The sequence below is a fragment of the Lygodium microphyllum genome, chromosome 10 (assembly GCF_053477565.2).
Source record: "Lygodium microphyllum isolate KBCC chromosome 10, Lygodium_microphyllum_v1.1.10, whole genome shotgun sequence".
Classification (NCBI taxonomy): Eukaryota; Viridiplantae; Streptophyta; class Polypodiopsida; order Schizaeales; family Lygodiaceae; genus Lygodium; species Lygodium microphyllum.
Genome location: NC_141144.1, coordinates 97,286,742 through 97,430,920, shown reverse-complemented (window position 1 = coordinate 97,430,920; position 144,179 = coordinate 97,286,742). Strand labels below are relative to the sequence as shown.

The 144,179-nt window shown below is 41.9% G+C and overlaps 5 protein-coding genes across 21 annotated transcripts; 2 read left to right on the top strand and 3 right to left on the bottom strand.

Moving 5' to 3' along the window:
• Positions 1–11,799: 11,799 nt before the first annotated feature.
• On the top strand, positions 11,800–26,775 carry LOC148030324 (pectin acetylesterase 7-like). The gene is made up of 13 exons (XM_087686633.1): positions 11,800–12,140; positions 12,271–12,333; positions 12,465–12,547; positions 12,682–12,808; positions 12,914–13,017; positions 13,144–13,230; positions 13,431–13,555; positions 14,358–14,418; positions 14,773–14,826; positions 23,480–23,557; positions 23,645–23,750; positions 24,552–24,691; positions 26,368–26,775. Exons 1-13 carry the CDS (start codon positions 12,071–12,073, stop codon positions 26,470–26,472), a joined length of 1,203 nt encoding a protein of 400 aa, XP_087542759.1. The 5' UTR covers positions 11,800–12,070; the 3' UTR covers positions 26,473–26,775.
• Positions 26,776–50,403: 23,628 nt separating this feature from the next.
• LOC148030320 (uncharacterized) lies at positions 50,404–132,715 on the top strand. 17 transcript variants are annotated; one of them, XR_015692173.1, is made up of 5 exons: positions 50,404–50,541; positions 53,357–53,418; positions 53,559–53,642; positions 53,888–53,964; positions 91,507–91,642. XR_015692173.1 is itself a non-coding variant. In XM_087686627.1 (4 exons), the coding sequence occupies exons 1-3, from the start codon at positions 50,481–50,483 to the stop codon at positions 53,632–53,634; spliced, it is 192 nt and encodes a 63-aa protein (XP_087542753.1). In that variant the 5' UTR covers positions 50,410–50,480; the 3' UTR covers positions 53,635–53,642; positions 132,391–132,715. The 17 variants fall into 17 exon arrangements, 10 of the variants coding, with proteins under 10 accessions (XP_087542753.1, XP_087542754.1, XP_087542757.1 ...); XR_015692169.1 differs by lacking the exon at positions 91,507–91,642 and adding an exon at positions 132,391–132,715 and having other exon boundaries at positions 50,410–50,541; positions 53,364–53,418; XR_015692171.1 differs by lacking the exon at positions 91,507–91,642 and adding an exon at positions 108,669–109,047 and having other exon boundaries at positions 50,410–50,541; positions 53,364–53,418.
• Positions 50,541–111,237, bottom strand: LOC148030321 (uncharacterized). The gene is made up of 6 exons (XM_087686620.1): positions 110,673–111,237; positions 92,525–92,598; positions 91,627–92,324; positions 91,357–91,445; positions 51,226–51,369; positions 50,541–50,950 (listed from the first exon to the last, which is right to left on the bottom strand). The coding sequence occupies exons 1-6, from the start codon at positions 111,222–111,224 to the stop codon at positions 50,789–50,791; spliced, it is 1,719 nt and encodes a 572-aa protein (XP_087542746.1). The 5' UTR covers positions 111,225–111,237; the 3' UTR covers positions 50,541–50,788.
• Positions 74,554–75,569, bottom strand: LOC148030323 (uncharacterized). The gene has a single exon (XM_087687093.1). It carries the CDS (start codon positions 75,567–75,569, stop codon positions 74,691–74,693), a length of 879 nt encoding a protein of 292 aa, XP_087543219.1. The 3' UTR covers positions 74,554–74,690.
• On the bottom strand, positions 109,333–110,201 carry LOC148030322 (uncharacterized). The gene is made up of 3 exons (XM_087686621.1): positions 109,980–110,201; positions 109,739–109,895; positions 109,333–109,362 (listed from the first exon to the last, which is right to left on the bottom strand). The coding sequence occupies exons 1-2, from the start codon at positions 110,199–110,201 to the stop codon at positions 109,740–109,742; spliced, it is 378 nt and encodes a 125-aa protein (XP_087542747.1). The 3' UTR covers positions 109,333–109,362; position 109,739.
• Positions 132,716–144,179: the final 11,464 nt, after the last annotated feature.

The window sequence follows — 144,179 nt, the reverse complement described above, 5'->3', positions numbered from 1 at the left end:
GTCTAGAAGAGTTGCATTTAACTCTTTCTGGACAAAAGTCTATCTTTGGAGTTGAAGAGGTTTTGATTGTTGGGCATATGTGTGGGCCTTATGGCGAAAGCCATCACCAGCAAAAATAGATGGGATTGATAGAATGAAAGATGTATGCACGAATGTATCAAAGGTGCATAGATTCTTGGGTGCATGTGTGTTCTATTTGATATGGATTCCTCACTTTGCACATGTAGCCGATGCTCTTTATTAGCTTCTAAAAAAGGTCAGAAACTTCATTGGGAAAGGAAGCATCAGAAAGCAATGAAGAAATTGAAGCAACTCTTAAAATCTGCTTCTATATTGAGAAAGGCTGACTATTCACATGGAAAGCCTATCATTATTACTGTTGATACAAGCCCAATCGGGATTGGATGGGCAATTGGGCAAGATGATGAGGAAGGGAAAAGATATGCAATTCACTTTGGTGCTAAAGTATTGACTGAATCACATAGAAGATATCCACAAGTTAAAAGAGAATTATGGGGAATTGTGACAGCCCTTAAATGTGATAAGGAGTATTTTATGGGTGCTCATGTAGTCATTGAGATCGATTGTTTGCCGGTATTGGGTATGATTACTAGTTGTGCTACTCCAGACATTGCTATGCTCCGATGGATTGCATACATCAAATCTTTGAACCCTGAATTTCAGCATATTTCAGGAAGAGATAACCTAGTGGCAAACATGTTATCTCGAGCACGTTATGAGAATGAAGATGGGATGGATGAGGAGGAAGAAGATGACTTTCTTATGGCTGAAAATGATGTAGCAAGAGCAAATTTAGCAATGCAAGGTGTTGCTACAGCATTAATAGAAGCTTGGACAACAAAGAGGAGACACTTTAGATGTTTTGCATCTTGTGTAGAAGTGTTTCTGGAAGACAAATATGCAAGAGAGTGGCTGAGAATTGGTCAGTACCTCAGTACATTAACAAAGAGAGATGAATGGTTAGATGAGGAGTTAAAGAAAATCAAGAGGAATGTGTATGGGTTTCTTAAAAGATGGATACTTATGGAAACATACTAAAAAGAAATAAGGTATGCCATTGCGAGTTTTGGGTGACAGAGCTTTACAAGTAAAAGTAATGCAAGAATTTCATGAAAGCTTGTGGGCTGGTCATAGAGGTGTTTGGGATACTTTTACAAAGATAAAAGAAAGATATTGGTGGCAGGGTATGTATAAGGATGTTGCTCACTTTGTGGAAACATGTACGGTGTCAAATGTATTCATCTGTAAGACATCGGGATGGATTGCAACCCACATATCAATTGTCTCTTCATTTTAAGTGGGTGGTGGATTTGGTCACAATGCCTACAGGTCTTTGGCAAATGAGGTATATTGTGCTTGCTCGTGAAGACTTGACTAATCAAGTGAAAGTGAAAGCTTTATGTACTAAGACAACAAATGTTGTGTGTACTTTTCTTTTAGAAGAGATCTTTTGTCAGTATGGTTGTGTGGAAAAAAATACAACAGATAGGGGTGAGTTGGATGTAGATGAAGCTCATGATTTCTTTGCACGGTTGGGGATAAAGCTTGCTTTAACTTCAACCTATAACCCTGAAGGAAATGGAAAAAGTGAAAGAGATCATCCACATATTGTGAAGGTATTGGCAAAAGCATGTGGAGAGAAGGTAAAAGAGTGGCGATTGCTCCCTTATGCTTTGTGGGCTGACAAAACAACTCATAGTGCCATTATAGGATATATGCTCGCAGAATTGATGTATGGTCAAGAACCTATCATGCCGATAGAAGAGATGACAGTCACATGGAGTGTGCTACCTTGGGAGGAGAAGTTGAATCGAGAGGAGTTATTGGCCTTGCGCATTAGACAATTGGAAAGAAAGTCAAAAGACATAGAGGCAGCAATTGCAAAGTTAAGGGCAGCAAGGATATAGAATAAGAAACGGTTTGACAAAAGACATAGATTGAGACCAAGAACCATACAAGATGGGGATTGGATATTGGTTTATGATAGCAGTTTAGACAACCAACATAGTGCCATGCGTAAAGTTTCCAAAAGATGGTTTGGACCCTATGTGGTAAGACAAGTGTTTGATAATGCTAGTTATGCATTAAATGAGCCGGATGGGACAACCATCAAACTTCTAGTAGTAGGGAAAAGAATCAAATTATTCAAAAATTGGGAATCTATTGCCTATGAGTTGCCAGAATTGGAAGAAAATAGTGGTCATGATACAGGGGCTAGCCAGGAAGATATGGAAGATGAAGAAGCAAAGGATATGGTTGCAGAAGATGAGGAGGACTCAGAATCCAATGACAACTAGGATTTTGGTACATACCAGAGGATGTGCAGGTTCAGAGGGGATGGATGTCGTGATGTTATGAGGACATAGTGTGAAAAAACATGGAATGCATCATCATCTGACTTCTTTATTGATCTAGAGAGTCAATGTGATCTGAGCCATTAGTACTAGTGTGAGTTGCATGGATTATCCAAAAATACTATAATTTTGGATAATTTTAGCATATTTTTTATATTTTTTATTGTAAAAATACAAAAAAGTTAGAAAAAGTTTCTAGATTAGGATGACATGTAAAAAGCTAGTTGCTTTTTCAACCAATTATGGGATTTTCACAAGAGGGAGATTGACGAAATGGCGCGCGTTGCGATCGCTGTAAACAAGCTGAACACTGCAGATTGAACTGAAAGAAGAAGAAGGTGTGATCTCGTAGATCCGTGATCAGGTATCTTAGAGTTTTACCCCCCTTTCGGAGCCAATGGAGCCATTAGATTTGGATTCTGAGTAGTAGAGAAGGAGCTGTAATTTTGATGCACGTTTTGTTCTACGAAGAAGCTCCAGGAGATCTAATACCTAGAGATTGCTTCTGAGTAGTGCGAAGATTCCAGGTTCTTTCAATATATATTGATTCAATTCATTGTGCTTTGTCTTTGTAGTGTTTACCACTTGGGTATTCTCTATCTTCTCTTCCATCTCCTATCTCTACTTCCTTCTACTTCTGATCCCTGGTGGATTCGATCTTTCGACAAAAACCCCTCCGACAACGTCCAATGTGTGCATTGTGGCGGCAACCACCTTCTGGCTAAGTGCGAGGATACTAGATCTAGGCCTTGTGTGAATTGTGATAGGTTCGATCATGATGCCATGCACTATAGGTTGCCTAGGAGATTCCCCTATTGTAGAAGTGAGTTGACACTCAATCACCAAGACTTACGGACCACTTATTATTCAAACATTTCAAGCGAGAACTAATGGCTACCTCTCAAATAGCTGACATACTATCTCCCTCTACGAGTGTAGTGAGCTTACCTTAATGCCCGATTGAGTTGCTTCCTCTCTCGAGTACTTCGATAGCTCCACGATTCGTGATGTACGCTCAAGCATCCTCAAGCCTCTTCCTTCAAGCTCCATCCTCCATAGCCACGCGTGAGACAAGAGAAGAGAAGAAAAGAAGAGAATAAGAGATGGTGAAGGGCTTCACATCCAAGATCTCTCACCCTCACACACTCTCTCCCTCACTCACTCTCACTTCCTCCCTCAAGCACTCACAAGCAAGCAAGAGAAGAGAAGAGAAGAGAAGAAGAGTCCACTTTTCCACACACCAAAGAATGAGCTCTCAATCACTTTTTGAACTTTATACACAAAACCCTCTTTCCCTTGGGCGGTCATCCCCTTTTTACATGGCTGCTTTGTTAGATATGATCAATGCCCCACCCTCATTAGGTGCTACCAATGATCCATGGTGCTCAAAGTTGTAAGGCCCCCATTATGAGGAGAAGCCAAATGTGAGCCCGGACATTGGTTGAGTCCTGATTTGTATATCAGATGAGGTCTATGTGACTGGATGGCAAAAAGGTGACTGTTGTGGGTCTAATCTTTGGGTTAGACGGAGTGGTTAAGCTGGTAGCAACTCGCGGCGCATTGCATCGAGTTGCGGTGTAAGGGAGTTAAAAGGGGCCCCTATTGTGGGGTCCGGGGGCTGCGGAAGCGACCCCTGGCTGGGGGGTCCCAGGGCGGCCAGCGGCCCCCCTGGCGAGGGTCCGGGGGCAGCGCCCCTGGCCCGATGGTAAAGGGAATATTCCCTGGCCAACTAGTGGAGGCTCATATGGTAGGTTGATCAGCAGGCCGACCTAACGACCTTCGCGGGCTATAAAAGCTAAACCCCTTCGCAGCCATCTCTTACTCATCTTTCACCCAGTCAGAGTAGTTGCTCCAGCTAGCCTTAAGCTCTTCACCTATCTTCTATCTAGATCGCCATCTAAGCTTCACACAGTGGAAGCGCACGGGTGGACAGAGCCATCTTTGTATCAGTTGTTTGAAGTTAAAGAATTTACTGATTCTCCTCTTATCTGTTGTGTACTCTCTATCTCTTTCTCAAATTCTGTTCGCTGCGCCATGTAATATTTTACATGCTCTTAGTTTCCATTGTTCTCCTATCTTCCTAGCTTCCTTCCTAAGCCCATCTACCTTTACAATTTACACGGGTGGGAGTCTGATGCTCTTTTACAGAGGTTTTGGCTGCGCCTTTATATTTAAAGATGCACCTTCTTGCTTTTGGCTTCTTGCGGCTTCCATGGTTGCGTCTTGCCCCACTCTCTTGTAGGGTGCCTTTTCCTTTTTTCTACCTTGTGCTTTTCCTCTTGATGCCTCATTTTCTGCTTCCTTTGCTTTGTAATAAACATTACCCCCTCCTAGTTGAGTGCCAATCCCATGGCACTACTGGGTGGTGAGTTGGATGGTGTTGCTGGGGTAGCCATGTGGCTTTTTGAGTGTTTATACGAGCCCTGTTGGAAAGTGTGCTGGAGGGATTTATGGAATTGAAAGGCCCTTGCATTTGGAATGAGCCTTGGTGTTAGAGGGATTTATGGAACTGAAAGGCCCTTGCATTTGGAATGAGCCTTGGTGTTAGAGGGATTTATGGAACTGAAAGGCCCTTACATTGGGAATGAGCCTTGGCGCTAGAGGGATTTATGGAACTGAAAGGCCCATGGGAATGAGCCTTGGTGTGCTCGAGGGATTTATGGACCTGCTGGAGGGATTTATGGAACTGAAAGGTCCTTGAGTTTGGAATGAGCCCTGGTGTTGGAGGGATTTATGGACCTGCTAGAGGGATTTGTGGAACTGAAAAGTCCTTGAGTTTGGAATGAGCCCTGGTGTTGGAGGGATTTATGGACCTACTGGAGGGATTTATGGGATTGAAATTGAATATCACGTTGGAGGGATCCCTCTGCTGGCCCTCCGTGCTTGTTGTCTCACGTTGTTCCAAATGAGCTTCTTCATTCACTTTTTGACTGGGGTTATTGTGTCCGCCCCTTGCTTTGTTGTGCTTGCATGGTGGCACGTTGCATAAGATGGGGAGTGCATTGCATGGATGATGGGGTCTCTAGAGTTGGTGGTTGGGGCCTTTGTTTGTACCTGGAAAGAAAAGAAAGGTGCACTACCTAAGGGGTGTTTCTACCTTATCATGGAGTGCATGGTGCCCGTGCTTGTGGAGCTGGGACACCGTGGTGGTGTCCCACACTTGAGGATCCAATTTGTGCATAAGGGAGGTGTGGTGGAGAGGGCTTAGGGTGGTAGGTCTACCCATAGGCGAGTGGTACCTCCGTGGGTGTGTCTTATCCTTGATGTGCCCTAAGCGTGAAGTGGGGAATCAAAATGAGGCTAGGGGGTTAGGGACGGAGCTAACTGACCGAGGCCATCGGATACACCTAACTTGAGGACCCCTAAGTGTAGTGACTGTGATCGATGTGTAGCTTGTGGTGTCTACGTGTGATATCTTTTTCTTTTTCTTTTTCTTATTTTTCTATTTTTTTAAAAGTTACATAGTCATGACAGAAGTTAATCTTTGTCATCGGAGTGAGGTGGAGAAGGGAGCTTAATAGATTTGTTAAGAAACTGGCGGCTTTGGAGACACCCCTTGAGGTTTAGGCGGATCTGAAGGGTGGTGATGGAGAGAAATGGATGATTGCAACGTGTGAAGCGGATATCATTCATGTCCTCTAGAAGGGCTAAGAAAAATGAAGGTAATAGAGCAACTCGCATCATTAGTCAAGCCATTGCGCAACTATCTATAGCGTTAGGATCAAAATGGAGTACTGGAAGGTCGCACTCCTACGGGGTGGGGTCTTGCCTAAGGAGTATCCTAAGCAATCTAAGGTAATTACAAGTAATAATAAAGGTGGGGTCAGGGCATGAAGAGAATTCGTTAGTGAATTGGATTAGAGTATCATACATGTTCTCTGATGTGAAGACGAGGGCCTCTTCATATATAGTACAATGCGGATTATAGATTATAGGGAAGTCATAGCAGCCGTGGACACTGGAGTCAAAATCCACTCCCACCCTTCAAAGGTAAGGCATAAAGGTTGGGTCATTCCACTCGAAGGGTTGAATGTCGCAAAAGGCCATCCAAGTGTCTAGGTTGAAGTTGCAGACCCTTCTTCTCCATTTAGGTTGACATTCGTAGCCAGCCACTGACTTTGGCACTTCGAAAACCTTATTCTGCCAAAATTTAGCATCTTTAATGGCCCATAAGGTGGGAATCTGCTCTCTCTCCTCCAGCCATTTTTGACCGAGCTTGCTTCCGATGCTAATCGCTTCCTCCACCACTTTGATGGGAAAAACCGTATGCATGGTGGTGGGGAACTCGAAGTTAAAGTCGAAGGGGCTCGTGGACATTTATTGCCTCTTCCAAATTACAAGGTCAGTGTGGAAGCTTGCTGAGGCATCATCCTCGCATGGTGGGATAGATGCATGAGGCACCCTCACTCCCTTGGCATTCCATTTTCTCCTTGTGTCCTCCACCATTTGTTTCCTTCTTTCCCTCAATGCCACCTTTCTTTCTGCGGAGATGTTTGCATATTGCTGCTCTTCAGGCCACGAGGAAGGAGGTGGTGGGACAAGCTCTTCCTCATGTGATCCCATTCCAAAGTTCACATCCACCTCCCTCTCCTGGCTTGGCTCTTGCTACTCCTCTTCGATGAACCCGAGTGTATCCACTTCCTGCGAGGTCAGGCCTCCCAATAGGAGATAATGGTGTTGCTCCTCCAGGCTTGGGCCAACTCCACTAGGTTGTGGCGGCATTTGCAATCCTGCTTTCAGTACTCTATAAGCCATTCCCAGTTTCTTTTTTATTGTTTCTATGGGAAGCTCATGATTCCCCTTTCTCAGGACATCCTGGCTATGCCAAGGTCCTCAATGCAGTTAGAAAGAGCTACTATTGGGAGAGGCTTAAAGGTGACGTTCTCAAATATGTCACTGAGTGTTTATCTTGTCAACGTATCAAAGCCGAACATGTCAAAATGCCAGGAAAGTTGCAACCACTTGACATTCCCTAAATGAAATGGGAATTCATCAGTATGGACTTTGTTGTTGGCCTACCCCAAGTTCAGGGAGAATACAACTCCATCATGGTTGTGGTTGATATGCTTACTAAGGTTGCACACCTTATTTCTGTTAAGACAAACTATAAAGCCTCAGACATTGCAAGGTTGTTCATCAAGGAGATATTCAAGCTACATGGGTTGCCCATAAGAATCATTAGTGATCGTGATTCCCTCTTCACATCACACTTCTGGAGAGCTATCTTTGAAGCCATTGGGACTCAACTCTGTTTTAGTACAGCCTACCATCCCCAAACTGATGGTCAAATGGAGTGAGTCAATCAAGTCATCGAGGATATGCTAAGGGCACACTGTTGCCGTGAACCAAAAAGGTGGATTCAATACTTGCCTTTGGTTGAATTTGCCTACAATGCTTCTTACCAACAAAGCATTCAGATGACCCCTTTCCAAGCATTGTATGGGCATGACTGTCAAAGTCCCCTAAACTTCTCAGATCCAACCTTGAGGGTTGAAGCTTTAAGGCAGATGCTGGAAGAGATGGATGACCAAATGAAGTCAATTAGATAGGACATCCAAGCCGCCAAGGATAGACAGAAGGCATACGCGGATTTGCAACGTCAAGATAGAATCTTTGACGAAGGAGACATGGTCTTCATTCACATACGCCTAAAGAAGAGTTCCCTATCCTTAGGAGATTGCAAGAAGCTAAGTCCAAGGTATTGTGGACCATACAAGATCCTCAAGAGCCTACGACCCCCAATAATACCCCCGGTTCCTCTCGAGATGAGGACATCTCGATTCCTCCAAGGGGGAGAGAATGTAATATTTTTGCTTAAAAATATTACTAAACCCGACTTCCCGCACACCACGTGAAACTCGTGCAAATGTTATTTTCTGTATTGGAATTACCGGCAGTATAATCTGTAACCCGCACGCGAGGAATCGAGACCTCCGCATTGGCAAACCGAGCCCGGGGGTTCAAAACCGCATAAATTGCAGGGAAACACCCTCTTGGGAGGGGGTTAAGAGGATAATGTGCAATTAATTGCAAATTTTTTTGCTAATTTTCCCCCAGCCGATGCGTGGCTGAGGGAAGGGGATGGGCTAGGTGGGAGAGGTGGGTTACATGAGGGAGTTGTGGGCTGCATGCACAGCCCACATGGTGGAGGTTCCCTCTCCCTCCCCTTGACCTATGAAAACCCCCCTAGGGGGGTAACAAGAGGAGGAGAGGCTACGTGAAGCTCAGGGAGGAAGCTGTTGTTGTCGCTGCAAGAGGAGGAAGCTGCCATTGTGCTCGCCGCAGGCCGCCAGCTATCGCCGCCAGCTCTGCCGTGTTGGGTTGCCATAGACCATTAGGCCGCTGCCATCCCCTTGTCAAGTCCATCTTTCTTCCCCCGTCCCGAACGACGTCATCTTCCACCAAGTTATTACCCCCTCCCTCTTCCACGTGGCTGCTGTCCGTAGCCAGAAGCTCCTAGAAGCTTCTTTTAGGAAGCTTCTAAGGGGGCTTCCTTAACCCCCATTCCCAGAAGGCCCCCATAAAACCATTCCTAGCCCCCGGGATTTTTAAAGAAAAAGAAGAAGCTCTTAAAGCCTCCATTCCTGCAAGCCCCATTCACAAGAGCCCTTTTTGCGAACCCCCTCATAAAGCCTCAATTTTCGAAACTCCATTCATAGAAGCCCCATTCCCAAGAACTTTGTAGGAGCCCCATTTCCACAAACCAAGCTCCAACCCTGCAAGGCCTCCCATAAGCCCAAATCCCACAAGCCGGTATTCTCAAGGATCCACACTTCAGAAGGGATCTCCTGCGTACGAGGGAGAAGGGCAAGATCTTGAGGCTGTGTACCAAGGCGAGCAAATTCACTGATCGCGTAAGGGCAAAGGCAAACCAGAAGTCCATAATTACGCCTATGATGGCCTCTAAAAAGTCACAAGGCGTGCCTGCAGGAGGTTCTTCTCCCAATATCCACGTGGATATTTCCTCGAGCCCACAAGTCCAGGTTTTTTTCTATTTTGATTTCACGTAAAAGTATTGCATTACGCACAATAATTTCATGGACTAGGATGCATCTATGCATGTCAAATCCACCTAGCTAAAATGCAATTGGAAATTGACGCCAGGAGGCATATTCCACGGTGGATTCCGTGAGGTTTTACGGTGGATTCCGTAATATTTTATTACCGGGGCTCATACACAAAGTGGATTCTTTGTGCGAGAAGTCGATGGGGATGCCTATCCTTTTCGGGCGTTTTGTTAATTTTATGTGTACATGGGTGATTCCATAGCGGGTGATTCCGCAAAATACATATTTAATTAATAAACATTTATGAGTTTAGAGTGCGCACTCGTGATAAATTAAGGCTAGTATTGATTTCTAACCAATTTATTTATGTAGCTGAAGACTGCTAGGTATTCACTTTTGTCGGTTTAATTGTATTATTTTACTAATGATTGTGAATGCTTGAGTTGATGTGTAGAGATAGCAGCGGTGGCAGTGGAAAGCATTGGAGAATAGCGTGTATTCAAATTATCATCAATATTTTGATGGACGCATGTCTTAGGCATAGCGCCTATATTTTGTCGCGCTTATTTATCAAGGCGCTTGATATTTATTTATTATTTTTGTATGCGCATGGGTGCACGATTTAGATATTTGTATTTGGACATTATATTTGGGTACGCCTGACTTCTTGGGCGCCCATTAGCTTTATTTCTATTTGGCACAAAAGCAAACTCAAAAGCCAAAAGCGTGCTATTCTGTAATTTGGGCTATTATTTGAGCTTGAAGATGATTAATATATGAAATACATGCTTTGTGGAGCGCTCACACAAAGCATGGGGGGAGATTGCACCCAATTGGTCTCTTGTTCATGTCGTGCAAGCTTTCTACATTGATTTGTGTGCAAAAAGTAGAGTTCTTTTGTTCTTGGGGACCTTCTGATGCTCACTACGCGTGCTTACGGCACCCGATCTGTGCACCAATGGTATCAGAGCGAAGCTAAGATCGAGAGCTTCCAATCGCTTTTATCATCTTGCGTGAAGGCGGAGCTCCTAGAATGATCGAGCTCTGCAGTTAGTTTCATCGTGAACGGTTGATACGGGTGAGTTCCTGGCGGTCAAGAACCCCTATCTCCATCCTCTGATCGCGAAGGACCGGCCTGAGGAGGCGAAGGACCACGTAGCCATCTTCTTCTTCAAGTCGTTTTTTTTCAACCAGAGAAAGTAAGCTCCATATCATAAAAGTTTTAAAGCTTTGAATTAAAGCTTAGTAATAAGCTTTATAAGAAGCTTATTAAAGCTTCAATTTATGAATTTCACGACAGGCGACAAGAGGATGTTCAGGACGGCGTCGAATCCATCGCTGATATACTGACATCCTCAAAAATTTCATTTAGTTTCAATTACTAAAGCCCCCCCTAATCTTCCAAGTCCTCTAAGTCTTGTAATTCCTGCAAGTCACAAAGGTTAATCAAGTCATCTCCAACCACTCCCATAAAGACTATTCATATGCAGAAGCACAGAAACCGTTTATTGCTCTCTAGAAGCTTATGATATGCCGCGCACATGAGGCCTTCAAGATCAACCACAGTAGAGGCAAAAAGTCTAATTGTAGTAAATAAACAGACAAAGTTTGTGCATGTGAACAAGAAACAAAGTTAACTTCATCATGGACTACCATGGTCCACAACCAACCAAAATCCAAGAGATGGCTCTTACCACGGCAGTTGGATTGTGGTTTCAGGGCAAACATGGGATTTCACCATGGTTATTAGGGACTGAAATAGTTCAACTATGGCTGCCACGTCAGAAAAGTTATGACCATGGTAAGCTTTTGTGTTGCAATACCTAAGCCTTAAGGTGTTTGCTTTTGGCACTGGTTATGGCACTCTCAAGCCTAACATGTAAAGCCTTCCCTTTAGACGACTGTGCAGTCCAGTTAAATCTCCCACGGCCACTTGCGCCTGTCGAAGCGGCAGCTTTACATGAGGAGCTTTTTGTTTTTTTGGCCGAAGAAGTACGTTCGAAGAAGGATTTGATGAGTCTCCCGCAGGACCACTGTACTTGACATAGTAAATTGCTCACTCTTGTTGGGCTGTGATTCTTTCCTGGTTCCAGCGAAGCGGGGCTGCGGGGCCAATGGATCCACCTTCATCGTGCGTTTTTCTATTCAGGGCATTAGCTTGAATTCCCTTTTGATGGTGCATTATTATTTGTATGGGAAGAATGATGGCAGACCCGCACTCAAGGATACAGGGAGGGTTTCCTTTGCTGCTGATGAGAAGATGATGAATGGATGATATCTGTGAGAGAGAGAGAGAGAGAGAGAGAGAGAGAGAGAGAGAGAGAGGGCATTAACTTCGTTTACTTGGCCTGTTAATATATATGCAGAGCTAGTGGTCGTTGGATGATCGCATCGCATTACAGCATTTGCATGTGAGCTTTCTCACTCCTTATGCTGCCACTTCTCTCTCTCTCTCTCTCTCTCTCTGTGCACATGCCCGGGATCCTTTGATGATGCTCTCCTCCCTTTTCCCTTCCCTTCTACGCCAGCAGTCGGTCATGAGAAGCGGAGCTGGTCGGCCTTCTGCTGCTTGCAGCAGTTCTTATAGTCACTATCGCTTCGCTCAATCAAATATCATGCCATTACGCCCTCCCTGTCCTCACACCGTTGAAGCCTCAGTGCTGGCATAGCTTTCCAGCCTTTCCGACCATGCGTCTATCATGCCAATGTTGGTCCTTATTCTTCTGTATTGCTGCCTTGCGTTTGAGCTCGATACCTGGTACCAATACACGCTTGAGAGGCCTAGAGAGATAACGAAATTCATTCATGAGTTATACATTAGCTGTCAATCTCATTAAAGATTAGTTCATCATTGTCAGTAATTAACCAGTTTTCAACCTTTCATGCAGGATTAGCGGCTCCCGTTCCTGTGGAGCTTACGCTTGTACCTTCCGCAATTGAAAAGGGAGCAGGTTTAATTGAGCCTTCATTTTACTAGTACATATTGCCAGTAGACAGCTGCTCAAGTCTATTGCATTATGCGGATATTAGTGGCATGAGCAATATTAACCTTTTTCTAAGAAAAGCGTGTATTTTGGTACAGTTTGTCTAGATGGAAGCGCACCTGCCTATCATCTTGATCAAGGCACTGGATTCGGTGTAGACAAGTGGATTATCCTTTTTCAGGTACGGCTCTGAGACTGGATTGATTATTTCTCTTATTTGCAAATATCTTTTAATTGCGGCCGTTTGAGTGTGCATGCCATGATTATTGTGCTGAGTTTGTAAAATCGACCTTACCTACATTTTGTTTGAAGCAGGGTGGAGCATGGTGTGCAGATGGTGTATCATGTGCTGAACGCAGCCTAACGTCTCTAGGATCTTCACATTTTATGAATAGCACAATTTTTCAGGGAATCCTAAGTAGCTCGCCTGATGAAAATCCTTGTGAGTGTGTCGATTCTTCTTTGCTTAAAAAAGGATGGGAGAGGTTTCTGATAATGTAGTCATCAATTCTTATGCTGAAGGAGAGATCTCGTTATTTGTTTTCAGACTTTTTTAGCTGGAATAGAGTAAAGGTTAGATATTGTGATGGAGGTTCCTTTAGTGGAAATGCAGACGTTCCATTATCTGTACAGATGCCTGGAACAAGCAGGGTTTGTATTGGGTGCTTTAGAGTCTCTTTCAAGTACTTTGCACGAAGCAGAGAGAGATGCATTCCTTATTGATCACATCTGTACTGCCACTCATGAGCTTATTGCTGTGAAATCTTACATGTGCAGGTACAGATGGTTTATTTTCGAGGACAACGAATATGGCAGGCAATCATTGCAGATCTCCTTACAAAGGGCATGTCTCATGCTGTGCAGGTGTGTACTCTGCACTTGAAGCAGAGAAGCTTGTCACCATGTATACGCCAACTAAAAGTAGTGATTGTTGAATTTGGGAAAAATGAGGATCTGTTGTTCAGTATTCTGTAATGAGTCAATGAAGTCACATTCACATGGTAGGCTTGTCCTTAGGACATAGAAGCCGATCTCTAACAAACAAGAACTGCTGGTCTATGTAGGTCATTCTTTCAGGAGAATCAGCAGGCGGTCTTGCTTCTCTGATACACTGTAATGATTTACAAGAACTACTTCATGAAGGTGTAGATGTCAAGTGTTTAAGTGATGGAGGGATCTTTCTTGACATGTATGGTCCACTACAAACCCTTTTCTATTAAAGGAGCGAGGCATTGGTTTATCAAGAAATTTTGCTATGATGCTTTTTCTTAAAAAATGTCTGGGAAAGTTGGTCTTGTATTGAAGGGAGTCCTCAGTCCTATTAGTTTAATAATGGGAGCATGCATGGTTGAACCCGAGCTACCAAAATAAGAGCAAAATTTGGCTATAGTACTTCTGGGAAACAGAGGGAGAAAGCAAGGGAGAGAGACGGAGGCCCATGAGAGTTTGCATGATTTTCTTGCTCCATTTGGCTCAGACTCACTTCTGGTTTGCAGTTGCCATTATACCCTCTCCTAATGGCAACTTTCAGTACAGTGCAGCTATCATAGCCGATGTTATATTATTTTTTTGAGATTATATTCTATAAAGGCATGCTTTTACCAGAGACATATGCAAGCAAAGGCAGTATGATTTGTACACCTTTAAGATGGCTTAGTGGGGACCCGGGACATCCCCCCTTTTTCTCTTCCTCAATAAGTTGAAATTACAAGGGAATTGTAAAGAAATAGTAAAAAGTGGAGAGGGAGAGGTCAAAGATTGGCAAGAGAGGAGATTCAGACTCCAGAGAGGCCCATCATGATTACCGTAGTTAACATAATCCCTTCTTCCTTTTCTTCCTCTCCTACGAACGCATTATATGCCATGTCTTACATCTATGAAATTTTAGCAGCTATCTTTGTGCTCATAGCTTTAGTACTATGCCTGCTTCAGTCTCAAATGATTGCTTCTGGTAAAGCAGCTCACCTTCACTTTGCTGATGCTCTCTTCAGATCAGACATTACTGGGAGTTCTTCAATGCAGTCGTACTTTAGGAAAGTTGTAAATCTTCAGGTAACTCTACATTCATTGTGACCATGTCCTCTTTATTAAGTGTCTAGTAAAAGCAGAGAAACAATTAGCTGCTGCACAATTTGTTTTGTTGACCCTCATGGCAGTTTTCAAAAAAAGATCCATTTCCACTGTTCTTCATGTTGGGAAATATAAGGATGTAACGTGTGGTGAAAGCATTCTATGAAGTTTCTAGACTTGAAGTTTTCAAAGTTTCTCTTTCTAAGACAGAACACCTATCCTAGGTTTGAGCTATACAAGACCTCCAAGGAATACACTAAGTATTATGTTCAGTCCAACTACAAGTAACGTCCACAAAGATATTGTTATTGACAGCTCTTTTATGATGTTTTGCAGAACATAGGTAACAGCCTTCCAAAAGGATGTACAGCAGTCAGAGATGCTGGGCAGGTGTCTCTCTCTCTCTGCGCGCCCCCGCCCCCCCCCCCCCCCCCCTTCCCCCCCAAAAAAAAAAAAAAACCTGCTTATAAAGGCTTTCATTGTGCAACAAGGTTATAACAGAATAAAGTGATGATGTGTGGTTGCCGTGTATGCCACCTGTAGTGTGTGAGAAGATCCACCTTCTCGATGATCAACAGTTTGAGGTTTATGCTTTTTTCCATCATAGTACAGTGAGAGTTCCCCTCACACTGAAGGGCTCCTTAGCTTTTCTTAAAGCTTTATGTGGAAGAATGGCTTTTATTAGGGAATGCAACGGCAGAGTTGTATGACTCAGTAGGGTCACGTCCATACTAGGTCTATCAAGAGGTCAAATACTTTCTCACTACATTCCACCTTTTTGATGAACAGCAGCATGAGTTTACATTTTGGAACTGTATGGTGGATTTCCCCTTGGACAAGGATGTCTTGTTTTTTCCTTTTGTTAAGAAAATAGTGTTTTACTAAAATCCATTCAATGATATCCTTCCTGAAGTAGAAAACAGAGGAAAACATTCTAGGTTTATGAAATACCACCTAGGCTGGCCATTCTCAAGAGTGAATGCCTAATACAAGCCTCAGAAAATAACTAGTTTGGAAGTGTGTAGTGTTGGATGGAATAAGGTGGCAGAGTTATGCCTAGAAACAAAGATTCAATCTAGATTCTTGGCTTCCTAGATTGCTTTGGTGACAACAAGAATCTTTCTAGATTGTTTTAGTGACAACACCCTAAATTCTTGGCTTCCTAATATGCCCCAATTTAGATAGAACTAGAGGCATTGTGCTCCTACTTCCACAAAGGCCTCTCACCTCCTTCTGATGGGGTTTGAATCTCAATACAATCTTCCCTTGTGCCTTTGAGAGTGTGGATGATCTTTGTCCAAAGATGAGTGAGTCTTTGAAGTGAAAGTGTGATGTTGGTATATAGGCTCATTGTAAGTGAAGGGCTCCCATCTATAACAATGCAGTGTTCAACCCATCTAGGTGAAGTCGGGAGTGCAAATGATTCTTATTTGGTGGCGTGCGATGTGAAAAGAAATACCCCTTCGTGCTCCCCTATAGACCTCTCGTCCTCTAGAAGAGTCCCAAATTTAGCATCTTGAGTCTTCTTAGTCACACCTCACCTTGAGCATGCTATGAGAACTTTGCTGAACCAATCTAAGTGCCTACCATGTGCCCGAAAGCCAAACAAAGAGGGTAAATTCCTTATCTTAAAAGCTCTCCTTTAGTCTCCTTCAAATGTTTTGTCAAGCAAGGTTGGGTGATATCCTATCTTTACAATGATGTGAAGTAGCTGGAATGGCCCTTATCCTACTCATTTGAATCCTTGTCCATCATCTGGTCATGTATTGGTAGAAGGGAATGTCTCGAGCATTGTGGTGGATGGATCTCTCCATCCCCACTCTTCTGGATCCTAGTCAAGTCATCTATAGATGTATCCTCTTGTAAGCCCAAACTCTATTTCCATTTTGAACATAAGCAACAGGATCATGATTATTGTTTCACTCATCATCACAATGGGCTACAACCCTGATCTTTTGTGGGCTAGCAACCTAAGATAATTTACCTTGCAGTGACATGTGTGCACATTGTTTAAGAGATGTGGCTACCTCATCTTTGTTGAGAGATAGACATGTGAACCCTACATATGCAAGGGTAGATAAGGGTAGCTTGGCAATCAGCATATATTTTCAAAAATGACATGCAATCCTTCTCTAACTTAGACATGTTCCCAACATTCTCACTATTGTCTTTATCCTTAGTGAAAACCAAGTATGCTGAAAGAATTTTTTCATTACTTTGGAAATGGCAGCTGCAAATACAATAGGGATAGATTCACCTTTCAACTTTACATCAAGTGTGAGTACCTTTCCCTTATGTTGAATAGCGATCTTTTTTGCATGAGAATCAATCATTGCATGCATGTAGTGCTACCATGGCATACTAAGCAATACATCACAACTCTCAAGTGGAGCAATGAAGAACTCTCGCTATCCACATATCCTTGTATATGCAATCGAAGCTTTCCAATGAGTGGTGTGATGGGCTGTGCATGGCCTTTACATGCCGACTTTGTCTCCAAACCACCTGATGATTAACTTTTTTAAATCTATAAATCCTCTACTATAAGCACTCTTGTAGCCTGATTTATAAAGGCATCCCATTTTGTTTGAGGGGGGCATTACCATGTCTTGTAGTCCAATGATACTCTGGCATTGAGGGGGGAGAGAGAGGCATGTGAACCTTATGTATGCAAGGGTGGATAAGAATAGCTAGGTGTGAATGAATTGGAGGGTAGGGGAAAACCCTAACCCTAGCCATCCAAAGGCTGTTTAAACATCTTAGAGGTCACTCTCAATGTAGAGGAGAGTGTACGAGTTGTACTTGTAAACAACTCATTAAGCAAGATCTTCTTCTTGTACTTGTGCTCTCTCTCTCTCCATCTTGTGCACACTCTCTCTTGCTCTCACTCTGATATTGCAACAATCTTCACTTCAATAATCACAAGATTTCTTTAAAATAAGCAAGTGAGCATAAGATCCCAAGTGCCATTCTACTCAATAGCATCCAACTCCTACACCATAGCCTTCTTCCAATGCTTTGACTGCAAAGCCTCCTTCATGAAGGTGGGCTTTCTATCTTGTATGGCATGAGATATAAAAAAGTAATTAGTACAAACAAGCTTGGTGGAGTATGCTTGGTTTCTTCGGGATCGTTGTGGTCCATCTTATGGCTGTTACTCCTTAGAATCTTCCTCAATCCTTGCATCATGGAGTGTATCACATGCCGAATGAGGAGGAGAGCAGTACCTTACTCATCGCTTTGCCTTTGATGAAGTCTTTGGAACATCCAGTGGTATCAACTCAATGGGTGAATTTGGTGGGGAAGCAAGCTTATCCTCCATTGATGGTGGAGTCTCAAGGGCCATAGGCTCCAAGGGCACTGACTTAGGTGTCTAGCCCCCAACTATCACCAGATCTCTAAATACAAGATGCTTAGCACTATCCTATGCAGTTGGAAGCGGATGAATACTTGCCTTTTGGAAGCCAGCTCAAACTTGTTCCTTTGTTTCTTTGGGATGTGAACATAGGCATCGCACTCGAATACCTTGAAGTAAGAAATATCTAGCTTTTGACCAAAGTAAGCCTTAAAAGGTGTCATACCAGCTATGGCCGATGTAGGAGATCGATTAAGGGTGTGGACAATGGTGGCCACTGCTTCAGCCCATAGACACTTGGGTGTTTGTTGATACTCCATCATAGTTGTGCCATCTTGATCACATTGCGATTCTTTCCTGCTCCAATATGCCATTTTCCTAAGGTGTGTTCGTGTTGGCAAAGTCTTGGTGAATGCCACGATTTGCACAAAACTTGGCTAGCTCATTGGAGACAAACTCCCCTTCTTTGTCGGATCGCAAGGTCTTGAGTTTCCTACTAGGCTTGTTCTCCTCAAAGATTAACCAATCCTTAAAGTGTGAGAATGCTTCAAACTTCATCTCCAAGAAGTACGCCCATGCTATTATGCTAAAATCATCAACAATGAGCATAAAGTATAAACTTCCCTTACGGGACTTCGTCCTCATTTGTCCACTTAAGTCCATCAAAACAGACTCCAAGGGGTTGTTTGCCCTACGCGAATCTTTGTTGGGAATCGCATCTCTATGCTACTTGCCATGAATGCAAGACATATATGGTGGGTGGCTCACCCCAATCTCCAGCAATCCACAAATAAGATGACCTCAATTGACATGATTGAATTGAACATGCCATAGATCGGTCTATGTCTAAGAAGAAAGAAGTAAAGGCTGATGAAGCCCGCATCTTGTAGACTGTACAACCTGTCGAGAATATCCATTAACAACTTGGAAGGAGTCCTTATTATTAAACTCAACAATTGTAAGGCCAAGAGCACAAATCTTGCTTAGTGAAAGAAGATATCCCAAACCTAACACATAGATGTGTGAGCACCACCTTGCCCATGGAATCAGTTGTATATCACCTTTGTCTTTATTAAGGATTGAAGAATTGTCACCAATGAGAATTTACCCATACATCACTACATTAGTCGCCGCCGGTGTGAAATCCTCAATCACCTCCAAATGGAGAAAGGCGGCTGATGAAGGGGTAGCCATTGCTCTTGAGTCCTTTGTAGATTTCTCCTTCTTGGTGTCCTTGTCCTCATCTGGGCAATCCTTCTTGCCACAAATGTGACAAGTAGACTCCTTGGCTTTATCTTACTTGGTCTTCTCATCCTCCTTGTTGTTGTTCTTTCCCTTCTATTGAGAGGACTGACTTGTCAATACCTTTGACTTGGGAATGTTCTGTCCTTTGAGTTGTTCCTCATGATCCAAGACCATCGGAACCAACTCCTCTCATTTAAGAGTATCTATCCACCCTAAAGCAATCAAGGTGGAGTAGAGTGCACTAAATTGGGGCAGTAACCGCAAAAGAAGAGTTATTGCCATGCCCTTGAGATAATCGCCTTCCTTGCATTCTGAACTTGCATCTGCAATTGCCAAAGCTTATTCACATGCTCCCACATGGGAGTGGACTTGGACAGGTACAACGTCCGCATCTATACATCTAGAGACATCCACTTCATCACAGTTTGATTGTACAACTGATCTAATTCTAGCCATCTCTTTCGAGCAATAATGGGTCAAATGCTCTATATGGGCTATCATGTCCGGAGTGCAAGAGAGAAATAGGAATGATTAGACTTGGGCGTTTAGTTTGTCCCAATGTGCCTATACATTTGCCAACTCAGCTTTCTCATTAGAAGAAATCTTGGCCTCGATCATGAGCTCTTCCAAATCATTGGAGTCAAGACTTCAAGATGGCAAGCATCATTACCCATTGGATGTGGTAATTCTCCCCATTGAGCTTCAAATCTTGAGGAAGAGTTGGTAACATGGGGTCCTTATGGTCCATAATAGCCTAAAACTTCATGTTGAGCTTGGAAGACATTGTTACTTGAATAACCCGCACAAAAAGAAGGGTAGTCCTCTTTGATGCCAAAAATGCAGCTTGCTAGGGCTTCCTCCGCTCATCTCAAACTTGTTTCTACACCAAAGGCGTTGAAAATACAAAATTTGCACTAAAAGGCTGAAAATGCACCTCAAACCTTGAAATCACAAACTTTTGTGGCACTAAAATCTCCTCTTCAGGTCTGTCCACAATCAATCAACCTTTCAATGTTGCTTTGATACCATGTTAGAGTGCAGGGAATGCGTAAGTGCATGACTGGATTGAAAGAAAATGAACACGGAGAGAAGAGAGAAAGAGAAAGAGATAGAACGCAGAAATCTGCAGTGAACGAATGCTGAAATAAAGGAGAGAGATACGTCCAACGGGCTGTCGAGTGTATCTCTGCTAGAAGATCTCTCTCCAGTTGAAAAACAAGTGAGAAATGACTAGGGCAAGCCAACCTATAGATATGCTGGTCAGTTAAAAACTGGCTGATTGCTACATGAAAACCATTGAAGCGATAAAATAATAATAATAAATGCTGCGTAAATAATGTGCATGCCATGTGGCATGCTATGCATCCAGTTTGGCCTGCCCAACTGCTTGGAATTGCTAGAAATCAACTCATGATTGCATGGAATTGTCCGACTTGATCTAGGAAATGCGTATATATGCCTAAGAGTACTGATTGCATAACAATACACTGCTTGTGCCTCTCCAGGGGATGACTGAATCTCTAACACTTGTCACTTGGTGCTATCATATATGGACAGTAACTGAGGTTATGGATACCAATGTATATTCTCTTACTTTTCTGCAAAAGCAAGTATCGCTTAGTAGGAATTCTCTTGACTAGAATCAAGAGCCAAGGCTACTAAAAGCTATAGCACAACCTTGAAGGCTACTAGGAGAAGATTGACACATAGTAGGAAATAGAGATCTTGGGAATACCACCACAAACATTGACAAAGAGTTAGCACAATGCCACAATGGATCTTCAAAATGTTGCTATGTGCTCAAGGGTACTATGTGGGAAATCTATGGATCTAGTTGCCTAAATCACCTGTGTTGCCACCTCTAGTGACCATACCCCAACTCTCACCCAAAGCAAAGAAACGGAGAAAAAGATCAAATTGTAGATCAAAGTCTAGTACCAAAACTACAAAGGAGATTGAGCCAATCAGGTTAGAGACCATCGAGCCAAATCTTTATTGGTCCACAAAAGATTCTCGAGAAGCTATGGGCTTCGGATGCATAACAAGCTTATTTGGAGCAAGGCCAGGGAACTAGTAGGGGCATTGAGTCAACAGCTTTGCTTAGTTCTTACCACAAATTGCGAAATTTGTCAAATTCAACACAAATTGCAATATTGGATAGTATTCGTTCGTGAGAGCTATTCATTAGGGAAAATATGGACTCAAAAAGGGCCTCGTAAGAAATGGATTGGGGAAGGATTACTTTTTATAATCTCAAATCTTAAGTGGCTTGAATGCAATGATGAGGGCAAAGGAGGTGTTATGCAAAACCATGGGTTGTTTTTGTTAAGAAGGGGAAAAGAAAAGCACAAAATTCTGTTATTAACAATTTTTGTGAGGTGGCTTAACAAGATTGGCCCTTAGCCTAGGCCTAGGGCCAAGGGCCAAGGGCCTAGGAGCTAGAGGTGTAGAGTTCAAATCCTCCATATGTGTGAGCTGGGGATGGCGTTAGAAAATTGAATTTCGGCCTAAAAGGGTGGTGCACGTTAGCGCTTTTTACATTGCTTGACCCCCCCATACATGCAATCTTCAAGCCCCTTTACATGTGACAAGATCTCCTCCTTTTGTGCATGTGGGCGTTGACTTTTGGATCATTAAAAGACGATTTTTTGATTTCAATTTCAAAAATCCCTCTAAAACTTGTCAGCCCATAAAAATCCCTCTAAAACTTGTCAGCCCATGACCCATGTTTTAGAATTTTAAATTGGAAAAACCACTATCTTTCTGAACAAAGCCACATTTGTGGGCCAAAGTGGAAAAGGGAGTGGTTAAAATGTGCACACCATCCCATTGGTTTGCATCATAGTCCACTAGCTTAAAAAAGTGATTAACTCCTAAGCTAAAGGCCTTTTTTGGGTGCTTCCCCTAATGAATGTTTGAATGACACTTTTGGCCAAAATGGCATATAAAGGCTTGCTTTAACCACCTTGTATTCATGATCTTTTTAGTAAAGTATGCCATTGACCAGATCTACAACCTAGCAGATGTGAGACCTTTGAATTCAGAATCTCCTTTGAAACAAGATGTTTAGTGGGAGGTGTGCCAATGTTTAAGCTGTTCCCTAAACAAAAAAGAAACATTGCAAAGCATATGAGATGCAGAGTACCCTTGGAAGACATGCATCGCCTTCTTCAAACCTTCACTATTCATGCTCAGTATTGAATAATTGGGCATCACAAAAGACTGGCAAATTCTTATAGCTCTTTGGTCGATGTGGTAAATCCCTTTAGCTCCTTGGTAGATTCCCATCTTGTCATTTAGAGTTCTCTTACTGTTTTCAAAGGACCTCATTTTTGGCTTTGTGAACAATATGAATGGCACAGAATCATGTTCATTTTGGGTCTTCATCGGGTCATCATCTTTTCAATCTCTTTCTTTCTTTCGTGCTTCTTTACAAAAAACCATTGTACTTCACCTGTGATGTTGATATTTTCATACTGTGCTTTCCCATGTTTTTGTCATGTGTGCGCATGCATAGATTATGACTGTTCGCACATGCCTTGGAATCCCGTGTAGGTTGCCCAGTTTGGATTACCTTAAAGCACTGCTTATGAGTTTACCCCACATATCCACTGGGTTGCAGTAGGATTACATCAGCCACATTGATCTGCTAACAAAAAATGGAGTACGATGATCTAGCTTGCTAATGCTCAGGTTAAGCTGCAACAGTGAGCTTGACTGCAAATAAACTGCTTTTCCCAGTTTGAGATACTTCAAAGCATTGCCTGTTGACTTACACAAAGGGAGTATGCTTATCCAGTTTTGTGAGGTATGAGGTTGATTGCAAATGCTTAGGATAAGCTGCAACAATGAACTGGAGTTCAAATAAACTGCAATTGAAATGTAATAGCTAGTTGGAAACCTCTACTTATATGTTTGTAGGCCTCAGCAAGGCATTTCTATAGAGCATCCGTGATGTGTAGTGCACTTGGTCTTTAATACAGCTTGAAAGAATGAGGCACTTTTCTGCAGCTCTTTGTCCCTCTACTCCACCCTCAGAAGCTGTTCAACAATCATAGACATACTAAAGGCTGATGCACTTCCTTTCAGCAAGTTAAAGCTAAGTAATTCTAGGCTCTTAGGAGTCCTTGCACATTTGATATGGGTTATATTCTTTTCCCTTACGAGTTCATGGTTGGATAGTGAATTTATTCTAGATGTAGTGGTTGCTCAGCATTGGCATTCTGCAACTCCCACTGAAAATCGTGTTAAGTCTGAGCTTTCGGTCTTTGAGATGCGATAATCTACATAAGCATAGAATTTAGTTGGTTTTGCTACTTACATGTTTGAGTGCAAAAGCATCATAAGATAAACTGCTGCTGGAATAGAAGACTTATAGGATATAAGGACCAGTTTTAACTAAAAGGTTGGACTTGGCTGAGCCTCTTCTTTTTTGGAAAACAGTGCTTTTTCCCACAGTACTTTCTCAATTTTATCAAGCCTCCCACATTCATTTTACAATCAGCTTATGACACATATCAGGTCAGATATTCGTTATTTATTCAGTCCAAGTTGATTTCATCACTCAAACCTGTTTTTATACTGAAATGTGAAGTTATACTTTTTCAGATTCGCACTGGGCTTGTCCCGCCTTCAGAAGATGAAGGCGGAACATGGCTGCTGTGCAAAGAAAATCCTTCAAATTGTTCTGAGAGCGAACTGGCTGTTTTGCAAGGTCAGGTTACATAATTTTGCCCTACTAGGCTTTTCGAACTCTTTCTTCATATGGAAACTCCAGCAAATGTGAAATCAAAATGAATTATATACAACATTGGTCAGGAATTCACGTCAGCATATAAAAGTCTCATACAGATCTGTCCCTTTGTCTTGCAGCACAGACCCTTTTAATTAACAGAACTGAATCTGAAATTGTATCACAGTATTGTCATCCACACTTGATTCCAATTTCATTTGTCATTACTCATTTTGTGCATTCTACCACCTTGAACAGCCATACAAATATTAGCAAGTTCTAGGTGATCCATGAGCACGGTAAGCTCATTGATGGTTGCTGATGTCTCTAGATGTGTATGGATTGCATAGGCAGACCTATTGTGTGAGTTGCTGTTAAAGTAGAGTTTCATGTGCTGATACAGTGGGAGCCTAAGTTGCAGCAAATCCAGGAATCAAAGCTCTCAACATGCTTTGGGCAATAAGCAACTGGCCTTTGGATAATTAGATGCCATTGCTAACTGTAAAGTCGAATGCAAACACTAGAGAAAGTATCCAGGCTTGCACTATTATAGCAAAAGCCATTTAAGAACCCTGTTTGTCTAGTTGCCAGCTATGTTCTTGCAAATGTAGCTTATTTGTTTACTTTTATGTATAGAGACTTTTGTACATGTATTATTGCTGTTTTGATTTGTTTTTGGTTTATTTCCAAAGGTAAAAGTATGGGTTTTTTCACTCCTGTGGAAGCTGTTGGACACGATTGCTGCAATGAGTGATATTTTGTGTTGTTTTTTTTTGGTTGCAGGTTTTCGAAGGGACATGTTAAGCGCCTTGGCTCCAGTCCAGAACTTCGACCATTGGGGCTTGTTTCTCATATCTTGTTTTTATCACACACAATCACAATCGGACTTCTTGTGGAATGGCCCCTCCAGAGTAAATCACACCGTAATCTCTCTCTCTCTCTCCCCTCAAACCCAAAACAAAATTTTTCTGTGTAAAGGCTGATACATTAAAGCAGAAGTACAAGAGGCCATCTGGCTAGCAAACAAAAGCCATATGTACACAACTAAGAAAACAATCTCAAATACCACTTTGAACCATGCTTGAGCCTGATCTTGAGCATGAGAGCGTACTGGAATGGATAATCTCCATCCATGAAGGAAGAACCCACTTGTCACAACAATAGTCCCCAAACCTGACAAATATGACCATGAATACCTAAAGCTGAATCAAATAAAAGCATTTCTTCTTGACTAGATCTGCCAAACTCTAGTCATCAAACCATTGCATAAGACGACATAGATGGGGATATTTTGGTTGCAAATTGGTAGTTGGTGGAATTTCTCCAAAAGCCCATACCTTGTTGGTGTGACATTGATGTGTGACAGAGTCACATGTTTGAGCAGCCGAGCATGCTATCATTTTGGATCCTTTATTCTTGTTCAAATAATCTGTAACGCCTAGGAATTCAAACATGTTGGAGAGTGTACTGCCACAGAATATCTTAGTTGACATCAATCTCCAATTCCTAGGAACCCAGTATCTTGTCGGATGCAGCAGAAGGAATAACCAAAACCTTAGCCCAAACAGAGTTTGTATTCTAGTTGGATTAATAAGGATGCCCAGTTTTGGATTGCCTATGAACCGTCATCACATCTTGGATTGTCCTCAAATACAAGCCCACCATCTTGATGAGTCTGTCGTGCAAGGATCTCGTTTCTGGCCAATCAAACAGTCCAAAAGTAACGAAAAACTTGGGCCAAATAAAGTTTGCATCCTGTTTAGCGAGAATCATGCCAACTAGTACATGATAGGATCTCCTGCCAAGAATTCATCAGAGGAAAGCAAAAAGGAATGTAAAATTTGGAATTCTTGGGTAGCATTCAAAACATGCCACCTAGATGTATGGATTTTTGAGTGTTGACATGCAAATCCCAGCCTCCTCTTAAGAAGCTTTGGCATTATCTATCCAGGTGAGTTGCCCGAGTGCACACAAAGCTTGCAACAGAGTTAAACATAAAGTTGTTTGTATTAAGCTTCACATCCAATACAGTAGCCCCATCCATGCGCTTGTAGGAGAAAACCATAGAACCCACTCGCTACAGGAACAATCCTTGTACTTTACCAATATGACCATGGATGCTTGTAGTTGAATCAAATATTAAAAGCATTTTGTAACCCCGAGATACGCCCAAGGCCAGTCTACCATAGGAGGTGAATGAGACCGGTATTTTCTGGCTGCGAATTGGTGATCGATGGCAAATTACACAACAGTTAACACGATGAAAGGAAGTTTCAGTATCCGGTTGAATCATGACCATCTCTTGGTCGGAGGCATAGCATAATCGGTTCTCAAGTCTATGGATAAAGTTAAAAAAATGTGTTTGATGTTGTGGTTTTGTTAGGTTTTTTGGGGGTTTACCCATTTTCTGCTGCCTGAGAAACCACAAGTCGCTTTAATCTTTCTTACCAGTGAAACTTGCTTTGGTGCCTCGATGCGAAACAAGCAGTGAGCACATTCTAAGAAGTTCAATATATGATTGTACTTTGCTAATCTAAGGTTAGCCATATCCAACCTGATACGGAAACGGTGGTCTGACAAGGAGTGTTGTATGCTGCAGTCGATTATCGATGCAACGGGACTCTGGGCATTTGGAAGAGGAGCCGTTCCAAAGGACATCGATTGCCCCTATCCCTGTAATCCGACTTGCCGAGGAGTCTTTTGATCATGACAAATGTCGTCGTCGCACAGTTTGTACAATGAGCTTCTTGAGATAATATGGATAGAAGATTGTTGAGGAAGGACTTTTATATTCCCTTTTTTGGAAGGTGTAAACTAATGCAGTCTGACATTCTTTCTTCCTCGTGAGGTCTTTCAACTTCGTTTTGTAACGTAGTTGATTCAACATGCAAACCGCCAGAGTACCAGATGGATCATGACAGGCACCTTGGTTGGTATATTTGGAGTGCAATAGGTATGAATTTCAAGCAACAATGAACATCTTAAAATTTGGACGGAGTTTCAAAAATGTGTTGAATCCACCAACAGGGTCGTGGTGTAGTGGATTGTGTTCAACGGGTGTGTGAGTCTGATCCCTACGCCCCGCATCCTCCGAGGCACCAATCTATTCGCATCCAAAACTGTGTCTAATCCAATACAACATGAAGCTCACACAAGCAATTTTAAGGTTTTTATTACGGAAGTTGAATGATAATCCATGCATTAATGCCATTTGCAGCTCCATTGGATTATATCAATTTGGCATAGCAAATTTACCCCGTCAAGTAGCTCTATGTGCATGTGTGAGGGTGCATGGATGTATAAAATTTGGTATATTGTATCTCATATGTATGCAATATGCGTGGATAAAGATACCAAGACAATATACATACAGTAATTGTGTATATCTATGTAGGCATGCAAGTTTGTTATATGGTAAATGTGTGTATATATGCAAGTATCTATATAGTTACATTATGCATATGTCAATTATTACATAATTAGTAAGGTGTGAGTAGATGAATAGTAGAAACAATAATAGACATAAAAGGGCCTTTTTGTAATAATAGGCTTTGCAAAGGAGAGGAAAACATAGACATTTTGGTTTCTATCTATGTAATGATTGTGTATGCTATGTAGCGGCCTCTCAATGGGAAGGACTTTGAAGGTAGGAATGAGGTTTGTAGGCTTGTACCTTGTGACTTAGTGTCTAAGACCTCCAAATATTCTAACCATTCCTTTTGTGAATTAATCCTAACTACAATAGCATCAACTAGCAAACCTTCAACCTTTGAGGGTTTAGGGCCTGCAAGGATTTGTTCAACCATGTGCTTTTATTTGAATAATAGTGGATTCATTACACTTGCATTCTAACGTTTCTTCTAATTTGCTATTGTATTCTTCATTTGAGTCTTTACTTTTCATAAGGTTTGTTGCTAGGTCATTATGATAGTCAATCAATATATGATGTAGCTTGGTTCCTTGCTAAACAGACCTCTCTAACAATTCTTTGAATATTGATGAGTTCACTTTACGATTATCTTTTAGGCACCATCACTGTTAACCTAGTATCCTTTGAAGCTCTAGTTTTTTATCGGTAGTTTGAAATTCATTTACCTACCCTTAGTTATTTCAATGATTTGGGGTTCATCATGAACTCTTGCACTGAGATTGAATCCATCTATGGTTTGAGCAATGCACAATGGACTCTTTTGCTTCCTTTTGACTTGTTATCTCATAAGCCTCATGGGACTTTACCTCTTTCGTGAATAGTGGGTCTACGATTGCAAGGATATGCATCCAATTCTACTCATCTTTAGGACAAGAGACATACTAATTGAGTGGTTTTGGCACATGAAACAATTCGTATATTCTCTAAGCATGCTAAAAATGGCATCCAAACCTATTAAAGTCGTCTTGTTAGCTCTTCTTTTTTTTTTTCCTTATTGGATTCTTCTTATTTCCCAAGAAAACAAGTTTGTTGCCGTAGTCCTCAATTAATCTTATGTTTTGCATTCAATGGTATTCTAGTAATAAATCAAGGCATTGACGTTGGCAATCTTAATGGGCCAATCTTTTAGAACACCCAATAGGTGAACTTCAAGCCCATTGGCTGCGATCAAATTGAGGTGTACACTCTTGATAGGAAGGTTTCCCCTAAGCCTACGTCAACTTCAAAATCCATTAGCCACAATCAGAATGAAGTGTACACTCTTGATAGGTGGATTCTCTCAAGATTTGATAATAGCTTAATTAACAATACTAATTCTAGCTTTGGTGGAGATGACTTCTCTTCTTATTAAGTCACTCAAGGTTTCCAATGGGGGGATGCAAATAACATTCAATTCGTACTCAGAAAATTTACTTACTCTTAGTGCTTCTAATGTTAGAGTTGCAGTTAGGTTGGGGATCCCTCATTGTTGAGAGGCTCTTATGGAGCTATTTTGGTTGTACATACTTCAATTTCTTTGACCCAAGTTTTGAAGTCTCTCCAAAGATCTGGATCCCCCTTCAATAAGGCTCCTAGGTGAACTATTACAGTGGTTGAGGCTAAGGTTTCACTAAAGCTTGGATCTATCTCATTGAATTAGAAGTTCCTAATTGTTGGGTTGTAGAGTGATGAAATAGTGAGGGCATGCCTTGGGGTTCCTCTTGGTTAGGTGGATTCGATGTAGGTGTCCCAAAGGTGTTAGGACTAATGGGGGCTGACAATGATGGAGTTGTTGGACAAGCCAAGTGCATGCATACCTCTTGCTACCCCCTACTTTTGTAGTTTATGCTTCCTTTATCTCGTGCTTGGTGATCACTTCTAGTTAATGTTGTAGGTTAGGATATTCACCTACTTTCATGTTAATTGCCTTTTTAGTGTTGGGTGTAGTAGTTGTGCTCTTTGCTTTATAAGAGCGACTGCATTTTTTGGGAGCATTGTGAGTCTGTTGCTTTTTAAAGTAGTTTTTTTTTTCCACGCTTCTTTCTCTTCTTTGAGATCTTTTTTTTTGATCGCCAATCTAATAATAGTTGAAGGGATATGGATATTGATGACTCCTTTCTTGCTTTAAGCTCTTGTAATGGCATTTATTCGAATCAAGATGGTGTCCTTGTTATTGATTCTCTCAATTATGAAGAGACTTGATGGCATTGAAGGGTATTGTTCATGGGAGATTTTTGCTTTTGTGGACACTTTTTTGACAAGTCATGAGATTGGTGGTAGTTTTCGTGATTTTAATAGCTCATGGGTTTGGGTCATTTCCCTCTCACATCCATTCAACTAATAGTGCACAAGAATGTCACCTAGAGGGTGAGTTATAATTGGACCTGTAGGTCTTGGTATCTTTGGGGGATTACTTTTTGATCTTGGAACAACAATCTTTGGTCAAGTAAGGTTGGCATAGAAAGGACCTCTATTTTGTTTCTAGAATCCAACTTCGGCATATAGAGCAAGATAAGGGACTTGGGATCCTTCTTGGGGCTCTACAATAAGCTACCTCATGGATAAAGTGACATTTGTTCATGTATGATCAACTAGGTCTAGGATGCTTTGATGATAGGTGACCTCCACCACAATGTATGCATTATTGGTTCCATATATATCCTTGGTTGCTTAAAATTTTTCCTGAGTTTTGAGAGCTTTCATTTATTATTGTTTGAAGGTAGTCAAAATATCTTGAGTAATGTTGAGTTGTATATGCTACTTCTACTAGGCTAGGTATCTTGAATTCTTACCTCTTCCTTTTTGTCTCTACTTCTCTTTCGATGGAGACTATCTATTCTAATGGACTCATCTAGTATGCTATTGATGTTAGATTAGTCTAGAACCAAATTACTAGCCATAGCCTTGTAGATTCTTTCATCTTGGATGCCCTTGATCAAACTCTTGGTCACTATCTTGGCATTAGGTCTTTCTATTATTTGAATCCTTTTGTACAAACTAGTGACCTTGGATATAGTCTCTCATGTTCTCCTCCTATTGCTCCTTGTTCATTCCTTAATAGGAGGTTATTTTTGTATTGAGCCCCTAAAAAGTGCATGATAAATAGATGTTTGAGAGTTAATAAAAATAAACTCCATTCATTTAGGCCCATAAATCACATGGGTTGTTGGCCTAGGCACAACCCAAAAGGTTGTGCTCTTTTTGAGTTTGATGTGAGGTGAAGTTACATGGGTCATCCAAATCTCCCTCCTATGCATACTTGTGAGTCTTCAAATGGGCAATCATCTTTGGGATATGTAGGCTTGGAAGGTTATCGGTAGCCATGATGTTATTTTCCATAAGGGTAAGGTGTATATGAGACAAGAGTAGGCGATTGAGGCACATAGGGTGATCTTTCAAGAGGAGCCTTCTATCATAGTATAGCTAGTCCCATTGAGACAATCTGTTGTAGTTATTGATAATGCAATGGCCTAGGATCCACTTGTTGTGTAGAATCATGATGTTCGACAAAGAGGATAGGTCGTACACGTACCACGACCAGTTTTGAGATGCTTTGCTAGAGCTTTACGTCATTCTAATCACTGTGAACCCTCTATGGACTATGTCATGGTGGTGATAGATTCTGTTGAGCCACTTATCTAAACTATGAGAAGGGTATGTGTGGAGGTGATTCTCATTCTTGGGAGAGGACTATGTAGTTTGAGTTTGATTCGTTTACAAAAGAACCGTACATGGGACTTAGTTTCCTTGCCTAATGCAAAGCATGCATTACGATACAAGTGGATGTACAAGATGAAGAGTACTCTTGGGTCACTCTAAGCTAGCATATAAGGCCAGATTAGTTGCTAAGGGCTTTAAGTAGAAAAAGAGAGTTGATTTTGATGAGATCTTATCTCCTATGGTCAAGATGACTACTCTACGTTTGGTCTTAGCCTTGGTTTCTTAGTTGAATTTGAATATTTATTAGATGGATATTAAGATGGCTTTTCTACATGGAGACTTGCATGAGGACATTTATATGCAGCACTCTAAGGGCTTTGTGGAAAGAAATAGGGAATATCTAGTGTGAAAATTGAAGAAGAGTCTTCATGGGCTTAAGCAAACACTTAGGGAGTGGTACCATAAGTTTGATAGTTTGGATTCATGAAGAAAAAAGCCCGAGTGAGAGCGCGAGTAAGTAGAATCAATGGAGAAGTGAGCTATGGAGCAAGAGAGCAAGAGAGAGAGACTCAAGATGAGGGAACTCCAACAATCACAATATGTGACCAGCCTTTCCTTATTGAAATGTCATTGAAGAATAAAGAATGAAGTGACAATGATGTACACCCGCTACCTGTAGTGTACAAGTGTGAGGGCACTATCAGTATAGTAATATACGGGTGGCATAAGCACATGCCGCTTTATCCCTAAAAACTCCCACTTAAAGAAAATGTGCTCTTAATGAGGAGAGAGTAGTAGTTGTCTCAGTCCAAAAGTATTATGGTAAGCATACTTGGCTAAGCAAACTATGGACTTGCTCTTGAATCATCCTATTCATGCAAATGGCCATATCATTCTAGGATGGGGTATATAGAGCAATTGATTGACACTCAATTTTCCTCTCATCACAAAATTTCTCAAAAGGCTTTAGATACATACTTATCCCCATTGTCAAATTAGAGGCATTTTAGCCTATACCTAGACTAGTTCTCAACAAGAGCAAGCCAATACTAAAATGTAGCCAAGACTTTCGATTTCTACTTTATGGGATATGCAAGATCTTATGTGAGTTGTCATGAATGAAAGTAATGGAATACTTTACACCACCTAATGGCCTGTAGGGCATAGGTCCATAAACATTAGAGTGAATAAGAGCTGGATGCTCATCCATGTACATAATGCTAGACTTCTTATGCAAACTATGAGTTTTTCTACTATACAGACAATGATCACAAGAATCAAAATACTTATATAGTCAAGGGATGGAAGATATTGCAAATGGGTAAGCATTTTTATTCCCTTTAATGACATATGTCCAATGTGACGATGCCATTACGATAGATGTGGTACTATAGCCATTGCTAAAACATGGTTGATAGACCCAGATGCAAATAAGGGATAAAGAGTGTCAGACTTAACACCTTGTGCCAATACAAGATTTCCATGAGTAATATTCCATGAGGAATCACCAAAAGATATAGCATAACCTGTATAATCCAATTGTCAAGTAGAAAGTAGACTTTTAGTTAGAGCTAAAACATGGCATACATCATGCAAAGTAAATAGATAGTTTGAAGGAAATTGTACATGGATATCTCCAATACCAATAATATCCAATGCCAAGTCATTACCCAATCTGATAGTTCCTATCATGTTGTGATACGAGTGGAACCACTCTCGATGAGGGGTAACATGAAATGAAGCCTCTGAATGAATCAGCCAACATTGAGCATAGGTGAATGAGGCATTAATCAATTGTGAAACATAAAGAGAAGAAACCAAGTATGTAATCATCATTAAAATTAGTTTGCACAACATTAATCTCTTTAATCTTGATGCTAGACTTGCTAGGGACAATGCTGTAATCATCATTCTTTCCCTGCACTTTTCCCTTTCCCTTTTCCTTGCACTTGTTATCACACATTTTATGACATTGTGGATGAATATGACCATGTTTTTCACAATAATGACAAGTTAATGTGGACTTATGGCCACGTGACTTACTACAATACTATCCATGTGATTGAGAAAAAGACTGTCGAGAGTCTCTCCGATAACAAGTATTACCACTCTTACTATTATTGCCTCTCACTGTCAAAGCATGATAACTATGGAAAGCATCAACAATCTTTTCATTAACCTCTTCATTCAATAGTGCACCCCCTACATCCTCCAATTTCAGCCCATTAGCAGGCATATTTGCACATGTAGTAGGAATACAAAATGTGTCCATGACTCATGCAATGTAATCAGTAACAAGAACAATGGTGGAAGATTCTCCTTAAAGTCAATCCTTTGAAAAGACGAGTGGTTGAAAATAAAATGAAACTCATTTAGGTAGATGACATAGAAGTCCCCTCCTTCATACGAAGGTCCATGAGTTGCTTTAGCCACTACATCTATAAAGCATGACTTTGCTTACCATAGATATTGTGGATCTTCTCCCTTGTTAGGGGGTTTGTCCTTTAGAGACAACATTATAGAAGACCTACTAAGAGAGTGACAAAATGATTGTGGATTTACATAACTCATCCAATTTAGCCCAATCCTCTGGATTAAAGCATTCGGGCTTCACACCCTCATGTCTCAATGGCTTAATATGCAATTTTTGCTCTGAACATGCCAGATTTGTACATTTTAATAGCTATAGTTTGTGCTATCCAACTTGTCAATGTTGTAGATAGCACTATCATTTGACGCACCACACATAATGCAATTAATGAAAGCACAATCCAAGATGGACAAACTTTTGAAAATAATAACAAAATTGAGACTAAGACAATGTTTAAACAAATGAAATTAGCAAAGAGTAGGGCTGTCCATTAAACATTGCTAGTAAATGATGGTAAAGTGAAAGCATCTGCTCTCATAGGTAATGCATAAATCTGCGATTACAACAAGTTAAAAATAGTGATAATAGTAAAGCCAAAGCCAAGTGTGAGCAATCAACTTAAAGAATCCAATTTGCCAACAATTGCCAAGTATAACTTACAAGAAGTGAGATATGTACAAACCACTAGTAGTCATTGAGCATGCAACCAATATCAAGAATTGTTAAACTCAATGTGTTAGAGAGGGATACATCCAATAGGCATATCTATCATGTATATAGTAGGTTTCAAAGATAATGGAAGAGAACTACTATATAACTGATTGAGCAAGTGTAAAGAGTCTCAATACATAGCCAAGGAGGATGAATACATCACTTGACAACAACTTGATAGAGATAGGTGTTGGCTCAAAGCATGAATCAAAATAGCCCGCTAGGCAACAACTGAATCCAAATAGCATATGGAGAGCATGAACATAACTTAGGTGAGTCCCATGGTCTCACTAAAGTAAGCTCAACTGCATAAACCCAAAGCTTTGCTCAAATGCAAAATATCAAAACAGTGTTAGTGACTACCACTGGAGCAAAAAAAAAAAAGACAAATGAGCAATGCAAGCTCAAAAAATCAAGTACATGGCCATCTAAAATCCTAGATACATCAAGGGTAGAGCTGGGAGTATAAGACCCAATAGAATCTTCAAGCTCATAATGCCAGTGATCACTGTAGCAATTGGCCAAAGATCTAATACATGTAATCGAGCTCAACAATGAAGGTCAAGACACTCCATAAGCATGTCTGGGTGCATAGCATCAATGGCATACATCAATACACCCATTGAAATACCCGATTAGCATCAAGTGGCAATAGACATATATTTCTCTAGACAAATAGATTGCTGTCCTATTCATTACAATAGTGAAGTACCCTACATAAACTAAGCTATGGTAGCTCAAATTATTTCCATAAACACTTTAGGAAATTGACCAAGCATGTACTAAATGTTAAGCATGAATAGACAACAATACATGAGCATTTGAGCATTAATGAAGCTCACAGAGTGGAGAAATGACAGTCTCCCTATAGTGTATACATCCAATAGTAGAGATCTCATACCTCAAATGAATGCCCAAACACCAGTTTTGAATGTTGGGGAGTGTGCCAAGTGATTGTCAAGTTTCCACAGGGTATCCAAGAGTAGCCAAGGTTTGTCGTAGATCAAGGAAAGGCATGCTTGAAATAAGCACAAATCACGTTAGCAAGTCTGAAGCTTTTGTTGATCTTGTCAAGTACTCTGAAGTACTTGGTAATGCTCAATCAAGTCTTTGTAAGTCTTGAAGGAAGTGTAAACACCCCGAGAGCAAGCTAAAGTGAAATCCATACCTTAAGAGAAGAAGTCATGGTTGGCTACCATGAAATAGTGAGTTGTAGGTATTAATACGAGCTAAATCAAAATTGAAGAGAAGCTCCTCAAACCAATGCTCTGATACCAGTTGAAGGAAGAGGTCCAAGTAAGAGCATGAGAAGTGAAAGGAATGGAGAAGTGAGCTATGTTGGATGGAGCAAGAGAGCAAGAGAGAGAGACTCAAGATGTAGGATATCCAACAATCACAATGTGTGATTGGCCTTCCCTTATTCAAATGCCATTGAAAGAATAAACAATCACAAGATGTGGGAACTCTAACAATCAAAATGTGTGATCAACCTTCCCTTATTCAAATTTCATTGAAAGAATAAACAATTAAGTGATAGTGATGGATGGCCACCACCTATGATATACATGTGTGAGAGTATTGTTAGTTAGTGTAGTAATAGACGATTGGCGTAGGTACATGTGCCTTTACCCCTAACAATTCACAAGGTTATTCTCATAGCAATATGATTCCGTGTCTATACACAGAGAAGACATGTGATAGTAGCATTTTATGTTGATGATATACTTTTAGTTGGGAGTGCTCATGTTGAGCAGGATGCTTTGAAGACTCATATCAAGAAGAGCTTTGAGATGAAGGACATAGGATAGGTCTCACACATACTTGGTATCCGTATTATGCACAATCACTTAGACTTCTCTACATGTTCTAGAAGGAGTACATTCCCAGAGTACTTGAGTGATTCCATATGCAAGATGGTAAGCCTATTGGTTGTTTGTTACCTTCTCTTGTGAAGGTTAGTTAGAACAATTATTTGTAGTTAGATGATAAGAGGGACAAGATGGCTAATTTTCTATGTGCATCCATAGTGGGTAGTTTGATATATGTCATGATAGCCACTTGTCCTAACATAGCATTTGTAGTGGGAGTTTTGGTATGATATAAGGCTACACCGGCATGCGACATTGGGACATTGTGAAGGGTATTATGAGATACCTTAAAGGCACAAAAGACATGAAGTTTCTATGGTAGCCAAGATATAGGAGTCATGGATTTTACCCCTCAAATTTTGGAGGATATACAAACAATAGGAAAACTACATTTGGGTATGCCTTTACCTATATTGGAGGTGCTAGCTCTTGGATATCTAGGGCACAAAAATGCACGGTATTATCTACTATTGAGATTGAGTATGTTGCAACTACTAAGACTTGCAAGGAGACCCTATGGTTAGGCCATCTAGTGGTAGATCTTGATATGACTATGACTCTTACACTGCATTTGTGGTTGTCAAGATTCCTATGGATATGAATCCTATAGATCAGCTCACTAAAAGTCTCCCAATGGAATGATATGCCTTCCTTAGGAAAATGATTGGTGTAGGATGAAATGACATCTTTTCTTATCGTGTTGTACTTTATGTATATGTTATATTTTTCTCCTTTTTCTTTTACTCCTCATTGAGGTACATTTGCCTTTGAGTGGAAGGCTGTTGGGGGTTCAAGGTCACATGCGCCTAGCCACCTACACTTGTGTATAGACCTACACACTTATACACTGTAGGTGGCAGGTGTCCACCATCATTGTCACTTTATTCTTTATTATTTTACTTGCAAATAAAATAAGGGAAGATAGGTTAGACATTGTGATTGTTGGAGTTCCCACATACCGGTTGCTCATATTGAGCTTAACATCTCAACCCAAAGTTGGGTGAAACAAACCTCTGAGTGGGGGAAAAAGGTGTCCCAATAGTCATAAGTGTGCTCACAAATATCACTACCAAACTCTTGTAATCAAATGATCATTATGAGATATTTTTAGTGAATAAGTGCAAGTACTCATGTGTAGGGAATTGCCAAATCCTAATGGACTATCATCAATCCACTGAGGGGAGTAATCCTAAAGCTTGACCAAAAACGTCAAACTTCTCATGAGGCAAAAGTCTTTGTGAAAATATTAGTAAGGTTGACTTATGTTGGCACATAAGTGAAGCTAATCTCTCTAGTAGAGAGTCTCTATTTGACATAATGATAATGCACCTCAATGTGCTTATACCAACATGGAACATTAGGTTATCTGCAACTACCAATGCACTTTGACTATCAACGAAAATAGTGGCAATAGATAGCTATCCAACACCCAAAGCAACCAAAAGGCATCCAATGCAAATATACATAACCCTAGTTGTGAAAGTTGTATTGTACTTAGATTCTACACTTCTATTTAAAATGAATGCCAGAATAATGATACAATAGGCCCAATTTTGATATATCAAAAGATAAAGTCAAATCAACGTTAAAATTAATAATACATGCCTCATCAAATGAGTGAGAAACATGTCATTATCATAAACCACATTGATTAGAGGCACATATTGTGAAGCACATCATGTAGTGAACCTTGCATCGTGAGAATTAGAGATATATAGTCTCTTGAAACATAAAAGGAATTAAGTTAGCATACTAAAAAAGAATGAAGACAAAAAACATGTTTGACCTAACCTCTCCCATGACAAACACCATGGTTTGCCATTCTCCATTACACTATATTGAGTTACATATTACATCCATATCTCATGCTTATAAACAAAGATAATATAAATATCAATCAAAATATGAAGTTTTGCAAATCAAGAGATTCATTAAAAACTTATTGTAGTACTTGTAGAGATTTCTACATATTGAATCGTGACATTTTGATACTATCGTCATAAGTGAAATATTTCAAAACCCCCAAAACAATTGTGAGAGCTTAGAATTCCAATTTTGGATGGGAAAGAAACAACAAATCTATTGTTTTGATCTACTCACCAATTTTGTATCTTTGATAAAGAAAGCTAGGAAAGCTCTTAAAAAATGATTGATGTAAAGAAAATAGCAAAGATTTGTTTAAAAAATATTATTTTGATTTAAGAGAAAAATTTATATTAAATTAAATATTTTAATATTATTTATATTAAGTGAATGAATTCAAATAAAGTACTTGCATGGAGGATCAATGATTAACACTAATTGAGATTAAAGTTATAATTCACAATATACTAATAATACATAATATCATACTTACATATTACAACATCACATGTGTGTGTGTGTGTGCCTCACACATCGGACATACATACATACATACATACATACATACATACATACATACATACATACATTACAATTACTTAGGGATTATTAATACTCTTAAGATTCTTCAAGTTAAATATATTTTAAGAAATATTATGCTAGATTTTAGTTATTAACTCTAGGTTTCAAAAGGATCAATTCTAAACTAAATAACATATATATAATCTCATAACTCATTCTAATACTGATTTTTCTCTATCAGGATTATGTAAATAGTTGCCATCTCACATCATACCTTAGGTATGTAAAAGCAAATGACAATGTTTACTTTGCATTACTTGACCTACATTCAAAAGCGTTAACTTGACCTACATATAAAAAGATGAATTCGTCTCAACTCTTTTTAAAAAAAATTATATTGTAAAAATATAAATACTTAGGAAAGAAAAAGAGCTCGATGAGAATATCAAATACATGAATTTATTAGCTTTAAAAGAGAGGTCATAGATGCAAAAATTAGGTAGCATGGATATAATAGAATCAGAACTGGAAATCACCCATGTATATGTTGACAAATGTAGTTGTTCGAAAAGGACAAGGGTTCCCATGAACTTTCCACTCAATAAAGGACCATAAGGCAATCATACCCTTGAGAATGTACCCTAGCATCAAGAGAGAACCATCTAAGGCCATCATCTCCTTAATGGTGCACACAAGAGATAACCATTTAAGGCCATCATTCCTTTATTTAGGTGCTTCTTGGTAATATATTCCTGGGATGGGATAGCAATTGTTGGTGTTCATTCACCATTGCCATATCAGATGCGTAGGCAAAAATGTAGATAAAAGTTAGGAGCATGACTTGACAAACTTGAAGTTTAGATATTGATATTTTAAAAAAACACACACTGTGAGTAAAATATGAATGGTAAGATACTTTGAATAATTTGAAATAAAATAAACATGTAAAAGTAGAAAGACAATAATTTAAGAATTAAATTAGATAATGAATGCATGAAAGGGGAATTGTTTTTGATAATGTAGAATAACTACAAAATTAGTATTGGTGCATAACAAGATAAGGAAGGAGAGTCCAAATATAGATTGACTTGCAATATCATAGAATGGCATGATAGATCATAAGTAAGGTATCAAGCCAAAGGTAGGTATGGCATGCTAGGGCTGAGGCATGATAGATTAGGAGATAAAGTAGAACCATGATGTAAACCATCGACATGTCAGGTTCTCTACGCCAAAATGACTACTTGACTGTGCAAGGACAGACTGTGTGGTTTGTAGATCTATGAGAGAGAGAGAGAGAGAGAGAGAGAGAGAGAGAGAGAGAGAGAGAGAGAGAGAGAGAGAGAGAGAGAGAGAGAGAGAGAGAGAGAGAGAGAGAGAGAGAGAGAGAGAGAGAGAGAGAGAGAGAGAGAGAGAGAGAGAGAGAGAGAGAGAGAGAGAGAGAGAGAGAGAGAGAGAGAGAGAGAGAGAGAGAGAGAGAGAAAGAGAGAGAGAGAGAGAGAGAGAGATTGACAATACACTAGGGACTGGAAGACCCTCCCCCTTTGTGGAGTCATATTATTGACAAGGAGCAAGCTCCTCCGTTACACATAAATCAGTTCTTAACTTGTAGATCTTGGGAACAAGATCACGGTTCCTTGCATGGTATACAACCGTCTAACACTTGCACAACTTGGAAGTTGGCACATTTTGATCCTTCTTGAGTCTCTCCTTCTCTCCTACACAATATGTGTAGGGATCTCCTCTTGGAGCTTGATTTCAACAGAGCTTCCGCAACACTTGTACCTTCTCTCCTACACAATATGTGTAGGAATCTCCTCTTGGAGCTTGATTTCAACAGGGCTTTTGAAGCACTTGCACCTTCTCTTCTCCTCTTGGAACTTGATTTCAGTAGAGCTTCCATAGTACTTGCTCCTTCTCTTCTCCTCTTGGATGCATGCAAAGTGATGCTTTTCTCCCCCTCTCCAACACCCAAGGAGAGCCTCCTCTTTTATAGGCTTCAAGAGCTTCTCTTCTTTGAGTGAGACTTGAATGCCAAGATTGAAAAGGTTGATCTTCATGCAAGATGTGGCTGTTCCAGGAACTACTTTGCAGCACCAATTTTGGAATATCTCTCTGTGCGTTGCTTGGATGGAAAAACATCCAACACGAAAGTTGTAGATCTTGACGTTTCGGATAACTATAGTGGGCCGTTTTTAGAGATCAGCTTTCTATCACGAGATATTTTAAAATGGATTCACTATTTCTATTTTAATAAAAGAAGCTTTTTAAACTCTATTCTTAACTTATGGTCCATGAAATCACCTTGAGCCATAGATAAGGATAGTTCATTATTAGAATGCCTTGGGCCTCAACCTTAAGATTGACTTCCATACAAAAGCTTGTGTCATTTTAAACCTTAGAAAGGGAAAATCACTTCTCTCCTCACTTCTAGAGGATCACGTCTCTCGTCTTTCTTAGTGAGAGAATTACCTCTCTCGTCTTTCTTAATGAAAAACCTTAAAACCTTGACATGTAAGGGAGAGGATGACCCCAAATGAATGCAATGCTCATTAGACACAAGTAAATGTTCCTAGGCATCCCTAGATGCACACATAAATACATATACACAATGCTAATGCACTTCCTCTTCTTAGAACTCGATCCATCTTCACTTATGTATAACTCCTTGGTTCTTGTGTACACTCTTACACTTGGCAGACACTTCTTTCCCCCTTCATAACTTGTACTACCTGTACCAAATATCCCCGTTATAGTGCTTTGATCACCCCATTAAGTGATGCACTAGGAATACTGATCTTTAAATGGTCTCATGGCCATGCTAGATCATCATCAACACTTAAATAAAAGTGAGTCATTAGTTTATTGGCATAAATTTACTAAATAGAGAATGCGTAATAAGCAATCAATTTAGTGACAACAAGAAGGGTAGCTATGGTGAAAGAACGATCTATGCAGCGTGGGTCTCCCAAAAGCATAACATGTGGGTGATGAGAGCCCCTAACTTTGATATAGGAGTAGTGGTCAAAAACTGGTGAAGTGGTCCCTGTAAAGGGATATCAAAGTCAGCCCGTATGTGTGCATATGCTAGGCATGTCATAATCATGTGCTCCTCTGATTCTACACAAAGAGAGAGAGAGAGAGAGAGAGAGAGAGAGAGAGAGAGAGAGAGAGAGAGAGAGAGAGAGAGAGAGAGAGAGAGAGAGAGAGAGAGAGAGAGAGAGAGAGAGAGAGAGAGAGAGCGTATTGTGAAGCGTTCATCCTCAAGGGTGAAGTAAGTGTAGAATATGGTTGATCTCAACATCTCCTTTGTAGTGGTGGCCATGGGCTCAAATTCAGAGGAGGAGGAAGAGATGGTAAAGTACATAGACATACAAATCATTGTTAAGCACAACCAACATGCTACAAATGATCACATGTAGGGAGTTGATAGTCCACCTTCTCAAGCACATCTGATGTGTTCATATGCTCTAATTGGTTGCTACTCAATCAAATGATTCTCAAGAATTGAATTGGAAGCATTTGTTAGCAATTTCGAGTACTCTATTGGGTGAATATGTGGAGCACAATTTGCATAAACTTCTAGAATTTGATGAAAGCCTAGATGTCTTGGATATGCATGTGGATACCAAGAAAGTATTACACTCTTTTTTTTTGTCTCATGAGCGAGGGCTTATATTGTTTCTCATTGCTAGAATTCCCGTGGTTTCTTAGATTCATCCAAAAGTTACATATGGTTTTGCAAGAAGTTTTTTTGGAGGAGATATTTGAGGGTTGTCCAATACGTTACTGGTGCTTATTGAAAGATACCATGGGTGGCATAGGCAAGGTTTTGGTAACTTCAAGTATTGGAGCAACCAATTGAAATCATTTGGGAGTGCTTTGGGACATTCCTTGACTAATTGGTTGCACATCAATTCCATTTATATTTATTCTTTGAGATTTTCCCTTAGATGGGGAACTTTTGTTGATTATTGGTTTTTTTAGAAAAATGGGTCACTTCATGGCTAAATGTCCCACAAAGATAGAGGTTCCAGTTGACTTAAACAATGATATGATATGATGCTTGATGGTTTTGATATAGATGATTGCCCTATTGAGTAGGATTTTAATAAAGGCAAGCAACAAATATTTCCATAGCCTACAAGGTTGAGCCTAGTTGGATAGATGTCCATACAAGAAAAGTGACAAAGTGTGAAGAGCAACATGTTAGTGCTTTGGTAGACTTGCATTACATATGTACACTATAAGGACAAGTCCCCCGTTCCCCTCCACCAAGGGCTTTGATACCATGGCATTGCCTATAGAAACACTTATATAGGGAGCATTAGTGACTCTGAGCCCTACTTGGTTTCCACTCTATGTGTAATTCACTATACCTAGTGGTGAACCCTCACATGTGAGATACCATGAGGGTGTAGTCTTGGGATGTGCTTGCTGTACAATTTCTTTCATTGAATAATGCAAGAGTATACCTTACTCTCACATTCCTATTACCTTTCTATGCCATGTTGTGAGTGGTTGAGTGAAGGTGCATCAAACTTGGTATTCGAGCAAATCTTCCTCAGAGTTGAGGAGTGCTCACAGAAGCATGAGAGAAGATCCAATGCCATAAAATCATGTTGTGATGACCCACGTCGCAACACCCTACGTCACATCACCCCATGTTGTGTTGACCCACGTTGCAATGCCACAGTGTGACACCCCATGACGACATGATATCCCATGATGCAATGTCCTTGGCAGACCATACCAATTGAAGATGTGGCATGGCTTCCTTGCAACACAACTAGCACTTGAAGGTGAATTGGGGCTTCCTCACTCTATGACAACCTTGGAGTTGAGGCATGGCTCCCCTGTGAAATACCACACAAATTCGAGGAGTGGCTTCCCACAAAAACATGGAGGAAAATAGAGAGAATACACCCATCCTACCTATGGTAGTTGAAGAGAGGAAGAAGATTCAAGGTCAAGAATGGGAAGAAGCTCAAGAAGAGAAAGTAGTGGGATTAGAGAAGCAGTTAGATGACATGTTAGGCATGTTGGATTCGATTTGGAAGAGCATGGAGATGAAGGAAGAAGATGAGGAAAGGATAAGAAAAATTGAAGAAGAGCAAGGGTACATTGAGTGGATGAAACAACAAGAGGAGAAGAAGAGACACAAATTACAAGAGGAGATAGATAGATTGGAAACTAGGCTAGCTATGGAAGAAGCATCTAGGAGGTCTGAAGAGATGAAGAAGGACAAAGAGAAGGATTCTAAGGTAGGAGACAAGAATAAGGACAAGAAGAATGACAAGAGACAATGATGGAGAGGAGAGTGAGAGCTTAGGAGATGACTATGGAAAGTTCAAGATGCCCAACCCACCAAGTACAAGGGAGAGAGAGATGGGCTAATTTTGAAGAAGTGGATTTCAGAGGTAGATAGGTACCTAAAGTATGCTAGGATCACTAAAGATAGGAAGGGAGAAGTGGACATGATCTATCTTGAAGAGGATGCAACTAGTTGGTATTGGAGCAAGAGCAAGGCTATACCATCTTCTCATGGGAGGAACTATAGGAAGATATTAAGGATTACTTTATCCCAAAGATGGAAAAAATTCAAGATCATGGATGAGTGGATGGTGACCGACTCCCAAACATGGAAAAATTCAAGCACAAGGGAAGATGAAGGAATATATTAGCAAGTACAGGAAATTGATGTTGCAACTCCCAAACATGGATACAGACACAAAATTGCATGGGTCCCTATTCGGCATGCACGAGTGGGCTAGAAGAGATGTAGAGAGACAAGAACCAACAAGTCTAGTTGAAGCCATGAGGACGACTGAAAAATTAGCAAATTTGAAAGGAAGGAGGACAACATCCAAGGGAGCCAAGCCAGATTCAACACTAACCTCACCACCAACTCTTGGAACACGAGACCAAACTCCCTAAGAGGATCCATATCAGAAATTACAAGTTAAATCTAAGGAGTGACCCTAGCCACATCAAAATCTACATTGGTACCAAGGGGACCAAGGGGACCAAGGGGACCAAGGGGAACAATCACTATAGACCAAGTCTAAGCACATCTCATGGATTAGCAAGATCAAATAAATCATGGTTGAGACCCCAAGTCTCAACTTTAAGAGCTAGATGTTTCAAGTACAGGGGACCACACTACCAAAATAGATGTCCCATGGAAGACATAACATCCACAAGCGGATCCAAGGTAACAACCACAAGTGCTTATGGAGGAAAGGAGCCTCAATACTTGTGTATTCAAGAGATCCCCAATGGAAGTGAGGAGAGCCTAGATCACTCGAGAGAAGGAACAATGAGTATGCATCCCACCAATGCATGGTTGCAAGAGTAGTAGTCGTGCACCAGTTGTACTTGAAGGGAAGAGTTAGTGAATGTGATTAAGCTATCTTGGTAGACATAGGAGAAACTCACAATCTCATCATGCCTGAGTGTGCATCAAAGTATGGGTTGAAATAGTCCAAGGCCCCAAAAGGACTAATAGTAACTTTCATGCCAAGAGAAGTGAAGGAAGTGAAACCAATGTTTGCAGGTGGAAGTAAAAGCACAGAAAGGAAGGCCATGCTCAATTTTCTAGTGATACATATGGATGACTTTGAATTCATTTTGGGCCTTGAGTTCTAGGACAAGTATGTGATTGTAATGTTCAACAAAAGAGTGAATGAGATGTTGCCAGATATGGAAGGAGAAGGTGTATAAGTGCCATGTGAAAGAATGCAACTCCCAGGCAGAACACAAATCAAGGTGCAGATGAAGTATAACAAACTAGGAGTCTCTTACCAAGCCACAAAACTAGGACTTAGCAACCTAAGAGCTCCAATTCAATCAACACCATAACCTATCACAAACATTAGGCCTCATATACTGACCTACAGTGCGAAACAGGTGGAGAAATTAGTGAAGTAGGGGGACATGGTATACTTATGCATGCTCAAGCCCATGGAGAAGGAGAAACCCAAAAGTCCAAAACTACAAGCTGGCAACAGAGAAATAGAAGAAGTACTTCAGGAATATGCAAATGTGATGCCCTCATAACTACCCAAAGGGTTACCCCCCAAAAGAGATGTAGAACCATAAGATCGAGTTCATCCCAAGGGTAGTCCCACCAGTTAGGGTTCCATATTGAATGAATCATGTTGAATTGATAGAATTAAAGAAGCAATTGTGTGAATTAGAAGATAATGACTTTATCTGACCAAGCAATTCCCCATTTGAAGCCCCAGGGTTGCTTGTCAAGAAGAAGGATGGAGGACTTAAATTGTGCATAGACTATAGGGCACTTAGCAAGATCACCATGAAGAACAAATACCCAATGCCCTTAGTTGATGATTTGTTAGATAGACTCCATGGAGGAAATAATTTAGTCACATAGATCTTAGGTTAGGCTACAACCAAATTTACATAGTTGAAGAAGATATCCCATCACAAAGAAGTTTATGGGATCAATGCCATGGGTTCAAGTTCTTTTATATTGGGGTTATTACAATGAAGCATTTTGGTATGATGATAATTATTCACAAAACATTTCAGCCTATTTTAGTTAAGTTCACATGCTTAGTAGATTTCTAGTGGTTGAAATCACATAGAAGGGCAAGCTTTTATGGCTATTCCATGTTTATGTACCCATTGATGCCTCACATTGGCGTGATGTGGCGTGATCTATGGAGTTGAGATTTAAGTGTTTCTCTTCGTAGAGATGATCTATTAATGGTGGGTGACTTCAATATGTGTGTGGGCCTTGCCCATTCTACTTGTAGACACTGCCTAATGGATGCACATGAAGGCCATGTTTGGGATGAGTTTGGATCAACAATCTTGAAGTAGAAACTTTGGCCTTGGTCATGTTCATTAGTTCATGGGTATACGTCCCATTTTGTGTAACATATAGTGAACGTGAGTCAATTGAATCATATGCATATCATGCATGATGATGGGTTCTCACCAGATATCTTAGAAATGGAAGTTTTATAGTAGTATATACTATCACTTTAATTAGAGTTCCTAATGCTTTGTTGATAGCCAACTTGTACTTTTGCAAATTTCATGGTTAGACTACCATTGCATTTCAATTCCTCCTCTTGAAGTCATCATTAGAGGAGATTTGGACTCATTTTTGGGCCTTTTAAGCTCTTTGGGAGTTTAGGGAATATTCAATAAGGAAAAATGAAGGTGACCCTACCATTACGAAACCCCTTTTCTAATAGGATGATGTCATGGCGATTCTTACAAGTGCCCAAAAGTGAGTCCAAATGTCCCCTATTGGAAGTGTTTCATGGTTACATGATGCAACTATTGGATCAATTTTGATTTGGCTTTCCATGTCAAGGAGCAACATCCTTTGGTTATTATCGTCTGTGCTGATAATAAAACCCCCCTTATTCCATCACCTTGTTCCACCAAATTCATTTGTTAGTCATCATCTTCTCTTGTTTGTGGCATTGCAATTTTCAAATCGCCCTCCTCAATTTGAATCCTCATCATCCTCTACAACCCCATTAATTAAAGAAATCTTAGACTGCATGGAATTCATTATGCCTCCCTTTAGATTGCATGCTACTAGGAAAACATTGGCGTTGATTTGATCTCTTTTGGTTGAGTTTCTAGAGAATGCTTTGTTGGTGTGGCTATCTATGTGTTTATTGACCTATCTTAGCAAACACTTACATTTGCAATCCTATTAGTAGGATGAAATTGTAGCTTTGGCTAAGTGAAAAATGAGATATTTCTTGTTAGTCATATAAAATTTATAGGGGATTGCTTGCCTCTTTTGCATGGGAGAATGTAGTGTGGCTACAAATACTAATAATCAAATGGTCATAAATCCTTAGGCTATTGTGCATGTGTAGGCAATATTTTATGGCAATAGCTTTGGCTCACATTTCTCATAATCACTCCATCTATGTTCTATTAGTTGATCTAGGATTACTGTTCTCATGATATAGTGGCAACCTTGGAGGTTGATATTCATAAGGATGAGGTGATGGATATCTTGCTAAATTTACCCATGGATAAAAGTCCTAGATGGGATGGTGTTATAAATGAGTTCTTTGGGACTTATGCTAGTTGCCTTAGCACCATGTTTGTCAACTATCTGTCAAGAGGTTTGGGCATATAGAAATATGCCTACCTCATTGAAAGAAGGTGTTATTAAGTTGATTCCAAAGGCTGCCTCCTCAATGCTCAAACATTAGAAATCAATCTTATTGATGGGTAACATGTATAAGATATTCTCCAAGGTGTTGGCTAATAGTATCCATGAGCATCTTCTTGTTATTGTGCATCCAAGCGAGTATAGTTTTATCAAGGAGCGAAACATTCTACATACTATCTTAAATGTGACACTGGGTATTAATTACGCACAACACACAAACTAGGAAGTGGTTCTGATATACTTAGATTTGGAGAAACCCTTCAATTACCTCAAATGTTACTTTCTTGTTGAGCTTATGCAAAACATGGACTTTCGGCATTGGGTGTCTCATTTGATATGTACCACTAGCAAGGGTACATCCTCTAAAGTCATGCTTAACGGTGGACTTACTAAACCATTTGTTCTCCCTCGATTACTTAGCTTGCCCCCTCTTGAGTTCTCTCTTTTTTGCTCTTGCTATGCATCCTATTTTGACAATGTTGTCACACTTCCTTGCTAATGGGGAGTTGATGGGCTTGTCTCTTCCTTCAAACTAGTAGTTTATTGGCCAAACTTTGGTTGTTGATATTCTTATGATTTTGAAGGCTAATCATGATAACCTCCACAAGGCATTAAATATTTGGGATTTGTTTGATCAAGCTTTTGAGATGCATATTAACCCCTCCACAAGGCATTAGACATCTGGGATCTGTTTGATCAGGCTTCTAAGTCGCATATCAACACCTCCAAATTCTCTCTCATTAGTTGTATGGAACATGATTTGTAGGCCTTAAGGTGGCAAGGTAAGGTTGCATTGCACCAAAGGGCATATTGCAAGGCAATTGGGTTATCCTTTGGCTGTGAATATTTCGCCTAACCACTTGTTGGGATGGATGTCTACCAAGGTGAGAGGTAAATTTCCTTATTGGAAATCACAAGCATGGCCTTACTATGTGCACCTTAAAGTAGTGCAAACAATTATGTTCCTTATGGTTTCCTGCTATGTGCCACAATTACCTTGGTCTATGACTAGCTTGAGGGGTATTACTCGAGCTCTCTGCTTTATGCTTCAGAAAAAGGACTTTCTACATGGAATGAAATTTCCTAAGTTTCATGGGGCCATATTTGTACAACCAAAAGAATGGGAGGTGAAACTGTTTTAGATGGAAACTTGCATGATGGCACTCAGATGGTCTTTGTTTCAAGCCATGTTCTCTAATAACCAACCTTGTCCACATCTCACTTTTTCCTTGAAGATAAGGGTATTTTATATGGGAATGCTAGGCCCAGGTTTAATTGAATGGAATGGCTTGGATTACTTTCCATTATTGATGTGACTTTTCTTGAACACCATGTGTTGATGTCCTTTTGGTTGATTCAACAGATTTTTTGTGTCCCTCGAATGCCATATGACTTTTCTTGAATGCCATGAGTTGATGTCCTTTTGGTTGAGCCAACGTGACATGAATGTGGCATCTAAGCGTCTAAGACAAGCAATAACGTCATCCCCTGTGTCTTCGGCTAGGTCTATGGCTAGAGTTAAGAATGATTTCCACTCATAAGATGGTTTAAGGCCCACTGGTGGTTGGGGTTTGATGGGGCTAGTAAGCGTGGCGACAGATGGTGGTAGTTGTCCATGAAGCGGTGGTTGAGTCCCGTGGATAAGCGTCGGAGTAGTGGCTGCTACGGATGGACTGCTACACTCGGATTGGGTTTGGCAAGTCTTATCGGCATTAGCACGGATTGAAGGGGGTAACATTGTTTGGGGTTTGGGCCAATAGTCTTGCTCAACTCTTTGGAGCTCATGCGTGGGTGAGCTGGTAGGAGACGAGTTTGGGAAATGTTGCGGCTTCTGGTTCAGAGGTTCCACGGGGCCCAGGGTGATTAAGCACGAGGGTGGAGTTTGAGTGATGCTGTGGGTCGTTCTAGCTATAGGGATCCATAACCGAGCATTTCCCTCATAGTAGCCTTGTGCGTGCAAGAGGGCTTTAGGAATCCATCTTGGCCAAGATATGGAAACCGCTACTTATTAGTGGCTCTTAGCAAACACACCACCTATCAGAACCTAAAACACGCCCATCGAGTGATGGAACCTCTCATGTGTCCCTTTGATTGGGCATTTAATAAGGTGAAATTTTCTACTTCTATACAATTGTGCATGAAGATAATGTTTCATTTTCTCAAATCTTGGGGTTGTTCACATAATTGGGTCACTTGAAAGATCTTTTTGTTTTAAATATCAATTTTAGCATTCAAAATCATGTTATTAGATTTAATGGTCTTCTCCATTGACAACTGGATCTTGTTGAACACATAAGCCTTCTCCCTCAAGGATTTAGTCTCTTGGCATATGGTTGTTGCTTAGACGTTTTGTGGTCTCTTTAGTTTTTTGTGACTCATATTCTTGTTCCTTTGTAGTGCTTACATAGTTATTCTTTATGGAGAGAGAGAGAGAGAGAGAGAGAGAGAGAGAGAGAGAGGTGTTCTCATGTTTCTTTAGCGCCTAAGGGAATGGGCAGGGGATCTCTATACTTTAAATTTGAGAGAAGCCATCCTATGGTTGTCATAGACCTTAGGTTTGGTATTACGTGCACTATGATAGTAAGGATATAGGTATAGATAATATAGAAACAAAGTAGATAGATGCCTTATTTTAAAAATTGTAAAAGCATTTTATGAGAGAGAACAGACTCGAAGAAGAAGCTGCTGATGGCTGTCTCTTTACTGGATGATACTACAAAACCTTGCATTACAGGATATATCCTGTGACAACATCAATAATACAGTTTGGCTGGATGATACTATAACCTTGCATTACAGCATATATCCTGTCACAACATCAATAATACAGTTTTGCATATAGGAAACATTGACTCGACTGCCATTTTCATACAAATCAACAATTAAGACAAAACAACGACAGGCTGGTGGACAATTGTCTCTCCAAGAAAGAATCAATGTCTTGCAACACGTCAAGCTGCTGACAGCAAGTGGGTGTTCGACTATACATGTTTTTGCAGCAAAAACTTCTTCACGAGAACAAACAAAAGGCAGCCAAATCGGCATTGCATGTTCGGCACTGCTCTCATACAGGCATGGTGCTCCGCAACCTGATGATGGAAACATTCCCAAACACAACGAAGGCAGCCTTCTCATGGCTATGATACAGCCAACTGAGACCGATGAAAGTCTGAAGGATGGACCCACCCAGACAGGTATTTACAGGAGGATTCTCCGCTGAGTGCCATTATTTTCGAGTGAAGCATCAAACATTGTAGCTCTTCCATCACTTTGAGTCATTCGTCTAGACCCTACTCATGAGGCCCTGATCTTTAATAGCCTCTATTTTCCAAGCTTCTTTCCATTCACAGTCAGCGCATAATGATGGTGTCATTATACACCATTGCTGTCAGCCTTAAATGAGCTTGCCCGCGAATCTGGTATGCCCTGATGGAGTAAAATCTAATGCTCCACATAGATCTTGTTTGAAGATATTGTGTGTTCCATACACTCATGAGGCTCAAGTGACGATCGAGTTTTCCCCATCTTTCCTCCAAAAGCACTGTTTGCAGTCTCAGAGTTTGCAGGTCTATTCATATATTTTCTTCCGGTTTGCCTCAAAACCTGCCAATTAACATGTTTAATAGTGAGTCAAACACCATTCCAAAGAAATTTCAAAATGGTAACTCGTTGTTAGCACCACTAGAGTAAAATGAGACCACCCAAATCATACTTTGCCCTTTTAAAAACTTTCCATCATGTCCCACTTAACACCGCAAACAACTGATGCACAATCAATTGTGTGCTGGATTGCATCCTGTTTTGGCATCAACTTTTAGTACCAGATTCTTCTTGGCTGCCTGTTAACACAACCAAAGCCTGCAGCAGTCTATACTTACCTCAATCTGATCTTCGGCATCCTCATCACTTGTCCAATCACCAACTTCCAAGGAGTTAGCAGATGCATACTGTGGATCTTTGCCCAAGAATTGATCCATTATTGCAGAAGTTTCAGATATATCCTCCGCATTCTCAGAAGAATACTGTTGCATGGCATAAATTTTCTCATTAAATTATTAAAACACATAAAGATATACATCACGACAAGAATATACAAAAACTTGTTGATTATATACAGAAATCATGAAGCCAAACACCAGGCGAAAATGAAATGTTTTGGGAGAAAACAAAAAGCAGTTTTGTTGGACATCAAAGGGTTTTATAGCATGGATATCTGACGGTGATCAACGGCACAAAACTGTAATTTATCATGTGACTGATTCAGACATGCAGCAGCTGGACTCAATGCAGATACATGAAAAGGTGTGTTACCATCTTCAGCCAAAATATCGACCTCTAACCCTGCTATACACCATCACAAACCTATCCTCTTTTGACATTCTAAGATGAAACTCCCCTAATGGCCTGGCATGAGAACTCCTGGTAATCTGTTGTCTCTGCATGAAAAGGAGACAATTTCAACTACATTAATGGATCACTAAAGTTCTTCGTTGAGTAGTATTGTTACATCCTTGGACAACCTGGGGTGTCTGTGGCATGGTGACTGACCAATGGCGATTGACCACCATGTCATTAGGTGTGAACATGGCCCAAACGGGCCCTAAGGCTAGGGAAGGTAAGGAATCCTCTAAAAGGGACTCCTAAAAAGGATGCAAAAGATCACTTTTTGCCACATATGAAACACTGCAATTGGGCTCTAGGTCCCTGGCAATCTCATCACACACCATGAATGGTGCAGGCTGATGGTACTGGACATCAGCCCTTACAAGAAAGCTTGGTCCAATATGCTGCTAGTCCCAGGCTTGAGACTGGGCCTGTATTATCTCTGGTGGGAGTTGATCTATATGGACATTTCGTTGTACCAGAGCAACAACTTGCTCTCTACCATGTCACTGGCAACGTGCACAAGACCAGTGGAAGCTTTGATGGTCCAAGCTTGACAAGTCTCCTCCATTCTTGAATAGGGTGGTATGAAGGAACCTTTTCAATGTGTAATTCAAACTGTAAAATAGCTCCTGAATCCATGAACTTGGAACAACAAGTCTTCTTTGACCCCTTGCAAATAAAAAGATTGGGATGCTCTTAGTAGGAGTAGGCATTGAGGGCACGTGCAAGCAGGTGGTGAGTATGGTGAATTCTCTCATCTTACCCAATATTCATGTGTGGAGGTTGATGCTGGCTATGGCCTCATGGTTGGACTGCATGAAATCTCCTCCCTTTTTCTACTTGAGGTGCATGTGAAGGCAGCTCAAGGAGCAACTGCTCCAAAGCTATGGCCAACAAACCTCCACTTGACACAATGGAAGAGATGCACGCCAAAGAAGGTGAATATATTTTAATTTTCCTTGACTATTCTAAGAGTTTCATGATTGATAGAGTTTAGTTTGCTGCTGCTCAATGAGACAGTGCAGGCAGGCTTTTCACAAACCAACCCCAAAAAGTGCTTCCCAAGGTGACCACACTTACAGGCTATATGTGGTAAACCATGGGCCACATGCCCTGGGGCCCATAATTACATCCAAGCATCACACCTTACCATGGCACCTTGAGGAGTCACCCATAAATCATACAACCCTAGGCAGTACCAAGGAAGGTCATCCCCAATTGACCATGCAACAAGGAAGTTCCCTTATGGGTAGCCCAAAGGGCTGTGGTCTGAGCTGGGGGCCACATGAGGGAGTATGCGAGTAGTGCCTTGTGGACCCTGTCTTGAATGACTGGGCCCTGGAGCAACAAGGACGGCACTATGGGTAGTCACATGGGGATACGACAACCAACACCATCGGCAGCCTCGTGCAAACAATCTTGACTCTATACATACAATCATGGGCTACATGCTGAATGCCATTACTCTTATGTTTCCAAAACTACCATCTTTCATAGCATGGCTTTATATGCTGAAGTATTGGCAGCTTGTGGAGCTGCAATTATCTTGTTTGTCGCTTTTTCTGGTGGTACTTGAAACTACCACCTCTCATAGCACCATTTGATGTGCTGATATATTAGCAGCTTGCAGGGACACCATTTGATCCCAAGCTCAGGGCTGAGCCCATTTGGCTTATGGACATGAGGTGATTCCAGTTTCCATTTCATAATGGTTCTCTCTACATGAGTATCGCTCGTGTTGTATCTTGTCAAGAGGAAAGTTGGCAAGTGAAAATTTACTTGTATTAAAGATAAGATTAAGAATCATTGCTTTGTTTGCCACCAGACTTGCCCGTTCTATGGAGATCAACATTCTCCATCGACTAAGAAGGCAAAGGCCACAAGCTACAAACCTTCATTGAAATATCAGGTACTTCTCTTTTATTTCCAACAAATCATTGTTTTATTAATGCTTGTAGAGGTTTGGTTTGACACATTAGTAAGACCGTGTTTGGCTTGTGTGACCTCTTTAGGGTCACAGGCTTCATTAAAGTTCAAATTGTTACGGTCTTATTTGACAACTGCTCTATTCACAATTTTCTTTCTTCTTATGTGGTATAGAAGCTCCAACTTGACATATCATGTTGACCATGCTTATAAGGTTTTGTTATGCAGAGAACTTGAGCATGGTTTGATGCGACTGATTGGTTGTGATGAAGTGATGGTGGGGTGTGGACTAAGAGACCAAGAAGGTGAGAAAGAGAGAAGCATACTAGAAGTTTTTATGGATACTAATATACCCCTATTCTTCATTATCTTTACTTATATATGGCCCAATAATGTATACACGTACAATGAGTACTTGCCTAGTCTTTGGTCATTGGCCTTAAACCCAACAATCTCCCACTTCAAGGCCAATGCACCTTTAGGGGAGTAAATTGTGAAGATACTATCCAATGCCCATCAACACTTTGCAATGTCCAAATGGCCCGGAAGGTAAACTATTCGTAAGAAGATTTGCAAGGTTATCATTTGTGTGAATCTTGATAAGCTTAATCTACTTGTCCTCAAGCACCTCCCTAATGAAGTGTCACTTCACCTCAATAGGCTTTGTCTTTAAACCAAGGATAGAATTCTATGCCAAGTGAATAACACTTTGACTATCACTATACAAAATGGGCATCTTTGTCGCAATGCCTAGATCTCCCAGATATATTCTTCCTTCCAAAGCAAATACACATAGTTGTAGTGCCATTCAAGTAACTCATGATACTCATCACTGCTTCCCAATGCTTGCCAAGGTTTGCCATAACCTACTAACCACTTTCACTACATAAGCAATGTCTAGAGGTGTAGCTATCATAGCATACATCAAGCTATCCCAAATGCATAAGGTATCTTGGCCATTTCAGCTCTTTGCTCATTTGACTTAGGGCTATTCTCTTGGCTTAGTTTCAAATATAAAAATAATTGAACACTGATAGTCTTCCCTCTCTTCATATTAGAATGCTTAAGTAAATTGCCAATGTACTATTTTGACAAATATATGTCCTATATTTCCTAAATTCTTCATATCAAAGGTCTAAAGTAGCCTTTTCTTTGATGAGTCAACATTCAATAGAGACTTGCTGGCAATAAGCATGTCATCCATATGAAAGATCAAGATCATAAGGCTGCCATCCATAGCCTTCTGTATGCAAGAAAGTTATCTTTACATCCATCTAGACAAGCTCCATGTCCTCCTTGGCAACCAATGCAAGCACTATATGAAGACTTGTCATCTTGACTACTCGTGAAAAGATCTCATCAAAGTCAATACCCTTCTCCTACTTCAATCCTCCAGCTATCAAACTTGCCTTAAACTTAGGCAATGCATCAGATGGTGATATTTTCAGCTTATAAACCCATTTTGCATGGTAATGTATGCTTGCCCTTAGGCAATGGAACCAACTTCCAAGAGGCATTCTTAACCAAGAAATCCGATCCCATTGCATAGCCTTCTTCCACTTATAACAATCATCCTTAGACATAGCAACCTCATGACACGAAGGCTCTTCACAATTTGTCACTTAACATAATCTAGAAGTGGAGTATATCTCTGTGCAGGTCTAGAGACTCTCGTATATCGTCTCAATTTCTGCTCAACTTGAGTATCCAACTGTCCCAAACATCTATTCTATTCCATGTGAGGTTGCCCACCTAGTTGTGGTACAACTACCTCAATATTTTCTAGTTGTTCTAAGCTCTACTTCATGTGGGATATTTTGTGCATGTTGCTCATATGGTAGCTGTCCATCATCCTAAAATAGCACCCTGTGTTTCTCAATGGTCTTTATGGGTTGTTTATGCATCTTCTCTTCATTGAACATAACACCATGGTTGTATACTATTTTTTAAGTGACCATAACAGGGTTTCTTGCCATACCACACTTCTTTAGGAATCTTGCCATCCAATGGTTTGCTAGGTGTGATCAATTTCTTAACAACCTCTGCGAATAGGTTGACCAATTCTGTACATAAGCCAACAAGTTTTGCAAATAAGGTGAGCCCATAATTTCCTTGTAGCATCATCAATGAAAGTGACATGATGCTCCTTCCAATGAAATCATAGGCAAAGGTCTACACACATTAATGTGTACTACTTCCAATGGTTTGGATTTCTTTGTATGAAGAGCCTTCTTATGTGACACTTTGGTTTGCTTCAAATACATGCAATGCTCACACATCTCAAAATCCAAAAAATTAAAGGGAGGAAGATGCTGCAAGTGAAAAAGAACTTTCATTTCTGTCACAGATATGTGATCCAAACTGTGATGCCAAAGAGATACAAATGGTCTACTTAACTATAGCTACAATAGGATCCTTCAAATTAGACAAATGCAAAGAGTAGAAATGCTAGACTTTAGCCTTCATGCATATAACAAGAGACCCTTTGCATATCTTTCAAGAGTGACTACAAAAGATGTCATGGTAACCATAGTTATCTAACTATCTAATGCTAATTAAGCTTTTCATTAGTTTCAATACATGTTATACATTTTTTAGTATAAAACAAGAACTATTAGTAAGTGATAGAGATACATCTCCCATTCCAATAATATTACATACGAAGTCCTTGCCTAAAAGGACACATCCTTTTCTACTTGCATCACAAGAAGCAAACCATTCCTTGTGTAGAGTAATATGAAAGGATGTCCCCAAGTCAAGGATCCAATCCTATAGTATACCATCATCAGTAGTAACAAGAAATGCATCGCCAATATCTCCCATTCCAATAATGCTACATACAAAGTCCTTGCCTAAATGGGCATATCCTTTTCTACTTGTATCAGAAGAAGCAAACCACTTCCTATATAGAGTAACATGAAAGGATGCATCCAAGTGAAGGATCCAATCCTATAATATATCATCATCAATAGCAACAAGAAATGCATCACCAAGAGAAGAGGCACACAATATATCACTATTACTATTGTTGCATCTTTGCCTTAGGTTTTTCTTGTTGGAAATGAAGAAAGAGAGAGTGAGAGTGAACAAAAGACAATGAGAAAGAGAGGGCAATAGTCCACACTCAAAAGAGATGTAAGTACTAGAATGATAAAATGAAAGTACAATAGGTCTTAAGTAGGCTAGACCTAACCCTAACTCAACTGAAGTTAAACTCTAGAAGTGGTGACACAACTTATTAACTTAGTTGTATCGACACCAGATAGTAAAACATTGGGCATTTGCCCATAGTTAACCAATTCTAACATAGTGTCAATGTGATGATGTACAAAGAGTGAATCAATCTCCAAAAGGAGTAAAGTTCAAGGATTTTCGAAATTCCTCAAAATTTTCATATGATAGGTGCCTTGATGAAAATATTTGCAGCATTCTCCTATGTGGGAATGCAGATCATGCTAATCTCCCTTGTATGTGATCTCTCTCTAATATCGGGATAATATATCTCAATGTATTTCACAGAAGTACGAAACATTGGATTCCATGCTACTGCAGTAGCACTCTGATTGATAGAAAGAATAGGAGTGAGTCCCTCCAGATGAACATGAAGATTAGCTAATACACAGCATAACCAACCACATTCGATTGTTATTGTGAAAGCTGCCATGTACTCAACTTCATCAGATGAGATAGCTACAGTAGGATGCTTCTTGCTTAGCCAAGAAATGCACAATTTGCCTAGACAAAAACAATGTCCAATAGTAAACTGTCTTGTATCGTGATTACCAACCCAATCTAAATCATTCTAAGCATACATTTACAAGTCTTTCCCCTTGGAAAATAGAAAATCATATAACTATGTTCCTTGCAAATAGCGAAAAATATGCTTAATAGCTTGCCAATGTAGTGTCCTTGGATTGTGCATCTATCTACTCAGCTATGATACTGCATACTATATGTTAGGACGAGTGTTGCACAAATAGATGAGACAACCAACAACCAAGCTGTAAATAGCAACATTTGATAGATCACTGCCATCATGCATTGAAAGTCTCAGCCATGTTTCCATAGGTGTGCTCATAGGTTTACAATCTTGCATGTTAAACCTTACTATTGTCTTGTATCATGATTACCAACCCAATCTAAATCATTCTAAGCATACATTTACAAGTCTTTCCCCTTGGAAAATAGAAAATCATATAACTATGTTCCTTGCAAATGGCGAAAAATATGCTTAATAGCTTGCCAATGTAGTGTCCTTGGATTGTGCATCTATCTACTCAGCTATGATATTGCATACTATATGTTAGGACAAGTGTTGCACAAATAGATGAGACAACCAACAACCAAGCTGTAAATAGCAACATTTGATAGATCACTGCCATCATGCATTGAAAGTCTCAGCCATGTTTCCATAGGTGTGCTCATAGGTTTACAATCTTGCATGTTAAACCTTACTAGCAACTTTTGAACATACCTATAACTGAGACATAACAATACTATGTTGATTTTGGGTGAATTGAATCTCCAAAAAATAGTGAAGCAGCCCCATATCTGACATATGAAAAGCAGACTGCAATTCAGCGTTGAAATCTGTAAATTTTCTCTCATTTGATTCCGTGTGGAGCATATCATCTATGTAAAGAATGATGATGATTTAATGCATCTGTTTTGGAGTACCAAGCACATGGAGCCTGTTTTAAACCATACAAGGCTTTATTCGGCTTGCAAACCTTGTGCTCTTGACCTTGCACAACAAAGCCTGGAGGTTGTGCAACAAACCGTACACCCAAGTGTACCTAGAGTAGTCATTGATAAATGTGACGAAATAAAGATGACGCCCAAGAGCACGAGTCCGCATGGGACTACATACATCACTGTGTATAAGCTGTAATTTCCAGACAACACGCACTGCACCATCCTTCTTAAAGGAAAACCTATGCATTTTGCCAAGAATGAAACCCCCACAAGCATAGGGAGGTGGAGTATCCAAAGTAGGCAAAGCATCAACCATTTGACACCTCTGAAGAGTCATGAGACTGTCAAAACTCATGTACCCATATCTAGCATGCCATAACTCCACATATTTCATTGCAAGAGTGAGTGTATCAAGTAAAAATGCACCATGGGATCTTTTCATACAATCATAAAAAAGAAAGAGACCTTTGTACAAAGTGTCAAAAAGCCTCAATGCATAATCATGCTCTTTGTTATGAACAATGCATTTGGCATTCTCAAAGATAACTTGAAATCCACTTCTATTAAAGGCAAACACTGAAAGCAAGAAGATAACTTGAAATCCACTTCTATTAAACGCAGACACCGAAAGCAAGTTCTTGGTAATTCTAGGCACTTTCAAAACATCCAAAAGTTGGAAATCTGTGCTATCTACTATTGTAATCAACACCTCACTAATACCACAAATCGCATGATGACACAAGATACCTTCTTGCCAAAAGGGGCTGAATGCATAGAAGAAAACAAACACTCCCTAGAAGTGGTATATCGTGATGCACCACTGTCAAAATACAAAGTATGCTAAGTTTCTCTTATATTAAAGGCTGACCCATCCATAGGACCCTACATGTAAGAAAAGCATAGTCCTCCATAAGATTGGTTAAAACATCACCATTAGTCGTGCAAGTGGTTGATGTTTCTTGGATAGCCATACCGAAGTCCTTTTTCTTCTTTTTTGCAAGCCTTTTTCTGCATTCTTCAATATAATGACCTGGCTTTTTGCAATATGGCATTTCCTTTTTCTTAGACTTACCTGCATCATTGTTGCCCTTATTTGAAGGCTGCCCAATATCAGCCTTGGGCTAATTTGCGCTTTGCTTCTCTTTTTCTTTGCCTTTGTACTTAGAAAGCATAGTTGACTCACTTGAACTTAGGGCTATATTCTTCCAACTTTGCTCCTCTTGAGGTAAAAGACCGATCAACTAAAGTTGGCTTTTTTTTGCGACCAAGCTTCTGCCATCGTGCGTGCTGCTGCTCCACCCCCGCCATCGCACCAACTCCCCCGTCGTTTGTCTCGCCTACTCCCATGCCATCTCCCCCGCCTTATGCCCCGCCTCCCCCCTAGCGTGATCCCCCCTCAGTGCGACCCTCTCCCAATGCTGCCTTTGCCTTTGCCTGCTTGCTGCTCCACTTGCTCCCTAGCACGACCCCCCGAACGTTGTCTCCGTCTCACCCACGTCGCCTGCTGATGCCCCCTTCTCCCCGCCTAAACCCCCTGCCGTGTCCTCCCGTCCGAGGGCCTGATTCCCCCACCCCTCTGTCTAGACCCCCACGCCCCCTCCACCATGTTCCTCCGCCTTTTCCGCACTGCGACTTGGGCCCCGTCCGACAGGCCCAACACATGCGCCGTGCTCGTTGTGAGCCGGCCCACAGTGGTATCCCATCTCCCCCACCGTCGAAAAAAGTATTCCCCCCCCTCCTGGCCATCAACCTTCCTTTCCTCCAGTTGCTCCCTCCCTCTGTAGCAACCTCCCCCCCCCCCCTCCGGCACTGCAGTAGTGTGAGTGGTAGGTTCTCAACAGGGACGCGCAATGGAAACCTCTGGTCAGAGGCTGGTGCATTCTACGAGTGCCCCCCCAGTCAACACCTTGCACGTTGTCTCCTCTGAGAAACAGCTCTTAGCCGTTCGTGCCACAGAGCTGGAGCTTAAAGAAACATCGATCTTTGATCAGTAGTAGGACACTCCCCATCCAGCGCCCAGCTTCGAGACTGGCTTCACTCCACACTGCGCATCAGCACATCGCAGATAGTGGAGGCGGTTCTAATGGGTCAAGGGATCTTCATGGTACGGCTCACCCTGGTAGACACAGTATGTGAGCTACTGGCTAGCTCACCCTATACCTCCACGAAGGGGGTCATCCACATGGTTCCCTGGTACAGTGGCTTCACAGTGGAGATATTCGCGCTCCACAACACCTTCCTTAGACACCCAATCACCCTATTCTTTCTCGGACTGGCGATAGTGTATCGCCAGCTTGTGGAAGACTTTGGACGGCTCTTCGGCACTGTCCTTTCCACCTCTTTCACGGATGCACTGACAGTTGTAGGAGCCCGAAAGGTACAGGTGTGACAGTGAAATAGATAAAGAATATACCATAGTTTCTAGAGATCGAGGTAGGCGGACACTCCTTTAGGCAACAGGTCATTGTGACTGGGCAGCTAGGGCAGTGCCTGCGTTGCCATGACTTTGGGCATCTGACAGCAGAGTGTACGCGCTTTGAAGCTAAGGCGGCTCCGCCAATAGGCCCACAAGTGGACACGGACGGCTTTACACGGGTCCAGAGATAACAGAGAGAGAGATGGCAGGGGGGGCCGCACTCAGATCCTCAGACACAGCCACGACAGCATGGGGCAAGAGGACGAGCAGGGGGCAAGAGGGCTCATCTATCCATGCAACCTGTTACACTTTCCCGAGACAGGCGCAGCTACTACTAGAGGAGTTTTTTTGCAGTGGGCCATGGTATTACCTGAGAGTTGCGGAGCGCGGAGAGTTCCCACTACCCTTGGAGGTGGGAATCTTCGTGGTACACAAGTCAAGGGGAGGCAAGGTCCATGTACTAGCACCACTGAATGGACCAAACTACGCCTTCTTCCTTCAAACTTCTCACACAGGATACTGGACGACGACGCAGATAGAGGAGGAGGTGAAGAGCCACTGGTAGATCACATCTCCCAGTGGATGGGAGAAGGTGGACTGGCACTTTTTTCCCAGCAGTGGCTAGATGCATGATGGACATTAACTGGTAGGATGGGGCCGAGGTCCCACATCTGAGCATTATCTTTCGAGCCTCTCTGCAGTGGAGAGCTCCGATGGATGTGATCGAGTAGCCCCTGGCACAAGAGGCCCATTTCTACCACTGTACAGAGTCTTGCCTCTTTGCCTGGTTGATTGATGCCCTGGTGGTACCACCAGGCACATCCATCATTCCCATGGTCGCTCGAGGGCTACCATGGGGGAATGAAGTTCACCGTCCAAGCCGGTAATAAAGCATATCCGTATACCTCATAGCTCCTCTTCTTCGTCAACAGCTTCCTACTAGCATGGCTGGGGAGGAGTAGGAGGCATGGGAGGTCTTTCTACTAGCAGTTGGAGCACGCGATGCTTGGAGAGACCCAGCTTTCCACAAGAGAGAGAGGTCGCTAGATTTCTCTTGGGGATACAGGCGGCTAGGCGGAGTCCTGTTGCAGCAGTTGGACAGGTTCTTGGGAGAGTGGAGATGCTCTCATGGAGGCCAAGTAAGGTAGTTGGTGGGCACCACTTGTCCAATCACTACCCGGTGCTCTTGACACTTGATCCCCCAACTTCGTTGGCCCTAGACACATGATCCTGGTGACTCGATCTATAGGAGGGAGGAGATGAAGAGACAGATTGAGTAGATTTAGACTAGGGAGTGGAGCACGAGGGACCGGATCGCAGAGGAGGTTGCAGAGGTCCTAGCCGAGTCGAGCAATATCTGCCAGGAGAGGCAGCCCTATAGGCCAGGTAGCAGAGCTGGAAGGAGGAGAGAGCACTCCAACGGAACCTAGCAACCACGTAGAGATTACTACAGGAGGCACCAAGGGATCCCATCCTCCACGCACAGGAGATGCGCGTGCGAGCAGCCATTGCCGGCCTAGAGGACAAGCGTTCGGAGTTTTCATTCTGCACCTCAGCAGCCTTCTGGGCAGGAAAGGGGGACACGATGTGCAGGGAGTTTTTCCAAGTGCACCAACTCCACACCTCAAGAGAGCAGATACACAGTCCTCGGAATCTGTATGGGAGGACTCATTCTAGCCTAGACGAGGTGATGGAGATTGCCACCAACTACTACAAATGTCTTTTCCAACAGGAGACAGCCTTAGCTAGAGAACAGCAATGTAGATAGCACGTCTGGGATCACATCATGTCCCTCGTCATAGAGGAGATGGAACGCTCCCTCCTAGCCCCCTTCACAGAGAAGGAACTAGAGGAGGCTTTTCATACACAGGACGGGCAGAAATGCCCGAGAGAGAATGGCCTCTCTAAGGCCTTCTTCGCTACCTACTGGGAGGTGGTGAAGGACCCCTAATGTTGGCCTTCCGGGAGATTTTCACTTCAGGACGACAAATGCTAGGGAGTCTTTCGGTAGGTCTTATCAGTCTCCTCCCCAAAGGGAGAGACAGGTTGGAGCTATCCCAGTGGAGACCGATCACCTTGTTGTCAGTGGTCTATAAGGCACTGGCAAAGATGATTGGTAGGCAACTCTGCCCTGTGCTTCTAGACATCATTCATGACACACAGATAGTCTTTGTCTAGGATAGGAGCATCCTAGACAATGTCTTCACCTTCTTTGAGGCGACAAAGTGGGCCCAGCACAGTGGTCAGGGATTGGCTGTACTACTAGATTTCGAGAAAGCCTATGACAGGGTGGACTGGGACTTCTTAGAAGGCACCATGGTGAGGTTGGGATTTCCCCAGGCATGGATCCGTGGGGTCTCCGCACTTTACAGATCGGCTACCAGTAGGGTTCTCATAGGTGGCAAGTGAGGGGAGGAGTTTCTGCTGGAGAGACCAATCCGGCAGGGCTACCCCCTAACCTCATATCTGTTCTTACTCTTTGCAGAGGCGATGTCTCACTTTCTTAGGTCACGTGTGAGTGGGTTACGTGGCCTCCAACTTCTAGTGAGAGAGGCGACGGAGCTTTTAGACTCAGAGTATGTAGATGATACAACACTCTACATAGAGCACAATGAGTTGATGCTGGAGAGAGTGAGACTGGCTCTCGAGGTATTTTGTACTGTAGCGGAAGCGAAAATCAACTGGTGAAAGTCGGTTGGTTTCCTTACAAACCCGGACTCTAGCACGAAGTGGGGCGTCCACTTGGGATTTAGATGGGTGTGCAGAGGGCATACCGTCCATTACCTAGGGTTCCAGGTGGGACACGTCACTCCCGCCCAACAGTTTCTTCCAATCCTCGACTCTATTTGAAGGAAGCTGACCTACTGGAGTACTGCTCGCCTTTCCCTAGCAGGCCGAGCCCTAGTGGTTAACCAGGTCCTCTTAGCGACGGCTTGGTACATCGCCTCGTGTTGGTGCTTCTCCTCGTCCTGTGTGATTCAGCTTCGCCGCCCAGTTCGGAAATCCCTCTGGGCTGGGTTAGATGGTTCCCGGGATTCCTAGGCCAAGGTGGTGTGGATAACCATCATCCGGTATCAGTCAGAGGGAGGGCTTGGGATCATAGACCCAAAAAATCAGAGTATGGCCCTCTTGGGCAAGCTAGTAGTCCATAGTCTCACACCAGGAGAGCAGACTTGGAAGGTCCTATTGTAGGAGGATCTCTAGGAGTGTAGATCGAGGCTTGGCGGTGATTGGAGACCGTCCCTGAGATGGATCTTTATGATGTCCTAGATCACCCCCCCCCCAAAATCCCCCTTTCTACGCAGCTTGCTTTGTGTGTGGCAGGGCCTCCGTAAGGCCCTAATGCAAAGCCCCCCATGCTGCCAGGAGGAGATAGACTGCCAGTTGGTGATCTAGAACCCCTAGGTCAGAGATCGGGATGGGGTATAGATTGGCAAGTGCCCCCACATTCAGTGGGCTGGTTGGGAGGCCAGCCCGGCTTGTACCATTAGGACATGGCGGGAGGTGTACAAGATGGCGAATGAAGTGCTGCTGCAGCGAGTATCAGGTTGCCAGAGAGGAGTTGAGTTGAGAAGAAGGGAGATAGATACAACAATATCTCGGGAGTGGCTTGCCCCCTCGATACGAGAGCCAGTAGAGCCTAGGGAGGTATGGGCCGCTAGGTTTTCACCAACAGGTATCCCCTTACGGGTGGCAGGTAGAGTGGGCGGTGCCTCACATGGGACTTTCTTCATATTGCAGGAGGGGGAGCATCTGGCCCTTGACAGAGGGTAGTAGGATGAGGGGATAGTTGTCCTTTCATGGAGGAGGATTCAGGTGGTTGGCCTTCAATGGAAGACATGGCGGCTGGACCCTTATGTCTTCTGGAAGGAGCTCAAGGAGTGGCACCTCTGGATTTGGGAGGACAGGCCACTTGATGAGCTAGAGTGGGATCTGGGAGAGTGCCTATGACCGGCTACTGCGGTCCCAAAGAAGCCACCGAGGTTCCTGGAGTACATAGCCAAGATTGGCAAACATCACCGATGCAAGAGGACATGGATTGGGCACCGACATGTAGCAATACTAGGCAGAGCATAGCATCACGAAGGCTTTCGGACGGATCTTCTAGCGCCGCCTATGGGATAGCTGGAGGCTGAGGAGGGTATCGTATTTCTTATGGCTGGTGGCACATGGAGACCTGACAGTGGGAAGTTAGTTAGCCTAGTGTAGAAGAAGGGAGGTTGTAAACGCTGCACACAGCAGGCTCCGGAAACTCCAAAGCATTGCCTTTGGTCGTGTGAAGCAGCGCAACTCGTGTGGAGAGGAGCTGCATCCTCCACCGCATAGCACCCGGCCTTGGATGTATCTCATGGGGAGCTTTTTGTTGGCTAGCAATCAGCTAGGGCCGTCACCTTCTGTATGAGGCTAGGATGCAGAACACTATATTCATTATTGAGGCAGGGTCATGCGCAGTGGTCGGTTGGAGGCTCTACCCATCCGCCAAGTACTGGAGTCCACAGCAGACCGCTCTGAGGCATGGGAGATCATAGGGAGTCTTACTGGATGGCACATCTGGAAGGCACGGTGTCAGGAGGTTTTTGGCAAGGAGAGACTTTCAGTACAGGTGACTTTAGCAGAGCTCTGGACCTTCATCATCCACTCCCTCCGCGGCCGATAGGACCAGTTGCAGGGCAAGTCTCGAGCTCGTCAGGAGCTCCGTTTCCATTTCATGCACTCTTGGGGCGGCCAAGACCTGTTTTTCGTGATGCAAGTAGACAGCCCTAGATGGCGATATATCCTCCCCCCCCCCCTTCCATGGCTTCTTGCCCCCATCCCCCTAGACCGCCCTGAGAGGCTTGTATACTTTATATATCTGTGACTCTGCATTAGCTCCAACTAGTTTGTTGAGCTTGAGCACTTCCTTGTATTCAGGTTTTTTTTAAAAGTAATATAACTAGCCACACTTTATTTGAAAAAAATAAAAAAAGAGACCGATCAACTTCATGAATGTGAGGGGCTTAGCTGCCCCCCTAACGACGAATTTAGAGAAGTGTGAAAATCAAGGTACAAATCGAGAAGAGAGTTCAAAGTGATGTTCACCATCTCACCATCTTCAATCACCTCATCAATGTTGAGCAACTGCTCACGCAAATCCTAAATGTATGTGATGTGATTTGTCATACAATCATCTTCATTCATGTGAGCATTGGCCAACTCTCTATGTAAGAAAGAGATTGGGGGTCTCATTCCTAGTTGCAAACATCTTCTCCAAAGCAACCCAAGGTGCTTGTGAGGTTTTGCAAGACTAAATGTGAGGTATGATGGCTTTTTTCATTGATAGAGCTATCAAAGACAAAGCTTGTGCATTTCTAGAATTCCATCTTTTCTAGTTAGGTGTAACAACAATATGGGCAGCAGCTGGCTGTCCTTCACCTCTCCCTTGCACGAGAGGAGGTGTGCCAAGAGCAATCACTGCAAGTCACACTGCATCACGTGTGACATAATCCCATAAACTTCTTGGCTACAAGGAGGTTTTGAATCATGAAACTCTAGAGGGCGTAATTCGTACCATACAATTTCTCTCCACTAGTGAGGATGCCAAGAACATCATTGTTATTCCCTACCATAGTTGAATAAAAACTGAATGGAAGCTGTAACCAAAACATCCGATACAGAAGAGGCATAAATGGCCAAAATCCTCTTCGGGATCTCAATGCAAACAAGAATACTACTTGTACTAAAATTGTTAAGAGCTGAATACTATTGTATAGGCAAACAATGGCTGTCAATGCCTCGATTTCCATGCCCAAACTGATCAAAACAGTAATTTACGGTTGTATCACCACCTATAGTATGCCTTTAAAGGCACAAGAGCAAAAATCCCCAAACTTTTATGCATAAATGTTGAGAAATTGTGGAAATTCAGATTTACTTACAGACAATGACCAGCGTTGGTGATGAATCGTGAGATTTCACACCAACGGGAGTCGATTTCAGCAAAAGACTCAAAATTTTTATGGAAATTTCAAGAAATTGCAGAAATTGGACAAATCGGTCAAAGACTCCCAAATTCCTTGGAATGGGGTGTCAGAATTTGAAATTTTCTTTGAAATTCACGATGAGACAAGCAAGATGGATTAGAAATTACACAAACATCTAGAAGTCCCAAATTCTAAAATTAGGGTTTCTGCACTTTTAGGATTTCTAAGTGTTTCTACACTGTTGAAAATGACAAACATGGACCAAAACTTGCACAAATTTTCGAAAACCCCCAAATTCAAAAATTAGGGTTTCAAGGTTGTTTTTTCAAATCTGCAGAAAATGAGGGTTAGGGCTAAGAAGGTCATGAGCAAGGTTGAGAGATTGGGCATGCAACGCTACATGCAAGATGTGTACGAGACTGCATGCAAGCTGAAAGCAACAACAATTGCTCCCCCAAAATAGTAGATTCTCTTCCAAAACAACTTCTCCCTCCAGAACATCAACTCCTTTTTCTTTGTTGGCTGAGTGGACTTTGTACGGGTGGCACTGGCTTAGCGGTGGGTTAACAGAATCCACTTGTCTAGCTTTGATACCATCTATTGGAAATGGAGAGAGAGAGAGAGTGTGTGTGTGTGTGTGTGTGTGTTTTTGTGCACGTGTGCGCCCGTGTGAGCACAAGACAGTGAACAAGAGTGGGCAGCAATCCCACCCTCAAAAGATGCAAGTACTAGAATGATAGAATGAATGTACAATAGGTCTTAATTAAGTTAGACCTATCTCCAACTCAACTGGAGTTAAATTGACTCTAGAAGTAGTGACACAACTAATTAACTTAGATGTGTCCACACTACACACTAAAACATTGGGCATTGCCCATAATTGACCAATTCTTATACTTTTTGCCATCCTCACCACTCTTTTGTTTGTTGTTATCTTTGCTCTTTCATTTAAAGCAATCCTTTTTTTATCCTATCCTTCTTATTGTAGTAAAAGCCTTCCACATCTCTCCTTATGCAAGACTTGCTTCTAGAGTTTCCTCTTTAATGGAAAATTTCCCTTGTATTGAACCTCCCTCTCATTGCAAGTGCAATGGAGCCCTTAGTATTTGCACTATTCTTTCTATTGACCTCTTCTTTACTTTTGTGGAAAAAGGAGGGGAAAAAAAAGAAATTGTAAGCAAACTACTCTCAACATTCAAACTTTTGTAACTCTTTACCTAAATTAAATTCCACATGCTGGAAGAAATTAATCTAGCTAGGACTTGGCAAAAGGTTAAGTTTAGCCTAATGAAATTAAAGAGTTGAATAAGCATAAAGCCTTGGGAAGTTCAACATTTTTAAGTTCAAAGAGATTAGAAATTTAAAATTAAGATTCAATAGTCTTCAATGTTATTTTAATGAGGGTAGGGCTAAAGGGCTAGGCAGCTTGTCAGGGTTGCATTCCGTTCGCGTTCAGTACATTTCGTACACTATTGTACCATACGTTCGCTTCATATAGTACCATACGATTTGCGTACATTCGAACTATACCCAAAAAAAAAGACTGTTCAAAATGTCCATGGGTGCATTTTTTCGAAATTTTTCCCACATTCAAACTTCTCTTCTTTCACACTCCCTCTTCTCTTCTTCCTCACCTCAACCCTTATAAAAGAGCAGCCCCCTCCCCCCATCTCACCTCACAAATCAGCCTCCATCTTCATCAATCTCTCTCTCTTGAGCTGAGCTTTCAAGCCACTATCTTATTCAATCACCCTACTCTCTCCCCCCCTATACCTCTCCCTTTCCCTCCCCTTCTCTTCCTCCTATCACTATCCCTATCACTCTCCTTCACATATTACATCCTCTCCCTGCCCCTCTTCCTCTTCCTCTTCCTTTTCGAAATCCCTCTTCCTCTCTTTCTCATCATTCTTCTCCACAATGCCTAGGCCTCTTCATGATCTATCTTTAACTTGCGCATTTTAAATATGTACAGGCTGATTTGATATATAATTTTTACATATATTTTTAAAATGAACATATGAAACAATGTATTTTTTCCTTAAAAATTTTGATACCGTATATATTTGTGTACTGAATGTATCGTGCTAAACGTTTGAAACCAGCATACAACCTGTTTTGCATGTGGAAACCCTAGTGAAAATGAAAATTTACCAAATGTCAAGTTTGAATAAAATTTAGGTTGCATGCATGTGTATCTTCCATATTGGGCTATTTTTCTCCCATTCTAGGCTGTTTGCAGTAGATCTAAGGGTGGATAACTTAGTCGTTGTTAGGGAGAGAATTGTTGAAGCTTTAGGACAGCAAGGCAACCTGATCTAGAATATATTTTGGGGCTGTGAACAGCAAGAAACGCTAAAAACGAGGCCATTGACAGTTGCTGGTGCAGAAATTAGGGTTTTTGACACCAACAAAACCCTAAAAACCAGAAAGTGACCTGATTCTCTCTCTATAATACAAGAGGGGATTGCTATTACAGCACTTTCTAGGCATCAGATTGAAGATTTCTCTCTCTTCGGTTGTCTTCCCTCACCTCAGCAAATCTGAAGATATTCAACACTATTTTGTTGAATTCAGATCTAATTACTGTTGTCATTAGGGTTTATGGGATCTCTTGACAAGTATGGAATTGAATCTCAGCCACTTTCAGTTTTGCTCGACTATTTGAAGGTGGACACCAGTGTTTATCAGCCACCTCAAAGTGCATGCCCGTTAAACAAAAGCCCAAAGATTATAGCAGCTGCTGGAAATGAAGTATTTACAGCCAATCTAATAAAGATTGGATATCCACATTGAAGTTGACTTGTGTCAAAATCAAGGGCAAATTGAATCTTGATGCTGGTAATCATTGGTGACAGCCCAAAGTATTGGAATTTGTAGAGAGATCAATCTACATTTTAGTGCACTACAAATTCTTAGCAATAGAAGTTTTAAAAATACTATAAGGGGCACCAATTTTGGGGCCAATAGGGTATTGACTATCTAAGTTTAATGGGGTAATGTATTTATTTCAGATTTGTGCATGTGTTGCTTGTTGTAATAGGTGTTAAATTAGGTCATCTATCATCCTATTCAAGAAGGAAGGCTAGTTTGACACGCTCTTGAATCCCACTGTAATCTCTATAGCAGCCCCTTTAATAAGCCCAATATCTCCATCCATCTACAAGATAGGTGGCGAGGTTTGGGTCAATGTGCCACTCCCTCTCAAAGTGTGTCACTCATCTAATCCTCTATCTAGAGCCTTTTCTGAACTCTATCAAGTCCAAGTCCTCTTATTGAAGGCATCCATCCTCCTCTACCAAAAAGTGAATGCCATGTCTCTGCTAGTTGCGGTGAGTGTTAGAAGCATAGTTGTCAGGTACGATATGGTACGGTACGATAAAATACGGTACTAAATGGTACCTTAAGATTTTATAATGTACAGTACGATATTAGTACGACAAAAAAAATAACTTGATTATTTTGGACAAAATATAATAGAATAGATATTTCAAGTCTAAATAGCAATGCTATTAGAGTATATAATATGAGTACTTGAGGGTAACATGCCAAGGCCCAAAACCTAATGCGGAATGCGCAACATGCGCTATTGCTACCTACAACTTATAACTACATAGATAGGAGTGGATACATCATACATGCATGATCATACAAATAAGAGAAGCGTGGGCTTGAGAGAGAGAAGGTTGAGAGAAATTGTTTGAATCTCAAATAACCTAATCTCATGGGAGAATCATAGTAATATAAGGAGTATTTAGCTCATCCCAAAGTGCAGTTCGAATGGAAAAGATGCATCCATTAAGTTGGTACCTTATGGTACTGATACGTAAGGTACGGTACCTAAAGTATGGTATAGTATCAAACCTTTTGTACGTGGTACTAGTGCAACTAGAGAAAGGAAGAGGCTAGAGAGAGAGAGAGAGAGAGAAAAGAAAGAAAGAAAGAAAGTTATATTAACGTCTTCTAAAGACCAAAACTGGCCTATGAGACAAACTGTGATACAACTGATGAGGTCCAGCTATCCAAAATAAAAGTGCTGAATGAAAAGCTAAAAATTGAAAACTGAAAATACGGTGCTGTGAGTGTGATAAGTGTCGTATATGTGTATGTGCGTATGTAGCTCTGGTACTCCAGATAATGGCTACAAAAGGGGAACAAATGTCGGCTGTGATAGGGGAACAACTGTCGGCTGTGATAAAGTGGTGCGATGTGTATATGTAACAGAGGCAGGGAGATATACTATCCTGGGATGTAGTAGCAGTCGTCGAAGTCGCTAATAGCAGGTGATCCCTCCTAGGTGCAGGATGTGGTACATCGGCGGTGGAGAAAGAGCAAACTGGAGATCTGAGATTCAATGTGTCGAGTGTTGTCGGATCTCAGTCTGCTGTCGATGTAGATCAAGAATCCTCCGGATCTCCTGTCGGTGTGGCTGTGGGGTTCGAAACCCCCGGATCCTCGTGCGGCATCGGATACGCTGGTCCTCAGCCTGCTGTAGTGTGAGCCCGGAGATCTGGCTGGAGGCTGGTATAGTAGCTCTCACTCTGTCTGTCTGAAAGAACTGTGTAATAGTCGTCTGGGTAGGCCCCTCTCTGACTGGGACCCGCTGTGTGCTCTGCTCTCTGATGTGCCATGCCTCTCCCAGAAAACGGCCAAATGATCTCTGATCCATATCAGTCATACATCCCTGAAGTGAGCTGCTCAATGTGTATCTAGATCTCAACTTTGAGTATGCCGGGCATCTGAGAACAAAATGCTCCTCACTCTCCACCTCTGATCTGCAAAGGGGGCATATCCTCTCCTCCCGTGGGATGCCACTGGCTCTGCCACTCTCAATCATAAGCTGATATGATGATACCCTGAGCTGTCCAATAAGAACTCTCAATCGATGTGGCATATAGATCTGCATATATCTCGGAATCTCTATGAATCCCTGCTCTGATATGCTCAAGAACTGTGTATAATAATGTGTCATCTTCGATGGCAGTGGCTGTGCAGGGCTGACCCATGTCCTCTGTATATAAATATGCCATATCTCCTATCTGATGACTCTGTTCCTCTCAGAAAGAGAGAGGGTGTAAGTGGGAGCCTGAGTATCATATAGAAGAGGTGGGAGTCTATTAATGCCCAGTCCATGTCTGTTAAACCAAGCTCTAGTCTGTGCATACCATGATGTGATATCCCCCGCTCGAGCCATCTCCTGAGATGCCATATATGCTCTAATGCAATGCGATCTCTGTCCATATCCTGAAATCTGTGTAGGAAGCAGACTGTCTGAAATAATGCCTCGACTAGCATGGGCGGTGTGGCAAGCTCTGCTCGCACAATGTCATGTGGGACTGAGGCCTTGCTACGAATCAATCTAGATATCATGATCACTTGAGGTCTCTCCATCAATGTCCATACATAATCGGCAAGGCCTGGCCTCCATATAGCTGCTCCATACATCAGTGCTGGAGTGACTAGAGTATCAAAGAGCCACCCCTTGGTGCGGGGCTCCTGGAAATGTGCCTGATAACACTGTCGCTCCATAAGAGCCAATGCTGAGTATCCTCTAGTGAGGCGGTCACGAGCTGCCTGTGTCATCGAGAAAGTCCCTGAAGCTGCTGTAAAGGTGACTCCCAAATATACATATGATCCAGTGACCTCAATACTCCCTCCTGCTGCCATGAAAATACTCTGTCTGCGTATCTGAGCTGATGTATGGAATATAAGAACCTTGGTTTTACCAAGGTTCACTGTCATGCCTCTCTGTATGCAAAAATCATCCAATGCTAATAAATGCTGCTGTAATCCCTGAGCTGAGTCTGAGACCAACACAATGTTATCTGCATATAGTAAGATATGAACTGTGGCTCCACTGAGATCTATACCTCCACGGGCTCGCTGTTGAATAAACTTTGCTATCTCATCAATGTATAGCCCAAATAGAGTCGGTGAGAGTGGGCATCCTTGTTTCACACCAATGGTGCTCACAAGGGAATCTGATATACCTCCCGGACATCTGACTCTGCTAGTAACCCGCTCATATAGTGCATAAATACCCCACATCATGTTATCATCCACCCCCAGATCAAGTAGGCGTCTGAAAAGCCTCTCTCTCGGAACCATGTCAAAGGCTTTGAGGAAATCCACAAAGCAGCAGTACAATCTCTGTTTCTTTACTCGTGTCTGGTCGATCAGACACCGGAGAGTGAAGATGTGGTCTATGGTAGAAAATGCCCGTCTGAACCCTGCCTGTCCAGGTGTGCACATGCACTCTCTCTCTGCTAGCGTGCTGAGCTCCTCCTCCATCACCGTGCCATAAAGTTTGGACAAAACTGGCCCAATCATGATGGTCCTATATGTATTAGGATCCATAGGATCCCCTGACTTGTGGATAGGTACAATGGTGTGCTCTGTCCACGAGTCAGGGAACCCCTCCGATAATGCACGGTTGAAGAGGTGAGCAATGAGTGGAGCCAATGTGTCTCTGCCATATATAATATGCTCTACCTGAAGATCAAACTGGTCTCGAGCGCGGCCATACTGTAACCGTGAGATAGCATGTTTCACCATACTAGTGGTGAAAAAGGACGAAATACCCGGTCTCGGTATACATGGTGTGGGTATCAGCGGCTGTGCGGGTACATGATATAAACTCTGTGCGTATCCATGCCATACTGCAGGGTCATGTATCGGTGTGGGTGAGTGTGGTTCTCTGATCTGCCTCCATGCCTCTGCACAATCTCTGCTCATAAGAAGGTGATATATATCTTAATATCTCTCCTCCTCCCATTCCCGCTTTTTACGGCGGGTCAAGCGGTGCATGCGTCTCTGCGCCTGTCTGTGTGTGATCTCTCCTCTGGCCTCCAAATCGCGTAGCTGTCGACATAGATCTCTGCACTCATCGTGATGTGGAAAACTGAGTGTAGCAAAATCATGCAGAATGCGTGTGATATCAATGGTCAGTGTATCAAGGGGTGCGTATGGATCAAGTGACGTGATGTGCTCCTCCAGATGCTGTGAGTAAATATGTGAGAGCTTATGAGTGAAGCGTATGGTAGTATGCATGTGGGGTATGATATCTGCAGGTGGTGATGGTAATGAGGTAAGGAGTGAGAAATTGAGAAAGGTGTGATCGGCACCGAGTGGAAGTCTCCCAAGGCCGAAGGACTCGATAGTATGCATCCCATCGATCGGTCCGAGCAGATAATCTACAGTACTCTCGCCCCCCCCATGTGGGAAGCATGTAAGACCTCCTGAATATGGCCATCGTGCCATCCCGTTATAAATAACGAGATGATGTCTACTACCAAGCTCAAGTAAATGCCCTCCATACCCTGTGGCGTCTGGCCCAGTATCTGCTGACTCCCTACTGATCCCCAACTCCTCAGGGTCTAATGCTCTCATGATCTCTGACTGCTCCATATCAAAACTCTCACACTGTCGGCTCTGTGTGCGCCCATTGAAGTCCCCCATAAGGAAGACCTCACCCAAACTAGAATACAGAATAATGTCCTCTGAGAGCTGTGAATAAGAGGAGGGGGAATCTTTGGCCTGAATATCACCCTGCCTAGTAGCATATCTGGACTCTCGTGGTGAAAAGTAGCATATTGCCATATAGATCCATCTCTCATCTGATATCTGCACTCTGATCCATATGTAACTGGCCTCCTCATCTCGTCTCACTAACTGGATATGTCTCTGTATCCCCTAACGGAATAGAACTGCCACCCCTCCTGAGCCCCTAGATGTGCTCTGCCTAGTAGTAGCCCGGTATGCAGATACCCACTCAAATCCTGTAATGCGTGGAAGCCCTCTCTGGGCTCTCATGTGTCTCTGTGAGGCATATAACATCATGGTCGGATAAAATCTCCTCAAGTCTGTCCGGTCGTGACCACAGGGAGCCGTTGTAGTTCCAAACTGCCACACGTATCGGGGTTTTCTGTACAGTCCTCTGCCCCGTCTCATAGGCCGCGCCCCCCTATTTGGTGGGGCGTCCATCTATAAAAATCCGGCCATCTCGATAGAAGGCCTTACGGCCTTCTCTACGTGCTTGGAGTATCTGTGGCATGCATGCTCGTCTGTGTGCAATCTGCATCTGAGTCAGGTCCTCATCCATGAAGATGGAAGCCCCAGTCATCTCTCGGAGCGAAATCCGCTTCCGAAAGAAAGCGGCTCTGTCCTCCGGTGTGCTCATATGTAATATCAGAGCTCTGACCCTGGTAGTATCTCGTCCTGCACGCCATGCCTGAGTAAAGGGCATGCTCGTGTACCCTAGTCGGGTGCATAGCCCGCGTGCGTCCTCCTCCGAAGAGGCCCCTTCGGGGAGCCCGGTAATACGCACGTTCAATCTGCGCGAGTTCCTGAGCCTCTCCTCCTCTAAGGTCTCCTGAACCCGGACTACCTCCTCCTTTTTATTTTCTTCTTGGACCTCCTTCTTAATGTTCTTCTTCACTACCTCAATCCACCCCTCCTTATTCCCTTCTAATTCTTCCTTCATGTTTGCTTTGATTTTTTCCTCCCATCCCTCTTTCGAAGCCTCAACTTCGGTTTTAATGCATACCTGGAGGTCCTCTCGGCATTCCTTCGTGATAGCCTCTCGGAGGTCCGCTTTGAAATCCGCGTCCTCTCTTGCCTCCTGTAGATGTGACACTTCCGTTTGTAGCTTGTCCAGGTCGGTTTTGAGATCCCTCTTCTCTTCCGTGAGTGTCTTCACCATCTTCTCCAGTCGCCGGATCCTCTCATGGAGCCGGCGGGTTTCTTGGTTCAAGGCATTATCCACATCCTTCTTGAAATCTTTCTTCGCCTCCTTGATAGCCTGGCTGATTAGAAGCTCCACGTTATGAAGCTCGAGCGGCATGTCGCCTCACGAGGAAAAAGCCCCCTCGATAGACCTGTTGAATGTCAGAGAGACCACCTTCAATGAAGAAAGTTTCCCACTTTTCACCTCCTCCTCAAACTGCACATCCACAAATGCTGTCCCAGCTTGCACGTTCCAAGAGCCTTCCTTCTGCGAAGAGAGATAAGCTCGGCTGCAATTGGCCGTCCTATTCAGGATGTTATTCAAACACATGCTGCTATCAACCCTGGCAACAGTGGGAGCCCTTGCTTGACAGCTCTAGGTATCTGATTGGCATCAATACGGCAATCTATTCTCCATCTGGTGCATCAGCTGGTGTTGGTTTTTCAATCCCTGTTGATACAATCAGCGGCATTGTTGATCAATTGATTAAGTATGGCAAGATTACTAGACCTGTTTTGGACATCACATTTACTCCAGAACAATCAGTGGAGCAACTAGGTGTGAGTGGTGTCTTAGTTTTGGATGCTCCCCCTACTAGCCCGGCTGGAAAAGCTCACGATGGGACAGGCACGGACTGTGGAAGCGCCTGCTACAGCGATGGTGAAATGGGAAGCTGCCGTCCTGGCTTCTGCGTAAAGCTCTCAGATAAATCGATTGGCCTGGCGGAGCGCCATCCGTGCGCCCGGCAACAGCAAGTAGCGCGATCAGGATCGTCACAGACGCAAGAGAGAGAGAGAGAGAGAGAGAGAGAGAGAGAGAGAGAGAGAGAGAGAGAGAGAGTTGAGAGAGAGAGAGAGAGACGAGGAGGAGCTGCTGCCATGGCGGACGATGCAATACGCCGAGAGACAGGTTGAGAGAGAGAGAGAGAGCGCGAGAGAGAGGGGGGCGTCGTCATCGCCTGACTCGTTGTTGTCATCCGCCCTCACGTCGTCGTCGTCTGATCATCGCCACCTATAGACGCCTTCTGCTCGTGCCCGTCGCCTGCCCTTGACGCCCTGTCCACGCTTGCTGAGTCCCCTGCCCTGCGTTCGGACGGCCCATCGCTTGCACCCCTCACCCGCCTGAGCTGCGACGTCTACGCCTGCTTCTCGCCCCTTTGCCTTGTCAGTTAGGGTTTCGGCTGACGACGACCCTTGCCCTGCGCCTCCGACTGTCCCGCTCTGCCGTCGATTGCCATGCCTTTGTTTCGCCTTCTGCCCTTGCACTGTTCGGGTTGTGCCTTGCCATACAGGTTCTTGGGACAAGCCGCGACTGAGGCTGACAGGTAAAGCTCCGCTTTCATCGGCTGTCCTTGCAAAGTACGCCCCTGGACAGCGCCTCTGTACAAAAAAAAGAGGGATAGAGAGAGAGAGAGAGAGAGAGAGAGGGAGAGGCCTGCATGTCTTTGCCTCCCGCGAGTTCTTCACTCGGCCTCTGACCGACATACGTACTGATACAATATGGCTGTCCTGGATTTGGCTTTCATAGACCAAACGGTGGCAACGCTTGGTCCGGATTCTGACACTGAGAAACTAGAGGACATGGTTCTGTGCATAGAGGAGATGCCCCCTGCTCCTGAGCTCCAGCCAGCAGGCAAACGCACCAAGCATACTTCGGCAGGGACAATGGATCACCAGGATCGTTCCTATGCTCAGGTTGCTTCTGATTCTGTGGACTCCCAGGAGGTTGATTGGGAGCACTTGCTAGAGTTTGCCAACACTTTGCTGGGTGATTATGTTCAATATAATCAGGAAGTCTTTTCGGACTCTGCAAACGGAAGATGTTTTGGAAGCCACTGTGGATCCGAAACATGTCTTGCGCTCCTTTTCAGTGTTTTATGAACGTGCTGTGATACTTTTCTTCACTGGTAGGATCCCATTGCTTTCTCGTATTCGCCAATGGTTGCACAGTCTGCTACAAGGGGAATGTGTTGAAGAGATCTTTGTTGGCCCCCGGGGTTTTTTTGAGGTGCTGTTGAAATCAGAGACACACCATGCTGCTCTCCTGTCTAAACTTCCATTGTTCGTGGATCGCCGCCTGGTCCATGTGGTGCCATGGCGCCCAATGGCAGATTTTTAGCGTCTGCTACAATGTGAATGCCCTGTGTGGGTTGAAGTGGAAAACTGTCCGGCTGTTTATTGGCCACTGTTAAAAGATGCCATGGCCGCTGTGGGCACTGTTTTGGTTCCCCCCAGCCTAAGGGCCATGAATCGCAACCGCCTGTGTATGTTATGGGACATTGCTCGGAAAAGGCTGGCTTGGTTATGTATTAACTGCTCTGGCATGCATCCTTTACATTTTCGTTTGAAATGGGGCAACTTTGCAGGACATTGCTTTTCATGTGGAAAATCGGGGCATTTTATGGCTGAATGCCCAGAGAAGCAACACACTTCAGATGCCGAGCATGTTGCGCAACCCATGGAAGATATGGTGTGCGATGCGCCGTTGCAAGATGCCACACAGCCACCCCAATTTTTGAATAAAGGTAAACAACAGGTCTCGGGTTTGGATTCTAGTGGCAACGACTGGGTAGATGTACGTGCGAAAAAAGGCCACAGGGTTGTTGCTAGCATGATGGATACTGGGTCTGCTGCCCCACCAGATTCTATGCGTACCTATATGCGCAGGAAAGAAATGATGTCTTCAGAGCACTCTGCTCCTGCTATGGTTTCCCCTGCTCCTTGTCAACAGCCAGCTAGGAGAGTATCTTCGGATGGTCCAAAGGGTCCACCTACTAAGCTGGCTTTTGATACTCGAGGTAACGTCATTACCCCATGGGATCGTCGTTATCCCCGTTCCATCCCCAAGACAACGGATATGCCATCTACTTCCAAATTTGGTCGTCAGAACTCCTTTGCCGTGTTAGCTGATTTCTTGGATGAGGGTGTCCTAGACATTCTCACAAAAAAGGTCGCATTGAGGCAAGCTGTGCCTCGTACCTGATTTTCTTTTGAATCCACATGAAGATAGCCATGTGGAATGTGCGAGGAATTTGTTCTCGCCACAAGCAACATGCCATGTGGACAATATTGCATGAGAATTAGTGGGATGTCTTGTGTGCTCTTGAGCACAAGACTCACGGTGAAGCAAGTAAAGTTGTGGATTGCCATGGCTTTCGTTTGTTCTATGCAGGGACACATGCCAGACAGTATTCTGGTGTACTTATGATTGTACATCAAAAATATCAGCCGGTTCTTATAAAAAATGATGTACATGGCCGCTTTGTGGTAATTGAAATTTTATTCGAAGGAGAGATCTTATGGTTACTTGGCCTCTATGCTCCGAATGATCCCTTATCTCGCCGGGAGCTTTGGCATACCTTGCAGACTTCCTTGTCCCTTGGCAGACGGGGTTTTTTGATGGGGGATTTTAATATGTGCGTTGATTCTTCACAGTCCACATCAGTACATTCGGTAATGGATGCGCCGGAAAGACGTATGTGGCAGGAGTTGGCTTTTGCCGTTCTTAAGCAAGATCTCTGGGTGGTCTCAGTATTTCTTAGACATTTGGAGAAAATCTTAGCCATATTTGGTGGCCAGCAAGAGGATTTCTGCTATAAACCCTAAATTTCTGCAGAATTAGGGTTTGACAACCACCTTGGGACCCATGCCAATAGGAGAAGGCATTGTACACTGAAATCAGCACTTGAAATTTGTGTAATTGTTAGGAAATTTAGATGCCAATCCATTCATTGTAAATTGGAGCAGCATTGGGCAAGTTTGTGGTTCCAATTGTGCAAGTCCTAGGTGAAAAGCTAAGGGGCAAATGGTCTGGATTGCTTGCTGATTGTTATTACAGTAAGGGGCTTTTGGAACAACAAAGGAGATTGTGGAATCTTAGATTGTACTCATTCCATTAGCAATCAAACTTAAAGAAATGCCAAAAGGGGCACCAGCTTTGGGGCCAATAGGATATCCAATGTCCAAGATTATTAAGGTAAATTGTGTCAGAGATCATAGCCTGTTTTCAGGCAGCAGGTGCAGGCAGCAGCTGCACAGTCCAGCTGCACAGTCGGACTGTGCAGTCGGACTGCCACGTGGCAGTCCGACTGCCTGCAGCCATTTTATTCCTGGCTGCGCCCTATTTTGGCGCCCTGTTCTAGGTGATTTTTCGCCTATTTATTGCTGACGTTTTCAGCAGTCTGGCCACTATTCTCTGTCGCAGATTACGGACCGGTGCCGTGAAGATTTCTGTCTCTGTTCACAGATTTCAAACAGCAGGCAGTGCAGACTGCAGCAGACTTCGAGGTGGACAGCAGGTCGCATCGTCGAGGTGGAGACACGCAGTCCAGCGCACTGCGCCCGTGTATATCTTTGTATTCAGCATTCTTTATACAGCAGATCTTCAGTGTACACTGTCTCTTTCTCTCCCTTCTCTCTCTGCGTTCTCTCTCTCTCAGTCCTACGCTTCCGCACCGCTGCACTCTGACATGGTATCAGAGCAGTGTTTGAGGGCTGACTGAGCGCAGAATCAACCTGAAGAGGAGTTTCCATCGCGACACAAATTTGCGTTTTTTGCGTTTAAGGGCAGACAGGAGGGCTGCGCCTTGGAACAAGGCTGAAACGTGTGTGGGCGCACAGGAAAGGAGTACAGGTGGTGGATTTGCTGCTGTTTACTGCTGTTTGTCGCGGAGAAAGTTTGAGTTTTCAACCTAAAAGTGCAGGTTTTGCTTTTTCATCGCCTCCGGCGGGTGAAGGAGCTTCGGGACGCTGAAGAGCCTTAGCAGGCTGAGTCTACTCAGTCAGAGGGGGCTGCTTTTGCGTTTGAGAAGGCATTGCAGGTGAAGATGTCTACAGAGATGGACTTGGAGTTCCAGGCGATTATGGACCGGAAGGTGCCTGTCCTACCGGCTCTTCCTACAGATCAGAAGCTCGACGGCGACAACTACCGCATTTGGCGCGTTATGATGTTGGCCATTCTGGAGTCCTATGATTTGGCGGAGTTGGTACAGGAAGATATTGACCGGCCCTCGATAAGAGATGAGTCCAAACTCTCTTCCGATGCTCGTGCGGAGTTGGCCAGGGCCCAGTCTCATTGGGACAAACTGAATGCCAGGATTCGATCCTTTCTCTTTCTATCATGCACTACAGCCGTGATCGCTCACATCGAGCACTTGACGGTGGCTCGTGAGATATGGCTGGAGCTTGATCAAATGTACAATCGGATGACCCTGATGAAGAGGGTTTCTTTGGAGGTACAGATGCGGACCTTGTCCGTCAATAAGTCTTCTTCGCTAAGGGAACACATTAACAAGCTAAGGCAGCTACAGATGCAGGTTCAGAATGCGGGGAAGCCAATTTCCTCCGAAGACATGGCGATTACACTCTTGTCCCAGTTGCCGCCACGATTCGGTACATTTTACTCTGCCCTTATTGCTTCGGGGCGAGAGTCTACTCTTCGGTGGGAAGAGTTGGTTCCTATGGTCCTGGACCAAGAGGAACAGTTAAAGGGACAGAATGCTTCCAAGTCGGAGGCGTTGACAGGTCAAGCCTCTCAGAAGAAGGGGAAGGACCAAAAGAAGAAGAAGGGGGATAACAAGTCCAAGAAGGACAAGGAGAAGGACAAGGACAGAGACTCCACATGCCATATTTGTGGAAAGACTGGCCATTGGAAGAAGGATTGCCCTGACAAAGACTCGAAGGACACCAAGAAGAAGGACACCAAGGATTCTGGAGCGGTGGCTGCACCCTCATCAGCTGCATTTCTACATTTAGTTGTCATTGAGGACGCTTCACCGAATGCTTCTGATGCTGCGATGGCGGCTTCCCAATCTCGAGAGTGGATTATTGATAGTGGTGCCTCACGGCACATGACTCCTTCATCAGATGGTGTTGCCCAGCTGCGCCCGTCGCGTGGGCAGGTTCTCATTGGAGACAGCTCTTCAGTTTCTATTGCAGGTCGGGGTAAGATGCAGCTTATTCCGGATGGACGAGGTGGCACCCATACTTCAGAGGTTTTGCATGTCCCAGGATTGGGGTACCATCTCCTTTCAGTCCATAAGATTTGTTCCCTTGGTCTTCTGGTGGAGTTTGACAGTTCTACAGTGCGAGTCCTTGATCGTGAATCGAGGAAGGTTCTATCATCTGGATATGAGGAGAACGGCATTTACAAACTGAAGTCTTCCACTGCCCTCTCTACTATTCTTCTTACCTCACAGTCACAGTCTGAATTATGGCATGCTAGGTTTGGTCACCTGAACTATGACTATCTTCGAAAGGCGTCACGGGGACAGCTTGTTCGAGGGTTGCCGGATATAGTGGTGAGCCAGCAGCCATGTGTCTCCTGCATAAGGGGGAAGCAGCATAGAGATGCCATTCCCCACACCGCTTCGCGGCGGTCTACTTCACCGATGGAGTTAGTATCTACGGATCTATGTGGCCCTATGAGGAATGAGTCCCTGCGTGGGAGCTCGTACTTCATGCTGATCGTGGATGACTATAGCAGGATGACATGGGCCTACTTTTTGGCACTAAAATCAGAAGCTTTCTCGCACTTCAAGGATTGGCTTCTCTTTGAGGAGAACCGATCAGGCCGGAAGTTGAAGACCTTGCGATCCGACAAGGGAGGTGAATTTGTCTCTAATGAATTTTCTCGGTTTTGTGCAGATAGAGGAATTCACCAGGAGTTTGCCAATACGAATACTCCACAAGAAAATGGTATTCTCGAACGGAAGAACCGTAGTGTGATCGAGATGGCGCGCACCATGATGGAGCACCGACAGACCCCCCAGGTTCTGTGGGCCGAGGCTGTGGCTACTGCAGTCCACATTCTTAACCGATCTCCTACTTCGGCCGTGGAAGGGATGACTCCATTTGAGGCGTATTTTGGGACGAAGCCATATGTTTCTTACTTTCGGGTCTTTGGGTGTGATGCCTATGTTCACATTCCCAAAGCTCACCGTGACAAATTCAAAGCGGCTTCCCGCAAACAGGTATTTGTTGGCTATAGCTCCCAGTCCCAAGGCTACCGACTCTATGATCCCGTCAAGCGGGATGTATATACTAGCCGTGATGTGCGGTTTGTGGAGGTTCCGGTTTCTTCAACGGGTGAGGAGCATCCCGTTCTTGGAGATCCAGGGGAGAGTTTGGCTCCTTCTACAGTTCCACTGGAGCCTGTGCCGTTTGATTATGATTCTGTTTCTGACACAGAGTCTACTGTTCCACCGGATCCTTCTGAGGAGTTACCACTGGTGGACATTCCAGAGTCTTCTACTGATGGAGAACGACGAGGGGAGGTTCGGCCTCCTCCTCGCTGGGCCCGTGACACACTCCGTGATTCAGGGATCGAGGGGGTTCCTGAGGAGTGGGGACCGCAGGATGGTCCGCGGCGGTCACGGAGGCACCAGGCGCATTCTTCGGAGCTTGTGTGCTCCAATTATTGTTTGATGTCCCGAGTTATGCAGGATCGAGAGCCCACCTCCGTGAAGGAGGCTTTACAGTCCGCCCCATGGAAGAAAGCTATGGAAGCTGAGTTGGAGGCTATTGAGAGGAATGGCACTTGGTCACTTGTGCCACGCCCCCCGAAGAAGAAGGTGATTGGAGTCAAGTGGGTCTTCAAGACCAAATATCTCAGTGATGGTACTTTGGATAAGCACAAGGCTCGCCTTGTTGCTAAGGGTTTTGCCCAGCGCCCAGATATTGACTGTCATGACACCTTTGCCCCTACAGCTCGTATGGCAACCATTAGACCTGTTCTTGCTTTGGCTGGCCATAGGAGATGGCCTGTTTATCAGCTGGATGTGAAGTCGGCCTTCCTGAATTATGATTTGAAGGAGGAGATCTATGTTGAGCAGCCTCCTGGCTTTGGTTCTTCAGATGGGAAAGTCTACAGGTTGAAGAAGGCCCTGTATGGTCTCAAGCAGGCCCCGCGAGCTTGGAACGAGAAGATTGATTCGTTCCTTCAGACTCAGTTGGGATATCGGCGGTCCAAGGCCGATCCGCAGCTGTATGTTCACACTTCCGAGGATGGTTGTGTGCTGTTTGTATTATATGTTGATGATTTGATTGTCACAGGTAATGATGCACAGCAGGTCCAGGAGACAAAGTCAGCTTTACATCGGACGTTCGAGATGACGGATTTGGGGCTACTCCATTTCTTTTTAGGACATGAGATTTTTCAGTCTCAGAGGGGGATCTTTCTCTCCCAACAGAGATATGTTCAGGAGCTCTTGGTGTCTTTTGAGATGGTAGATTGTCGGGCCCTCTCTACTCCTATGGATCCGAACTGGAAGTCCACTTCCCACTCAGCTTCTCCTTTGGCGGATGCTTCCCGCTATCGACAGTTGATAGGGTCTTTGATTTGGCTTCTCAACACCAGGGTTGATCTATGTTTTGCTGTTGGGCTCTTGGCAGGGTTCATGAGTGAACCTAAGATGGTGCATTGGCAGGCTGCTCAGAGGATACTTCGGTATCTGAGGGGGACGTCTGATTTGGGGATTCATTACCCCGCAGGGACAGATGGGTCAGATCTTGTACTTGCAGGTTGGAGCGACTCGGATTGGGCCGGTGACGTGGACCACAGGCGGTCTACAACAGGTTACTGCTTTACTTTGGGTGCAGGTGTTATTTCATGGAGTAGCAAGAAGCAGCCCACGGTAGCCCTTTCGTCTACTGAGGCGGAGTATCGGGCCGCATCTTCCACCACATGCGAGGTTGTGTGGCTTCGGAGATTGTTGGAGGAGCTTGGGTGCCCCCAGACTCGTCCTACATTGCTGCGATGTGACAATGAGAGTTGCATTGCCTTGGCGAGGAATCCTGTTTTTCATGCCCGGACGAAGCACATTGAGATCCAGTACCACTTCATCCGAGAAAAGCTTTTGGATGAGACCATCACTGTGGAGTATTGCAAGACGGAGGATAATCTTGCGGATTTGTTTACGAAGGCGCTTCCTCAGGCTCTACTTCGGCAACATTCCAGATCCCTCAGGCTTCTGCCCTGTCCAGGCTCTGAGAGGGGGTGTCAGAGATCATAGCCTGTTTTCAGGCAGCAGGTGCAGGCAGCAGCTGCACAGTCCAGCTGCACAGTCGGACTGTGCAGTCGGACTGCCACGTGGCAGTCCGACTGCCTGCAGCCATTTTATTCCTGGCTGCGCCCTATTTTGGCGCCCTATTCTAGGTGATTTTTCGCCTATTTATTGCTGACGTTTTCAGCAGTCTGGCCACTATTCTCTGTCGCAGATTACAGACCGGTGCCGTGCAGATTTCTGTCTCTGTTCACAGATTTCAGACAGCAGGCAGTGCAGACTGCAGCAGACTTCGAGGTGGACAGCAGGTCGCATCGTCGAGGTGGAGACACGCAGTCCAGCGCACTGCGCCCGTGTATATCTTTGTATTCAGCATTCTTTATACAGCAGATCTTCAGTGTACACTGTCTCTTTCTCTCCCTTCTCTCTCTGCGTTCTCTCTCTCTCAGTCCTACGCTTCCGCACCGCTGCACTCTGACAAATTGTGCATTTTAATTTATGTTTATTTGCTTGTTGCTGTAATTAAGTGCTTAATCAGGGAATTACCACCCTCTCCAAGAAAAAAAGGCTAGTTTCATGGTTTCATTGTTGGAATACCACTCAATGCCTTGATTTGGTGGGCCGAGGCACCTTATTGCAAGCCAAAGCTTTGTGCTAGTGCTATTTTTTGCTGTCATCTAAGAAATTACAGCAATATATCTTCATAGAGTGAGATGGAATCAAGTAGTGATGATGCCTCTCAGCATGAGCATGAGCATGGGAATGAAGAAAATATAATGCCTAATCTTGGACAAGACTCAGTCCATGGACAGCAAGCTGAAAATATTTATGTTGGGCAAGATGCAGGGCCTTCAAGGCATAATGAGGCTAATGACCACCAAAGGAAAGAGGTATTTGATGACTAATTTAAGAACCGGACGAGGACAGTAACAAATCTCTTTGCTGAATTGGCAAAGGATCCTCAGTTCACTTGATTTTTGAATGCTCCGAAGAGGGACAGCAAGGGCAAGAAGAAGAAGTCATCTTCTACGCCTTCGAGATAGCAAAGTGCATCGAAGAAAATGCCAAAGCCTTCATTTGAAGATCCGGAAGCAAAACAGTTAATACCTACGAGGCAAGGAATGCAAATGCAAAGCCATCATGAAGGTGCCAATCCAATGGATTTTGGATAGCCGAGTATGTATACTATGATGGGGCAGCCATGATACTTTGGAAATAGTATGATTTTTCATGCTATGATTGGACAAGGATCCCATACGGGAATGTATGGCATAAATCTCTATGGTATGCAACTACCAATGCGTGGTGTATAAGGCTCAATGTATTCAAGTATGGTTGGAAATATGTAAAACCCTATGTATGGTAGCATTGGCTTGATGCCTGGGGTGATGCCTGGGGCACAAGGTAGCATATTTGGTAATGCATCTGTACCCCTGAATGCTTATAGGGCTCAAGAAATGAGTGTTGGTCATGCGAATACTCCATTTAGTGTTGGTTTGATGTAAATTCAGCGAATGTACCCTTTTTGCAGCAGCCAATGTATGACGGCTTGACACCCAAAGGAGTAACAAAAGACTATGATGAGGATGGAATAGCAATGAAGTTTGAGTTCTTCAATGGTGCACAAGATAGGCTGAAAGCTTTGACTTTCATTCACTAGTTTGATGCAGTCTATTCAGGGAAAAACTTCACACAATCCTCGAAGATTCGAAAGGCAGCGACTTTCTTTAAGGAAAATGCATTGTAATGGTGATCCACACTTTTAATGCAAGGTAGAGCATTGTCAACATGGATACAATTCAAGCAAATGTTTGCATTGAATTGGTTGACAGGTACCTTTGAGGTGGACATCATGACAACTTGGAATAAGCTGGATGCTAAGGAATATAAGAATTTGGAGCAATATAATAAGAAGTTTTGAAATCATTGTTGCTTGTCACTTCTTATCGCCCCATACCCCTTTATGAACAAGTGGAAAAATATGTTTGTGGGCTGCCCAAAGGAATTAGGGATTTTTGCATTAAATCCACAATCTCTAGCATGTCTCAGCTCATAGAGATTGCTACTACAGCAAATGCTTTGTTGTGCGGGAAGGATTCAAGCTTCCTAGAGAGTAGGGAAAATCTAAATAACAAGTTTTAAGGCTGAGAAAAGAGACACATCTGAAAATCAGCTTAAAAAGAGGTCAAAACCACAAAGAAAGGGCTTCGAAAACATTGGCGCAATGTAGGGAATTGATGGCTACAAATAAATGCTTTATTTGTAAACAAGAGGATCACATTGCAAGAGACTGTCCCAATAAGCAACAAGCTAAAAAATCAAAAAATCAAGGAGACCCTAAGGAAAAGAAACCTAAAACATCAGTGGGATTGATGCCTGATGTTACTGAATTGTGCAAAGCATGGGGCAAAATTAGGAATCAATATACATTGGTTTTCTTTGATAATGGTACATGAGCCAACTTCATCTCTGTTGACATGGCAACCTGTTTGGGCATCACAGAGGATGAGATGGGACCCATGGGAAAGTTGGAATGGCATGTAAAGGCCATGCAAAACTTGTCACATCACTCATTCAAAAGCTTCAATTGCATATACAGGGATATGTCGACAATGAAGAGTTCATTGCTTCACAAGAGGGTTGTGATGTGTTGATTGGTATGCCATGGTATCATTGTATGCATGCAATGTGATTGATTCTCAGACAAAAGAGATCAATATTACATAAGAAAACAATACTTACACTTGATGTAAAATTAAAAGGTGAATCTGTCCCTGTTGTATCTACACTTGTCATTTCTAAAGTAATGAAAAATCATCTTTTAGCGTACTTGGTTTTTACTAAGACTAAAGATGATAGTGAGAATATGGGGAACATGTCTAAGTTAGAGAATGATCGTATGCCATTTTTGAAAGTGTATGTTGAATGCTTCTCTCAGTTACTCCTAGGAAAGTTACTGCCTGAACAGTAAGATCATTGCATAGATATTATTCCTAGAAGTAGCCCACCTAATAAGCCACCCTACAAAATTAGTGCAGCCTAGTAGAAGATTATGAGTGGAGTGAATGAGATATTAGAAAAATGACTGATTCAATCCAACTCATCTCCTTTTTGTTCTCCAATATTTTTTATGCAGAAAAAGAATGTTTCATGGTGTAGATGCATTGATTATCGTGTTTTGAACAAGATCACGATAAAGAATCACTTTTTTATTCCTTGGATCGATAATGCTATGGATAGATTGCAGGGGGACAGCCATATTCAACCGTATAGATTTGAAAAGTGGATATCATCAGATATGTATTAGACTAGAGGATATGCCTAAGACAGCTTTTAGAACATCTTTTGGACTATATGAGTTTCTTGTTATGCCTTTTAGGCTTATACATGCTCCTTTTACTTTTAATCAAATGATGGATCATACTTCAGGCCACAGAGGATTTGTGGATACTTTCTATGACATCATGATTGTCTATTCAAAGAATGAGGTAGAGCATAGAAGACACTTGGACATTGCGTTCAATGAATTGTGTGAGCATAGGCTCATTATCAATGACAAGAAAAGTTTTTCTTTGCATAAAATCTACTTTTTGGGACATATTGTATCGACTGATAATATTTGCATAGACCTTGCAAAGGTTGAGATAGTATGATCATGGCCACCTTTGAGAAGTGTGCATGAGATCCGCAGCTTCTTAGGTTTATGTTTTTACTACAAGAAGTATGTACGCGGGTTTGCTGAAATTGCATCTCCATTACATGCCTTGTAGAAGAAGGATGTGCCATTTAGATAGACAACAATGAAAATTTCAATATTTGAAAAGTTTAAGGATAAGATGACTTCAAATCCCGTGCTTGTATTGTCTAATTTAAGGAAGTCATTTGTGGTTCAGTGTGATGCTTGTGGTAATAGCATTGGAGTTGTTCTTACACACAATGGCCATATTGTAGCTTATGAGAGCCAAATTTCCCACGGTGCAGAGAAGAATTTACAAGTTTATGGGAAAGAGCTCTTGGTTGTAATTCATGCACTATCTATATGGAAACATTATTTATTGGGAGCTAATTTTAGAGTGTAGACATATCATCAAACTTTGAGGTACTTTCTGACGCAGACAAAGTTGTCAAAGAAACATATGAGATGGAAAAATTCTCTCTATGCTATTGTGCATATTAATGGTAAAAAGAATGTTGTGACTGATGCATTGTCACATAAGCCACAAATTTCAACCGATAGCATGGTTTATCACACTGAGTTGGATGCCATGAAAGAGCAATATATTGTTGATTTAGACTTTGCTAATATTTATGATTAACTATGGAATAGTCAAAGACATGAGTACTTTGTGCTAAGAGATGGATTTCTCATGATGTATGGACGACCGTGTGTCATGAAGTAGTTGAGGCCTAGAGTTATCACTGAAAGTCATGCTTCTCCATATGTAGGACATAAGAGGTATTGATGTCACAGTCAAGGAAGTGGAGCATTTCTTTTATTTGTTAGCTTTGAGGCATGATGTGGAGCAGTTTGTCAGGACAGTATGTCAAGGTAAAGCATGACAGATAAAAGATGTCGTGCTTGTTGTATCCTTTGTCTATTTCAAATAGGCCTTGGTAGAGCATTGCAATGGACTTTATTTTTTAGCTTCTTAGGACACCTATAGAAAATGATAAGATATGGACTATCATTTGCAAGTTTAGCAAATAAGCCCATTTCATTTTGGTGAGGAAGAAAATAAATATTGATCATATAGCATGATTGTTTTTGCAACATATCTTTAAGTATCATGGTATGCCAGAGTCGATCATCAGTGATTTAGACCCTTGGATAACCAATTTATTTTGGAAGGGATTGTTTGAGAATATGGACACCACGCTGAAATTCTCATCATCCTTCTATTTGCAAATAGATAATCCATCTAAGAAAGCAAATTCCACAGTGTTAGATCTTTTGAGGTGCTATGTCTCAGACCACAAGACATAGTGGAAATAGTATTTGCCCTTAGTTGAGTTTGCTTATAACAATATAGTACATATTTCCACTGGCAAAGCTCCATTTGAGGTGGTTCAGGGTGGCAAGAAGGTACCATCTATCTTGCAGACTAAGGATAAGATCTTTGAGACTGATCGTTACGTGGAAAACTTGGATCCAGCCTATGCAAAGACAAAATATACACTTCAAAGATCACAAGAAAAGCAAACGAAGGCAACTGATCACCATAGATATGCTTTGCAATTTGTAAAGGGCAATTACATACTGCTATGTTTTGAAAAGGCAAGGCTGAAAAAGATGAAAGGAAGAGAGAGATTGTATCCAAAGTTAAGTATGAGATACTATGGGCCCTTCTTGGTGTTGAAAAAGATCAGCGATGTGGCATATTGGCTGAAATTACCTCCACATTGGCAGATACACAATGCCTTTCATATCAGCTTGTTGAGGCCTTTTCATGGTGATGTACGAGAGGATATGTCTACTAAAATTCAGCTTAAGGTTGACGAGCTAGAAGCCTAGATGAGATTTTGGTACCTAAGCAATTCTTAATACATAAGTAAAGAAAGTTTAGAGGTAAAATTTCTAAGAGATGTGGTGAAGTTTTAGAATTATTCACCAATGGATGCAAAATGGATGGAAGAGGATGACTTGGTACACCATCCTCCATTGTTGCAGCTTTACTTAGATGCCTTTCAGTTAGACTTAGTTTAGGCTTTAGTCAGGTTTAGCAGAGCAGGGATCCGGAGTATTACTTGATGCTCAAGAGAGAGGTAGCACTTTCACTCCTCCAATTGTGGATAACTCTCATATGTAGTGGATCTCAAATGTATTTAGCATGCATCCAAGGTACTATGCTAACAATATGTTTGCCGTGGGGTCACTACCAGTGTATTAGTCACTGTGAGATATATGCAGATGAGTATGGTTGTTACCGCCACTCTGAGACTATACTTTTACATCAGTTTGGGATCAGTTCATGATCAATTGGACATGAGTTTTTGCCTCAGTTTTAAGATCATGTTGATTTTGGATAGGGTCAAAAGGGCAGAAATTAATTTTTAGGATTATTTAATTTTGAAAATTAATTAAATGACTGGATAATGCTGAAAAATGGGTTTAAAAGGCTGCTACTTAGCAAAAATGCCCATGTAAACTGAGAAAACGTTTTTGGTATATATATATATATATAGAGAGAGAGAGAGAGAGAGAGGGAGGGAGGGAGCTACTGGTCCATTTTCTGATCAGAGAACAACAATTTGCTACAAAAGACAGCCATTTGAAGGCCTCAATAGGGGACAATAGGGAGACACCTTCTAGGAGCTGGCAACATTAGTACTGATCAGGTGATAGCATTTTGGAGGTGCCAGGAAGTAGAGGTGACTGCATTTTATGCAAGCTAGAGCAGGTAGCATGCAGATTTTGGGGTTTTCTCGTGAAGATAATTTGATTTTTCTCTCATCTTGGCTTTCTCTCACCTTTTCCAGTAATTTCTCAAAAGATCTTAACATTTCTTAGCCATTTGGAGCAGATCTCTATCATATTTGGTGGACAGTAGGAGAATTTCTGCTGTAAACCCAAAATTGATGTAAAAATTAGGGTTTGACAACCACCTCAGGACCCATGCCAACAATAGAAGCCATCATACACTGAATTCAGCACTTGAAATTTGTGTAGTTGTCAAGGAATTCAGATGCTAGCCCATTCATTGCAACTTGGGTTAGCATTTGGCCAATTTGTGGTTTCAATTGTGCAAGTCTTGGGTGAAAAGTCAAGGGACAAATGGACATAACACTCCTCTTCATGAAGAAAATCTTTTTTAACCCTTAGTCAATATGTAAATTACCCTTTGTCACTTTTTTTTAAATGAAAATGGAAAAACTTGGCTCATAGTTTGTTTAGGCATCAATCACCTGTAGATAAGACTTGTGAGAATGTTGTCTCTCTGAACTGTTTGATTCAGAAGACAGTGCTGCCTTTCTGTTGCGCAAGTCATTCATTTCTATGTTACCAAGGTCCAATACACAAAGTTAATCTCAGTGTATCTCCTTGTCTTTACTCAGGTAACTCAAACTAGTCAGTTGCAATATGGGGCAGTTGAACATTAGAGATAAATAGGAGCATTTATGTGGATGGATAATAAAGCTTGTATGATCAAAAGGCCACACACAGTTGACAGATACCTTTATGCAAAAGCATATATCTTTCATGTGCTTCTGCTAGCGCTTGCTCCAGCTTTCTCATCTTTTTCAAACTCCAAGCATCGGTACTGAATCCATTTGATGAAGGATTCCGTGCTCGCTCTCTCTGTAGATCTGTTTCAAGAGCTGTATTCATTTCCCTCAGCTTCTTGATAGTTTCAGCATCTTCCTGCAGTTGATATTTAGCAGCCTCTAACTTTGCTGCTGCATATTCTGAATCAGCACCTGTGTCTCTTTTGATAATTAGCCCTGGCCTTGCTTTAATTTCCACATTTATATCTGGAGAAAGCTGAGTTAAGGTCTTTACATTTGGATCCTGAAGTCGTGTACTCATACTCCTCTGGCTCTGGAGGTCACCTTCAAGTGCATATATTCTCAGTCTAAGAACAGATATAGCTGCCTCCCTCAATTGAGCTCCAGCATCTGCTTCTATTTTTTCTGTAACATATTCTAAATTCTTTTCCTTCATCTCCTGAAGCTCAATTTGCAAGCGTGAGACCTTTCCATGGAAAGAAGAAATGGTAGCATCTGCTTCATTTAGCCGTGATGTGGCTGAATCAGCCCTCCTATTTGCAAATTCAAGATCACTTTCAAGCCTTCGAACTCTGTCTTGGAGTCCCTGAATGATCTGGTTGGCACAATGGAGTTTTTTTTCAGCATCTGCTAATCCTTCGCTTGACCTACAGGGAACAATCTTACAAGATAGTTGGAAAGAAGAAAAGCGAAATGCAGAACACTACATATTATAACTAGAAGACTGGGACACACATGGATACTTCACTGTTACTCTGGTTATTCTTCTCACAGAATTCTTTTCTTTATGACTGTCCACAATTACAGAAGTCAAACCATACAAAGGCTAGATGTAAAGAGACATTACTTGCCAGCATTTGGAGCTTCCAGCTGCTTTATTCCATACAATTGATTCATTAAATGCTCTTTCTCTGAAGATAACTGCAAGTTGAATCATGAGCAACTGTTTTTAGACATTTATGGAACTTTAGAGTTACTTCCCTAGCCCTCTTCCACTCATTTCCCCTTGGAAAAAAAAAAGAACACGTCTGCACAAGCGAAGATGGAAGAAAATTTTGAGCACAAGGAAACATGACAGTCATCCTCTGAACATATAAAGTTTATGTACAAAAGTTTCCAGTAGAGCTAGGGGCATCGTCTTTGCATATAGCTACTTTCAGTTTATAGGGGAATTGAGTCACCTCTTTGAGTTATCAAGCGTAACAGTATCTAAAGACATTTAGCATCATTTGAATGCAAAATTCAAATTTCCTTTTTTTTTTTGCAGAAAAAAAAGGTATGGCTACTCATGTTATTAAGAAGAATAATACAACGAAGTACCAAAAAAAAAAAGTGCAAATGCTCAACAATCTAGCTGCAGCTGTCTACAGATCAAAATCATATATACAGCCTCTCAGGGCGCTTTTAGGGGGATGGCGGACAGATGCCATGGTGGATGAGTATAACATCACCAAGGGGTGCCATCATTTAAGGTGAAAAACAGGTAATGGCCAACCCAAGTGTGAGGGAACTACTGCTGAAGCTCTAGTTGGTGTCTAAAGGCTCCCTGTAGCTGCTTCCAACAACTAGAGTGGGAGTGCATAATGGATGACCAAAGCTCAGCCAAGTTGGCATACACTAAGAGGCTCTCACCACAAAGAATCATCTAGCAGCGTGCCTTCCAAATGTGCCACCCTAGAAGCTCCTATACATCCAATCACGACACCCCCAATACCTACCAATTGGGCAAAGCCTTTGGGGCAAATGTCAAGGGATGTGTATTTTTTATGCTTAGCTTTGGCATTATTAAGTTGTGAACATGTGAGGTGTACATGTAAAGTGCAAGTCAATTAAGTCACCACGATGGCTAAGTACCCCATGTGAGCACTGGTTGACAATGGCAAAAGTTGTGCAAAGTTATGCATCCAGTGGTGACATTGGGACTAGGTATTAATTAATTAACTAATGCTAGTCCTAGGCACATTAAATGTGGATGGGCACCAACCAATTAATGGGCATGATCCAATGGATAATTAATCGATTTTCACAAATTTAATCCTAAAATTAATTAAGTAATGCTGAAAATTGTTTTTGGAATGTTGCCCTTGGCAAACTTGGCCATGAAAGCTGAGAGAAGGCTGTTTGGGGACTGGTTGAGTGTGGATCAAGCCATTTAGAGACTGAGGGAGGGAGAAGCAGCTAGATTAGCTCTGAGATAGGTGACAGCTGAGCACGTAGTGGGGCTCATTGGTTGCATTGGAGTTTTACCCGCCTTTTTCGAGGCTGTTGGTGCCATCAAAATTGCCATCAAAGCTATCATTCAAAAGATAATCCCTCCATTTGATTTTCTCTCTCATCCTCTAACATTTCCCTTAGCAATTATCAACATATTCCAGCCATTGGGAAGAGCAGCAATGATTTTTGTTCTCTAATTTACAATAGCAAATAGGGTTTCTCAGCCACAATGGATCCATGCCCAATAAATGAAGACCCAAAGTTCTATGAATTGTGAATTTACAGCTAATCTCAACAGTGAGCCCATTCAAATTTGTTTGGCCTACATGCAAAGAGTCCAAGGATCAAATTGTGCCTGAATTTGAAGCCAAAGGAAGGGGAAAATTGTTCCTTTTTGCTACTGTTCAGCCCTTTGTATTGAAGATTGAAGGAGATCAGCCCTAAATCTCAGTGTACTTCATCTTTAGCGATTCAAGTAAAGGGAATACTGCAAGTGTCACCAGTTTTCGGGGCCAATTGTGCTGGGTTAGACTCACACCTATGCTCACAAAGGAGTGTCGGTGATCTTCAGTAGGACACTGGGGCACTTTTTACTCTCCGTTTGAGAGGCTTTTCCCCCCAAACTTATTTCTTTTATTTTATGTGTCTATATTACATAGTTTTAGGCACTTATCGTATTTCACACTCTTCGGGTGTGAACACCCTCTTGCAACCCTAAGATTTAAGGGTTGTGCTTTGTACTTGCATCTTACACTTTAGATTATTGCATTGGGTGTCGGGCTCTCACACTCTACCCTATCTATTGTACTCTCAGCTGAGCTTCGATCTCTTCCTCCTCTCACATTTGGTATCAGAGCTGAGCCTCAGCTGAGCTGAGCTCTCGGCCATTGTCAGCAGCTCCTCCGCCGTCGTTGGTAGCTCCACCAAGTCCGCCAGCAGCATCCGTCAGCGGCCAGCGCCACCACCTGGCCAACATCCACCAATTCTCCAACTCAGTTGCCTAGTGCCAAGCATTGCTGCTGCTCCCTGCACCTGCTCCAGCTGAACGTAGCTGCCTCCAGCTCTACACCTGACACTGCCAACTGCACCTGCTGCTCCAGCATCCGCTGACAGGTACTGCTCCAGTCGCCGCCTGGCCTGCCAGCTGCTCCAACTCCTGCGCAGTCTGTCCACCCCTTGCACAACCAGCCCGCTTGACCGCCGGCTGTGCCCACCAGTCCAACCCTCGACCTCCAGCTGCTACCTGCACCACCAGGTCTGCCACCACAGCTCAGAATCGGAGCTATTTTTTTTAAAATCAGTATTTAATTCAGATTCACTTCTCAGGAAGGGGCTTCTTGCCCGGGCAAGCATTCTCAGTTCCAATACGTGTCTGGGACACAATTACAACACAATTTTTGTGCATTTTGGGTCAAACATTTGGGGCTTTTGCAGTTAGCTCAATGATTGACACATGTACATTTGTGACAGTCAGAAATAGACTGATTTTGTACATTTTGATACAAGAAATTTTGGGGCTTCTGCATTTTCAGTGCTGCTGAGCATTTATCGCACCTTGGACAGCATGCATTTCAGACAGTTTTGATAGACTGCGCTTAAATTTGCTAATTACAGCAAAGTACTTGCTGTAATTTCTAGAAATTCTGAAATTTCCAAGTTGGTCGAGCTTGAGACATTGCTCTTTTGCTCTCTGATTAGCATCATTTATCATGGGAAATCAAGGAGGTGATGTATTTACTTATGTAGCCAAGGAGAATAGGTTGGATGGTAACAACTATTCCCTTTGGTCCTTCATGATGAAGAATGTGCTGATTGCAAAGAATCTTTGGGAGTATGTCCGCGGTGAAGAAGTTAGGCCCAAAGTTGTGGCTCCTACTACTCCTCCTCCAAGAGGACGTGAACAATGGGCAACTCAGCTTTTTCAATCCGCTACAGCTCAGCCACTTCCCCAAAGATCGGCAACACAAAAAGCATGGGATACACGAGATGCACACGCTTTGCCGCTAATTGCATTGGCAGTTCAGCAGTCTATCATCCCTCACATTCGGTCTGTAGCTTCTTCATGAGAAGCCTGGCTGACCTTAGAGTAGATGTTTGCTGGCAAGAATAAGACGTGCATCTCTTTCTTGAAGAAAGAGCTTGAGATAGTGAAGATGGATGAGGGTAATTCTATGCAGGATCATCTAAATAAAATTCAAGACTTGTGTGAGCAACTTATGAATGTAGATGAGTATTACTTAGATGCGCAGCTGATGTCTACTACCTTGAATTCATTGCCACCCTCGTACTTGGCCTTTCATACGGCCTTGAACCTCATCATGATGATTTGCCCACAGCCACTTACTTTCCTTCAACTGGTCAGTTTGTTCTTAGAGGAGGAGCGAACAAGAAAAAACAGTGGTGTGGATGTTGTAGCCTCTGAGCAGGCTTTTACGGCAAGACAGAAGGGCAAGAGCAGCCAAGCAAAGAATGCTCTACAGAGCTCTAGGACTTCATGTACTTCACAGGGCAATAAGAAACAGCGGGCACACAAGCCAAGAAGGGCAAGTGCCACTATTGCAAGAAGCCAGGACACTACATTACTAAATGTAGAAAGCGCATAGCCAAGGAGAAGGAGTCAGGGATATCTGTTTTTTATGCACCTTCTACTACTACTGAGTTCGCATCCTTTGTTGTAGATAGGGACTATTTTTTTAATACATGTAGCTATGACTCTTCCTGGGCTGATAGAGCATTTAGCTCTACTAAGGATGCGTACACATGGTTTTTTGACTGTGGTGCTTCCAAGCACATCACATCTCGCAAAGATTTGTTTGCTTCTGTAATTGCAGCCTTGGTTGGCAATGTGAGAGATTGAGTGGATCGAAGCTCAGCTAAGAGTGGAGTAGACAATGTGGAGAGTGGAAGCATGACACCCAATGCAATAGATTGAAAGTGTAAGATGAAAGTACAAGGTACAACCCTTAAACCTTAGGGTTGTAAGAGGGTGTTCACAACCGAAGTGTGTGCAACACGATAAGTGCTGGAAAATATGTAACATAGGTACATAAAATAAATAGGATAAATCCGGGGGGAAAGCCCTCTCGTACGGAGAGTAAAAAGTGCCCCAGTATCCTACTGAGAACACCGACACTCCTTTGTGAGCATAGGTGTGAGTGAAACCCAACAAACCCCCCTAGAGTGAAGAGTGATCAAAATACAACGGTCATCCGCCACCAAAGGAGATCAAATTTAAAGCATTGCGAAATGCTTCAAATTTCTCACGAGGAAGAGCTTGTTGGGAATAAAGGCTTACCATGCCTTTTTTTTTACCGTGTTCGGGTGTGAACGCACCCTTAAACTTCGTACTTTATATATATTCAAAACCTAAAATGTGGTACACAAGTCTTTGTACCAAACATCAAGTGTCGTACTCACTCTTCTCACTCTACTGCTCTCAACTCTCTTCACTCTCAGCTTAGCTTGCGCACAACCTATGCAACAAACTGGTATCAAAGTGCACAACAAACTGGTATCAAAGTGCACAAGTTGTGCATGTTTCCCAAAGCCAGTGACGGTCGTTGGGCCATGTGACAAGTGAGCAAGAACTTCAAGCACTAGTCATCAGTGTTCGGCAGGTGTAGGAGAGGTAGCCGCACAAGCGATAGGTTGGAGTGATCAGCCTCAACACAATCTACACTCGACCTGTGCAAACATAACCAGACTCGCGTGCAGACACGCGCCAGACAGGATGGACGTGCTGCAACCTGACGAAACAGGCAGACAGGATGAACAGCATTGACGTGATGTGCTGAAGGCACACGCGGGCAGGCGAGCTAACAGCACAAGCGAGCAGGCATTGATGGCACACGCAGGCAAGCGGAGTTGAGGACACTCGAACAGGTCAACACGTCGAGTCCGAGATTCGATAGACGTCTTCTTTTTTGTCAAATACTTTGTGAAATTCTTGAAATTTTTCCTTCTCCCCTTTGCCAGGCGTTCATATACATAAGCACAATGTGCAATTTTGACCCAAAAATTTGGGCTTTTCTCGGATTTGCGGATTTTAATGCAGAATTGGACAATCTGACTCAAAAATTGCGAAATTAGTGCACAATTGCCCTTAAAATTTTGGAGCTTTTCACATTTCAGTGACATTTCTTCAAATTCAATTAAATTTGTGTACACTGGACCCGAAAAATTTGGGGCTTTTGTGAAATTTCATCAATTTGTGCAAGAATTGCTTAGTATATGCACTTGGGCACTTGAATTGATGCAATTTTGAACAGATTATTCTCAAAAAATTTGGGACTTTTGACCCAAATTGTCAAATTGCTGCTCAGGAATGCCTTTGGAGCCGAAATTGCAGTGAAATTTTGGGGATTTCACATGTAACTATTGAATTGGTCTCTAATCGTGTCAAAAATTGCTTGAGGAGTGCAGCAAACAACATTTTTAATTCTGAAAATTCATTTGCAGATCTGACAATTTCTGCAATCTTGAGATTTTTCATTGCTGGTTAGTATTCTTGTGCACTGTAGTCACTTGTGTCATATTTGGGCTTGCCTTTGGTGACTGGTTAGTCAATTTGGAACTGCAAATTATGGCTGGAAACAGTGACAGCAGTAATCTTTTGCACATTAAGAAGCTTGAGGGTGCCCATAATTTTGCAACCTGGCAAAAACAATGCTATAATGTCTTGGTGTAGAAGAAACATATAAAGCCCATCAAAACAAAGGGAATCAAACCAATAGACATGGAACAAGACGAGTGGGATGACTTAGACGAGCTTGCTCGCTCTACCATTGAGCTCTCAGTGTTAGACAACTTGCTCTTCAACATTGAGAAGCTAAATTCAACATATGCAATGTGGCAAAGGCTTGAAGAATTGTATGCTTAGAAAAGTACAGCCAACAAGGTTTATTGGCTGAAAAAACTGATGGACTTTCGCATGAAAGAGGGTACAACCATGTTTGTACATTTGAATGAGTTTAACTCAATTTTCATTCAGCTGATTGCTTTGGATTTTCATATTGATGAAGAGTTCAAAGATACCTTCTTGCTATGCACTCTACTTGAAAGTTGGGATACTTTCAGGACAGCTTTGAGTAATTCGAATGCTCAGCTATTATACTCTAATGTGGAGAGTTCTTTGCTGATGGAAGAACTCAATAGGCAGAATAACTCAGCAAACAAATCTTCAAATGCATTACATTACACACTAGAGGCAGATTTCAGCATAAGAGCAGTTCTGAAAACAAAGCACACAGCGAATCTCATGGAAAGAATGTGGAGTGCCATCATTGTAACAAAAAGGGACACTACAAAAGGGATTGCTTTCAGCTGAAGAAAGAGAAGAGCAAAAACCAAAACAATGAGGCCAACAAGGCTGAAAACAAGGACAGCCAGCCTATCAAAAAGAGCAATGTGAAAATAGAAGAGGTTAATGTAGTCACTCATGATAATGACAATGATGGCTACTCTCCTGATCACAAGAATGTGGAACCAAACATGCATGAAACCATTACATTGATAACGGGTTGATGACGTGCATCTTTGCACACATCTGACCTCATCATCCAATTCTTTAGTGCACAAGTGATGGTATGAAGGGGCCTTGAAGCTTGGGCCAAACATTTCCAATTTCCTTCACTATGTCAAGAAAGTAAGGCCTCATCTTTCAATGAGGAATACCCTCTGCATAAAAGAACCTAAAGGGTGATTGATCCCTCTTTCCTTGCTTGTATGTCCCAACTTTGAAACAAAGGACCTTCCCTAGCATTAGCTTTGCACTTTTTAGACATCATTCCATGAGCATCACTAGCTTGAGAGGAACAAGCAACCACTTTGGCACTAGCACTTCCTAATGCATCTCCCAAACTAGAAACCTTTGCATCCAATGCATCCTATGAATTCATGGGAGCACTTACATGCAATCTACGAACTGCACCTTTTACATCTTAAGGTGCACTAGAGAATTTATTAACCCCAAGTCCCTTCAACGCCAAGATGTGGACATTAATATAAGCAGGGCCACCATTCCATGTGTGTGAACAATATTAGCACTGCAAAATACGCTGTCCATTCTTCAATTTCTGCAATTCAGTGACAAATTGCCACTCTTTTCCTTGCTTTCAAACCATGCTGACCTGAAAAACTGAGATCAGAGGGAGAGAGAGGATGGGCTGAGTACTTAGCAGTGAGCACATTGCAGTCTGCACACACTACCCTATTTTTACACAAGTTGAGCACACTGTTCCCAAGCTGATTTTCTACACACACTGAAGACTAAAGTCTGAATATTGCTGGTTGCACACGTACAGGCTGAGAGTTGACCACGCAAGCTACAGACGCAGGAAAAATGCAGAAAACAGAGGCCAAAATTGCCACAAACAAGTTGCCAAGGAAAAACCATCAAACTGGGGCAGTCATGGCCTTTTTAATTTATAACCTAAAAAATGTGGAGTATGAAATGGCATTTCATACCTTATCATACAGACATTTTCAGACATCTGGTATGATCAATCATACACATCTGAATCCAACTATGGTTTCATGGTTCCGTTGTTGGGATACATTGACTTCTTTGAGTAGGTGGGCTTGAGGCACTTTTGTGTGAGTCAAAGAACTTGCATTCTGTTGAGATTGTGATCAGCTGAGTGCAAAAACAACAAGCATGTCATCATAGAGTGATTTGGGTTCAAGTCATGATGATATCTCACAATTTGAAGGTTCACAAAGCATTCTAAAAAATGTTATGCCTAATCTTGGAATGGGCACATAGCATGGGCAGTAACTAGAGAGTGTTGATTTAGACCAAGAAGCAGGTCCCTCAAGGCCGCAAAAAGCTGATGACCAGCAAGGAGATGAAGATTATGATGATCAATTTCAGGCTCAGCTGAGGATAGCAACTGATATCTTTGCCTGATTGGCTAAGAATCATTGGTTCATGCAATTTTTGAGCTCCCAAAGAAGGAGAGAAAGGGCAAAAAGAAGATGTCATCATCTAGAGCTTCGGAACAGCAAGAAGTTCCCAAAGAAAAGCCATACAGCCTCGAGTTGCATCAAATGTTGGTGATGACCAAAAGAAAATAATGCCAATGGGCAAGCTATGCAAATGCAATGAGGACAACACATCATCTTTTTCTTCACCTTCTTTATTAGACGTAGAGCTCATGATGGAAGGGAAGTTCAATGAATTCATGTGTATCAAATATTCCCACAACTATCCAGACACTCCTAGGAGCCTTTCACATCAGTCACAATTAGTTGGTGAGGCTGGCCACTTCTTCGCTTAGGGAGGACATGTTGCATTGGAGATGATTGGTGATCCATCTTCTTTAAAACAAAACCCTTGTTTCTTAGTCTAGTATGCATGATCTGGATCTTGACAAGTTTTAAAAAATCAAATGTTAATCAAGGATGCTTTCAAAGCAAACGTACATCCACATGTATATTTGACATGTGCCTTGTATATCATTTGAGTATGGAGTTGGTAGTAATCATTTGCAATTCACTTCCATCCCTCTCTCTTATTTTCTTCACTTAGAATTTCCATCTACTTACAATATCTTAGATTTTCTTTCATCTACTTTCAATAGCTTAGGTTTATTTAAATTCCACATCTGCATTAAGCACAATAGGATGAGGATCATCTATTTCCATTCCTAGCACTTTTTATTTTTCAATTCTACATGTTAGCAACCCATAGGTAAATGCCACTCTACACCCTAGTTCATTGTTATGAGGAATACCACCTATTGACACATCCTATTGTACACAGCTACAAGTGAGCACATTTGTCTATCCTAGGATGGCTATGTTGGGTTATCTCCCTCAATCCCCCTTGACATCTATCAACGGCTCCTTCGACTGAAGGATTTCCATCCTCTACTTAGAGAGTGCCACCACACATTCCATTCGTCTCTCAAACCCAAGGATATCCATCCTCTTCTTATGGTATGCCATCACACACTCCATGGATCACTTTGACACTGGGATTTCCATCCTTCACTTATAGTGTGTCTATCCACCCTCCTTGGGCTACTCATGCAACTACCATGCCCGTTGTCGCAGTACGTAGGGTTGAAGGTCACCACAAGGGTTTGGCAAGAAAACTGAACAAGATAGATGGAGATGTGCCTTCAAGAGATAAGTAGGATTCAAGTGAATGGTTATAGATTCAAGAGGACCTTCACAACCTTCAGTTCACCATATACTTAAGCTTAACTTGGAAAGACAAATTATACATAAGACAATTGAATAAATGGGTTAAGACGATGAAAGGGCTTGAAACTTATGAGCACAAAGATGGATGATTTGTAAACAGGAGTACAACTTCAATTGATACAAGTAGAGTCTTGCCCTTCCTTGCCTATGAATATAGCTGCCTATTTCAGTCTAGGCATGAAGAAAATCTTCAAGACACTTTCTCTCTTCAACTGATTAGAACAATGAAGACAGAGAATCAAGATGAAGACCGTCTATATCAGCCTTTGAATGATTCAAAGTTATAGAACTAGCATCACTGTTACTAGTTTTTAATGAAAACATCATGAGATTCATGACTTAGATCATTGTAACACAAATAAAGCAATTGCATGAAACCTTCAGCCTATGGAATATCCTATTTTGGGCTGCCAAGGATAATCCAAAATGACACAAATAATCTCTCAAAGAGTACTTTCAATGCCTCTTTAAGGCAAGAGTGATTAGACGCAGCAATTACAAGTGAAAGTAGAGCATGTTCTCTTCATAAACCATAAGAATAGAAATGGAGCATCAATGAGACATATTTCAGCCCAAAAAGAGTGTTGGGCTGCATATGGCAGTCCAAAATCGGAGCTTTATGTCTCCCAAAGATCTCTTCTTGATAGAGAAGAGAGTCTACATCAAGAGGTAGATACATGAGACATTGCCCTTCTCTTCTTCTTCACAAATACATGTATCACTTGAACCGTGTAAGACATGCTTTGTAAAACAGTGATTTAGCCCATAAAAGAGCAAGCTTGGGCCTTTAAGGTCAGCCCACAAGCCTTGATAATATAGATCAAGAAGTGGAACAAGAGACTCCCTTGATAGGAGAGAGTTGCTACTTCATAGATATCGACACAAACAATGTTCAAAGCTTCCTTCCTCTTCTTCAATGAGCATAAATTTTCATCAATGGGATGCTGCCCTCCTCTTTATACACATTTGCCCTGTTTCTTACAACCAAGAGTGGCCTTCCATTTTCGTCAATGCATGGAAAGAGAGATACTTACATGTCAAGTAGAGTCTTCTTATGTTGCTTGTGGTTACATGGCTTGATCTCCTTTGTGTAGTAGTGTATGGGCTGCTTTCTGCCTCATCCAAGATGCCCCCTTTTCAGCCTGAGAAAACCCGTAAAATGTGGCACAAAAATTGGAGGGTTCATATTTTTCAAATAAATCACAACTAGGTCACATAAGCAAGCCTATGGTAAACACAATGTGCCACACTTAGCCAACTTAGACAACTCCATCTTCTTTGTGATTTTTCTTGTCAATACACTTGTAACTCTTGAATATCATAAGTACACAACTACATCATAGGCTCTAAGAAAATATAACCCAAGGGAACCTACCAAGTCATCTGTTCATGAGACCATATTTCTCGTGTTTAATGTTCCATGACTTACAGAACTTGTAGCAACTTCATGTAAGCAATGCAAGGAAGGATACAAGTAAGTAACCAAAATCCAATCATCTTGTCAAGGACTCATAATGATTATATTGTGTTTTAAGGCAGAGAGCCCCATCTTTATTACACCATGTCATATGCTGGTGGACTTAGGTGTTTAAGATTTATTGCACTAGGCAAGTCTTTATGTAGCATTTCTAGGATACAAGTGACTAAGTGATACATGTAAAGGATAAAAGCTTTGTTTTTAAACCATGGGCAAGGAATCCCATGACACCATGCCTAATCAATCCGCACCCAACTATGGATCCACTACGCACACATCACACTTGCATGGTAAGCACTCTAGGGTTAATCCCCCCGTGTACTTTATTCCCCCACCCTGCCCACACTACTCCTCACTCAGTACTAACACATGAGTTGCTATGGCCAAGAATATCTTTATCAATAAGACTCCTTTTAACAAGTTAAATTTCACCATTTGGTCTAACATTATGCTACAAGTGCTTAAGTCTCAGCCTTCAGTGTCTTTGGGACCTAGTAGTTGGTTTAGAGCCCATGCCAACTAGCTCACACTAACCACATCCATCAATGGAGACCTTGCAATGCTACAACAAATGTCGAATTAATGTAGGGGTCACTTCTTGAGTTTCACTCACAGTTATAACACTTTTCCCTAGCATCAAACATTGGGGTCATCTTCTTGAGACTTGACCACTATGCAGCACAAGATCGTATCAAACACATCAATCTTGATTATGAGCTGCAAGAGCACATTTTTCTTAAACAAGCTATCTCTTAAATAATTCTGCTTTATGTAGTACATCATTTCATTATCCCAACTGCCAACCTTCTATGAGTTTGAATCTTAGTTCTTGAATTACACAAGGCTACATGATCAAGTCCACAAAAATACCTCAATCTAAATCCATATGTTAGAAACTTCATTAAAAAAATAGGTTTTGTATACATTGCTAGTGCTCGGGCACCATGTAGATGAGGATTGTCATTCTAAGGCCTATGGTCTTCTAGCTAAGAATCCCCAACAGGCCTCAAGAGCATCCATAAGTGGTAATCCCCGTGGATAGTCGAGAGGGGGTCCTTCTCCAATTTCTACACTGGACAATTAAGAGGGGTTCTCCAATTTTTACACGGATTGTTCTTGCTTCTAGTACACAACCACCTCAATGGTGGACCGTTGGATATGTGGCATATGGATAATCCCCTCCTTCCTTGCCTTACAGGACACCTAAAGATTTGGGTGAGTGGTCTGCTAACCACACAACTTTAGATTTTCCACCACAAGCACTTCTAGCCACTATTCCAAGGCCTCCTAAAGGCTAATGCACCCCCACTTAGGACACTTCTCTATCTCCCCATGAGTTTCATTGTCAGAGACATGTTAATGGATGTGCACAATGGTAGCCACACACTTATACTAGCATCTCTACCAACATGGAGACTTCCCCTCCCCAAAGGAAACTTCAGGCACCTCTTGATACTATCACAATGGTTGCTTCTCCCTAGCTCTTCAAGCTTGGGTGCTTCATCTGCATCTTCTTTCGTGGTTCTCGGAACCCTAACATCAAGTTCCTCTTCCTCCTTCAATATCAATATCCATGGTTGAGAAGGAACTCCTACCCTTCACTTAGTATACTATATGTTTTGGCACTACCTTCAGCACTGGCCTCCCTTTCTCCTTGTGTACTCACCCTTTGCATTGCATGATCATTATAAGGGTTGCATTCCATCCACAAACAAGACCATCCCATCCGATCCATCCAATATGGTCAAATCCGTCCGATCTGTCCAAGATCTGTACGGTTTGGACTAGTCTCAAAAATTGGCCATTACCTAGTTTTTAAAAATGCACCTATTTCAGAAATTAGCCATTTCTAGCCATTGGGAGGTCTATTTCTTGCCCTTTTTTGACTATTGGGAGTATAGGGTGTTGAGCTTCAAAAATGCATTATAAACTACTTAGCTCTTTATTACAACCCCAAAACTCAATTATACCAAAAGTTTCATTAAATGATGTGTGTTCCTAGAGAGTGTTTGTGTCCCATAAGCTAAACCCTAATTTGGGAGGATCCACACTTCTAGAAATAGACAGCCTACCCACCACTCAACCTAACTCTATTTTGTAGATTGTTGGCGCATGTCTCTATTGTCCACACCCGTCTACAAAGGATGTCTCAGTTGAAGTTGTTGTTTACTATTGGCACCTAATTCCAAAGTCCAAACACTCCCCTCCTATTGGTGATTCGTGATCAACCTTCTTCACTTGACAAGCTGTGTTTGCTCTTGTTCCACCTGTTACAGCTTGCCTTTCTTTGGGTGTCACTTGTTGCTTCTCACTCCATATCTAGCTGCATTTATTGCTGATGTCATCATCTGATCTATGTTTAGAGTCCACCATGCCATGTCATCATTGTAGGCTGCATTTCCACTCCAGCTGCTGTCATCTGCATATTATAACACTTTTCCAATCAACTACCTTCTATTTGAGTTCATTTAGCATTGATCAAGACTTCCTAGATCTGTGTTTGTGACTACCAAACACTTCCACAGCCTGTCTATTGTGTGTCAAGGTCCATCAAAGTACAACGTACTCTCCAGCTTATACTCTCTACCCTAGTCCTAGAGACACGGGAGTTTGAGGTTCAATGTTTACTTTGCATAGTGTGTTTGTTGCATTGAGCATTGTATTTATTCAATATTCATTCATTCATCTTTAGTGTTCATTGTCTCTAAGTTACCCTAACCCTACGAAGTTCTTTTATGAGTCCATGCTTTGTCTTACGATTATGTTTGTTATGTGTAGATGAGTATTTCTTTACATGGTATTAGAGCTAGGTACTCACTAAAGAAACGTAGGCTTTTGATTGGAAACCTCATCATCAAAAATAGGTTCCTAGAGGGAAGATGACTTCAAACACTACCTCACCACTTTAGTCTCTAGAACATCCTATTCTGAGAATTGAGCAAGAGTGGACTTCATAGCTTGCCCCGCAAGATTCCGACACTAGAGAGACATTGGACTACCATGGAGTCCACAAACCATATGAGATCTCACGAGCCAAGTACGACCTTGTCCTTATGTATCGGGCTCAACAACAACTAGAATGTAAACTTGATTATTCTTGTTTAGATTTGGTACACAGATCTATTGCTTTTGCATAAACATCGAAACCTCCATTTGGCCATCTTATTGGAGAGACTAGCACAAAGTATAAGCATACTTTCTCAAGTCTACTCTCTCTTCTCCTCCATCTACTATAGATTTATTATTACTTCTCCATCATTTCCTAATGTTTCCACTTTCAAGTAAGATTTGGATAACATCAAAATGAGGAAAGTCTTCAAATTATTCATTACAATTTAAGTCTTGAAGAGGACCAATTTTTGTATGTAAACACGAGAAGAGATGCTTCTAAAAAAAAATTAGGTAATCCCTTTCCTTCATCTCCTTTTCCTTCAAATTTTGGCTCCCAAGGTCATTTTGAAGTTGGTAAAACATCTCATTGATCTTTTTCATCATCTTCCACATTTCAATTTCAACCATTAAAATCAAAAATTCAATTTCATACATTCACATCTACTACATCTACACCTCAATTTCAAAATCCACCTTTACCACCCAGAGGTCCACAACATTAACTATTTTGGTACCTGATGTGGTCAATGGTGATGCTACTAAGCTTTGTAGAGTATGGGGGAAAATTAGGGACCGGTATGCATTCATATTGTTTGATAATGGAACAAGGATCAAATTTATCTCCACTGATATGGCAACCCATCTAGGCATCAGAGAGGATGAGATGAAACCCATAGGAGAGATTGGAATGGTATACAAGTCCATGCAGAGCCTATCACATAGCTCATTGGGCAACTTTGCTTACATGGTCAAAGTTATGTGGACAGTGAAGATTTTTTCATTTGCACCATGAGTTGTGATGTATTGATTGGTATGCCTTGGTGCCATAGAGTGCATGCAGTTATTGACTCCCATGACAAAGTGATTGCTTTACAACATAAGGGCAAGACCCACATCCTTAATGTAAAACTGAAAGGGAAATCAGTCCCTATTGTATCTACATCTATTGTTTTAAAAGTAACAAGAAATCATATTTTCACGTACTTGGTTTTGTTAAGGATTAAGATACTACAAATGATGGGAAGTCAATAAGATGGATAAAGATCACATATCATTTCTAAATATGTACATTGATTGATTTGCTTCACTTCCAAGGCAACTACCGTCTAAAAGGTCTAAAGATCATGGAATAGATTTGATCCCAAACATTAGATCTCCTAATAAGCCACCTTATAGAGATGAGTGCAGCCCAGCGAGAATTATGAGTCAAGTGAATGAGCTGTTAGAAAAGTTTATTCAACCCAACTTATCCCCCTTTTGCTCTCCAATACTTTTGGTATAGAAAAAGGATAGCTTGTGGCATATGTGCATTGACTATCATGCTTTGGACAAAATCATGATGAAGAAACGGTTTCTGGTCCCTCGAATTGATGACGTTTTAGATAGATTGCAAGGGACAGCAATATTCAGCCATATTGATTTGAAAAGTGGATATCATCAAATTCACATTAACATAGAGGATGTTCCAAAGACAACTCTCACGACATCTTTTGGTTGTATGAGTTTCTTGTCATACCTTTAGGACTTATGAATGCTCCTACCACGTTTAGTTAGTTGACAGATTGCACCTTTAGGCGACATAAGGCATTTGTGGTCACATCCTTTGATGACATAATTGTATTCTTGAAAAATGAAACAAAGCATAGGAAGCATTTGGACACTGTATTCAATGAGTTACATAAGCACCAGCTCGTAATTAATAACAAGAAAACTAAGTTTTTTTGCATGAGACCTACTTTTTAGGACACATTGTATTAGCTAATGGTATTCACATGGATCCTGCAAAGATTGAGGCAACACACTCATGGCCACAAAAAGGGTCAAATAATGCATAGGACCACTCGGGGATCAAAATGGCCTAGCTAATTAAATTGTGGATGGGTATAATCAATTTTATGGGCAAGGTCAAAGGGCTAAACTAGTTTTTAAAAGTAATCAATTTTTTTAATTAATTAAATAGCTGAAAATTGCTGAAATATAGATTAGGAAGGCTGGCACTTGGCAAAAATTTCCCAAGCAAGTGGGGAAAAGGCTGTTGGAGGCAGAGGAGCTCATTCCAACTTTGTGGATGCAAAGAGAGAGACAGAGGAGAGAGGTTGCCATTACTGCTATAGTGAATTGCAAGCCATTTCCAACCAATTGAGTATCCCTCAAGAGCTGCCAACTGATCTGGAGGACATTTCTCTGCAGGTGACAGCCTGGAAGAGCTGTCAGTGTCAGGGAGACATAATTTAATGCAGACGACAATAAGTTCTGGACTTGTTGGCATCATGTGATAGCATCATGGGCAGTCCTAACCAGGGCAGTAGCTGTTCCAATGACTTTCCGGCAACTAATTTACTTGTTTCAGCCTAAGTTCTACATTGTGTAGCTGTCTCTGAGTGCTGATGTCACCATCAACATCCACATTTACTGTCCAGCCCTGCCGTATAGCCTGCCACATAATCAGATTTGCTGCATTTTCAGTCAGTTGCTGCCACATGCATCTTCTGGCACTTTTCCAGCCTGCTACCTACAGTTCTGCTATCCAGCTTCATTCGGCATTGATCCAAACACTCTCACATCTGCATTTGCTACTGCTAGAGCATATTCAGAAGCTGTCTGCTACACTCTTTGCCCCGGTCCAAGAGATACAAGAGTTTGAGGGCTAGTATTCACTTTGCATAGTATGTTTGCTGCATTGAGCAGTGTATTTATTCATTATTCATTTATTCATCTTCAATGTTCATTGTCTCTGAGTTACCCCAACCCTACTGAGTTCTTTTATCAGTTTGTGCTTTGTTGTCCAATTGTGATTGTCATCTCTAGACGAGTATTTCTTTACAGATAGCAAATTCCAAAGAAGACCACTCCACATCACAAACTATCCATTATGACAAGATCATGGACACCTATTGAAGTTACCCCTTTAAAAATGCATCTTCTAGACCTCTTGAATTTGGGCGCCTTTCAGACGCAATAAGCATTGCTTGACTTTTGGTAGATACTAATGTTGAAGATATTATCATGAATGTTTCCATAAAATTTCAGCTTATAGTGTCAGCCCCATACCTTAAAAGCATGAAAGATCATAGATTCGATTGGAAAATTCCATAATGGTAATATCTGGATGGTCGTGGCACTGTTGTGCTTCTAGATACTTGCCAGAAGACTCCACGTCTGCTAAACTTGCCCCTTCTAGAGCTATCATCAAGTTAAACTCCCCATCCTATCATTTGCCAAACAACATATATCAACAAAATGTGGCCAATACATGCTAAGGGAAAGAGATACGATACCCATGTAGAAATACCTGCAAATCCCTAACTCTCAAAAACCATATAGCTCCATAGCCTATACACACGGTCAAGCACCTCTCCCATGTGGATAGGCACTCCCCAAAAAATGATGCACACTCTGGAAAATCAAACACCACTCCATATTCAACACAAGTCCTGAATTCACCTAATTTGGCGAATGGGGAAGCCCCCCTTCTCAGGGGTTCAGACACATTGCGAGCCTCACTTCTTGGCATCTCTAGACAGCCCAATGTCCTGGAATCATGGACTATAGCATCTTACTCTTGTGACAACAATAAGTAGCATGAGGTTACATGGATCATACACGAGGCATACCAAAGTGTGGCTGATTGTGTAATGGTGTCTCTGTATGGTGATCTTGCTCAAGTAACCTCCTGTGTGGTGCATGTTTCCATAATAACCTGCTGACAGTTACCTTCTTCAGTGTAGGCCAGCACTGGCGTGAAGTAGCTATATAACTTGTTATTTCCTTGCATGGTCAGCCATGACTATAATGCATTATTAGACTCTTCCTTGTCAATTTTGTAAAGTGTTTTCATGGTCAGCCATGGTTATAATGCGTTATTAGATTTTGTAAAGTGTTTTGGCTAGCTACTTCATCTTTTCATGCCCTCCGAAAATGATTTACAGCAGTTTATCATTCAGAGTTTTAAGAGCTGAACGCTTATTAAAAGGCGGAATAAAACCTGAGTGTTTGTGTTATGAAACTCAATGAGATTCTTCTCAAACTTGATCATGTTCTGTTTGACCCATTCCAACTCATCCACAGCACGAGCTCTTGTCTCCACTATCTCCTCAGTCTTCTTTTGTAAGTCTTGATGATATTCATGCAATTTCGCCAACAGAACACAAACCTTCTCCTCAAGGTAGCGAGTATACCCACGGAAGAAGTCTGATTCACCTTTAAGGTGCTCTGTTTGGGCCTCAGCATCATCCCTCTCCTTTTGAAGCCTCTCCATCTCAAGTTGCTTGCCCTCAAGAAGGGCAGCAGCCTCATTCTCAGTGTCGCGCAGCCTGGCCTGTGTATGGTGGAGCTCCTTCTCTGCCTTGACAAGCTTCTTCTTGCAGAGGATGTGGGTGGCCTTTATCTGGCCTTCAAGGAGCTCTCGATCCTTCTCCATAGCCATGAAGAAGTCGCGCAACTGATCAATCTCCTTCTTGAGCGAGTCCTTCTTGTACTCATACAGAGAGGTTCTTTTCTGCACAAGTTGCTCGAGGCCCTCGATCTCATTGGCCATGACATCCCCAAGTAGGTGAAAAGGGAAGAGTAGATGGTTAATGTGGGTCGCAAACAGAAAAGGAAGAGAGATTGCTGATGGTGATATGGGGATCCTTCAAATCAGGAAGAAAGAAGGATCGGGATAATCAAATGCGTCAAGGATTATCAAAAGTAAAAACTCAGCCGATGAAATGAAGCATTTATTAGCCATGGAAAATAAGGATTGAGATGATCATATCATATATGTGTCAAGGATAATCGAAAGGAAAAACTCCAGATGATGAAATGAGGAATTACATAGCCATGAACAACAAGGATTGAGATGATCATACAGGTCAACAACGATTATTAAAAGGAAATAGTTCAGACGATGAAAAGAGGGCTTAAATAGACATGAAAACTAGGAGTTATTCAAGAGGGAGGCCCACAGGAAGAAGCAATAGAAGGGCCGGATGAAATGATTGACACGCAGGAGACAATTACACGCATCAATACAGATCAATACGGTGTACGGTTTGTGGCAGGAGATGGGTGGAGATGGAGAAGATGATAAAAGCAAATAAGCAAGTGAGGGAGAACAAAATGCACGACAGACTTTGTCTGTTTGTTCGGTGGTTAGTCTGAGTCTGTCGCTGGCTTGTGGGTCTGTTTGCGTTTGTGTGCTTCCTGTTTGGTTTGTTCGTTGGATTGATCGATTGTTTCTCTGAGAGTGTGTGTGTGTGTGTGTCTTCTCCGTCTGCTGTCCGTCGTTCTCTGTGTCTCTGTATGTGTGTGTTCGTATGCGCGGACGGGTGCGCACCCTTCAAGTGTGCACGCAAGTGTGTTTTCGGTCAAAACTTAAAAGTGCATGCAAAATCTAGGATTAGTGCTCTCAAAGACAATGCCCACGAAAACCGAGGTTTAGGTGTTGTTGGTCCTGCCCTTTATTTAATTAACGTGTAAGACCATCGTCTTCGATCGCGTGTGCAAGATGAAAGAGCAAATGATTTATGTTTGGAATTTCAAAAGATTTTCTCACTTTGGTGGATGATAAGGTTTCCATTTTGGGTTTTTGGCTGCCTTTTAAGTATCGAGAAAATAAGTTTGTATCTTCATCACCAAAAATAAAAGGTACATTGAACTGCCCTCATCTTCTCTTTTCTTTCATCTTCATGGCTGTCTTGTATTTGTGCTCTCTATCATCACCTACTTGATGACCCTCTCTCTCTCTCTCTCTCTCTCTCTCTCTCTCTCATCGTCAACTCAACAGTGTGAAGATAGTGAGAATGACAATTTGAGAGAGAGAGAGAGAGAGAAGAATGATTTTTGGGGCTATCCTTTAAGTATCGAGAAAATAATTTTGTATCTTCATCACCAAAAATAAAAGTTTGTATCTTCATCACCAAAAATAAAAGGTACATTGAACTGCCCTCGTCTTCTCTTTTCTTTCATCTTCATGTCTGTCTGGTATTTGTGCTCTCTGTCATCGCCTACTTGATGACCCCCCCCCCTCTCTCTCTCTCTCTCTCTCTCTCTCTCTCTCTCTCTCTCTCTCTCTCTCTCTCTCTCTCTCTCTCTCTCTCTCTCTCTCTCTCTCTCTCTCTCTCTCTCTCTCTCTCATCATCAACTCAACAGTGTGAAGATAGTGAGAATGACAATGTGAGAGAGAGAGAGAGAGAAGAATGATTTTTGGGGCTATCCTATGCCCATATTTGGTCACTTTGATTAACAATTTTCTTTAGCACTTAAAATACAAACAAATTTCTTTAGCGATGCTACATAAGAGGGTTGAGATCGAGGAAGAGAGGATTAGACCTCTCACTAGAGTTAGCATGCAAGGATGGTCAATTCTCTCTTATTGTTGACTCAAGAGAGAACTCATTACCCTTGTAACATCATGGCTCCTCAAAATTCGTATAGGCAATTTTGAGTTTGAGTTTGAGATTTCTATTCTTTAGCAAGTAATGAAAGTTGAAATTTCCTGAATTTGTGTTTTCTCTATTATCAAAATATTATTTTCCCATGGGAGCCTATGATTATAGCTAGAGTTGAAATATATGGGAAGGAAAAATGAGAGTATTCATTACATAGGTCTATCTACAGTGTGTATTTTGTGCAGCTTGTTCCATATGATTCAAAGTAGAAGGATGTTGCTAAGATTATCCTCAATCTACTAATTCAAAGGTTTGTCTGGTACATAAACATTTGAAGTACTTAGTTTTTTATTCCATTGTGTCGCATTCTGTACTAAAAATGTCTAATAAGAGTTTCTTTTTTTTTTCTTTCTCAATGGAGATATTCTAGTATTGGTTTGTTATAATCCAATGGAACATGCTATTTAAATGAAGATGTGTTACAAGACTCTAGGATATATAACACATTTGTCAAGATCTATAGCACTTGGTTCTCTTACTCATACGAGTGTGCCATATTCTTGGCTATTTGATACTTTTTAGATGACTTGATGTCACATTACTAGATATAAGTAAGTCTAGGAATCCACACACAGTCCATAGTTTGATTACTAAGGTTTCACGCTATAAATTGAAAGCTAAAGAACCAAGGGTAGGGTAGCTGAAGGCAATGAAGAGGGCTACAATGAAGCGATGCAAACTATCCTAGAATTAGCTAGAGGCTAGAGTTAGTGAAAATCTAGCTAAAAATGATGGTCAAGGAAGCAAAGTAGCTTTCAATTGTTATAAGAGTAGTGAGTTGGAGGGTCCATTAATCTCTATTTGGAGTTGGAATGCGAGTTGTTCCAATAACTCAGTTTACTTCTTGGCCTGGATCCAAGGGAAACTGTTTCTTGATAAAGAAACACTCATAGGGTGCTAGCATTTCATTCAGTGATTGTGTGTATTAGTATTCTTCTCTTAAATGTTTGCTTTGGATGAAATGCCTTATTACTGCCTTTGCAGAATGGGTGAAGGCCAAGTGTTGCAAATCAAAAATGGCATTTATGTCAACTATAGAACTAGGGTCCTTATACAAAATATCTCCCCAAATTATGACAATGAAAAACAAGATCAAATGTTTGCTTGCTTGAGAGCAAGTTGTGAAGGTTCTTAAGTATTTAATAGTACACAATCACAATCCTTCTTTTTTTTTGTGAAACTTTATTTTGCTACTCATGTAGGAAGCCTTTAAAATCCATTGGATGTTACAGTTTTCAAATTCCACATCTAACAAATAGATATTTTATCTAGGATTTTCCCCTCCTCATTTGCCTACTGGAATTGTGCATCTTCTTGCACCATGGATCAACTGTCTAATTTGATGAAGTGCCTCTCATGTTCAAGCCTCCAAATATTTAGCTCTCCAATCTTTTGTGTAATTGTATCTTGTTTGTACTTTCCTCCTTTTGCCAACAGAAAAGATCGTAGCTTCAAATAATCTCATATGTGGTTAAGATTCCACCCCTAAGAGCTTCTTAATTCTCTAGGTTTCTATAGTGAATGAGCTCTAGGAGGTCTCGTTTGTTGAGATATCGAGCTCCACTCGTGATATGCCAAGGTGACCATTGTGCATTTATGTCACCGACGTGTTAGTTGCAGATGCGGTTGGTACACCGCCCATGAATAATAGCTACATGATAGCTATCCTTATCTACTCTAGTTCGTGGCTCAGTTAGTATGCCACCTTAGTTAGTTGTCTTTGGTTTGAAACCCATATATAGGGTTCTTCTATTTCTTTGTATGAGAGTTCTTTTGGCTTACACAACTAAGAAGAGGAAAACTGTTTTCAGCCTCCACCTTTGTGTGTATTCCCTCATTGTGCAAGCAAGAAAGCTACAAGTGAGATTCCTTCCTTCTCTCCCACAATCTTGACATGGTATCAGAGCCTTGTTCGTGGTAAGGAGTTCAATAGGCGACCCTGTTTTTTTGATTTGAGGCTATTTCGGGGCCTGTTTTGAAGGTGGAAGTTTTCTGCACGCACTCAGAAAAATGCCCTGTTTTATGCTGTGCGACCACTGTTCTACAGGTCGGTGAAAAGTCACCACAGAGATTGCATTGTATGCTTGTGTACAAAGACATTGGGAGTTACAGAATCATCCCTGTTGCCTGTTGATGCAAAATCGTCACTAGGAAGTGACTGTGTGGTCAAATATCACTTTCGCCAGTTTTGCAGATTTGTCCTTATGAGGGTGAAGCTGTGTTTTTTGCAGTGACAGAATTTTTTGCAGTATTCTATAATGGCATCTGATTCTCTCTCATAGATTGTCACTAAAAATCTTGACAATAACAACTTCCAAGCATGGAAGTTTAGAATGACAATTTTCCTTATGGAAAAAGGATATTGGGAATTTGTTGCAGGAAATGAAGAAGAACCAGTTCTTCCTGATGTTCCCAATCAACAGCAAATGCAGGCATTTAAAGCATGGCATGAGAGAGCCAGGAAAGTTATGTACTGGCTGTCTATCAGTATTTCAAACTCTATGATTGTGCATATTCAGGATGCAAGTACGCCAAAGGAGGTATGGGATACTTTGTCAAAAATGTATAGCACAAATACTCAAGCCAGAAAAATGCAGCTCAAGCAAGAGTTACATAATGTGCAAAGAGAAAATATGAGCATCAATGACTACCACATGAAGGTGAAGAAGATTGCAGATGCACTTGCTTCCATTGGGTCGCCAGTGGAAGATGATGATTTAGTTTCTGTGACCTTGAATGGTCTAGGAAAGGATTATGCACAGTTTCGAATATTCATTTCCGTCCATGAAAGATTTCCTGATTTTGAGGAGTTGATTGCTCTTCTAATTTTTTAGAAGCAGAGAAATGGTGGTGCATCTTCTTCAGGAGGAACTTCAAAAGAAACTGTCTTCTACTCAAATGCTGGAAGAGGTAGAGGCAGAGGTAGAGGAGGCCGATTTGGAGGCCGTGGTAGAAATCAAAATATGCAGCAAACTCAAGAAAACCAGTCCTATGGAGGAGGACGTGGTAACTGGTGGATGGCAAAGAGGCCAAAATGCAAACATCAATGTTGAATGCTACTACTGTGGTAAAATGGGTCATATGGCTAAAGACTGCTATAAAAAGCAGAATGACATCATGAATGGGAAATTGCAACAAGGGAATTATGCATCTTCTAGTAGACAGGGTGATGACAGAAATGAGCATTTGTTTATGGTGCAACACTTAAACAATTCTGTGACAAGTGTAGAAGAAAGCAACGATGTGTGGTATGTTGACTCAGGTGCATCAAACCACATGATAGGTCATGCAGAATGGATGGAGGATGCAAGGAAAATGGAAAAACCAGGATTTGTGGAGACTGGTGATGATACTGCACATTCTATTGTGCAGATTGGAAAAATTCCTTTGTCTATGCAGGATGGGAAAAAGAAATACCTGTCCGATGTATTTCATGTCCCGAATATCACCAAGAATCTGGTTTCTGTTGGTCAAATGGTTGAGCAGGGCTTGCAGGTCAGATTTAATCCTCATGGATGCTTTGTTGAGGATATGAAAAATAAAGGTCGCTTGGTAGCAAAATGAAGTTTGATTTATATGACTATTACCAGGCCAGATTTGAGCTATGCTGTTGGATTGGTAAGTCTGTTTATGCAGGCTCCAAGGAAACCGCATTTGGATGTGGCTAGACACATACTCAGGTATGTGAAGTCCACATTGCAGTATGGACTATTTTATGAGACTGGGGTTCAGATACAGTTGCATGGATACACTGATGCTGATTGGGCTGGTAGCATTTCTGATAGACGTTCTACCAGTGGATATGTGTTCTCTTTTGGGAGTGCTGCAGTCACTTGGAGCAGCAAGAAACAGCCTACAGTTGCCTTGTCGAGCACAGAGGCTGAGTACAGGAGTGCAGCAATGGCTGCATGTGAGGTAGCTTGGTTGCATAAGCTACTTTATGATATGCATCAGCCTACAGATGGGCCAGTTGTCATTTATTGTGACAACATGAGTAGTATACACTTGGCAAATAACCCAGTCTATCATGCTAGAACAAAGCACATTGAGGTGCATTATCATTATGTGCGGGAGAGGGTTTTACTAGGTCTTATTGATCTAGTTTATGTCAGCACAGAGGATCAGATAGCTGACATATTTACGAAGGCATTGGGCGCAGAGAAGCTGCGCAAGTTCAGAGACCTGCTTGGTGTGCAGGAATTGGGATTGAGCTCGAGGGGGAGTGTTGAGATATCGAGCTCCACTCGTGATATGCCAGGGTGACCGTTGTGCATTTATGTCACCGACGTGTTAGTTGCAGATGCGGTTGGTACACCGCCCATGAATAATAGCTACATGATAGCTATCCTTATCTACTCTAGTTCGTGGCTCAGTTAGTATGCCACCTTAGTTAGTTGTCTTTGGTTTGAAACCCATATATAGGGTTCTTCTATTTCTTTGTATGAGAGTTATTTTGGCTTACACAACTAAGAAGAGGAAAACTGTTTTCAGCCTCCACCTTTGTGTGTATTCCCCCATTGTGCAAGCAAGAAAGCTACAAGTGAGACTCCTTCCTTCTCTCCCACAATCTTGACATCGTTTGCATAAATGTTGCAAACAAGCAGTTGTGAAATTGCTGCATGGGTTTGATTTCAATCGATTTCAATGTAGCTATAAGGCATTCTTAAGGAGTTGTTTTGTTTGCAACTAATGTGATTTGAGCCTGCGTGGCACATTCTTAGATTTTGCTCCATGTAAGCATCCCCAAGTTTGAATCTATACATGCATGGGCAAGATGCAAGCATAGGTTTGGATATTCGTATGAAAATTGCACCAATTTCACGAGTATAGTCATTGACTATTGCTTGAATGTATAGCTTAACCAACTTGTACAGGGCTTTCAAATGTTTAACATTTAGAAATCTCCACAAATACCAAACATTTAAATTAGTCATGCATGTTGAATCCTTAAGGCATAGCTAATGACACTCAAATCATGGCATACAAATAAAAGCATGTTAAGAAAGTGAGGATAAATTCTAAGCCACTCTATGGTTTATTCATATAAGTCATTATTTGTTCGTACATGCCCATTCTACTCACACAAATCTAACCAGGACCATGTGAGACACTTCATGTCTTTATATAAGTCGTGTTCTCACCTTTGTAAGGGTCTAGAAGCTTAGGGATAGTATGGATTGGGGACATTTATGGTTGTGTGCATGTTTGGGCATGTCGTATTCATATATTTGCATGAACTATATCCCTCAAAGGAGAGTTTTCCTTCCAAGACTACCAAAATTGTTTTGTGAATGTAGTTAAGTCAAACAAACTTATCTAGGTCAATAGAGCTTATGAATAGGGTGAGTCTTTCAATATGAAAGTAGTTGAGCCTTATCTCATACACATTCCATCATTAGCTATTTGAGTCTTATCTTCTATAAGAGTAAGGAGGTTGGACCAAATGGACGCCCTAAAACTATGTTAATCTCAGTGCATGAGCTTACTTTGCTACTAATATGCAACATCCAAAGTCTAAGTTCAATCTAAAAGGTTATTCATGGGGTGGCATAATCTACTACCATACTGATGAGTTTGGGTGACATTTTTGTAGCACCAAAATAGAAGAATATCTAAAATTTAATTATGGTACTGATAGAATTTCTCAAAGTTTCTTTTAGCCGCCCTCTTCATCTCTCCGAATTGCCAAATCATTGCATCGGTGTCACCTAGCTTAGATTCAAGCTCTGATGGGTTTGATGTGCTAAGTTAGAGTTCTCTATGCATTTTAAAATATGTGGTCCCATGCCTTGTCAATCTTTCCACCTAGATGGCTAGCCTATCAACCATATTAATGGTAGCATAATAAAGAAGTATCATCCACCTAGATGCCCTTCTCATGAACCACCTGGAAGAATTTAGGACAACCACACACGTAGCCCACGAATGCAAAGTTGAATCCCTATAGAGGATGACCTTATTGTAAATTGATAGTCACCAGTGAGATGAAGTATCCCACTCCTCTTCTATGTTCTCCTAAATGTATGTATGTATGTATGTATGTATGTCATATACACACACGCACGCACATGCATATGCACATGCATATGCACATGCACAAAAGCAAGTTTCTTGTACCCTAAACTTTACTTTCGTCAATTTACATTAGCTAGAAAGGGTAGGTACATTCATGATTAAGTTAGCGTAACTTGCAATCTCGAGGGAATTATTGCTTGCTTAAGGATTTGGGGGTTCAAAATTAAAACATCCAATTGTATGTAAGTTCTTGTATAAGGCAACATATAATAGACATATATTGCCAAGGTTCTTGATAGATGCCAACCACTTGATTGAAACATTGTATTTTCTCAAATTAATTTGATTAAAGGAAAAATTGCATTTTAAAAAATTGCTTGTCACAAGATTGCACTATCACCATAAAATTTGAAGTACATGCTCATTAGAATACTTCCAATAAGTTTTTTTGACTCAACCACATTCAACTATTGGAGTAGAAATCAACCTTCCAATTCTTGGAGTGGCTATATTGGAATAACCTCTTAGAGTACCAGTATTTGTAATCTCATTTGACATTGTTTCTTCCTTTGCATTCTATGAAATACTTGAAAAGCTTATTCACCTTGCAACTATTGATCATACCTTGAAAGCTAATATAACATTGTTAACCCTGGTGCAAAGGAAGCGAAAAAGAAAGCAATAGAAAATCAAAAGGTGTAGGGCAAAACGAAAAAAGGCAGCCCAACAAAAAAAGGAGAAATAAAAGTAAAATTTAAAAAGTCCAGGGCAAGTGCAAAAAGAGAAATGTATATTTTAAATATTAAAGTTCACTCTAAATTGTTATAAAACAGCGCCATGCTCCCTTGTATGCAATTTGTAAGTGTAGATGGGCATGGGTGAAGGAACAATGTAAATAGGAAGGAGATAGGGAAAGAGGCCCTAGGCTAAAATGGCCGGTAATGTAAAAAAGGGATGGGCACCCAAGGAGGAGGTAGGGCATGTGTAAAAGGCAAAACATGAATAAAGAAGCTCATTCTTGTATGTGGCCAAAACTAGCTCTTCTTATTTTTCTTCTTCTTGTTATTGCTTGTACTTGTGTATGAGAGAGGGAGTGTGAGGGAGTGAGGGAGTAAGTGTCTAAGGGTGAGGGATCGTGGTGGAAAAGCTCTCCATCTTCTCCTCTCTTATTCTTCTCTTCTCTTGTCTCGCACGCGGCAATGGAGCTTGGAGCTTGGAACTCGAGGATCGAGCTTGCACCTCGGATCGTGGAGCTAGAGGAGAGCTCATGGAAGGAGGCAACTCGATCGAGCATGAATGTAAGCTCACTACACCCATAGATGGGAAAGTGTGCACAGCTATGTGAGAGGTAGCCATTGCACTTGGCTTGAAACACTTGAAATAATAAGCGGTCCGTGGGTCTTGGTAGTTGAGCAAGAGCTCTCATAGTTTGGCTCCATCAATGGGACCAACAGATTCAAGCTTTGAGTGCTTGCGTACTCCGAATTGAGCATTGAAGTAGGATTTGCCCTAAACTGGTGCTTGAGATAGGTAGGAAGCAAGGGAGTCGAAGGACATTCGATCTCCTTTGAAAGTAATTATTTTGGTTTTTAGGACTTAGGTGAGGAGGTTGGAGTAGCGTAGGTATTTGCTTTGTGTTTTGGATGCATTAAGGTAGGAAGAAATAAGGAAAATAAGGAAAATAAACAATAGGGTTAGTGCTGTGAAACAGGGACAAAAAGGGCTTAAATGCATTAAGGGAGCAAAGAGAGAGAAGGGGTTTAAGAGGCCAAGAAGAGGGGGAGAGAGCTCATTTATGTGCGTTCAGTTAAGAGAGAGAGAGAGAGAGAGAGAGAGAGAGAGAGAGAGAGAGAGAGAGAGAGAGAGAGAGAGAGAGAGAGAGAGAGAGAGAGAGAGAGAGAGAGAGAGAGAGAGAGAGAGAGAGAGAGAGAGAGAGAGAGAGAGAGAGAGAGAGAGAGAGAGAGAGCAGGAGCACAAATTTCTTCACCAATTCGTAATCCCGCATCCTCGAGCCCTACAAGTATGCTATTAGTGCCATTTGATGCTGGTTAATTGTCGTTAGGGCCCTGGTGGCAATGCTAGAGTAGGCATAAGGAGCATTGATAACCCCCAAATTTGTGCAATTTTAGACACACAAGTATGATCTTCATTGGCAAATCTTATGTAGTTTGATAATTTAACCTTGTAACTTCATTGCAAAATCTCAAGTTAAGCATTGTAATAGGCATGACTAAAAATTATAAAGTCATGGCCGTGAAATGTATCTATGTCACTCTTCCAATTTGAAAGGTTGAGAGGTCATTTTATTTTCAATAGTTAAACCTTCTTATTCTAAGGTTTCAAGAAAAAAACCACGTAGGAAAAATATTCTAAAGAAATACAAAAAGGAAGTGGGAATGAGGAGTCATGTGATTTTGGGGGAAAAGTGGTTGAGAGAGGTGGTTGCAATCTCCCCTTTATCTTCCTCTTGCACGTATCTTCTCTTCTCTCTTATATCGGCACAACTCTTGCTTTCTTTTCTCTCTTGTGCTTTCTTATTTCTATGAACTATGGAAGAAGGAGAGAGTGAGGATGAAGATGATGGTCATATTTCTTGTGTGTGTTAGCATGGTTTCTTATTGAGAGGAAGGGTGTTTCTTGCAGGTTTTCGAGGGCACATGCATTGTAGATGCCACCATGAGGCCTGATCTTTTGGTAGATCCGGTGTTGTCCTTGGGCTCATCAAGCATTCAATCAATTGAAGGGAGGTGAGCCTTAAAGTGGAAGCATGAGTGTGAGCAAGAGCTATGGTGGAAGGAGCAAGAGTGAGAGCGAGAGAGACACACACAATGTGGGAACTCCAATAGTCACAATGCGTGACCAGCCTTCCCTTTATTCAAATGTCACTGAAAGAATAAAGAATGAAGTGATAGTGATGGGCACCCATCGCCTGTAGTGTGCAAGCGCGGGTACTTTCAGTATAGTAATACCTTTGGCAAAGACACCTATACCCCCAACAACCTCCCACTCAAAGGAAAAACTACCTTAGTGAGGAGTGAAAAGAAAAAAAGAAAAGACCGAACAACATATACATAGATACAATAGGATGAGGAAATATGTCATCTCACCCAACGACCATCAACCTCCTAAGGAAGGCAAAGTGCTCTGTAGAGAGGCTTTCGTGAGCAAGTCTGTAGGATTCTGGTTAGTTAAGATCTTGACAAGGTCAACAAACCTATCCTCAATAGCCTCACGAATGAAGTGATACCTCACCTCAATGTGTTTCGTCTTCACATGGAAGAGCGGCGGATTCTTGACTAACTAGATAGCAATCATAGAATTCGAATGTAGTGAAGGGATAGCATTTGTAATACCAAGGTCAGCAACCAAACAACCTAACGAAATGGCCTCCTTGCAAGCCTCAGTGGCTGCAATATACTAAGTCTTTGTAGTTGAAAGGACCATGCTTTTTTGCATCTTGGACATCCATGAAACAACACCTCCAGCAAAAGTGAACACATAGCCAGAAGTGGACTTCCTATTATCAGCATGTCCTGCATGGTTAGAGTTAGTGTATCCAACGACTCCTATATCTTGGCTTCCATAACCTATGCATATATCAGGAGTGCCCTTTAGGTACCTGATGATACCCTTCATGGCATCCCAATGCCTCTTGCCAGGTGTAGCCATACAATGTGGCACAACACCAACTACAAATGCAATATTTGGATGGGTGGCTATCATGGCATATATAAGATTGCCCACTGCGGATGCATAGGGAATCTTGGCCATCTTGGCCTTTTGATCATATGTCTGTGGACAATCGGCTTGTGATACCTTCACATGAGAAGGCAATGGACAACCAATAGGCTTCACATCTTGCATACAGAAGCACTCAAGGACTTTATGGACATACTCCTTTTGTGATAGATAAAGTAGTCCCTGAGACCTGTCACACATAATGTGCATACTAAGTATATGAGAGGCATGTCCCAAATCTTTCATCTCAAAACTCTTCTTGAGCTAAGCCTTAAGAGCATCTAGCTCATAATGAGCTTTTCCTGCTAAAAGCATGTCATCCATATAGAGTACCAAAATCAGTAATGAATCATTACAAGCTTTCTTTGTATACAAGCACGGATCCATAGCACTACGGCTGTAGCCCTGTGACTGCATGAATGCATCAAATTTATGGTACCATTCCCTAGGTGCCTGCTTCAAGCCATAAAGACTCTTCCTTAATTTGCAAGTCCCCATGTAAGAAATCCGTATTGACATCCAATTGATACATGTCCAAGTCAAGTTGGACAGCCAAAGCTGAGACTAAGAGTAGAGGGGTCATCTTAACCACAGGAGAGAAGACCTCATCAAAGTCAACACCATGCTCCTACTTAAAACCATTTACTACAAATTTGGCCTTGTATGCCGGCCTGGTGTGTCCAAGGGTGCTTTTTAACTTGTACAGCCACTTGTAAGGCAAAGTCCTCTTGCCACTAGGCAAGGAAACCAAATCCCACGTACGATTCTTATGCAAGGAGTCAATCTTAGAATGCATAGCACGCTCCTAGGAGTGATTGTCACCCCTGCACATAGCCTCATCATAGGTGAGAGGCTCTCTTGCATCCGTAACCAAGACATAATTTATGGAGGGCTCATAGCGGTCAGGAGATCGTCTATCTCTAGTGGAATGCCTCAATTCAGGCTATCACGAGGGCTTCTCCTAAAAGATAACCTTGTGTATCTCAACAACTTTCTCAAGTTGCATATGCATTTTGTTGTCCTCATGGAATACAAAAGCATGGCTGCAGATCACTTTTCTCACCTGGAGATCCTAGAGATGATATCCCATCTCACATGTATCTCCACAGCCATGGAAAATGCATTTCACAATTTTAGGATTCAGCTTATTGCATTTGTCCTTGGGCACATGGCAGAAGGCCTCACATCCAAAGACATGCAAATGAGCATATGAGGGAGGCTTTTCTGTCCATACCTCCTCTACAATATGGAAGTCAATACCACTACAAGGTGACCTATTAATGAGATGCACGGCAATAGAGACTACTACCTCATCCCAAAAATGTTGTGGTAAGCTTGCTTGGCCAAGCATATTGCAAACCCTCTGCTCGATAGTCCTATTCATACACTCAACCATACCATTCTGGGGAGGAGTGTAAGGGGTGGTCAATTGATGTCTAATACGTTGCTCGTTACAAAACTGCTCAAAGGAACGTGAGACGTACTCACCCCTGTTATTGGTCCTTAGGCATTTCAGCGTATGCCTAGACTGATTCTCGGTGAGAGCAAGCCAATGTTGAAAGACAACCAATACATCAAATTTCTGCTTTATGGGATAAGCCCAAACCTTACGTGAATAATTTTCAATAAATGTGACAAAGTACTTCGCACCCCCTAATGATTGATAGGGCATGGGTCCATACATTTGAATGCACAAGAGCCAAAGGCTCACCCATGCATGGTATATGATAACCTACATCATTAAGTTGCCTAATAGACAAAAGGCTTTTAGTTAGGGCATGTACATGACGTACATTATGCATAATAAAGTGCTACTAGAGGGAAACTATAGAGTGACATCACCGATGCTAACAATAGCAAGAGACCGATCATCACCTAAGTGCATAGTACTAGATACACTGCGATAGGTATGAAACCACTCCTGGTAGGGGGTTACCTGAAAAGATACACTCGAATCCAAGAGCCAACATTGTGCATACATAGACTGAGCCTCGGTCAGCTGAGAGGCATCACATGAAGAGGTTGCTAAGATGTAGTCACCATTGGACTCCTTAGGCTACATGACATTTATCTCCTCAATCTTTACGCTGGACTTTGCAAGTATAATATTGCAATCATTGGATTTCTCCTGCACTTTTTCTTTTCCCTTTTCTTTGCACTTGTCATTGCGAATCTTATGGCACTGCGATCGTATGTGTCCTGCTTTCCCACGATAATGGAATGTAAGATCAGACTTACATCCATGGGACTTGCTGCGTCCACATGACTTAGAGACTGGTCCAGTGCCAAACATAAATAAAGGATGCAGATTATCTTGAAACTCAATACCCTGTTGAATCAGATTCTTCATGATAGAATGAAATTGGCTAAAGTGAGCAGACAATGGGGTCCCCTCCTTCATGCTGAGATCCATCAACTGTTTAAGCCAATACATTTGCGAAGCAGGGCTCTGCTTTGCATAAAGTCCTTGAATATTTTTCCATGCACTCTGATCTTCACCTTTAACAACATTATTGTGGCACTCTTCAAAGAGTGATAAAATGATAGTGCACTTGCATAGTGCAACTAAATCAGCCCAATCATCATCCATGTTCTCGAGTTTAATACATTTGTTTCTTAGGGGCTTAATATGCAATTTTTGCACCAAAACCTACTATATTTGCTATAGTTGGTGCCATCCAACTTGGCAATGTTAAACAAAGCCAAATCTTTGAGATGACTAGCCATAATGAGTTAAACAGAGGTGGACTGGAGAAAATAGGCTGTTGTAATTATCACAATATTGAGAAAAAAGAGAGCAAACAATGAGCTAACAGTGATTCAAAGTCAAGTTTAACTGCCATGTCAGATTTTGCATGAAGTGGGCATGTAACAAACACTGTAGTAGCCAAGAACCATGAGCCAAATACCCAAATGTGTCAGAGCAATCGATCTTAGTAAAAGGATACAAGCCAAGACATGGAGCCCTGAGAAGGGTTCTATAAAGAACTCAGAGAGTAAGCCAAGCTAGGTGTATGCCTAACAGATAGGACCTGAAAAAGGTATGTGTATGGTCAAAGAGAAGATGGATCAAATCAGCCCAAAAGCATCCAATGCAGACAATTATCTATTAAGAGCATAGACATGTAAGAGATCCCAGTCTCATTTACTCAAGAAGCTCAATTGCATAAACCACAAGCTCTGCAATATCCAGAGATAGCATGAAGCTCCCACTGGCAAAAAGATCGATGTCAATTGAGAAACCAAGCTCAAAGATAGCATGTGAATACATAAGGCCTCAAGGAGCCAAGTCTATATATCAATGGAGCATCCAGAGCAAGGGATCGGTCAAGTATCACCTATAACATCTAGTACATCATGTAACAGTCAATGTCAAATCTCTAACAACCCAAATAAGCATCAAAGAGCTCTAAAGTATGCAAATGAAAGCCCAATTGAATCTCCAAGTGGCAATCAAACACGTACAATGTAAGAAGCATGCATTTTTGACATATGCGTGTCAGAGCATGTACCAAAGGGTCAAGCATAGACCATAGACATAATGACTATCACAAAGTATGCCACTAGAGACCAATGTCAATCAAATGCCAACCAAGATGGAGCTCGATCAAAGCTCAAAATGCATTTGAGAGCAATACAAGACATCTACCAACCTCCGTATACATACATGTAGTCATATGAGTCACCTGGAAAGCACCCGTGACCAATAGGTAGAGCATACATTGACCAAATATAGGCTTCAACCTTGGTTATTACAACAATAAATTCACTGTCAAAATTGAGAAAATTAGTTCTCAAATCAAGCTTAAAGCCACCTCAAATCATGGGCATATGATATATCAATGTACTAGCATTAATGGTACACATCAATAGTGCATATAGAACACCCGAATCATGGCCAGGAGCAATATGCATATAAAATCTGTCAAAAGTGTGGATCTAGAGCATGGCAGGAGCTATGGGGGATGAAAAATGAATATACAACTCATGATGACATAGACTTAGATAGACTAACTATTACACAAGTGAATTAGGTTCCAAGATAGATTAGCGATTTATTTATCTTCTTCATGCTTCTTTGGTATTCGTTGCTTTTCTCGATCTTCTAGGAGTCTTCAATCTTCTTGGACTCCTTGGTCCTCATGCTCTTCATTATCTTGTGCTCCAGTCTTCTTTTTGTGAGGTCTTTTTGGTTTTCTTTCTCAATGAGTTTGAGATGGGTACATTGCTATGACTTGACATGACTTGTTGAACTATTTCATAAATATTGGGATACATAGCTTTTGGGATTTCATATGGCTTTGACTCATGCCTTGACATTACATTGGATTTTCTTCTGAGATCATACAACATCTTGTCCTTCATTTTGCTTGCTTTGTCACTCTTTACTTTGCTTGCAGCTTCTTTAACTTTGACTTTGCTCTTCTTGTCCTCCTCAAGCAAAGGTATTATTATTTTTGAGGTAGCAGAAATGTCTTCGAGGTCTTCAAATAAGATCATTGATTGCTCTTCAAAACAAGTAAATCCAACCATCCCTGCAAGTGAAACAACCAATTCTTCCATGTAGTATAGATGAGTAGTATGAGTCATGTTCCTCTTCATGAGAAACATCTGTTTAAAATTCTGCATGCTTGGCATTCTGTGATAGGAAATCAACTATGATCAACAATCCATATGATCTTGATTGTGCTAAAAAAGCACAACTGCCAAGAAGCACTAAATTAGTATTAAGAGATACTAGTTTGATGTTAGGCTTGATGATGAGCTTGAATCCTTCAAATCTTCATAGATCTTCCCCTCCTTTACTAACTTGACGTGCAAATCTTGCTGAGAGCTTACTAAATCAAGTGACCAGAGTGGCAAGAACTTGGTTCAAGTGGCAGGAGTGAGAAAATATAGTGTTTTATGAGCTTCAACCCAAATGGCTATGGCTTCTTGTTTAGGGTTTTAGGATAGGGGCCTGATCTTTCACTTATTGTAGCTAGGAGAGAGCTTAGGTATGGAGCTTCACTTGCCTTATGAACTCGGTGAGAATCGCGTTGTGTATAGGGAGAGCAGGCCATACGAACAGGCATAGGCACCAAATAGGCAATGATGACGAATTCTAGAAATGTTGGAGCATAGAATGGTCAATGTCATGAGCTGTTGTGGCAGGAAGTTGCTCGCTGAGTTGCTGAAGAGATCCACAAAAGAAATCATGAGCTAAAATGGCCTCTACTGTGAGATCTAAGAGCTCAATTGGCTCCAGGTCCTGTTTGGCTATGGAGGACACATAGAGCAGAAGTTGACACAGTTGACAATGCCCAACTACAGATGACCTAATGTTGAGCTCTGAGGTGACAGAAAGGAGCTCCAGGAGTAGAAGTAGAGATTTCTAGAAGAAATCTTGTCAAGATCTTGTCTGGTTGAAGAGATCTAAGAGCTTCAAGCATGGTGGCTATGGCTACCAAGTAGGGCAGTCAGAAGAAGGAGTAGGAGATGGGGTTCTAGACTTGTTGCTTGAGCTGGTCCTGAGCCTGAGAGCTCAAGCAGAGCTAGATGAGAGTGAAAGGGAGCTGGAGTAGTGCCATGCCCGACTGCACAATACCATGTCAAAAGTGTGGATCTAGAGCATGGTAGGAGCTATGGGAGATGAAAATGAATATACAACTCATGATGACATAGACTTAGATAGAATAACTGTTACACAAGTGAATTAGGTTCCAAGATAGATTAACATGGACTCATAAACACATTCTTCTGTAAAATGGACAATGCACTAACAACGACTCAAACTGATAGTACCATTACCTTGTTATGAGTGTCAACCAAGTACGTGCCTTTATAGCTTTTTGGATAGTACCATTCTCCTCACTATGCATATGGGATTCTGAACATCTCTTCCTAGAGCATACATTTTTTGTCTATCTTCTAGCCTCTTCAGGGCATACATCTAGCTATGGGCAAGCATCATTTGCTATTCTCAACAAAATCCTTGTTAAAAGAGGTTTAGCCTACTATATACAACAATGAATACATTGTAAAACCAAGCTATTTGAGTACCAAAATTATCTCCAAATCCAATCCATAATACATGCATAGCATTCCCATACATATAGACATCATCCCAGCATAACCGTACATCATAAGACCAACAAAGCTAACCATAGAAGCATCAAATAGAGTGCTACCCTATATTTCCAGCCAGCAAACCTCAGCCAAAATAGAGTAAATGAAGTGGTTAAATTCGTACAAAATCAACTCCAAGCAATGACATAGTATCCTTGAATATATAAGCATCAACTAGGCATAACCGGGCATCATCCAACCAATGGCAATGAGTGTAGAAATCAAAGATAAGTGTTGCCCTATTTTATGAAAGTTTGTGGATGTTATAACAGTCCAACACTAAACCTTAGCACTAAATCAAATGTGCCAAGAGTGGAAGGATCAATGCCAAGCATTAAAACCAAGTGTATAAGTGCTTGTATAGCTGCCCAATGAAGAATATATGCTGTAGGAGATGAAAAAATTGAGCTGCTACTAAAAAAAAAGGGTCTGTTTTACACAACATGATGCTGCACTAGTAGGGTAAGGGCTATCGGGGGTTGCTCCAACTTGCTCGAGAAGGCTCAAAGGGTGCCCAAGAAAAATGCAACCAGTAGGAAGCTTGAACGAAGTGGCTATGTGGCTGCCAACAAAGAGATGACTGCTGTAGGTATTCAAATGGAAGCTGAGAGTGTGCTAGACTAAGCTCGAGCTCATGAAGAAAATGGTGCATCATGGTAGACCGATCAAGGAGATTATAGCCGATCTCGAGGAAGAGAGAAAGTTGGTAAAAAAGGCACTCAAAGAGCCCCTGTGACTCTACCTCTGGGGGAGTTGCTTAGACAGAATGCAACACTATGGCAAGTGCTGAATCAGTGGGTAGAAGGACTTGACAAACTTGGATTGATCGGCTTGTCTGATCAGGACGTAGTAATGCAATTACCAAGCTTAACCCTAAACTCTGTACCTAAGTCCTTGCACGTAAACACTTTTTGGAAAGACATAGAAATGCATGTAGTCTTACCTGTCAAAGCATTAGGAGATGCCACAAGAAAGGGGATTGCAGATGTAAGAGCAGGAGTCATGTGTTCAACCATACGATCATGCAAGCTTGGGGTAACCCACCTGTGGAGATTGCCAAGTTCAATGTCATGCTATCTAACGGAATGAAGGTAAGACCATTTAGAGTGCTTAAGGATTGTCCCTTAAAGATAGCGGAAGTCCAGTTCTCAATGAACTTCATAGTCATGAAGGGAGTGGACTACGACATCCTACTAGGCTGACCCTGGATGTGAGATGTACGGGTAATAGAGGATTGGGGTAATAGTCTAATATTGTTGGTCAGCATATCAGAAGCTTTGAGAATCGAGATGGATACTTGAAAGACCATGCTGGTTGACCTAGATACCATCTCTACCATCTTGAAGGGAGACACACAAGTAAGGAATTCCTATGTGCCACTAACAAGGCATAACCCTTGCCCCGAGGAGGAGCGAGATTGGATGCATGTGCTAGCCATCATCGATCTATCGTTCTTAGAGGATGAGAAGGAGTATAAGCGGGCTACAAGGATAGCCAAGGAGTCCCACAAAGCCACACCATCTTAGCTACCCAAGAGTAGAGCCATACCATCGGTACCACTTTGCATGATGGCTAGGAGCTCTAGCAGTCAACCAACACCTATCCCTTCCCACATTTCATTTAACAAATCCAAACTCTAGGGCATGCTTGAACACGATGAAAGAGCTAGTTGCTAAACCCAGCTTCCAATCTCAAACCCCTCAAGGACATCATGAAGGAACCAAAGTGGTAGTGGACCAAAGGACATGACTTGAACCTAACCTACAATTGGGCACTAATCATGAACAAAAGAAAGGCTAAGAGTAAAAGCATAGGAAATGACAAGTAGTTAGAATATGAGGATTTGGGCGACGAGTATGAAGATTGCAACTCTACAAATGAGGAAAGTGAGGAAGAGGCCGAGACAACAGAGTATGATACAGATGGTCGAGTGAATGAATAGATATAAGTAGATTCCAAGCCACAAGAAGCCAACATCATTAGGATCAAAAGAGAAGTCATCAGGATAGAATGAAGCTATACTTGGTTGGACCATCTAGGTGTAATAGAATATGTTCAATGTAGTACTACACCACTCTTTAGAACTGAATCGGCCTCAGCGCTACTACCACTAGAGGAAACTCCTTCTTCTAGCAAAGGTTGCAAGTTCAACTTGTGTCAAGAGTGAGCTCCAAAAGTGATCCAAAAATACCCCGACCACCTAAGTCCTGTTGAGAATCAGCAATCACACTCAAACAGCCTCTTTGTATGGAGTCTCAGGGTCAAGGATATGCAAGCTAACTTATCCCATATGCACAATGGTGCCTACTGCAGTTTCCTACTTTCCTATAAAGCATTGTACTTGCTTCCCATTAGGGCCAAAAACGTTTCAAAAATGGCACTTGTAAGAAAATGATTAAGTTACTAATTAGTTGAGGTTTTAAAATAATGAACCCTCCAAATTTGGCCATTCAGACGTGATTAATGAGAGAATTTATTATTAATTTAAGAGGTTAGCCATTAAATGCCTAAGGACGTTAACTCATGTCAGAGGTCACTTTTCGGCCATTATTCTTTCATTTTGAATATTTTACTATCATGTTTCCCACCAAAATCACGCTTCTTTTTTCGCCTGCATTTATTTGAATCATCGTTCTCTCCTCTTCACTTTGTTTCTTAGTTCTTAAAGTAGATTTTACTCTGTCGTAAAATTTCTCACCAAAATCACGTCCGGTTCTTACCAGCAGCGTGCATTGGTCTCCCTTCGTCTCCCTTCGTCTCCTTTCACAAAATCTTGAGAAGGTGATCAACAATCAAAAGAGTCTCTACACAGAGGATCAATACCACTTACTTGCCGATTGAGCTATAGAGATATGGTCCTCCATGGACCTGAGACGAGATCATCTTGTTAGTTTTCAGCAAACCCAACTAGGTTGGGACATCCAAGCCGCATCTTTACTTCAACCCCTAAGATATCCATTCTGTAAGATTTTGTTTCAACTAAATCCAAGCTTTTTCTTCAATCTCTTCAATTTGATTCATAAGAAAATGGGTAAAAGAGTCCCATGGTGTTGATGCAAATTGGTAGGGATAGATATACTAAGGATAATCCTTAACCTAATAGAATAGAAAGTGAAAATTTTCACTTTGATCTTGACACTTGAAAATAGAATATCTTCATTATACAGTGTTGTAATATCAACTTTTTAGCAAGGACTAATTGATAAGACAAGGATAATATATTATAATTAGAAGAAAGGAAGTACTTTGATTTCTGGGAGATAAAAATATTTACCTAGTAATAGATTAAAAATATTTATTATTCAATTTTGTCTCTTAAAATATAAAAAAATTAAACAAGTAATAGATAGAAGTATTAGTGATATTGTGTATCATATCAACTTTAGGACTAAGATGATTTTATGTGTGCAGGATGCTTCGAAGAATATGAAGGATACAACTTCTTACTTAATATTAGCTCTTGGGAGTATTTTTCTCATCATACCCTCAACTATGATTAGCACTATGGGGTTTCAAGTTTCAATATCTTCAATTGTGATTCTTATTAGCACTATCAGATTTCAATACCTAAATGGTGGCTTGATGTCATGGGATGATACTACTCATGATATCATATCCTAGCAAATCTCTTAAGATCTATTCCCTTGATTTGTAAGAAGAAATAGAAAGGACTTGAATCTATTTCTTTCTCTCAGAACTCTGATTCTAAAGCAGATTGATTTTATAATTGAAAGCATCACTACATTATTGATGCTTTATCATTGTATATCTTTTTTCAAATGTAATATATCTCAATTTCACAAAAAAAAGACCATCAAAATAATTAGTCTCCATTTCACAAAAAAAAATTACATAACTTTATTAGGCTTTGAAAATTTTTTAGAAATTTTTAAAGCTTTTTTTTAGCTCGTTTGCTATTTTAAAAATATTTTAAAGCAAAAAACGGCCTAAAAGATACCCAAAAAATCACAAAAAACCACACAATAGCATGGCCGATACGACGCGAATATGGGTAACCGAGACGCTCGGTTACCCATATTCGCGTCGTATGTGGCCGATACGACGCGAATATGGGTAACCGAGACGCTCGGTTACCCATATTCGCGTCGTATCGGCCATGCTATTTTTGGGTGGTTTTTTTGTGATTTTTTGGGTCTTTTTAAGGCTATTTTTTGCTTAAAAATATTTTTAAAAATAGAAAATGAGCTCCAAAAAATCTTTAAAATTTTATAAAATTTTTTCAAAACCTAATGAACTCATGGAAATTTTTTTGGATTTTTTTGATAGGTTTAAGATATCACAAAAAATAAGTCATTACAAGGGGGTGTACTTTGCACGTGCATGTTTACTCCTTCACGATACTCAGGGAGGAGGACCCCTACGGAGATTTTGTTGTGCCACTCTTGCACCATATCAAGTCATCCATGATATGCAGCGAAAAGTATAGTACCAAACATTATGCTTTTTGCCACGCTCGCGCCGTATGAACTGCTCCACGATACGGTGCGAATATGACCCTACGAAAATTTGGCTTTGCTGCTCTCGCGTCATATCAACTTATCCTCACATGGTTGACTTTATGAATTTATGAATTATCCTTACATTGTTGCTGCTCATGCTCATAAGATCACCCTAATGAATAAAGATTTTAATATGATTAGCAGAATAAGGTACCGAGGATGATGTTTGCAAGAGAAAAATCGATGTACTTGGACTTGTTAATTATAAGAGAATGGGTGAGGTGTATGGACAAATGGTTATTAATGTTTCTTGCACTTCTGAGGAAGAGGACTATCTTAGCATATCTCATGAGGACAAGTCCATGCTAGTTGTAAAAAGGATATTTAATTGTTAGATTCTGTAGTTTATTATTGCATAAGGTAAGGCATTTTGACTCTAAAAAATTTTAGTATATAGAATAATTGTGCTATTGATTGCAAATAACACTCCTTTATTTTTGCTATTAGCTTTAGGACATTGATTGCATCTCTTAGCCAATAAATCTCTAAAATTATGTGTATTGTTGATCCACTGTTATCAATGGATTTTTTTTTGAGATTTGGTTCAAATATAACAATGTCTTTCAAAGCTTTTGATTCCATCACAACTACCATAAATTTTTTTATTACATCGGATACACTCACTAGAGAAATTATCCTCATGAACTCTCTAAGTGGTATCCATGGCCAAGGAAGAATGTGGGTTGAATGGAATACTGCTTGCTTTTTGGTTAATTATTTATTTTATTTGATTATCTATTTTAGTTACATGTTTCCATTTGCAGTGCTGGCAGGCACCTGACTACCTTCTTGGACACCACATATGAGGATATTGTTGATCCTAGAAAACCATATAACTCTCTCTAACAAGAAGTACCATTGCAAAGTCACAAAGTCATACATATACTTATGGAAAAAGAGTGCTTTTCAAATGTCTGCAGGACAATAGATTCAAAGATACTCAAGATAGATGGAGTGAATGTAAGTCTTTTTCATATTGTTGGTTTTTTTAGGGACCCCTTTTTACCAACTTGTTACATTTTTTCTTGCAGTGCTGGCAGGCTCCTCTTCCGAAAAGTTTCTACTTAGCCAGGATACCTTTGTTCTTTGTAAATTTGCTGTTTTGAAGCAAGCCACGAAGATATGGAGGGGTACAAACCATGATAAACGTATTCTTCTTGAGATCCTTCCAGCTGTCATGGACTTTTTAATATCCTGAGATATTTTGAATTTGAAACTCTGCACCGTTACCTTGTCAGGAATCTCCCAGTTTAGAGATGAAAGACTTGGCAATGGCAAATCTTCGATATTCCCATACCTATCCGCTTTAGAGGGAACCACATACTGTGCATAATATATAAAAATCTTGCATTCACTAAAAAAAGACACAGTTTGATCGGCATAAATAATGTCTGCCAATACCTTATGAATGGCATGGAAAGTCCCACTTAGGCTTTCCACAAGTTGCCATTCAATACTTGTTGATGGAAAGATATCTACAATGACGAACCGTTTGTTAGAACTTGCATAAATGGAAAAGAATTATATACGTTATTCAAATAATAACTTACAATGTGTTTGTTGGGGAACACATTCGTTTGGAGGCAAGTGCATATCCTTGGCCATGTAAACATGTTGCACCTTGACAAACCAGCCTTCGGGCATAATTTTGAAGGCAATGATACGCCCCTTCCAATGATGTTTTATATCATCTCGTTTTCTTCTTTTCACCTTATGAGAGCCCTTGCAAGATGGCAGCATGGTAACCCAATCGTTTACAACAAAGGTTTTGGGCTCAAAATTTCCATCTGCTCCCTGGCTATAGACTGTGCAAGAGTGTATTAAACGAGAAGGGCGCCTGGAGGAAGCCATGAAAAGAATGAAAGCGTAGAGAAAGAAGCTCAAAGAGGGGTGAATGAACTAAAAAGTAGCGCCAAGAATACAAACGAGTATGTATTGGGCGCCAAAAACAATATTGAAAGATCTCCCGACTTTCAAAAAACTCATTATTAATTTCTTCACATCTCTGTCACGTATTTTGTCAGATTTGTAAGTAAATAACGTCTTTGGGACTCCAAAACATGTTAGACTTTAGGGGTTTTGGCTAAAAAAGAAGAGAGAATCACGAAATGGACTCCACTATCTCTAAAAAAGAGGAGACAAGAATACCATATTCTTGCACACGTGGCGAACTCTCTTTGGCCCTTTCCTTAATCCCGTGATTAACAAAAGTGCATTTTTTGAAGCGTTTTTGGCCCTAATGCTTTCTTAATGCAATGATAGTACTCTTTTCATTTCAGTAAAGTGTCAATGTCATTGTCCACATACACAAGATTGTGTTTATGAGTCCAAGTCTCAATCTTGGAACCTAATTCACTTGTGTAACAAACAGTGTCCTTTCCATCATGAGTCTACACTTCTTTTTCCATCCTCCATAGCTTCCGTTTTTGCCATGCTCTAGATCTCGCATTTCTCACATGGTATCAGAGCCCAGTTGGGCATGGCATTGCTTGTCTAGCCTCTCTTGATTCCTTTCAGCCTCAGTCTAGCTCAATGTCAGCTCATGACTTCATCTCCCAACTCTACTCTCACTGAAGCTTCCATGGCAGCCATAGCCAGCAGCACCCTGTCAGATTGAGCTGCTTATATCTCACTCCACAGGTCAAATCTCTTGGAGCTTCCTTCTGGAAAAGTATTCCCCAACTCACAAAGCTTCCCTGTATCACATCAATCCAGGATATTGGACCATTTGGAGCTCAGCATTGTGAAAATCCTCAATCTCTGCTCTGTGTCTGCCATAGCCAGACAGGACCTACCTTACTTGGAGCTTCCATAACTCTTCAACCAGGCCATTTCAGCCCACGATTTCTTCTAGGGAGTTGTTCCTCTGCTCAAGACGCTTCATGCTGGCACAACAAATAACCACATTGGCAAGCTACAGCTCTGGCATTGCACAAATTCGACGTCGCTGCCCCAGATTGTGCCGATTCTGTTCGCGCCCCCTGCGTGCTGCATACTGTCCATGATTTTGACGATTATGATAGGGCTTTGGTAGCCCATGAAATCATCTTCCGAGGCATATAAAAATTTTTGAAAATGATCCACTGTAGCTCCTGCAATCAGCAAAAAACCAGGCCCCTGTCTCAGAAACCCTAATTCCACCATAGCCAAAGCTTCAAAATCTTGACATTTTTCACTGTTTCTCTCACTGAAGTTATCAACAGTGATTTTAATCACTGAGCAATACTCTCTGAAGTTCATTAAAGTATTGTCACTCAGATCTGAAGGCATCAGCATCAAATCAAGAAGGGGAAGATCACTTGGATTTTAAAAGAGTAAAAGACTTTTGCAGATCTGGTATTCATTGACACTCAGTTAGTGTTTTTTAGCACTTGTGTCTCTCAACCAATTCTTCTGTTGCTTAAATCTAATAAGTCTGAAGTTGATTTGCTACTGTTCCCGTAAATCTAACATGGGCAAAGACTCTCCAAATGCTCGATTCAAAGGAGTCGGGTTTCACACCTGGCAAACCCGCATCAAGCTCATCTTGATGAAAAAGGGTCTCTGGGCCATCACAAATGGCAAAGAGAAGAAACCTCGGGACGCGGACCTTGCAACTACTTGGCAAAAGAATGATGACAGAGCTCAGGCCATTATCAAACTGGAGCTAGACGACAGTTATATCCACCATGTGGATAACTGTGAGACCTCACATGATACATGGAAAAGACTTGACACCCTGTTCGGTGCACAATCTAAATCATCAAAGTATGGTCTCCTAATTGAATTCTTCAGGCTTGAAATGAAGTCCAGCACATCACTTGCCACACATCTTAATTACATGGAAGGACTCCTAACCCAACTTGCAGGAATCAACATTAAAATGGATGAAGATGTTTGCATCGGTGTTCTACTTAAGAGCTTGCCTCCTGAATATAATAATGTATCAACAACTTTAATCAACATGCCAAATCCTGAACTTGTTGATATCCAGGCATCACTGTTAGAAGAAGAAAAGAAGCTAAAAACTAAAGAAGAACCAAGTACCTCTAGAGATGAGCATGCATTATATGTTGGGAACAGGTACAAAGGCAAGAAGGATCAGCTCTTTTGTGACTTCTGCAAAAGGACCGGACACACCGAGAAGTTCTGCCACGCAAGAAAGAGATCCCAAAAGGCCTATCTAGTCGCAGTCAAAGAAGAAGAAGAAAATGGAGCAAAGGAAGAAGAAGATGAAGATGAAGACCACTAGGATCGGAAGGACAAGACTCATCAGTCCTTGTACTCTCATAATTCTGATAGACTGTTTTAATAGCCTTGTATTTTCCTTGCCCAAATGCTTCCTGCCATAAGCTTTGTAAACTCCTTATGTAACTTGGCATTAAGTCCCTGTACACTTTGTGAGGCCCCTGTTACAGCCTCTGGATGTCCACCATGTTTATGGTACCCACACTTAGCTTTTTCTGCGACAGCCTCTGGTGTTTTGCCATGTCTGTGGTATGCCCACACTTTGCAGGTGGTTCTCATTACAGCCTCTACACACTTTGTGCCTTTTCTAGTTGTGATTGAGGAGGGGTGTTGAGAATCAGCAATCACACTCAAACAGCCTCTTTATATGGAGTCTCAGGGTCAAGGATATGCAGGCTAACTTATCCCATATGCACAATGGTGCCTACTGCAGTTTCCTACTTTCCTATAAAGCATTGTACTTGCTTCCTTTCTTAATGCAATGATAGTACTCTTTTCATTCCAGTAAAGTGTCAATGTCATTATCCACATACACAAGATTGTGTTTATGAGTCCAAGTCTCAATCTTGGAACCCAATTCACTTGTGTAACAAACAGTGTCCTTTCCATCATGAGTCTACACTTCTTTTTCCATCCTCCATAGCTTCCGTTTTTGCCATGCTCTAGATCCCGCATTTCTCACAAGTCCAAATGCACCAAAGGGGACTTGCTAGTCCACCTAAGGCACATTCAACATTACTGTTTGCATTTTGACCTCTTTGCCATCCACCACGACCTCTTTGGCTCCCCCTGCCTCTAGAGTTACCACGTCCTCCTCCATAGGACTGGTTTTCTTGAGTTTGCTGCATATTCTGATTTCTGCCACGGCCTCCAAATCGGCCTCCTCTACCTCTGCCTCTACCTCTTCCAGCATTTGAGTAGAAGACAGCTTCTTTTGAAGTTCCTCCTGAAGAAGATGCACCACCATTTCTTTGCTCCTCAGAAATTAGAAGAGCAATTAGCTCCTCAAAATCAGGAAATCTTTCACGAACTGAAATGGATGTCCGAAACTGTGCATAATCCTTTCCTAGACCGTTCAAGGTCACAGAAACTAAATCATCATCTTCCACTGGCGACCCGATGGAAGCAAGTGCATCTGCAATCTTCTTCACTTTCATGTGGTAGTCATTGATGCTCATATTTTCTCTTTGCACATTATGCAACTCTTGCTTGAGCTGCATTTTCCTGGCTTGCGTATTTGTGCTATACATTTTTGACAAAGTATCCCATGCATCCTTTGGCGTACTTGCATCTTGAATATGCACAATCATAGAGTCTGAAATGCTGATAGACAGCCAGTACATAACTTTCCTGGCTCTCTCATGCCATGTTTTAAATGCCTGCATTTGCTGTTGATTGGGAACATCAAGAAGAACTGGTTCTTCTTCATTTCCTGCAACAAATTCCCAATATCCTTTTCCCATAAGGAAATTCGTCATTCTAAACTTCCATGCTTGGAAGTTGTTCTTGTCAAGCTTTTCAGTGATAATCTGTGAAAGAGAATCAGATGCCATTACAGAACATTGCAAAAAATTCTGTCACTACAAAAAACACAGCTTCACCCTCACAAGGGAAAATCTGCAAAACTGGCCAAATATGGCTTGGCTATTGAAACAAGAGCCTTCAACAGCTCAAATATGGAAGCATTCAGAACCTCGAAGATAGGCTGATGGAGGAGCAAGTGGTGAAACAAATCATTGATGTAGCAAAGAAGAAGAAAGCTCACCCCCAAGCCCGATGACAACATGAGGGTTTGAGTAAAAGAACCATTAGTGAGAAAAAGGAGGAGGGATTTGTCCCATCAAGCCAAGGAGGAAAGGAAAAAATCATGTTGAGAAATCTAGGCAAAAAGAAGAGAACTACAGCAAAAGAGGACAAAGGCTTGGAAGCTGCACATGAAGAATCAATGAAGTTAGAGGAGCAACGAAGGAGGAAGCAAAGAGAAGAGGAAAGACTAAAAAGGGAAGACAATGAGTAGACATCTCTTGCCATAAGGCTGTCAATTAAGCAACCCTCCCAAGTAGAAGAGTTGGCTAGGAGGAGCCTAGAAGATACACCAGGCAACACTAGCTCCATAGAGTGGCAAAAGTGGGTCAAGGACCTGTAGTGGCACACAAGGGGAAGGCTCCATTACATCCACCACCACCTATCATGGATGTAATGCCTACTACCACACAGGAAACTATAGAAGCCACAGTGAACCAAAGCAATGTGATGGTTTGGGCATAATACCTAGTTAACACATAGTGCAGTACCTTGGCTCGACACTAAATGGAGGAGCCCCATTATTAGGAACAAAGAGGCCAATGTGGTGGTTGTAGATGCGGAGTTAAGGAAAGCCATGAGTCCAGGATAGAAGTCTTGATGACATCCATACCCTCGACTACGCTAGTGGCTAGTAAGTTATGAGACAAATATGTAAAAGAGATGCTAGCCCCTAACTAGAAAAGGTGAAGGAAGAGAGGAAGGTAGTGTTGGTAGAGCTGGAGATGAAAAGAGAGGCATTCTCAACTTACCATCATGGAGAAGAAAAAGCAAATAGCCACCCAATAGAGGCAAATAAGCGATTTGAAGAAGGAGCTAGAAAAAGAGCCCTAAGATGCACAGGCAGGAGGGGAGGAGATAGGACTGGAGAGGAATTTCTCAACCCTCTTACAACAAAATAAGGACATGGAGGAGCACCTCAAGAAACTGAGGAAAATTAGAGATGAGCTCACTGAGGAGTTGGAAAGAGTAAGGACCCAAGTCTATGCAAAGTTTCATAAGGAGAAATAGTAAAAGGAAGGGCAGATTAAAGAACTACATGAGGCCAAGGCATAGAAAGATAAGGTGTTGACCAAAAGACTGGCAGAAGTGGAAAAATGATTCCATGTAGCCCTCCTAGAGCAAGAACAACTGGAAGAGCAGTTGAACTACCCGAGATAGCATAAAGAGAAGATGCTCGAGATCTGGAAGGAGCAAGAACAAATAGTAATGATGCTGTCTCAATGCCACAATAAGGTCATAGAACAGATGGAGAATGAGGCAAGGTCTTGGGAGGAAAAGACCGTTGGAAGACTTAGGGACCTTGTCGAATGCCTTGCCTTGGTAGAAAGTGAACAAGCTAGGGCATTGGGCAAGGGCAGAAGCAATGGAGGTAGGTATGGAAGTTCAATAACAAGCCTTCTTGAATACTATGCTACATGTGACCCAGGCTAAAGGTGTGAACTTAGTACAAGGGCTAAAAAGGAAGTTGGAAATTACAAGAAGAGCCCTAAGGTATGGTCTCCAAGAGTGCACCCCTACAACCAGCCCTAATGTAACGTGTCCACCTGTTCACTTGCAGGACATGTCTTAGCAGCCCATCGGGAAGAGAGTCCAAAAAGCGCCGCTTGGCATTCCCACGATGAGCTAGATATAACGTGTCCACCTGTTCACTTGCAGGACATGTTTTAGCAGCCCATCGGGAAGAGAGTCCAAAAAAGCGCCGTCCTGTACTCCCACGGAATGTCACGGGGTTTGCGATCTAGGTCTTCCCGAGTCTGCCACGAAGCAGAAGCATTCCAACCGTTCCCACTTAGGACCAACTTGAATCAAGGTTTTCCTAGTGGTCAAATTCCTAGAACGGCAGCTAGCATCGAACCCCAGGCGAACTACTTTACGTAGAAACGTTAAGGTCGAAGCAGATTCATGTTGCACTTGGTTCAAGGAGAATGGGAAACGAGAGGGATGAAAAGCTCGACCTTTCTGCCCATAAGGCATAGTCCCATTCCGTTCCCCTAAAATAGCACAAATCGGGTCTCTAGCTTCCTAGATTCTAAGTCATCGTTACCTTGCTGTCAACTTCTTTGAGAAAATCCGTAGGACGGACCCATGGCCACATCCACCACACTTTTCTCAGGGTTGCTTTAGTTTACTAATTACCTACCACATTTAGTTGGACACGCATAAAACAGCTTCCTTAATTAGCCAATTAGTCACCGGTTCTTTCACGTAACTTAAGTGCTGACATAGAAAAACAATGTCAAACAAGTTCCTTTTCAACAATTGATCTTATTTATCTTTGGAATACATCATATAATCTAGCCCGAAGGCTATTCCATAATCCGTCCGAAGGCTATCCATAATCTGCCCGAAGGCAATCTAGCAACTTTGACTGGGTGAAAGATGAGTGGTCGATGGCTGTGAAGGGGTTTAGCTTTTATAGCCTGCGAAGGCCGTTAGGTCGGCCTGTTGACCGACCATATGAGCCTTCACTAGTCGGCCAAGGAATATTCCACGGAATATTCCCTTTACCATCGAGCCGGGGATGCTACTCCCGGACCCCTGCCAGGGGGGCCGCTGGCCCCCCCTGGGACCCCCCCAGCTAGGAACCGCTTCCGCGGCCCCTGGACCCCAAAATAGGGGCCCCTTTTAACTCCCTTACCCCGCAACTCGATGCAATGTGCCTCGAGTTGCTACCAACTTAACCACTCTGTCTAACCCAAAGATTAGATCCACAACGGTCACCTTTTTGCCATCCGATCACATAGACCTCATCCGATATTCTCCTCATAAGGGGGGCCTTACAACTTTGAGCACCATGGATCATTGGTAGCACCTAATGAGGGTGGGGCATTGATCATATCTAACACCCCCCCTCAATGTCCACCCATAGGTGAACTATCTCCTCGGCCCAATGCCGAGTCTCTAAAGATGAACTTGAAGCAAATCCTTCGTAAGTGCTTTGGTGAAGATATCTGCTCCATTCTCCTCTATTGGATAGTAGACCAATTCCACTATCCCATTCTCTATCAAATCACGCACATAGTGATACTGGATCTCTATATGTTTGGTGCGTGCATGAAATACAAGATTTTTGGCAATGGCGATGCAACTCTGATTGTCACATCTCAGCACTGTTGGTTCTTCATCCTGCACTCCCATATGCCATAGAATCCTTCTCAACCATAGTGCTTCACATGCAGCAAAACAAGCTGCCTTATACTCTGCTTCGGTAGAAGACAATGCCACTGTTGGCTGCTTCTTACTAATCCAAGAGAAAATTCCTGAACCCAAAGAGAAACAATAACCAGAAATTGACTTCCTGGAATCACTGCTGTCTCTTGCCCAATCTGAGTCACAGTTCCCCACAAGAGAAGTTTTGAAACTGTATGTGATACCATAGTCAAGAGTTTCCTTCAAGTATCTGAGCACATGCATCCCATCCTTCCAATGACTCTCATGAGGTTTGTTTGAGAACCTGCTCAAAACACCAACAACAAAGCTGATATCTGGTCTGGTGTTACACAAGTAGATCAGTCTGCCGACCTCCTATACCTCCCAATGTCTCCTAGTACTGATGTATCCTCGACGGATAACTTTGCATTCACCTCCATAGGTGTAGCTATCTCCTTGCACTCAGTCATACCAAATGCCTTCAAGATCTCCCATGCATACTTCTTCTGAGAGATGAAGATATTTCCTGGCTCTTGCCAGACTTCAATCCCCAAACAATAGTGCAGCAAGCCCAAGTCTGTCATTTCAAACTCAGAACTCAAAGCCTTTCGAGTTTGGTTGATCATATCTTCATAGTCACCTGTAATAAGAAGGTCATCCACATATAGGACAATCACTACAGACTTTTTAGCATCCCTGTAAACATACAAGTTAGCATCTGAGGCACATCTTTTGAAGTTTAGGTTTAAAAAGAACTTATCTATCTGTTGGTACCATGCTCTGGGGGCTTGTTTCAGCCCATATAATGCCTTCTTCAGCTTACACACTTTGTTCTCAGAATGGGGGGCCTCAAACCCTGGTGGCTGATCCACATACACCTCCTCCTTGAGGTCACCATTTAGGAACGATGACTGAACATCCATTTGGTACACTGGCCACTTCTTGTGGGCAGCCACTGCAAGTACTGTGCGAATAGTGGTCATTCTGGCAGTTGGCCAAATGACTCTTGAAAATCAAACCCTTCAACTTGTGAAAATCCTTGGGCAACCAGTCTAGCTTTGTTCTTTTCTAAGGTACCATCAGCCTTGTACTTTACCTTCCAGATCCACTTGGTGCCAATAACCTTCCGCTTTGCTGGTCGATCCACTAGCTCCCAAGTGTCATTCTTCATTATGCTGTCATACTCCGCTTGCATAGAAACCTTCCATGATGGATCTGCAAGTGCTTCTTCTAAGTCAGTTGGCTCCTTTACTTCTCTCATAATCTCAACCATCAAGGCCATATTGACTATGTGAGCAGATGCCCTCCTTTGCTCCTCTATTCTCTAAGACCTCCTTGGTCCATCTGCCTTCTCCTCAATAGATACAGGCATAGGATTATTGTGGTCATAGAGCTGCTTCACCCAGCATGGCAATGGCTTTTCCGGTGGGGTGATGTCAGGTTGGTGAACTTTTTCCTCATCATCTGAAGATGATGCTTCCTCCTCCTTAAGGATAG

Bases quoted from the DNA above. Each gene is read 5' to 3' on its own strand.
- LOC148030324 (XM_087686633.1), top strand. From the start codon at position 12,071: ATGCGTCTATCATGCCAATGTTGGTCCTTATTCTTCTGTATTGCTGCC. The intron at 12,548-12,681 runs GTACGGCTCTGA...TGTTTGAAGCAG, and splicing joins AGTGGATTATCCTTTTTCAG to GGTGGAGCATGGTGTGCAGA. The intron at 13,018-13,143 runs GTTTGTATTGGG...TTACATGTGCAG, and splicing joins AGATGCCTGGAACAAGCAGG to GTACAGATGGTTTATTTTCG.
- LOC148030320 (XM_087686622.1), top strand. The intron at 53,643-132,390 runs GTACTTCTCTTT...TTATGTGTGCAG, and splicing joins AACCTTCATTGAAATATCAG to GATGCTTCGAAGAATATGAA.
- LOC148030323 (XM_087687093.1), bottom strand. From the start codon at position 75,569: ATGCCGCTCGAGCTTCATAACGTGGAGCTTCTAATCAGCCAGGCTATC.
- LOC148030322 (XM_087686621.1), bottom strand. From the start codon at position 110,201: ATGCCAAGAAGTGAGGCTCGCAATGTGTCTGAACCCCTGAGAAGGGGG. The intron at 109,896-109,979 runs GTATTTCTACAT...GGCAAATGATAG, and splicing joins TGAGAGTTAGGGATTTGCAG to GATGGGGAGTTTAACTTGAT.
- LOC148030321 (XM_087686620.1), bottom strand. From the start codon at position 111,224: ATGGCCAATGAGATCGAGGGCCTCGAGCAACTTGTGCAGAAAAGAACC. The intron at 92,599-110,672 runs GTTTTATTCCGC...TTCAACTTGCAG, and splicing joins TTCATAACACAAACACTCAG to TTATCTTCAGAGAAAGAGCA. The intron at 51,370-91,356 runs GTGATTGATGCC...GCCATGCAACAG, and splicing joins CTCACAAGTCTTATCTACAG to TATTCTTCTGAGAATGCGGA.